This window comes from Scomber japonicus, chromosome 6, assembly GCF_027409825.1.
Source record: "Scomber japonicus isolate fScoJap1 chromosome 6, fScoJap1.pri, whole genome shotgun sequence".
Taxonomy (NCBI): Eukaryota; Metazoa; Chordata; class Actinopteri; order Scombriformes; family Scombridae; genus Scomber; species Scomber japonicus.
This window is the reverse complement of record NC_070583.1, coordinates 14,764,962-14,906,145: the sequence shown is the minus strand read 5'-3', so window position 1 is coordinate 14,906,145 and position 141,184 is coordinate 14,764,962. Positions and strand designations below refer to the sequence as shown.

General features: G+C 40.1%; 14 protein-coding genes across 17 annotated transcripts in view; 11 read left to right on the top strand and 3 right to left on the bottom strand.

Moving 5' to 3' along the window:
* Window positions 1–4,702, top strand: part of gramd1bb (GRAM domain containing 1Bb) — a 75,614-nt gene extending 70,912 nt beyond the window's left edge. For all 3 annotated transcript variants that reach the window (XM_053321411.1, XM_053321410.1, XM_053321412.1), the window contains one exon: window positions 532–4,702. In XM_053321411.1, coding sequence (XP_053177386.1) covers window positions 532–621 — 90 coding nt within the window. In that variant the 3' untranslated portion in view covers window positions 622–4,702. The remainder of the gene's footprint in view (window positions 1–531) is intronic.
* A 2,140-nt stretch (window positions 4,703–6,842) lies between these two features.
* Window positions 6,843–15,088, top strand: LOC128360872 (dapper homolog 3-like). Its single transcript, XM_053321414.1, has 4 exons — window positions 6,843–7,073; window positions 12,416–12,548; window positions 12,906–13,016; window positions 13,590–15,088. Exons 1-4 carry the CDS (start codon window positions 6,843–6,845, stop codon window positions 15,086–15,088), a joined length of 1,974 nt encoding a protein of 657 aa, XP_053177389.1.
* A 2,040-nt stretch (window positions 15,089–17,128) lies between these two features.
* On the bottom strand, window positions 17,129–18,473 carry c5ar1 (complement C5a receptor 1). The gene has a single exon (XM_053320158.1). The coding sequence runs from the start codon at window positions 18,471–18,473 to the stop codon at window positions 17,439–17,441; it is 1,035 nt and encodes a 344-aa protein (XP_053176133.1). The 3' UTR covers window positions 17,129–17,438.
* A 20,278-nt stretch (window positions 18,474–38,751) lies between these two features.
* Window positions 38,752–39,229, top strand: LOC128360874 (complement C1q and tumor necrosis factor-related protein 9A-like). Its single transcript, XM_053321417.1, has one exon. It carries the CDS (start codon window positions 38,798–38,800, stop codon window positions 39,212–39,214), a length of 417 nt encoding a protein of 138 aa, XP_053177392.1. The 5' UTR covers window positions 38,752–38,797; the 3' UTR covers window positions 39,215–39,229.
* Window positions 39,230–39,808: 579 nt separating this feature from the next.
* Window positions 39,809–43,580, top strand: polr2i (RNA polymerase II subunit I). The gene is made up of 6 exons (XM_053321418.1): window positions 39,809–39,949; window positions 40,120–40,174; window positions 41,336–41,409; window positions 41,865–41,939; window positions 43,066–43,117; window positions 43,233–43,580. Exons 1-6 carry the CDS (start codon window positions 39,888–39,890, stop codon window positions 43,293–43,295), a joined length of 381 nt encoding a protein of 126 aa, XP_053177393.1. The 5' UTR covers window positions 39,809–39,887; the 3' UTR covers window positions 43,296–43,580.
* A 434-nt stretch (window positions 43,581–44,014) lies between these two features.
* Window positions 44,015–45,665, top strand: pglyrp5 (peptidoglycan recognition protein 5). The gene is made up of 4 exons (XM_053320157.1): window positions 44,015–44,183; window positions 44,299–44,494; window positions 45,193–45,311; window positions 45,490–45,665. The coding sequence occupies exons 1-4, from the start codon at window positions 44,015–44,017 to the stop codon at window positions 45,663–45,665; spliced, it is 660 nt and encodes a 219-aa protein (XP_053176132.1).
* Window positions 45,666–48,714: 3,049 nt separating this feature from the next.
* On the top strand, window positions 48,715–49,938 carry foxg1c (forkhead box G1c). Its single transcript, XM_053320156.1, has one exon. The coding sequence runs from the start codon at window positions 48,715–48,717 to the stop codon at window positions 49,936–49,938; it is 1,224 nt and encodes a 407-aa protein (XP_053176131.1).
* A 4,296-nt stretch (window positions 49,939–54,234) lies between these two features.
* snrpd2 (small nuclear ribonucleoprotein D2 polypeptide) lies at window positions 54,235–57,393 on the top strand. The gene is made up of 3 exons (XM_053321419.1): window positions 54,235–54,334; window positions 56,098–56,277; window positions 56,959–57,393. Coding segments are annotated over exons 1-3 (357 nt in total). The 5' UTR covers window positions 54,235–54,332; the 3' UTR covers window positions 57,134–57,393.
* Window positions 57,394–65,901: 8,508 nt separating this feature from the next.
* On the top strand, window positions 65,902–95,854 carry vaspb (vasodilator stimulated phosphoprotein b). Of its 2 annotated transcripts, XM_053321415.1 has the most exons (14): window positions 65,902–66,312; window positions 82,726–82,897; window positions 86,277–86,457; window positions 87,427–87,493; window positions 90,978–91,090; window positions 91,685–91,938; window positions 92,188–92,357; window positions 92,608–92,659; window positions 92,784–92,811; window positions 92,931–92,970; window positions 93,177–93,233; window positions 93,893–93,962; window positions 94,080–94,137; window positions 94,240–95,854. In XM_053321415.1, exons 1-14 carry the CDS (start codon window positions 66,308–66,310, stop codon window positions 94,272–94,274), a joined length of 1,302 nt encoding a protein of 433 aa, XP_053177390.1. In that variant the 5' UTR covers window positions 65,902–66,307; the 3' UTR covers window positions 94,275–95,854. The 2 variants fall into 2 exon arrangements, with proteins under 2 accessions (XP_053177390.1, XP_053177391.1); XM_053321416.1 differs by lacking the exon at window positions 93,177–93,233.
* Window positions 95,855–96,811: 957 nt separating this feature from the next.
* Window positions 96,812–123,958, top strand: LOC128360877 (clathrin heavy chain 1-like). Its single transcript, XM_053321420.1, has 32 exons — window positions 96,812–97,105; window positions 100,960–101,167; window positions 105,793–106,061; window positions 106,436–106,597; window positions 106,807–106,920; window positions 107,434–107,607; window positions 108,607–108,804; window positions 109,389–109,589; window positions 110,349–110,501; window positions 110,756–110,878; window positions 111,092–111,229; window positions 111,422–111,586; window positions 111,776–111,956; window positions 112,050–112,213; window positions 112,346–112,471; window positions 113,000–113,142; window positions 113,279–113,513; window positions 113,643–113,765; window positions 113,986–114,131; window positions 114,299–114,482; window positions 114,663–114,855; window positions 115,041–115,198; window positions 115,310–115,474; window positions 115,667–115,774; window positions 115,957–116,124; window positions 116,277–116,426; window positions 116,583–116,714; window positions 117,165–117,275; window positions 117,467–117,637; window positions 117,820–118,041; window positions 122,106–122,181; window positions 122,283–123,958. Exons 1-32 carry the CDS (start codon window positions 97,064–97,066, stop codon window positions 122,411–122,413), a joined length of 5,034 nt encoding a protein of 1,677 aa, XP_053177395.1. The 5' UTR covers window positions 96,812–97,063; the 3' UTR covers window positions 122,414–123,958.
* Window positions 123,959–124,178: 220 nt separating this feature from the next.
* On the bottom strand, window positions 124,179–130,196 carry cfap45 (cilia and flagella associated protein 45). The gene is made up of 12 exons (XM_053320155.1): window positions 130,134–130,196; window positions 127,968–128,078; window positions 127,285–127,403; window positions 126,929–127,073; window positions 126,673–126,843; window positions 126,404–126,582; window positions 126,125–126,254; window positions 125,856–126,002; window positions 125,586–125,699; window positions 124,787–124,980; window positions 124,442–124,666; window positions 124,179–124,342 (listed from the first exon to the last, which is right to left on the bottom strand). The coding sequence occupies exons 1-12, from the start codon at window positions 130,194–130,196 to the stop codon at window positions 124,282–124,284; spliced, it is 1,659 nt and encodes a 552-aa protein (XP_053176130.1). The 3' UTR covers window positions 124,179–124,281.
* A 240-nt stretch (window positions 130,197–130,436) lies between these two features.
* slc37a4a (solute carrier family 37 member 4a) lies at window positions 130,437–135,504 on the top strand. Its single transcript, XM_053320824.1, has 8 exons — window positions 130,437–130,745; window positions 130,920–131,152; window positions 132,369–132,612; window positions 133,171–133,329; window positions 133,415–133,500; window positions 134,029–134,142; window positions 134,263–134,401; window positions 134,597–135,504. The coding sequence occupies exons 1-8, from the start codon at window positions 130,598–130,600 to the stop codon at window positions 134,761–134,763; spliced, it is 1,290 nt and encodes a 429-aa protein (XP_053176799.1). The 5' UTR covers window positions 130,437–130,597; the 3' UTR covers window positions 134,764–135,504.
* A 110-nt stretch (window positions 135,505–135,614) lies between these two features.
* trappc4 (trafficking protein particle complex subunit 4) lies at window positions 135,615–138,476 on the bottom strand. Its single transcript, XM_053320825.1, has 5 exons — window positions 138,296–138,476; window positions 137,193–137,367; window positions 136,336–136,439; window positions 136,088–136,214; window positions 135,615–135,875 (listed from the first exon to the last, which is right to left on the bottom strand). Exons 1-5 carry the CDS (start codon window positions 138,468–138,470, stop codon window positions 135,797–135,799), a joined length of 660 nt encoding a protein of 219 aa, XP_053176800.1. The 5' UTR covers window positions 138,471–138,476; the 3' UTR covers window positions 135,615–135,796.
* Window positions 138,477–138,747: 271 nt separating this feature from the next.
* Window positions 138,748–140,941, top strand: rps25 (ribosomal protein S25). Its single transcript, XM_053320847.1, has 5 exons — window positions 138,748–138,803; window positions 139,323–139,412; window positions 139,502–139,685; window positions 140,684–140,782; window positions 140,873–140,941. The coding sequence occupies exons 1-4, from the start codon at window positions 138,801–138,803 to the stop codon at window positions 140,776–140,778; spliced, it is 372 nt and encodes a 123-aa protein (XP_053176822.1). The 5' UTR covers window positions 138,748–138,800; the 3' UTR covers window positions 140,779–140,782; window positions 140,873–140,941.
* Window positions 140,942–141,184: the final 243 nt, after the last annotated feature.

The following is a 141,184-nucleotide window of genomic DNA, read 5'->3' as shown; positions in this document are numbered from 1 at the left end:
TCAATACTCACCTCTTACAACCTGGAAAGCCATCTTTCTGGGAAAACAATATTGAAACATCTAACATTAGATTGATCCCTAGAGGGGAAATTCACAAAAAACAAAAACATCTTCATAATCTATCTTCAGAATGTCTAAAACATGAGTATTTTCACTAGAGAAAAGCTAAATAAACAAAATCCTCTTGTTAACTTCAGGGTCATCGCTGGCCCAGTATTCTTGATCAGTCAAAGCCCATGTAAGATAATCTTATGCTACATTTCCGAACTCTAGGCAACTAATATGTATCATAACTGAGTGAACTTAAAGGAAGACATAGAAGGACCATCCCATCTCAAATCCACAAGGGAATGACGTAAATGTGTAACTCGTAGCCAAAAGTAGCAAATCTGAAGCATCAGAGGAAACATTGTCAAGTGAATCATAAAAGAAACAAGGGAACTGTCACATTTTCTACACCTTAATATACTGTAGATTAGTGTAACTCTATTTTTATTAAGCATGCTAACATATTTTTTTTCTCTTCATTAGATGAAAGACTCTTTATTGAACCTACAGCGGGGTATTGGATTAAGGGACTATAGCTCTGAGGCTGAAGAAAAGAGAAGTCGCTATCACTGATACACCACCACAAGGCCATGAGGGCATGCTGTGCAATATAGGACCTGTTTTGTTTATGGACCAGTATGTGGGCAGCAGCATGACAGAGGGACAGGGACTGAGGGGAAGGAGGGACCAACAGTGAGCTGGTCCAGTAAAGACAAAGAGAGGAACAATTGTCTCCAGTGCACAGATGTTACAAAACCCTGGAAGGAAGTTCCCCTGTGCACAGACGGGAACTTAGGTGTCCCAACATCACTAAGGCATTGCTGGAAGGTGCAAGACCTGTACCTTCTCTATACCTGTGGGATAACCATTTCCTTCTCCTCTCTTTTATTTACTGAGTGCATCCTATTGTAAGCCATGTCAACCAGGAGAGCGGCAGAGAAAAAGAAGGAAAACTACTGCATGCATTTAGACAACTTAACTCCCCTCAGTGTTAATGTGGTCCAGTTCCAGTCTACGTGTGTCAAAAAAAAAGAACATAAGAAGAGAGATCCAGTAAAGGAGGGGGGAGGGGTCCTTTCAAGTCATTGTGGCTTTCTACGCCTCTCGACTGTTCTAAACCAATCGTCCCCTAGAGGTCCTCGCTGCAGCGTCCCTTTAATAAGCCTCCAGGTGATCAGACTGCAGTATCGCCCTCCAACCAAAAACTGAGTATTGTAGCCAGGAGATCGGATTCACTGATCAGTCCCTTTTGCCTTGTTTCAACCTGGCCAGTATGGTCTTTGTCGGGGCTGGTTCCCTGTCAGACCGGTGTGTTGAGATATTTATACGTAGAATCTAAAGATTGATAAGATCTGAAGCAGTATTTTTAACATTACAGAAAAGAAGAAATATGGATTCACTGTGTTACTTGCCCCAATTTGTTTCTACACATAGAGTTAATTAACCTCCTCCCACTGCATTATTCCCACTCCTCCTGATGAAGTAGAATGTATTAGCCTGGACTAAAAGGCCAGACTTTGATCACAAGTTATTAATCTTTGAAAAAGGGACACTGCAGCCAGACTAGTAGGGAGACCTGTGTTCTTACTTGTTTTATTACTAAACTGTGACTATATCTCTTTAAAAATGTTTCAAATTAGAAAGAATTCTATGAATATATTTGAAATATATATGGATATTTCATTATTTAATATATATATATTTCAAAATATATAAACATTACCTATATTTATTATTAATTTATGTACATAAAGAAATTATCAGAGCTCTAGACCTGTTAAAGAATTTCTAACAAAATCTGTTTTCTTCTAAAAAAAAAAATGCATGCCAGATATGTCTGTGACATGTCCAGTGTGCAAGTATGAGTCTGCATTTGCGCGATTATATTCGCGCATGAGTGTGTGAGTGTGTGAGTGTGTGCGCGTGTGTGTGAAAGCGCACAAGTGTGTGCTGTAAAGTGTGACATTTTTACCATTCCACACTTGTATGTTTCTTAATTTTTTCTTTTCTGGCTCCTGCAGCCAGACTGCCTTTTTTAATGCTATTGCATTTGGATGCCGCCTTGCATTAGCACCACCTGGGTACAGTTTACAATTGAAGAGTTTTGTTCCAAAATGATGTATCCAATATTTGAGGGGGAAAAAAGTTAAACATGCTTTTACGAAACGATTAATCGCTTAAAGTATCAATAAATGCCACTTTTCAGCAGATAATACGTAGCATAAATCCATGGTTGACAAAAGGAAGATGGAGTCTTTAGACTTGCTCGTCTACATTTTTTAGACTGAATGAAAAATAGATGTTTCTCTTGTAAAAGGATGAAAAACATTTTGGAGATGAAGTTTTCATCTGCCCTCTGTGAGCAACTCTTTGTCCATGTCACCACATTAGTGACTACTCTTTGGTGAAAGAAATAGTTCAACATTTTGGCTAATACACTTATTAACTTACAGTTAAATAAGACGATTGATACCATTGTCATGCCTGTATGCTAAATATGTAGTTTTAGCTAGCAGCAGGTTAGCTTACCTTTGCAGCTAGCTAGAGTTGCCTCCTGGCTATAGCATCATATTTAGCATACCGTTATGAGAGTGGTATCAGTCTTCTGAAATATAGCGAATAAAAACATTTCCCAGAATGTCCAACTGTTTCTTTAAAAACATTTCAAACCCAATTTGTTCTCTCCCCTCCCCATTTCAAGTGTCTATACTCTTCTGGATGCAAAGAAAGCATGAGAATGAACTTAACGCAACTAAATGAACCAAAAGAAAGAAGTAGAAATGTACCTTCACGAGTTATCATGTTGTTTTAAATGAAGTATTTATCATGTATTATATGTGTACTGGATTAGGAGTGAGTAAAAGAAACCCCCTTACAGCTAATGACCTTCAGCGATAAACGCACTTCCAAAAACTAGAAACTTCCTTGTGAAAAAAAAAGAGACTAAGTGAAGCACTTTAAGACCTTTTGGGTAAAGAATTATAGATTTAGGATGGAGGTGAATGTTTCAGTTCATTTGACAACCACGCTGGTAATTATCAGCTTCCAAAGTCATAACTGGTGGTGGAATTTTGCTGTTATATTTTATTATGGCTCAAAATTTGTATTACTTTTGCCCATCTAGAATATTTATTGTCTGAAAATGATTACATGCAGCTCTGCCAATCTCACCTCCCAAACAAAGCATCTCCAGTGAAAGACTGACACCCTTTCTTGTCTTATTTCACGGCAAGGCAACAGTGAGTGATTTGTGTGAGGGGAAAAAGTATCTTTACCGTGTGCCTGCATGGCGTGTTACTGACTGAAAACGAGAGCAGCTTCAGGTGTGTTCCTGCTGTGTGTGTGTGTGTGTGTGTGTGTGTGTGTGTGTGTGTGTGTGTGTGTGTGTGTATGTGTGCGTGTGAGTGTGTGTGCGTGTGCGTGTGCGTGTGTGTGTGTGTGTTACATTTGAAGAAGGCACTGAGTAATGATAACACATAACAACCTTGAGATCTGAATGTGACTGGTTGGAAATGTTTTCTGTTTTATAGAAATCACTTTAACAATCTTGATGACACTGAAAGATGACAGTGAAGCTTCATGCATAATGATGGTACAGAATGTCATATATATGAAAATGTGATTGAAATGCTTTAAAGAGATTGTTTTTCAGTGTATGAAGGAGTAGATTTTTTTTTCCAGACGTTTGATTTATATTATTTTGTTGCAAACATTTTCAACAGTTTTGAACAACTCTGGTTTTATTGATATCTGATTTTTATGCTTGAGGCAACTCTGTTTTTTGTCACTTTCCAGATGTTCACTTTATAGAGCAAAGTGTAAGATTGAATTGCTGTAAATTAAACATCCTTCTCAGTCAGAATTACATATTGACTCGGGGCTCCAAGGATCTGTCACAGCAGACCTAAATCCAATTTTCAATCTCCACAGTAATGCAAATGATGGATTTCCGTCTTCATCACTCCCTTAAAAACTCCTTGCTTCTCATTGTTTCCTACACATTTGATATCCACAGATGTAATGTATGATCTCTCACAGGTAACAGCAGTTATTTTATTTTCAGTCTTTTTTTTTTCTCTAGTGGGCAACCTCACATTTATCTGCATTAATGCAAACGATTGTATGATTGCTATGGCTGTACCGCTGTGGAACCGAGATGGCCCGAGAGTTCTGGATGCCACCATTCTGTCACTGACAACTAATGAATTGTGCACTTCATTGACTGTATTAATTGGCATTTGAATTGCTGTCACAGAGCTAGTGAGACAACAGTGCCACCCACTCAACACAGTACTAACCACCATCCTTGGTGAACGCATTATAGGAATCACACACAACCTCCTGGAAACGACCACTGATCAAACTCATAGCAAATGCTCTTCTTCAAGTGTGTTTTGGTGAAATATGTACTGGTGTAGTTCTGTTCAAAAAGAGGTCTATTGTATGTTTCTTTTGTTGTTTTGTTTTTTTTAGAAAATGTTTTGATCCCTAGAGAGACTTTTAGTGAAATTTCTACAAGAGATAAATATACTGTAAGTATATGTTGTGTATATCTGCAGTGTGCACATGGACGCACACACTGACAAAAGAATCCAACCTGCGCTGCGCGTAGGTTTCGACTTGCCGATGACTTTGCCTCATAGAGACTGAAGAGAAAAGTGGCTTTCTGGTTCATATGAAGTAGAGATTGGAAGTATGAATAAAAAAAAACTACTGAACAAATAGTGTTGCTATTTTTGGATTGACTGATTGGTTGATACTTTGTTATCCCATGAATACTGCTAAGAAAGACCAGTCATCATTAATTACCAAACACACCAAAAACATAAGAATACTACTAAAACTCCTTTCCAAACTAGGCCCATACTTCTATCACACATGTCACAACTGAGCTGGAAACCCTTGATGAGATTCTTTGAGCTGCTGCTATTTTATGATGTCTACTTATAACCATTACAAACTCAAAGTGACACTCATTTTATGGACTTTTTTAACTCTCATATAGGTTTTTCTTGTGTCTCAATAACATATTATGTGGACTCTTATTCCTGACATCAAACACAGTTGTTATCCTAGACCCAGTATCTATGACCTCAGGAGACTTTGCAGTACAGTATTACATGGTAAGATTGCATGAGGCACCAAGATGAAATATTTATCTGTTACTGCACTTTAAAAAAAAAAAAAAAAAAGCAAATCCAAAACTTTAAAATATTGATGTCACACATTGAAAGCATTGTTATTTTTGGATATGTACGTGCAGCACGTGCATCTCATGAGCTACTGTATGTGTACAGTCTGTACAATTCCTATGCTTCCCTTTTGTCTCACTTTGCATGTATTGTCTATTAATTACCATCATCCCGGACATTTTTAGTGCAAGCTACTATATTAGTCTATGTCAGTGAGTGTGAGGAGAATGAGACAATTTAAATCAGCTTTTCAGGTCCTGAAACAAGAGAAGATTGCATGTAGATGTATGGAGAAACAAAAAAGACATTTACTAACATTGCATAAAGTATATTCTGAATTGTATCATTATATTGCCAAAAACATACTTAAATACATTTTAGTGTTACATTTTCTATTTTTTTCTGTTTTTCAGTGTTTCTAATTTGATTATTGAAACATATAGTATTTTGACAATTTTATCACTGCTGTCCATTGTCAGTCATGTTAGTTTCATAAAGAAATGACAGGCATTTGTAGCCTACTATTATTCTTTACAGTCGTAACAGGTGGTTGGCAAAGGATGAGCAACACTTTCGTTACAGGTTTTTTTTATTTTTGGTGATAATATGTCAGTCTCTGAATTTTGACAGGAAACTGCTGGAGATTCAACAGATGTCAGGATGAAATCTGAAATACAATAAATCCCTGATTTTTTCTTTAAGTCGTGTCAAGATTTTCTGCTTTTTCTGATATTTTACAAAAACTCAATGTGGTCAACATTCAGCAGCAAGGTTAGAGGGAGCAAGATCAAGACTTAACCCCTTTTTTTCTTAAATCATGTAGTAGAAATAATAATTGTGCAAAAAATACTAAAACACAAATGGCTTATAGGCTATGGATGAATACAGGGCAGCTCAAGCTTTGATAGCATTTGCAATTATTATGTCCTGTGTTATTCTATCTCCCTGCCCCATTTGTAATTAACAAGAGTAAATCTACAATTTCTTCAAAATTGCAACATCGCTATTATTGCATTTTGCACCATGCCCTGACATCATGGCTTATTGTATTATGCCTACAAGGCTAGATACATTTAATTTTGTCCTCCACCAGTATTTCAGTCAGTCTACATGATTTATTTTTACATGAAACCATTAAATTGCCTCAGAATACTCACAGTAAACCTGTTCCCTGAAGTAGTCCATTAGTCCCAGACCAAGATGGGAAGATGGGTGAGGTCTACGCGTCACTGTAATAAATTAAGGGGGATGGGACAGCGTGCTACGCGGAGCGCCCTACCAGCCTCTCACGTCCACTGAAGGATGACATTGGATTTGCGAAGGGGGCGGGTGATCCAACTTTCACACACCGTGGCTGGTCGCAGAGGGTGGAGCTCCTTGACGGCGTTTGACAGCTGCGAAATAGAAAATGCATAGCGCATAGATGGTCTGGGAAACCATGCCGCTCCGAGACAACCATACTATCACAAGGAATGAGACACAGCATGGCTCTTTATAGCCTGCGAAAGCCCTCATAAATCCCCCCTCTTGCAGAATACGAGATATAAAAATAGGGCAAATAATTAGATTGCATTGAGCACATAAGCCTGGGCATTTTGGGGGATGCACCGTGCGTTCTCGTTCCCGGTGACGGTGGAGCGCACTCGGACCAAGGAGCGTCTGGAGGCGAGTCTAGCCGGTCTGTGTGAGCTGGAGCTCCGCAAGCAGCGGCAGGAATGCCTGGTGCTCGGGGCGCTGGCTTTGGGAGACCCCCTGCCCCAGGACACATCCAGAGGAGAGATGCCGTGTTTCAGCAGCTGGGGACAGGAAAACCTGACACTAAGGCGTCAGCTGGTAAGAAGTTTTGTGTGAATTTTTCAGTATGTTTAGATGCTTGCACTTTAGCCTTTATGTGCCATAGTCATACATAGTTTTGAATATCTAACAGCCCAAACAGCGGATCCTCATTGTAATTCGCTTGACCGTTGGATGGACTCTTGGTTAAGGGTGCGCCTTTTGTGTAGAGGTGACCTCTCTGCAAAAAAAAAAGTTACTCAACTTGATTAATAGGCTCTGTTTGAAAGGATGTAATGCTTTCTGTGGTTTCGGCTGAGATTTATGCTTGTGGGTAACGAAATCAGGGGGTGGAGCACCCGCCGTTTGTGGCACAAACCGACTATTTAATGGCCCATTGTTCCCTCATCATGGACTTTTGTAGTTTTTACTACTTAACAAGCTCTTATTTGTGCTCTTTCCAGATCATAAAGGGGTGAATTATTCCTTTAGATTGTATATTTTTTGTGGCTAACAGTTTTATGTTCATAATTACCCCCCACATAATTGATGAGATAGTCTTCAGGACAAAAGTGATGCATGATGTCAGGATTAATAAAACGAGAAAGAATTAAAAACTGGATTAATTGTAACTAATAAGAGTTTCAGTAAAGGCATTACTGTAAGAGCATCTGCCTGAGAAAGTTGTACGCACCACTGAGCATCACCCTCAGTGTGATTGTTGTTATCTGTGGTGTCATTGTTTTTTACATTCGTTTTAAATTCAATGTTTTTGGATCACTGAGAGTTGTGTTTCTTTCTGGCTGCTGCTCTTGTTCAGCCCGAAAGCTGTCTCAACATTGCTACAATAGGAAGCCATTATTAAAGAGGGTGAAAAAGAAATTAAATCAGCCGCCTCCTCTTCACACCTCCTTCTCTCCTCCCTCCCTCCTCCTTCTCCTCTGCCAGGAGCCTAACAATAGCCGCATATGGAGCAGAATACTAATGAAGCCCTCAGGCCTAAATGAGAGGATAAGGCGTAGCCTATAGGTGGCCTCGTGCACTGGCGTCGGTTGGTTGTGGCTTGATGTGGGCACTGTGCTTTATCATTGCCTTAGTGAGTGCACATCCCAGCTTGAGGGCTTTCTTTATCATGTGATGTGAAACAAAAATCAAGTAAAGGGGGAATTCCAACGATCTATAATATAAGGGCCACACATGTCAAATTATCCACACGCACCAGTCTAGTAAACGACTGTCCTCTGGTGCTGGTGGAGCTGTCAGCCCGTTTCAGTCTGGCTGCTCATCCATACACTGACGGGAAACAGCCATTTCCAAAGCCAATGAAGGATTGACACGCGTTTCCCCCCAGGCCCGCATATTTTCCCGTTTTCATTTTGTGAGCAACGCGTCTGTGGGTCGATGTTTATTAACTGTTATGTCCATCCAAGCGTGTGAGTAATTACACAGGGAATTCCCCAGATATTTTTTTCTTTTTGCCCGACAGGACTCTAATTGAAGTCTTAAATTGAGTCTTAATAACATCAGGTCACCATCTGTGTCCGAGCCAAATCCCCAATCTCATCTCCCATGTAGGTTAAAGTCGCCAAAATGTATAGTTCACGGTGTGACACGGAAACAACTGACCCATGAGACTGCCAGTGTGTGCTGTCTGTGCCTTGAACGTGAATGTGGCCCCAGACAGGCTGAGAGAGGCCTTTTCTTCTGGATACAGTGTGTGGGGTTGAAGGTGTTGACAGCTGTGGGACGCCAGACAGCAGCTGGGAAAGCATGAAGCTCTGACCTCCCTCTCAACTACCCTGCTGTGTGTGTTTGGAGAGAGTGGAGGAGAATATATGAATTGTGCATGAGCGTGTGGAATACATACTGTGTGGAGGAGTGTTTGCTTTAAGAAAACTGAAATGTTTTCTCTTTAAATTATAGATTGACTCAGTGGATTTTAAATGAAGGATGTTGTGTGAATTATCGTCATGGAACAGCTCAACATCGATCAGATCGTGTGTGTCCTTGTGTTAAGACAGCAGCATATCATTAGTTAGAGTATAGAGTATTCTACTTGACAGTGACTGATCACTTGAATGGATCACTGGGTGGTTTTCTACCACTTTGTTCTGGCACACAAGCATAAAACTTGTCTTTGTGTTCTTTGGTTTCTTTTAAATTGGGCCAAACGAGCTTCTGAAACATGCAAACACACATGCATACAGACAATCCAGGTTATCCATCACATATTTTGCAAACGTTATCTTCACACAGATACTTAGAGCTGCACTCTGAGCTGGTGCTACAGTTGTCAGTCACATGAGCACAGCCTGATGCATGTCGCTCTTAAGAGAGACTCCATTCACAGCCATTGTATCCTGCTGCCCTTCCTGCACATAGGGGAGTCGGAGCATGCTAATGAGAGCTATTCACTAAGGTTATGTAAGCAGTGTGTGTGTGTGTGCGTGTGTGTGTGTGTGTGTGTGTGGTTGGTGTGTGTATGTGTGTGAATTCAGAATGCGTCATTAAAATATAATCTGCTTTATTAAAATAAAGCATTTAAAATATGTGTGTGTGCTTAAAGAAAGAAGGGATCAGTGGTTTAATCAAACAGTTGAATTGGGGGTAGGGTGTGTGTGTGTGGGCATGTATGTGTGTGTGTGTTTCCAGTCTCCCACCGCCTTCTCTGTTTAGAGCCAGTCACAACATTGCTTTAATTATAGAGAGTCCAGCATTGTGCCCTGTTCCATAGATTTCTATATCCTGGTGATGTTTCAAAACCCTTGAGCCAGTGACTGATTAGAGGTCTATTGTACAGATCACAGCCAATCTCCACTGCATGCCTTTTTTTCTCCTGTCTCCTTTTGAAAATCTCTTGTTGTTAAGTCCCTCAGTAGCTGATGAGAATGTAACAGGTGAAATAAATCAGGAATGAGTCAATGCATTGTACTAGATTCACCTGCTGGTCAGTCTGCTTCACACACAAAAAGCAGGTATACCCAGTGTGGAACAGCTTTATGGGTAGGTGAGGCTGGCTGCACTGTGTCCTCTGTCGACCCCATCCCCCACCAGCCTGAGGCAGAGGATGCAGTAAAACAGTAATGATACAGTGTGCAGAGTGTCAGGGTACCAGTGTGAGGCCATTAATAACAGAGTACAATCAAAGACCATCCAGGAATATGGTCTCTGCAATGAACCTGCTCCAAAGCCACGCAACTAGATATTGTATTGTGTTTGGTTGTCCACAAAAGGTTTGTTTGTGTTCAGCCTCATTATGTGGGTATGTGCAGAAAGAGGCAGCAAGCAATCAATTGTGTGAAGCTGCGTCATTGATTTAATTGATTTCCAATAGTTTCCCCTCCTCCCTGCTTTTTCTTCACTTCACGTCAGTAGCCGAAACAAAGGTCCTCACTCCTCATTTCTGCCACACAAAACCATGCTGATGTAGGGATGCTAATGCTTTGTTTATAGCAAGACAATAAGCACCCTTGTCGAGACAATAGGGATAACAGTGTTTGGGGTGAAGAGGTTGTGTTACAAGCATAGGTTAACTTGGGTCAATTGCCGCTCAACAGCATTTGCATTGTGAGCACATTATCAGTCTGCAGAACAAAGGAGTTAGAGCTCAAGCACCGATTGGCGCACTGACCAAAAGAACCCTCCAAGGGATCGTCACCCAGACATATTTTACTGTTTTTTATTGGAATTTTTATCCTTTGTAGGTAGAACACATACAGAGATGCTTGAGAAATAGGTATGGAAATGTTACTTGGCCCAGGAGAACTGACTTTAATGTGAAAAAATGACTCAAAACATTTATAGACTTCGAGAGAACCTGTTTGTGTCATATATGATTAACTCTGTGACTATTCCTTCGCTTATGGAGCTATCACATCCTGGATAAGTTTAAGGAATCATCCAGGATTGATTATTTGTTCCTCATTAGTTCAACATTGTTTGAAGGAATACCATGCTTTTAAAAAAGGCTCTCCAGTATGACAAACTATGTTTTCCGACATTGTCTTGTAGGTTATTCTGCACATGTGCACACCCCAGGACTTGCCTACATTGCTTTCTACAAGCAGCATCAGCACTGATTTACACAGATGGTGCTTGGGTAGTGGAGAGCATTGTAACAGTTGTCTGACAGGCTCTCCGTCATAGAAGGTTTGTAATGTAAAAAGTGTCACCTCGTTGTGAGGACATGCTCAGTCTTCTGGTAATGAGGTGTCTTAATGAGCTTACAGTGTCAGCAGTATCACATCCGACAAAATGACACGCCTTGTGTGTGTGTGTGCATGTGTTAAACCGTGCAGACAAGCTTCAGTGCAAGTGTCTGCTGCTTTTAGTAAGCATGTCATGATCTCAACATGAGGGCGGCGCAAATGCAATTTCAACATGTTCTGTCTTTATGAGAACCAAGTCTACAAGGTCTGTTATCACATGCAGTGCTGATTGTTAAGTTCAGGTTTAGCTGAATTAATATATTCACTGGGGGGACAGATTCATTTTTTAAAGATAAAAAATGAATCTGTGTTTATCTGTTTTGAAATGTTTGGTTTTTTTAAAGCATGTTTGTCAGTACATCTGGAAAGCATGAGTCCACATGTGTGAGTGTCTAAGTGTATGTATCCCCCACCAACATGAAAGAACATCCCCCACCCTTCACCGACCTTTGAATTATTAATCTTCCAACTGACTGCTTCCTCTATAAACTTACTTACATAAGAGGTCCCACTGACAGATATGGATGCTGTACAGAGATGTAGTTCAGGTCACAGTTGTGTTTTAGTAGTGGTGGAGTATCTGTTTATCTGTTTTGACATTTTGTGTTCATTCATTTGGGCCATTTTTATCCCTGTTAGCTCAAAGAAATTTAGAAAAAACAACTTCTTGCATATTGTCTGCGATAATAATGATGATAATGAGCATTTCTTTCTTTAAATTGAAGCATTAAGCCACACCTACACCTACACTTACAAATTATTATAATTAAGTCATTAACTGAAAACATGACACCCTTTTTACAAGCTGCATTCTTTTCCACTTTACATATATCAAATTATGAACTTGTAGAGGAGCTTTTTATTATTAAAATGAATAGCTTGTGTTCTAAACTCAAATTCAATCCATCTATGCACTGGAATACAAATTGCAGAGATTATCTCAACAGGTGACTGATGATTATCTGGCTGTAAAATAAAATGAGAGCCAGTGTGCAGATGGAGAAGCAAGTCTGAAAGGATTCACAGCTGTGCTTCATTCATTAGCATTTCTGCAAACCAGTCATTTAAATGAGAGGACCATTTGAACTTTTTGCTTTGTTGTTGAAATCACTGATTGTTGCTTCTTACCATCTACTTAAAAAATTACTTCAACAGCGCAATCAAACAGCCTGAGTGTGTGTGCTTGTGTTTCAGAGTGCTTTTCAGAATTCCCCATGGGGCCTGATGCAGGCACTGGAGCAGCAGGTGGGAGAGCTGAGGATCGACATTGATGATGGCTGCTATGATGGAGTTCAAGGAGATATGTGCGACAGTCGGCCAAGTTCTGGTATTTCCACAGACTTCATCACAAATCTGTTATGTTTTTAAAAAAGACTCTAAATGTGCACTATTTAATTTACTTATATCCAATAATGGAATACTTTTTTTGCATAAAACATATTCTATATACAACAAAACATAACTTTTCTCTCTGAAATATGTGTGTAAAGAATTTGCTTTTGTTGTTACTTCATGCTCCAGTTGCTTGTAATTTCATTATGTGGCCTATTATGTGATGCATGCTGAGACATTGCATGCTTCTGTCAACATATTTTTAGAGAGCCGGAATGGTCAGTGAGCTATGAAAAATATATAGCTATATAGTCATCTCTTCTGCCCTACTAAATGTACTTTTTTGTCCCAGGTTTCTATGAGTCAAGTGAGGGTCAGTCACCGAAAGGAAGATCTTGTTCCGCTGAGACCACAGAGATGGCCTCTTCCTGGGCTTACACCAATGACAGACCAAAGTCTGTGGGTAAGAAAAACAAGACAACAAATGAAGAACTCAGATGTAAAAGTAAATTAATTAAACTGACTATATTCACTTGTATTCCTTCGGCCATGAGACTGTTAAATGCTCAAAATGCATAACAAGCATAACCCACTGAGCTTGGTTCTTTGCATCTGGCTTTTCACTGTGTGTCACTGGTTGGTGCTGATGTTGTTCTGAGGATGATGATGCTGTTAAGAAGTTTGATTGTGGATGACAGCTGCTGTATCTATAGTTGTTGTCTTTTACTATATCTTATTCTATTTATTATGAATGGGCTGACTGTAGAAATTGCCTTTTGGGACTAATAAAGTATTCTGATTCTGATTCATAATTTATAAAATGATGCCTTTCTTTTCCTTACTTCCTAGCCCATTTTGAGGTGTGCCAATCAAAAAGGACTCTTAAATAAAGATGTTTCTGCCCTGTCCATTATTTTCTTATATACGGACACTGCATTACTGCTCACATCTTATTTATATATTTGTAATCATGTTTGTTGTATGATTATTATTATGTTACTCCAGCTTGACCTACAGTATCATTGTCTGTACTTAGGAGATCCCCTCGTGGTGAATGGAGAGGTAGATATGCCAGTCCTACACACCACCCTGCCCCACTCTTTCTCTTCCCCATACCCACCACTGGAGGGCATTGCTGAGGAGGGAACAGTAGTGGACTCCTGGGAGTGGGACACCAGCAGAGGCGACCAAACCTGGCAGCATCAACAACAGCCTGCAGAGGACCAGTTCACCAAGGAGGACTACCAGCAGGCATTGAGGGTGGAGGGTTACATCCTAAATCTCATCCAGCGTCACACCCTCTTATCACGGCGTTGTCAGCCTCGCACCACGCTGAGCCCCGACCCCCAATACAGCAGTGTCTCTGGACACAGCTCCCTACACAGAAGAACTCCTTCTTTTACCACAGAGCAACGCTTTCCTGACCCCCATCTTCAGCCCCAGGTTGACCTCTCGGCAAACCTTAAGTGCCAGGGCTGGGGTTGTGACCTGCTAGAAGGAGAGGCCCCATCTTTGGAGGAGGACTGTTATCTGGCTCTGCCCTACCCCCAATCCAGGCCACACTCTCTGGCTAGGAGGCTACCATCACCTTTGCCCTCCCTGGACTGTGTTGGGGCTCTAAACCTTTGTTGTGAACCCTCATCCCCCCAGCATTATCTACATCCACAAACCCTGATTCATCAGAAGCACAATCTAGTAAGCGCTCAATATATCCCTGGACAAGCCTGTCATGCCCCTGTGTGCTCCCCCAGACACTACAACCCAGAGCAGCTTAAGCCCCACCAAGCAGCCGCCTCTCCTGACCATCCCAATCCCAAGTCCAGAACCTCTAAGAAAAGCCACAATGAACGGCAGAGATCCAAGAAATCAAGCAGTAAAACCAGTCGATCCCAGTCTGAGAATAGCCTCCTAGCTCAACGGGTGCTGCCTGAGCGCAGGTACAGCACCACTGAGAGGCACCAAGGTAGAGGGGATCCAGCTCAGAACCAAGGTCAAGTCACTGGGCTCCAGGGGGGCAACGACTCCAATAATGGGAGTCGACGCTGGTGCTCCAACCTAGAGCTCAGCCAGGACGAAGGGGAGACGCATGCAGGGCAAACACATAGACAGCCACCTCGAAAAGCTCGCCATGGTCATTCTTATAATCACTCCCAACCTCAGAATCATTACCATCAGCAACAGCAGCACACCCAGCGCTGGCACTCAAACGTTCAGGAGAGAGCCCCACTTTGTCAGGGAGAAGAGGGCTATACCGGTGCCACCCCTGCTGAGTCTGAATCCAGCATGAGTGAGGTGTATTCCCCAGCCTCCAGCTCTCTGTCCAGTGACTCAGATGAGAGTGGGGGGTTGGTGTGGCCCCAGCAGCTGCCACCTCGCCTTGCTTCTACCTCCTCCTCATCCTCACCTTCACCACAGGCTACTGCCAATGCCCCCTCTCAGCCAAAGGCCTTTGTCAAGATTAAAGCCTCCCATGCTCTCAAAAAGAAGATCCTCAGATTCCGCTCTGGATCCCTGAAAGTCATGACTACTGTGTAAAGCCATCATCATGTTTTGGTCACCACTTATATGTTAAATAATGGATCCAGTCTTTCTACTCTACCTACTTCTGATTTCAACATGTTAGAGAGAGATATTGCCATTGATGGACATCATTAAAGATTTTCTGTCAGTAGTATCTGATTGAATGTATCTTGTAGTTGACAACCGTCAGACACCAGACTAAAAAGCATTACCGTCTTCTAATTGATGATAAATGATGTGCTGCCAAGTTACACTGTGTTGACATGGACCACGCTAAAGTTAAGTGGTTGGATATGCTGCTGTTTTTCTTGATGTCTGTTGGACTTTTAGTTAATTAACCATAGGTTTATGGCTAATGAATTCCTACAGTGTAGAGTTTGCCAAATACAAGTCTACTTGACCACATCTCTTGAAATCAGATTCAAGTGTTTTTTGGCACTAACATGTCTAAAAAAAATCTAGCGAGTTGGTGTGTAGTGACTCCTGAACTTTGCAGCAGCGATTTGTCCTGCTGTAAACTAGCACCCTACAGAAAAAATGTGAGACAAGTGAAATCTTTAATGACACAAACATACACTCACTGGTCACTTCATTAGGATCACCAGAGCAATTGAATGCAATCCAATACAACAGCTCTGTGCTAACCATGTGACCATTACAAAGCTAATGTATTTTCAGTTTTTGTTGACATTGTCAGAAAGGTGATAATTCTACTTCTATTTATTATTGAGGTCAGAGTGGGTGGTGGTGGTGTGCTGGACTGCATTATATTGAAAAGTGTTCTTAATATTTTGTTCACCTCATATATGTTAATGGGCTGGACAAAATATGAGGAACACCTTTCAATATAATGCACTCCAGTTTAAAAGTAGAATTAGTTGCCTGTGAGTATATGTTTACATTTGGCTCTCTCAACTACAAAATTCTCAAAATCCATGGCCTGAATTTGTAAGCAGGGAATCGGTGTTTATATCTCATGTTATGTTTAGCTCTGCTTCTTTGTTCACCGTGGATTCACACTAAAGTGAACTCTCCACTACCTCTTTTTCTCTCCCAGCTGCTTGAGGGACCAATCAGCATAAACAGATGTGTATGAGTCAGGAATGGGGTTTTAATAAGGGACTAGTTTAGATGCATGGATGCACATACTGTATGTATATGTGCACAGGGACACCGACTTACACTTGTAAATATGTGACAACCTGTATATACCATCATGTGGCCTTGTTTGGAATGAATGTAGTTTGTAAATAAATTTTGCTCTTAATTATGGTACTTAAACATGTTTTTTTTAATTAATTTGTGTATTCTTGAATGCACAAAACTACATTTGGAAAAACCATATTGGACACACGTTCCAAGCAAAGTGTGTGGGTATGTCTTAATACATGGAGGGCATCTTGAAATAAAAAAAAGAAGAATGTTTTTGTCAAATTTGTAGTTTGTATTCACCAAGAAGCTGGTTTCTATTGTCTGAAAGTACATTCTTAACTTGGAGGTGTAACAAAAAAAGAAACAAATTGAGAGTTTGTTAAAGCTGTTCTCCACTCAAAAATATATTTTTCTTCTTGTTTCTACAGCTAAATGTTTAAACTTTACTGTGCAGAATGAATGTCAAGAGTTTTACACTTAAGGCTGCTTTCACATTCATCTAATGAAAATGGAAAGTTTCTCTTTGCTCATTGAAAAAAAATGTTTAAAGGTTGGACCTACAAGCATGATCTATGACATCATAAATAGTTTGGAGCCTACACAGGTCTATGCGTCCAACACTAGTGGGATGTGGAAACTTTGCCTCCATTGGGGGGTTTAAAGTCCAGGTCATATGTGTCAAAACTTGGCTTCAATGGGTTCAAATATCTATAGTGTAGCTCCCTCTTGTGGTCCTGGTGTAACTATTCTACAAGAGGATGTGACTGTCTTTCTGTTACCACAATGGAAAATCTGCTGTTGCATGAGGTTAATCAAATGTATATATGCATTACAAAAACTATATATTAATTGTTTATTATATAAATTTATATTAATGTAATCACATTATCAAACAACACAACACATTACAACAAACATATAAAGTAATACATCAAATAAAACCACTAATACCACAAATACTTAGTCAGGTCTGAGATCATCCCTGCGTAGTCAAAAAACAGAAGTCTTAAGAGTTGTGTTGCATAACACAGGAATGAATGTACACAGGAAGTTGGCCAATAGTTCTTGAACAGTAATCTTCAGTCAAGATTACATCTGAACACTTCATGTAAACTGCCACTGCAAATATTCAGCCCAAAACAGTAAGCTATCTATAAACATAGAATAGAGATAGAGATCAGTCCCAATTTGCAATAAATCAGTCAGTACACCCTCAGATTTGAGTCATCTCCTTTCCATTGCTCGTGCTCCTGGTGTCAGCAGTGACGACGCTCATCTTGTTTGTAGGATCCTCGCTGATGAAGTTGAGCATGTTGCGCAGGGAGCGTGTCATGCTGTCCTTGAAGCTTTGGCCAAGACACACATAGAGGAATGGGTTGATGCAGCTGTTGAAATATGCCAGGCAGAGCGCTAGCACTTGTGTCAGGTACAGATTTGGGCTGTGAATGGAACTTCGAGGGGTAACCAATAAGAGGAAGTCCACAATGTGCAGTGGGAGCCAGCACAAGAAGAAACTCAGTACCACAGCGATGATGACCCTCAGTGTGCGCTTGGAACGGGTTCGACCACGTGACAGTCCACTCTCTGCTCTTCTGTACACCACACAGTGAGAGACCACAATCACCAGGAAAGGGAGGAAGAATCCCATCAGGAAGCGGAAGGACGTGACGAGCCAGGCACTGACTGTGGTGTATACCGTCACGCACTCTCGCTTGTGCTCACCTGCTGTGATCTCCTTAGTGTAGACAAACTGGGGGATGCTGCCTATCAGGGCCAGGCACCAGACAGCAGCACACAGGTAGCCAGCCAGTTTAGGTCGCCTGTTGTTCTGGCACCACACAGGTCTGCTGACCAGCATCCAGCGATCCAGACTGATCAAAACCAGCTGCAAGATGCTGCAATACATCACCAGGTAAAAGACACCTTTAACCAGTGTGCAGGCCAGTGTGCCAAAGTGCCAGTGGTCATCATGGGCCAGAGGGACCATGAGCAGAGGGAGAGACAGGCAGCACAGAAGATCAGCCAAGGCAAGGTTGAGGAACCAGATAGAGGTGACAGACCTGGGCATGCAAAACCCAGTCACCCACACCACCAGGGCATTTCCAGGGACACCCAACAGAACCACAAGGCCGTAGAAGACCAGAGCTGCAATCTGGATTGGCTGAATTGTAGGCACCAAATTGTCAACAATGTCAGGCAGTATAAGATTGTAGTCAGGATAAGTCAAGTTGTCATCCATGGAATCCATGACTGGTTTAAGCTGTAGATGTAAAATGTGTCAGAAATGCTGAAATATTTAGTGGCATGCTTAAATTAACACTATAAAAAGATGGACAACACAATAGACAGCTTTGATATTAGGAAAAATGTTTAATCTAAAATAAAAATTCAGTTTTTGATTAAATTTAAACAGTTATGCCTCATTTCAGATTAAATTAAATACAGTAAATATGTAATTACATGGCAATTTCGGATTTGATTGTGATAACAAATTTCAACTTACAGCTTCAGTGTCCTGTTGATGTTGCACCCCCACTGTTTGAAGGAAGTTATGGAGCTGTTCTGCTTTTAAGCATGCTTTGTATCCACCCAATGTACGCACACAACCACACACACACACACCCACCCAGTTTTTTCTTTTTTTTAAGAAGCCAAAGTTCAGCAGGGGTATTAAACAAAGTAATTTGCCTTTAAGTTCTTCACTGTAGAGAAGGCTGTATTCACCGATACAAAGGCTATAATGTAACACTCCATAGTGTCTTTTTTAAATGAGAGTAAAGCTAAAATAAATACAAATACAAATAGTTTCAGAAAAAACCTCTCAAACATTTTACTTGCATTACTTTCCGATTTTTATGATACTTCCACAATATATACTGTACACTTTATCCATGAGAACAACACCTTGATTGAGTGATCATTACTGCCCCCAGGTGATGAATATAGACCCTCCTCCTGTTGTGACGCTTTGCAATTAACATTGTTAACTGACCACTGAAGAACCACCTCCCCCCACCAAGTTATCCGTTTATCTTGCATGTGTGTCACACTGTAAGGTCTGAATGCAAATGCTCTCCCTTCCTGCCTTTTGTTTCTTTGCTGATCACTGCCTTGGTCTCACTGTATAAAATGCCTCTATTTCATTTGCTCTGGTTCAGTCTACTGTCTCAAACCCACTCTGTGTCAGTGTGCTCACCGATATCCTGGGATATCAATAAACATCCAACACCACAGCAAACTTTGAACAAGGACTTGAGTGATTTTTCTTCAACACTACATTCGTTCTGATTTGAACAAATGTTTTTTTGTTGTTGTTTATATTTTGTATTATGTTTTCTGTTTTTTCAGTGCAGTTTCTCTTAAGCTGCTGAGAAATGTAGGTCCAGTTCTTAGTATTAGTCATACACTGATAGTCATATAGGAAGAATTTCACAATATGTAGGTTTAAAAAAAACTGTCCATGACACAAAAGCAAAAATGATTCAGTCTGACAGAGTTTGTAGATGGACTTCAATATTTTGCATTATATTAGTTTTGATCCAATTATATAAGAAGTAGATTTATTACATACTATTTGCTTTTAAAGTTTAAACAGCAGCCATGAAATTGTTACCTCCATTATTGGGACAAAAAACTTTATTGTCAATTTAATAATAATAATTTTTACAGTAACACAACATTTGCATATATACACATTATTCACAAATCAGCCTAAACACAAATGTTTTAACTGAAAATAAAAACTAAATTACATTGAAAACTACAGTTCTCCGTGGTACCTACAACTATTAGCAAAGCAACTAGAGCTGCCTTCTTCTTCCTCTTTTTTTTTTTTTTTGGTTCAACTCGTGTGAGAAAGTGTCCAATCCTGTCCAGCAAAAAGGAATGAAAATAGCTTTCGACTAGTGACATTTTATAACCTCATGGAAAATGTTGATTTTAAAGACAAGACAGTTTTAGTCATTCACGTAACATATGATGAGGCAAATAATGTCATTACTGAATGTGATCAATCAAATCAATTAAAAATCACATCTTACAACACTTCAGTCAACGCAGAGAATAGTTTGTACAGTGCTTCAATAAATACTGTACATATTGAAGGTGTAACCAGGTAACTGTTCACAGAAGCCATCAGTGGAGTCAAAATGATGATTGATGAAGACGTTTAGTAAGATACAGGATGTATCAGTGACAGAGATTAAGTATAAAGAAAAAACACAAATTTAAGAAAATCTGTTGCTGTGCCACCGTTTCCTCTTTTAGTACTAACCCTTAAAAAGTGGTCATGAGGTAAATGAAATATGAAGCAACATCAGCAAAGTTTCCTCAGAAAGTTTAAAAAAAGCAGTAATGACGCCATATTACTTAAAATATCTGTCTCCAACTTCAGCAAGCTGACTTTTGTGCATCTTAAAACAGGTTTTTTGTATTTGTGTTACTGTTCTTCTTTACATTCCCATGTGCGCAGACATGCCTGCATATATTTCCAAACCCCCCCATTGAGGCCATATTTTCAACATCAATATAGATGTAGGTATGACATGCCACAGTTGCTGTGCAGTTGTTTATTAGTGGGGCAGATAACTGTAATAATCGTTCACTTCTGGAAACAAGCACCAAAATTGGCACACATACTCCTTGGGGATTGCTCTTTTGATAAAACCCGTTAGCCACCTAAAATTTATACATGGCGGCCATTTTTCAAGATGGCCGCCATTGAATATACAGTAATATGGCATTTCCGAATACAATCGCAAAGACTTGTCCTATTTGAATGATCTTGGTGTCAAATATTACATTTTTCACTATGTAGAATCCAAATTTGGACCCATGGACTTACTCACTGGCTTCCTTGTACCATATATCAGTCCTGGAATCCTAATATTTTGCTAAATTCGAGGTTCATGTTACGTCTGACTCGGCTAAAATGCATGGTAGTGGATATCATAGTAGTGTTAGAGGTTTAGTAGCATCTTCCTGTACTAGGTTTCCACACTGGACATGTCACAATGCAGTGTGTGTGTACCATTTATCAGTGCTGTCTAGTAAGCCTAGCATCTACTATAGATTACATGTAGTAAAAGTGACAGGGGATCACTCTTTGTCTAGTCTCTACTCTTCGACCTGTTCGGCTTGGGTAACCCTACCAGGAGTACAAGACTCCCACCGACATAGCTCTAGGGGTCATGGAGACGTGCAAACTGCCCCACCACGTTAAGGTGATGATCCCATCGAGGCAGGGTTTTTTTTTTGTCTTTTCCTTTTTAAATTTTTTTTTTAAGGTTTTTTTGTTTGTTTTTTTTTGGGGGGGGGGTTGTTTTTTTTTTTTTTTTTTTTACATGTAGGCAGTAGGCTTATACTTGTTTTTCACTTAGTGCTTTTCTGCCTGGATTAGTAGGCCTACTACAATGCTTCTAAACCTCGCATCTGCAGCTGCACAGTGCTGTGCAGGTAAGACCAAAGCAGTAGCATTTACACCGACTGCTGCAGCATTCTGACTTGCATCCGCACTTGGTCAGCTGCCGGCAACTCTCTGCAATGGGTGGGAGCTCTGTCCAAACAATCTGCCACAGATCTCCTTTCTTGGTCCAGCCCCAGTTGGCAGGAGTCTGGTCTTCTGGTTGACGTACTATTGACTGACTCCAGATGCAGCCTGCCTGGTAGGCAGCACGCTTCACATGCTGCTTCAGTGCTGATTTGGTTGGAGGAATGGCCTCATATGGCCTCTGCTTCCGTGCAAACATGTCCAACCTTGCATCATTTACACCTTCAGCAGTGCTGGATCTGTCATACATGATGACCACAAACTTCTCCAGGGTCTTCAGGTCTTCTTCATCCACCAACGGTGGGTACTGGCTAAGTTTGATGAATACCCTGGAAGCCTCATCAAAAACATCCCACGTTTGCCATGCAGACTTCTTCCCTTTGCCACGGAATGATGAAATGACATCACAGCCAGTGAAGGCATGAAAGAAGAGCATCCCTTTGCTCTTTTCTGCAAGAGTGGAACACAAGTCATGTACAGGAACCCACCTCAGGTTCTGTCTTTGGCCAAAGGCAATCCACAACTGCTCCAGACCGAGGTCCTGAAGTGCTTGCAGAACACTGACTGCGATGACGACAACATCTGTGTCGTTGGCTTTGACCATGATGACCTTACTGCCTGCTTCTGTTGCATGCCTGGCGTGCACAAAGATCCGTGTGTCAGCTTCTTCATGACTGCATGGTGCCACCCCAGCCAGATTGATAGTGTGGTTGCTGACAGCATCTTCTTCCTTGGTCACAATGACCACATTTGCCGTGGCCACACATGCTATCTCATCAGCCAGAAAGTTGAACAGTTCGGCTTTGTTGTCATTTTCTCTCAGGAAGTTTTGCCATTTTGAGGGAATTTTGCCCGAACCTGTCACCCTGCGTCTCACACCGTGCCCTCGCTTTGATCTAGTTTCAGCTTTCAGACTAGATGGCCGGTAAACATCAAACACAATGTCTGTTCTCTTGTACTTGTTAGAGTATGCTTGTATTGTAGGAAGGACATCGAGCATTGCGTACTCTTCAAACGTCTTTGAACTCCGTGGGGGCAGACTGTTCACTAACGCAGCACCATCAATGATGATGGTGTCGGCGTATGGCTCTGTCTCAGGGATGGTAACTTGGCTCTCAAGAATGGTAGTGAGGTGGGATTTCAGACAGGTGTGGAGCTTTCCACCATCACTGAGGGCAGCAGGATGTGACTGGTTCTCATGACGGAAGAACTCCTTCAAGTCACACTCTCTGCTCTGGCATGATATGAACAGCTTGGAGAACAGCTGACAGTCTTCCTTCAGCACTTTTTGCTTTGAAGAGTCAGCAGTGGCTGGTACCTGTCGGAAGAAGTTAACCCTATTCTTCTTGATTGGTTCATAGAAGGTGGATTGTTCCTCCCCTTCCAGTCCCTTCATAAACTCCTGGAAACGGACCTTGCCTTTCTCAAGGTGTGTGCCAATCAACTCAGCGTTAGTGGGGTGAGCAATATCCCTTGTATCAAGTGAAAGCAAGTCTTGACTCTCCTCCTGGAAGGGATTGCCCATATCTCTCATGGCTTGTGAGAGCTTTTCTACTTTCTCAATGAATACTCTTTGTGCTCGTTCTGTCTCCTCATGGTGGCCGGTATGTTCAGTACCCTCTTTGGTCCCACATGCTGCCTCATACTGTGCAACCAAGTGGCTGACTTCAGGACCAGCTATCATCCATCTTCTCAGTGCTGATGGGTCTTCAGTCACGCCGATTGCACCCCCGTCTGCCTTGATGACAGCATTGGCCTGTTCGTGAGCTTGGTCAATAGCCATTGCTGAGAACTGTCGGCTCGATTTGTGTACAACAAAGTTTCCACTCTGGAACTCCTGAGCCAGCTGAGGATGCTTCTGTCCCAGGGTCATCATGTCTCTGTAGTGGATTGGAAGCCACCGTGCATAGTTTACATTGTTGTTTGCAAAGAAGTACGGTATCAGCTCAGCCAGTGACTGACAGTACAAGAAGAAGTTGGCTTCCCTGAATGATCTGATCAACAAGAGGATCACCAGTTCCATTGACAGCACCATATACCAGAAATGAAACTGGGGACTTTGCAGTTTGCGCTGCTCACACCAAGCTTCGAAGCTAGGTACCTCTTCGGATTGTTCATCTGTCTCTTTCAAGTAGTCCGCGTGGGCTTCCTTCAGAAGCTTGTACAGACTGCATGCTGTTATCTGGTGCATCTGTCGTGTCCTAGTGATGTTTGAAGCTGTCAGAAATGAATCTGCTGTCCCAGTAGATGCTATCCCTGCCTCCAAGAGGGCTCCTGTCCAACCACTGCCCTGGAGTAGACTTCCAATGGACCTCAGTGCTGCCATTTCAATATGCAAGCCTCCGAACATTATGACGAACTTGTCCTCACCATAGATTTCAGGCCAGTGCCACTGGACCTGCTTGGCTACCGCATATATTGGCTGGTCAGCAGCAATGACTGGCACCTGACCGGGGTTCAGTAATGTCACTATATCCTTGATTTTATCCATCACATGCTTGACTGTAGCAACTGAGTGGGCTTGATCTCGAAGCAGAGGCAAAAGTGATGTAATGCTGACCTCAAATGGCTTTCCTCTCCTCTGTGAAGCATGGTTGGCTGACCAAGTGACATCTACTGGCCCATCTGTCACAGTGACTTTCTCCAGCCACTCGTACTCCATTGCCAGTTGTGGCCTCAGCAGACTGGTGTCTGGGTGTGTCACACCACCCTGGGGAGGAGAGGGTTTCTTCTTGGTGAAGAAGGTGGGCCAGACATTGGTGAAGGAGTCTGGAAGTTCTGGAACTGTCTTCACTTTCTCCTCTCTGAACTTCAGCTGTCCACGCTCTTCACCTTTGTTTTCTTTAGTTGGGTGCTGGAAAACAGAGACGCTGGTTCCATGGAAAGAAGTAGTCGCTGTTGTTGCAGTGGGATTGTGGTCTATGTTGTCCATGGCTGATGTGGTGAACAGCCCTTTTCGCAGAACTGGTGGACAGACCACCCCATCCTCCACGTACTTGCTGACTGTTGCATCTCCTAGCTGTGCAGATATCTCTAGCACCCTGTCGTATGAAATGCTGATGCCATGCTCATTAAGCATTTCCACCAACTTTCTCTTTCTGGTCTTTGTGTAGATGGACATCCCCATGTACACAGGGAATGGGGTCTCTCTGTCTTTGGAGTGTCTGTGAGTTGCAGCTCCTTCTTTGTACCTCGCATAGCAGTTGTACTGAAGCAGCTGAGCAATTGCTAGATCTGTCTTTGATGTGCCAAATCTCAGTTGAGATTTGATGTCCGCTCCGTGTTCAAGCATGGCCACAAACTGAAGAAGAGTGAGTGGAATGGACTCCTCGATGCACCCCTCATGGAAGGTTCCATCAAATGTGGACTTGTGGTCCAGCATATGTCTTCGCAAAATGTTAGCTGCTTTTCCAAGGATAACAGCTTCACTATAATAGTCAGAGGCTTCAGACAAGACAAAGCCCACATCTTTCTGGAAAGCCAGAAGAACATCCCTTCCCTGCTTGTGAGCTTCCAACTCAGGTATTTCTGACAGCAGTTTTTCCTTCAGTCTTGTGGAGTTGACAGCAGGTGCATCAACACCCAGCTGTTCCAGGCGCTGGGCATACAGGTGAACTATGTCTGCAAGTCGGAAGACTGCAGGACCCTCACCAGATCTGGTGGTCTCTACTAGATATGTGACTAGCTCTGAGAATGCCTGTGGGTGGGCATCCTCTTCGGGTGCACGTTCCTGTTCCAGTCTCTTGGTGGCTCTGAGGTATGACCTCTCTCTATTGTACAGGTCTATCAAGCATGCAATATGGTATTGGAACTCCTGTGCAATAGCATCTCCACCACTGAGTCTCGCAAGAAGTTTTCCATCATTTAAAGTTTTGGCACATTCATTAACTCTCTTATTGATATTCATCGTCATAGCTTGTCTTGTGAGTTCAGAGGATGGGGCTTCTTTGTCACAAATGAAACACATTTGGCCTTTAGGGCTGGTTCTACGCAGCTTGGTCTGGCTTTCCACTGGCTGAGCACTCTCTGCTCTTCTTTTTGTCGCTCTCTCCAATTTCGTGTTGTTGAACATAAGGCGACAACTGTGGTGATACTGTGCCTTGTTCCTCCTCAGAGTTTCTTCAATGCCACCACCATCATCAAGTCTGGCTGGATCCAGAACAATAGGCATCTCATTAATTGCGTGAAAGAGGGGAATATTAGTCGCAATCATAGTGTAGCCATCATGTTGTTGTGGTTGTTGTGCACGTGGTGACTTGAGCTCTTCACTATTCTTCTTCTGGCAAAGACAACACTTGCTCCAGTCAGTCCGGAATTTAGACGGTCCAGGATCTGTATTTGCCATCTTGATGAATGGTAATCAAGGTATCACAGTATGATAATTATCTGTATTCAGTTAATGAAGGCAGAGGGGTTATCCTTTTACCACCTTGCACAATCATGTACAATAAGGTATGGGATACGACGAGGTTCGGATTTTTCTTTTTTAATGCACATTTAAACACACATTACAAAACCGTATGAGTATACGAAGGGTGGTTACAAAACAAACAAACACACAAGCTGGGACAGAACAAACTGGAGATTGGGGGGTAGGGTTACAAGAGGGGGTGTTGAGCAGGTTTATTGAAAATAAAACAGAGAATGAGGAGGTTGATAAAGTAAAGACGAGGGAAATAAAAACAGAGAATGAGGAGGTTGATAGAGTACAGAAGAGGGAATAAGAAAGGGGGGGGGGGTGGGGGGGGTGATGTTAAGTAGCTTTGGAAGTAGGTTCGGAAAATAATAATATATAACTTCCACCTAGTCCGATCGTTCTTCCAGTATCATTTTAAATCCTGTGCGATCTGTATATGTATCTCAAACTTCCGCGGACTCCGCACGCACTGTTCGCAGAAGTTTGAGGTTTCATAGTTGAGTGTACGGTGTCTCATTGAAAACAGGTTGATGTGAAGATTTACTGCTGAGAAGTCTATTGTTTGACACCCGAGTACGCATTCTTTTTTTTCATACTTTTTACAGCTTCCGTGTGATCGTAAAAATTGAGCTTTGCAGGTCCGCATTGAGTCCGCATTGAGTCAAGTAGGCTACACCGTGCACCGAGTATGTGGGGGCTTACACACACTGCATCATGTCATGTCCAGCTTGGAAACCTAGTATAGGAAAAAAAAAAATTTGGAGGGTGGGGTGTGGTGGCATTTATGCCTGTATGGATAGTACAGTTGAGAGAGACAGGAAACAGGGGGCAGAGAGAGGGTGAATAACATGCAATAAATGGCACCCGACATGGGATTCGAACCGGGGCCGACTACAGCGAGGACTGTGCCTCTGTACATGGGGTGCCTGCTCTAACCACTACACCACAAAACACCCCAGGAAGATGCTACACATACTAAACCTCTAACACTGCTATGATATCCACTACCATGCATTTTAGGCGAGTCAGACGTAACATGAACCTCGAATTTAGCTAAATATTAGGATTCCAGGACTGATATATGGTACAAGGAAGCCAGTGAGTAAGTCCATGGGTCCAAATTTGGATTCTACATAGTGAAAAATGTAATATTTGACACCAAGATCATTCAAATAGGACAAGTCTTTGCGATTGTATTCCGAAATGCCATATTACTGTATATTCAATGGCGGCCATCTTGAAAAATGGCCGCCATGTATAAATTTTAGGTGGCTAACGGGTTTTATCAAAAGAGCAATCCCCAAGGAGTATGTGTGCCAATTTTGGTGCTTGTTTCCAGAAGTGAACGATTCCTCCTGTAATTTGCAGTTATCTGCCCCACTATATTAGTGTTTGGCATCTAAAACATATTTTCCTGCTTGTGTTTTCCCTTTTATCAACACAGGCTGTAAGTTCACATTTTGCTTCATCTGTCACTGGCAATACCCTGATTGCTATGTTTTCTCAAGTTGTTGCCAATACTTGACGTCCGAGTGTTTCTTCACTGGGTCATAGAGGTGGATAGGTCTCAGAGGTTAAGTCAGTTGAGGGGCGGAGCACTGCTTGGTGGAAGTGTCGGAGTGTCATCTCTAAATGCATCTGACTGAAGGTCTGTGGAAAGAAAAATACATTTTTATATAACAAACAAATAATACTAAGGAAAGCCTAGAGCTGAAATGCATGTGTTGGTCATGCTGCTGTGCACCATTAAGGTGATAATATACAGTGATGTGTGAGTGCTGATGTCTTCATTTTTTTACTTAGATTTTTTTGGGTCAGTACCCATTACTACTAAAAGACTGTTTTGAATTAATCAAACAGTCACTACAATTTCGTTTTTGATCTTCTTGACCTAATTGAAAACTGCAATTTATGTTGTAAATGAGCTATAAGTGTATTTTTAGCTTTATTTTGGCTGTACTTTTTGTTTTGTTCTAATGAGCAAGTATTAGCATGCTGACACGCCAAATGGTCAGCATGTTAAACATGACATGCCAAACATCAGCATGTTAGTACTGAGAACATCATACAACATCAGCATACAACCCTGTAAAATTCTTCCTTTGATAACACCTACATATGCTTGTTGAATAATCAAATACTGTTGCATATCGCTAACTAATCTGTAGGTGGTTGCATAGCTCAGTGTTACTGAGGAGTGACTCACAGGTGCTGTTAAGTTTCTGTGGAAATGATAATGCATCTATAAGTATTTTTTAAGTACGTAAACATTATGTTACTGAGGAGTGACTCACAGATGCTGTTAAGTTTCTGTGGAATTGATAATGCATCTATAAGTATTTTTTAAGTACGTAAACATTATGGTCTTTTGTGTAGGAGTGTTGCTAGAATGTATCCAACTTCATTTCAATCCAGGCCTTATTAAGGAGACACTGTAAATGATTTCTGTAAATTTACAGCATAATTTTGGCAGCACTATAATGCTAAAGAACAAGCCAAATTATCTTCAGCAACAGTATCATACAGTATTTTTTTTTGGGGGGGGGGGCAATTTGACCTGTGCTGCACATGAGAAGCTGAATCTATGAGTAGTAATTTTATTTTTATCAATAAATCATTGCAGAGTCTATCAGTGATGATTACAGGTTTCATATGTGCACTTCATGAGAGTAAGATCCAGCAGCTAGCTAACATTTCAGATGACTGCAGCTAGCTAGAATCTAAACAGGGGATCCCACATACAAACAACACAAGTAGTACATTTTAATCTCTATGTCTAAGTAAACATATGGACAGGTGTTTTTCTTGCTACTGAATTAATGATAAGTCTTGACAGAGTAAACCTTTCCCTGTTTATGGAGGCCACTTCAAAAGTTGATGTAGTATTGAGACTTTAGTGAGTGCTGGCTATTGGGCTCTATTTAGCTGTTTGTCTATTTCAGCTGTGTTTTGTGCATCATTTCAGTCAGACTGTTGTAGGTGACTAGTATTTGGATTCATTTATGACATGTTTCTCTGTCTCTAACCCTACAGATGAACCAAACTATTTTACCTCGGCTCGACTAATCACAGTAAGTACTCGCCTGGCAACTATCAAAAGGAACTTTAGTTTTCTTTCTTAAACAGTAGTATTCATATATTTAGAAATGGTTCTGAACTTTTTTGACTAAACGCATATAATTCTGACACTGGAAAATTCTTATAAGTTTCAGGTGAAACATCCATCGCTAAAACAACATTCAGCGATGGATGGCCAGCCTTGAGGGTTGCATGTGAGGGGATCCAGCCCACCTTCTTGACTGGTCTTGCCAAAAGGATTTTGTGAGAGAAGGTTCTATGTCATGTTTTTGTTAGCATAAGCCTGTAATTATTTGGCATTATTTGTCCAACTTATTAAAAAAATGTAAATAATATTGAAGAATCAATAATTAGCTCTGTTCTTCACTCAAACATTTTCTTATAGTTTGTAATCTGTGCTTGTATTCAGCTTAGTATAGAGATTTTGGGGAGACTGACACGTATAATCATACATTTGTGTGATTATTACTATGCATGTAATCTGCTAAGTCAGTATTAAGTTAGGTTAAAAAATCAAGCAGATGTAAGCTAATGTGTGTTTGCACAATTTAGTTAACTTTAAAATACTGTGGAAGTATTACAAAAACAGTTTAAACTGTATTTTGCATCTACAGACAAAACTGTAAATTTGTGTAGCAGTAAAAAATGTTTAATTTTACAGTAAAATAATGGCAACCCAGATGCCAGTCATTTACAGTACTGTTAAATTAATACAATGCAGTAATGTACTGTAGCTCAGTATTACAGTAGCAAACTGTAAAAGCAGATTACAGTAGGAGAACTGTAAAATAATGGCAACCCAGCTGCCAGTTCTTTACTTTAAATTTACATGAAAATCTTTTACTGTGTACAGTTCATTGGGGTCTTTGATATTAATATACTATATATATATATATATAGCATATCACATACTTTACAACTCAGCATTTGTGAAGTAAGTCAGAGTGGAAGTGCTGACTCTGTGACAATTGTGACAATCACCTGAATACATGTTGGAACTGTGCATTTCTGCAAACCATATGCTGACACAGCATGATAATTTGACTTTTGTGGTAGCCATTCAGTCACCACTGTAGTTCATATTTCACAACCAAATTAGAGAAGTGAAAAAAATTGGAACCGGATAAAAAACCAAGTATTGAGTTCAGGCTAATTTAGGATTTTATGTATTTTTGTTTAAAGATACAGTATGTGCCTTAAAAGTTAACATAACCTACCAAACTGAAAGCACATGATCTGTTTTTTTTAAAAACCACAGTTGGTCATGTATGACAGAGAGTATGACAACACGTCCAACTTACCAATGAGCGTCAATCCTGGCTGCTGGTTGAGGATAACTGACGTCTCTTCTTCCTCCTCCTCCTCATCTCCCCAGTCTGCAATGTTGGCTGGGGGTATACACTGCTCCAAGAATAGGTCCTCCTCATCTTCCTCCATCTCCATGTTGTCTGGAGGCCAACGCAGCTCTCCGCTCTCCACCTCGCTCAACTCTGTGGGTTCCACAACGATGGAGGGTAGACGCTCCTTCTCATGGTCGTGGTCCAAGATGTTCAATGAGGTCTCTGGGCCCAGGACAATCTCAACAGGGTCAGGGAAGATCTGGATGAAAGTCGGAGAAGAGTGGTTGACTCAGGTAAGTAAAGTTCAGTTCACAGTAAATTCAAACTTTATTGTGGTTAGATTTTGTAAATCTGTAATAATCATATTAAAATAGAGTATATTCATTCATATTTTTCATCATTTCTGTCACATCTGTTATAAAAGTGATCTATAATAAACTTATCCTGAGATCCATCTGAAACTATCAGTATTGTCTTGAGGTGATAAATGCCACAGGATTGGGCTGCAACAAACTATGTTATCTGATCTATTCACAGTATAATGATGGGACATACCTGGAATGGCAATCTTTGGTCCTTCCTTTCCATATCATCAGAGCTTAAATCTTGATCACTTATCTCCTCCATCCCTCTGCAGATGGAACAAAACTACTATGAGACTACAACATAAACTAGACACAAACATAGACGCTACAGAAGTAGGTACTTATCTCAGCATTAACATCGTCTCCCCTTTGAGTTAAAAAAAAAAAAGCCTTTTCGTTAGCTTGGTTGGTTGTTTCTGAAGCAGTCTGCTGATGAAACGTATTTGTCACTCAGTTAAACATTGGGTTCTTTGCTAAATTTAATTACATTTCCCTCCATTGCTTTGGATGGAGGCTCTCTTTACATTGATTCTGTTTACCTCTGATTGCATTGCTCTTAAAAAGTCCCTTTGATTGTCAAGAACTATCCAAAACTCTCCAAAAAAAGTAACATATTCTAGATCTATAGGTCAAACTTTTCAAGATTTCAAAATGACAGATTAGTGATGTATGCCACATAGCACAATACAACACATGTTTCTGTGATTGTTAGTCAATTAGATGCTGTATGCTCCTACATTATAAGGAATGAAATTTGCCCAAAATTGATTGCTTACTGGCCTTCTAAATCTCACATACAGCACACTATCTCCCACAGCAGTAAGGTCCATACTCAGTGACTCTATGTTTAATCACATAATCTGGTTCTATATGAAATAACATCATTGCCCCCTTATGCCCTTGTTTTTCTAGCTGATTTACAGTATCACAGGATCTAATGTCCCACGCTTTTGATTGGTCAGATATTTCAGTCCCTACATCTCATTGGCCAAAGCCAATGTGACTATGTGATTTGTGTGACTACGTGCAAGTGTGTGTGTGTTTTGTTCATCACATAGAGTCTCCAACCAAAAACACATTCTAGCTTACTGCAGAACTATAACAGGGTTTGATACCAAAATGGATTATGTCCTTTTCAGCTCATATTTTATTTTCTGAGAGGGAGTCTGACTGAGCAAATGCGCTGCTCTGTCCACTCTTAAATAGGGCTGTGAGCTTTAGTAACTTAACTCCATGTCACAGCCTCTGCTTGCAGAGTAGGCTATTACCTTTAAACGTGCTAGCTAAAGTCACCGCTGCTTCATTTTTGCAAAATAAATTGGCACCAAGACTTAAATCAGACCACTGTATGTTAGCTCCATAGTCTGCAGTATTGGTAAAATAGTCACTTGTTTCAGTTAGAGTCTGAGAGTCTGAGAGTCTGAGTCCATATCCAACTTCAATCTGTTTGTGGCCTCCAGAAAAGCCGACGGGGGATTAAGAAGAACTGAGGATCTGGCCGAATCCCCCCCCCCCCCCCCCACCCCCCTCTTTTTCTTGCTTTCTCTCTGTGTCTCCTCTCTTCTCCAAAAGTACCAATCATGGTGTGACTGATGGCTATTGAAGAACAGGTACCAGTCATCTAAGACTGATGTAATCTGTAGTCTTTTTTTGGTACTTTTTGGTATACCATGCCAACAGCATTGTTTGTGTCACTTCAAACTATGGAGAAGCATTTTTGAAATTTCTTGTGAATTCATCTTGGAAATGTTGCTGTTGAAATGTTGTGGTAAAGGACAAGAGGAAATTAAACATGCAGGAAAGGGTTTCAATATATTAGCTTTCAAACAGGAAACATCTGTCGCTAAAAGTAGCAAAATACATATTCCATAATAAGTAAAAGTTCTGAATTAAAAATAAAATTACCAGTCAAAATCGTACTATTCACTGTGTCTAAACTTTTGACTGGTGCTGTATTAAAGTATCAAGTTAACAAAGTTATACTGTAGTTAGTTTTATATGATTCTATTATTGGATCATTATTTCTGATGTATTACCATATAAGCAGCACTTAAACAGTATAGTTGGTGGATGAAGTAAAGGAAGACAGTAACTAAATATCAGAGCTGCTCAATATTATTAAGGGAGCTCTTGAGAAAATAATACAAAATGAGTTTTTTAGGAAGGTATACTGTATGTTCCACAGCAGGAATGAGGAATACAGTGAATTCCTATATGTCCAAACTCAAACTACATATAAACAGTATCTTTAATGAATGCCATTAACACACATACACATACATTTTTAGTTATGCTAGTTGGACATATTGGTTTGTCTGCCCCTCCACCACTGAAATGGTGATCTCTGGACTTTTCTTCTAGTAAATTAAATCTCAACAACTTTAAGAGGGATTTCCTATATGGTTCTATAACATTAGTGTTCCCGTCTGGATGAATTGTAATTTTCAGCAATTGGCAGGTCAAAAATTGCATTCATTTAAAACCCTACTTGGGTTTATGACTAGCTAAATAACTGCAGAATGAATTACATCACAGTAAGTCACATGACAGTAAGTCTAGAGTATATTGTAGGTCATAGGTCAGGCCCAACCTTACTGTGAGGTGTTCAGGTCATTAACTGTAAACATGGTCTAAAAAGAAATACTGAAATACTTTAGATTGTGTTTGATGCCAGCATTGAGTTTTTGGTTTATTTGAATATACTCAACAAGTAGATAATATAGGTCAAATTTAGAGTTTCAGCAGTTGAGAATTTTTAAAAATTGCATCGGTGTGTTTTTCTCTCCCTCTCTCACTCCCTTTATCTTATATTGAGTCACTCTGAACAGAATGGAAATGAAATGAATTTAGCTCAGTTTCTGGATTGATTTAATTTGACAGATTAGCAGCCCTATCAACACGCTTAAATTCACTACACAATATGACAAATAAAGAAACACTAAGCCAGTTTGCACAACTGTCAGAATGAGGACGCCCTGTTCTCGCCTAAATAGGATCAGCTTTGGGAGGATGCTATCATTTTTGACCCACTTGTGAATGTGCACAGACCTACAACTCAATTTCTGATATTATGCTGCTGACAACTGTGTCACACTAAGCTGTTTGTGAGCTACCTGGGATGGAAACTTTCAGCAGATATTATTAAGCTTAACCTCCATGTAATCCCTCTCATATATACTCCAACTAAACACCTGCACGTTTCAGCTCAGTCAACAATCAGCTTTTTTTTGTACAGTGGAGTGTATTATCTGTGCCAGAGATTTAAATGTACAGTATAACAGTAGCTATTTAAACATGGTAATGACAGACACTTACTGCTACTTACTGAAAAAAATAGATACTTTTGAAAACTACTTTTATTAGTTTATATTAAATACTTTTCTAAATGAACTAAAATGATTGTAAATTATGTGAAACTGGTTGGTTTGTAAATAAGGAATTAATGAGGGAAAAATGTAAAGATCAATGAAAATAATAAAAAAATAAATTCTGAAACAAATCTGCATCTCCATCACTATCTGCAGACACAGCTAAGATAAGTGTAGTTGGAACTAGAAACAATGGCAGTTTAAAGACCTACCTTATTTAGACTTTTTTATATTATACCTGATAACAGTGGTGACAGTGGTGGTTATCACGTGTTATTTTTCTTTTTTCATCACAGAAACTGTTTGCTTACTACATTCTCATTTCATTACAAGTTTGACTTCTTTTTTGTAAAGTCACTTCCCTGTCCAGTTTAACTCAACATGATGAAATAAACTGGGGACAATCTTAACTGCAGTCAATAAACTTTCCTTTAAAGGTTTCTTTGCAACAGGCTGTTCATGTGCAATAAATGAAATAACGCTGAGGGTACACAGCTGGCCATGAGGTTTTCCTGTTGTGCACTTCTCTAGCATCATCACACCTGTACCATTATATGATTATTAACATATGAGTATTATATCTTGTACCTGCTGGACTGATTACATCACCCACAGTAAACTCTCCTAATGTTGATCACCTGCAGTCAGACAGGAGGTGACATACAAACACATTTAAGCACTGAACCTGTCATCTGTTATGTAATGAACTGAAATGGCCCATATTGGCCAAAATAGCCTATTATTCTGGACAAACAATCTATTTAGTATTTGAATTGCTCAAATAAGGCTTTTATTGGACATTTCAGTTATATATCATCATTTTGTTAGTAGCAAGCCCAAGGTAAATTAAACTGATATCTACCGCAAAGATACTGAGATTGTCAGCTATTTTTTTAAGATCAAATTAAGTGCTCAGAAAAATTTAATTTTGACATTTACATTCATCACAACTGGTTGAACTCCAGCTGCTGAGGAAGAGGAAGTACAGATAGATACAATCAAATGCTTCAAAGAAGCAACTGAGTTTACCTTGTAAAGAAATTGCTTTCAGCTGTATCTTTCCACTTTGATTTCATTTAATTTCACACTTCAATATGCGCTGGCTGAGTTAAACTGATTTTAACCTGCTGTTTGACTTTGCCTGATCTTATCTCCATGACACTTATAGTAAGTTTATCACAACGGAAATCCACCAACATGAAGTGTGAGCTTGTCATATAGCTATCTTAGGGTTATGTTGGGGCCATGAAGGGGAATTACTGAGTTAAACCTACTGTTAATATTAGTGCCTCTAAAAACACAAACGACAGCAGCCTCTTACCCCTCAGTTGCAGTCAAGCAGATTTCTTCTCCATCTTGGCACAGCTCCACAGTGGTGAAGCCCGGCTCCTCCACAGCAGGTATAGATTGCATGAGAGGGAGTTCTGCAGGAGGTGAGCAGCTCCCACAGCATTCCCCCTCTGCTGAGCCCTCAGTGAGGCTTTTGGCCTCCAGGGCGAAGCCTGGATAGAGGGGTGCTACACCCTCAGGAATTCAGCAGAAACTCAAGAGATGGTGGACTGCCTAATGTTCTTTGTCAGTTAGGACAGTACCTGTCTGGCTTACTGATTTTGAATTTGTCTGCTAGCCTAAAGCCTACATGCATTCCCTTGCCTCCCTTGTCTATCCAACTTCCTTCCTCACGTCTCTCTCAATATCCCTCCCTGTCCCACCCCACCCTATTGCCAGGCTTTGGAGAGGAGCAGGATTAACGTCTCTTTCGATTACAGAGACTGGATGGGTGACGTCAGCCAGGCTTGACAGTTCCCTCTGATGAGTTGGCACACTGGGTCGTTGGTGCATCTGTAAAGAAGCATGTAAAGGGCACACAGATGGCATATGGCCTCGCTGTCAATGGAAGCTAAATTTACTGAATTGCTCACAAAAAGATTAAGACGTTTTGAAACAACTTAATATGATGTCCTCTCTACTTCCCTCATCCTGTGTGTTTGTCCACCATGTCTCTCTCTCTGAGTTTCCAACTGTGTGTGTGTGTGTGTGTGTGTGTGTGTCGTTGCTCCATCAGTGGATTTAGATTTGGACGATTCATGGAATTAGCCCAGGGATCAAGGGCTCAGGGATGGGGAGGGGATAGATAACATGGCAGCAACTATTGCTAAACAGATAGCGTTCTGTTAACAGCAGTGTGTAATCCCTTCTATGGGCTAAGTCAGTAGGCTATATTTGGAACAAGGTAGTGAGGGAGCCGACACAGCATGAAGGGCATCGTGCTGCCGGACTTTGAAATCCAATGGACAAAAAATGTGAAAGCACACTCCATGTAATTCAGATTTTTAGTAGAAAACATCTGTATGTAAACAGCTCATTCTTCTTGATAGTACTCATCTTGTGCTTGTACATGTACAAGTATACAGGTGTTGAGGTATAGATTCAAAATTAACAGCTGCGTCTTTCCTGTCTATTTAAATAGGGACTTCATTGTATTACATATTTTTCAATGTTTATAACAGAATACACATTATACATGACCACAAGGGCAGTAAATTGTAATAAATAAATAAATATGATAAACTATTATCTGCAAAAATCACTGAATACACTGTTATTGTTATTCCACCACAGATGTGTAAATGCAGAATCAGTACAAACACTGCAAAATAGTGTAATAAGAAGGCATGTTAAGTATCAAATGTAATTCTGGTCAAGTATGCAACTTATACACGTGATGTGGAAATTTGAAGCCTCCCGTCCAACACTGAGAATGGACTTCTCTCTTCTTCTCACTAGAAAAGGAGACGTTTTGTGTCCAACAGTCAAACTGAAATTAAAAGTATTTTTTAAAGAGTTTGAAGGAGTAGATGTAATTTTAAGGATTTGAACAAGACAATTAAACTATTTTATGGAAAAATCATATCAGACACAAATTATTATTCAACGAAGAGTATTTTACATCTTGCATCATACATCTTAAAATATGTCTGGAGTAGATCTTTAAGTCATACATGAAGATATGGGTTATGGTATTATTTTAGTGGACAAATAGCTGAAAAACTAGAGAATTGTGAAAAATGTAAAAAATGTCCAAGTCTTGTCATATACCCACACATACAAACAACAGAAAATTACAAGAACAGGAAATACTGCTGTACTACTTTTGCCATTCTGTAATTAGTACAGACAAGCTAAGACGAGAATTTGAAGAATCTTGACAGTGAGGCCTGATCAGCTGTTATTGTGCAAGCATTCTTTTTTTCATTTTCCTGGTTGTTCAACTGCTTAACTCTCAATTAAACAATTTTTTAATCACAAACACTGAAAACGCACACTGAATGATTAGTCGAGAGTATAGATATTTAAAGGATCATTTTGTTATTTTGCTTGCACAATAGGTGATTTCCAGGTTTTGTCATTCTGTAGTTTGTACTTCCGAGTAAATCTTTGAATGAATGTTACTCACTTCCTTCCTCAAAACGAATGTCAAAACATATATATATATATATATATTATAATTAGAGTGTTATTATTCTGATTAACAACAAATTAGAAAAGTGAAATCTTCCTGTAATCTGAAACCTTTGAAGAAAAGCTAGAATGACCAGTTTGCGCCTGGAAGCTAGACTAATAACAGCTGGTGTCTCTGCTTGTTTGTCTTACATTTGCAGCATTCTTCTGCGAGACAGTAACAGGTAAGAACCTCTTTGCTCCTCAGCATGAAATCTGTTTTAGATGTGTTTCTTTTGAAAGGGGTGTTAGTGTATGCTTGTTTTGCATTCAATCTAGAAATGCAGAAAAATGTCAGGCAGACAGTTAAATTTGATTTTATGCTAAATTGCTAAATATGTTTTTGTGATTCTTGTGTAGTATGTGGTTGACTGCAAAATGTGGGACAGTAGGTCACAGTGCACTGTCATGTAAACACCACTTCTGTGTATGTTATAATTCTACATAATCTATGTTACAGTTAAATTACACAAAATGATGCTGAAATTGTCTAAATATTGCAGCTATCTAATTATTGTTTTCAACAGACGTGCGCAACGACACTGTGAGACTTTTAAGTCATGGCTAATGAATCTCGTCGAGGAGACAGCATCGATTCATCAGGTAAAAAAAACAGACAGCATTTTAGGCATCATTATGTTTCTCCTTAACATAGTCGGCCAGCTTTTCTTAGACCCTCCTTATTTGAGGAGTGGCAGGTTTAGAGAACAGGTATGACCTGCTTTGTGGACATGAAAAAATATGTTTCAAACACAATGATCACTTGTTTAAGACATTACAATTTTTACATGACTGTTCTGATGTGCTCTACAGCATTCTATAATGTACTGAAACTGATTATTTAATCAAAATGAGCAACATTTCCACTGTAACACAAAGGATTCATTGAGCTCAAACATTGCTACTGTTTTGATAATAAGTGTGGTTTCATGATAATCCTCACACACTAATCATCATGATGTCACCCACTGTAGGCACGGCTGTTGCCTTCACAGCCAAGCTGAGCGTCAATGACAGCTACCCCTGTAACTCTGGAGTCCTGAAGTTTGTGAATGTGCTGACCAACGAGGGAGGAGGCTACAGGCCTGACACAGGTGTCTTTACCTGTCCCTTGGATGGCCTCTACCACTTCATTGTGCATGTGTCTGTGTACGGGCGTGGCCAGTGTGGTATATTCAAGAATGGAGAGAAAGTAGTATCTCTGTATCACACCTCTTTACCTGATAAATGTAGCCAAGTGGCCAGTATGAGTTGTGTGGTCAAACTGTCCAAGCAAGATGAGGTCTGGGTGGATATCTGGGGGCCTGGCAGAAATGATATCTTTGCAACTGATGATAATGACACTGTCTTTGTTGGATTTCGTTTGGGTTAATGATATGTGTCAATAAAGTTCTTGGCTGAATTTGTTTTCATGAGCCAATATTCCTTTTGGTGTATGTTTACTGCAACTACTATAGTAATAACAATAATAGCTAATTAAAGCTGCAAGCAGCGTTGGGTGGGACCTCGCACCCTTGCACACATGGGGCCGTGGCGAAGCGGAAAGGTTTCCGTTAGGGGCACTTAGATGTCTTCAGACCTGGGCTTTTATCAGACACTGCAATAAGTAGATATATATTACACACACACAAACTCACACACTCACACGATATACACACACATTCACACATAGGCCTATAGCTACACAAACACACACAAAAACACACTCACACATACACACACACACAAACTCACTCACACAAACACACACATTCACACATACACAGACGCACAAACTCACTCACACATACACACACACACAACTCACTCACACAAACACACACGCACACACACTTCATTTGCTACATGACAATATTAAAACATGGTCTACATTTTTGCCTCCAGCCTCTGGGTGTCGCTGTCTCAGAAATCATCACAAGATTAATCAGTACCCGCATGCGCAAATGGTCTGTTTTCAAAAGCGTAGAGGCGACAGCGGCGGTAGAAAGTGACCGACCATCGTATTTATTGTTTATCAGCTTTATAAGCATTTAAAAATTACTCCAATGGATTTGGAGACTGGAACATACGAACCAGGATTTGTTGGGATACGGTTTTGTCAAGAATGGTGAGTTTATGGCCGAACCCAGTCTAGAGAAGTTAACCTAGCATGCCAGCTGCACGTTACAGCTACATGGACGATGTTCATGTTTCAATTAAATACCGGCATAATGTACTGTTTAATGAAACACCAAAAAACTCCAAGAATCTTCTAAATGCAATGTGTGTGTTTTCCAGTAACAACATGTTATACCCTAAAGAAGACAAGGAGAACCGTATCCTGCTGTATGCGGTGAGTGTTTGCATGAGAGGTGTCAGTGGTTTAATGCGGCCTACTCTATAACTTAACCAGTTATAACAGCTGTATAGTAAAGTGATGCAGAAAAGGTTGTATACTCTGATGAAAAGTGGTCAGATCAAAAAATACCATTGAATTACGGTAAATAGGTGATTAAGTCTGTTAACTAGTTATCCCCCTTGTATTCAGCCATAACAAGACAAAATGCTGGAGGTCGGTCTCTGATCCACAGCTTCCACTTGTTAAAAATGGTTAGGCATCACAGTAAAGCTCTTACCATTTTTATTAAACCCATGTTCAGATCTTTATTTACCTTTTTTAGAATAGGCCTTATTCAAAAATCAGTATACTTACACTTGTCAACCGTGGACTGCATTAAAATCACATTATAAAGACTGTTTGAATCACATTTATATCATACTGTGTTTTAAACTAGAGTGTTCTTTTAATGTAGTGATATGTGTAAGCACAGTGATATTTTTTATTTTTATTTAGACATATAAGTTGTGCAAAAACGGAGAAACATTTGCAAAATACCATCATTCATGTTTCCCTTAAAGGAGAAATATGTAACACTGACATTAAGCATTTAAAATGGGCACTGCAGTCCAAATTCAATATATTGGAGAAAGTTGCTGTGTTTGCATTCCCGGGATGTTGAAATGGGCATCAACCTGATCTCACAGAAATACTTGAAATGATCACGACCTCTTAACACCACATTACATGGTGGTGCCAGGATCAGGTTGAATTGGCAGTGCGCCAAAACAGATGTTCAGCACCAGAGTGGAAATTTCAAACTAGAACATACTGGCTGTAACATTATAGTTGCAGGCAACAGTATTTCAAATTAGCCTCTTAACCTCTTAAAACCATATCATGGTAATTTTGGTCATACATATTAGCCTTAAATTTTAAGCTGAGAAAGCAACGTCATCATCATAAAATGAATGTTCAATTGAAATCAGAGGAGTAGTCAGAATTAATCATTTTGACATTTAAGTGTTTGCTCCAAGATTCATAGTGTGTGTGCAGTGCATGGGTCAAGTGGGATGACTTCTTGTCCAGATTGGAAGTGTGCAAAATGTCAACCTGTAATAATTTCACCAAATCCCCTTTTCATCTTTTAAATGTTGAAATGATGTCGACCTACAGTGCAGGAATTGCGACTACCAACAAGAGGCAGACAACAGCTGCATCTACGTCAATAAGATCACCCACGAGGTTGAGTAAGTATAAGAAAATCAGTGTTAACATTTATCTATGTGAAACTGACCAATTGAACACTTTGCTCTTTTTCATCTCTGTGACCTGCTTCTTGTGTAGCCACTAATGTACTTAATATAAAAGAACTGGTCATCTAGACTAGTCAGTAATTTAAGTGCATTTCCTGAATACCTAGTAACACTTCAGATGTACACTGACTGAAACGTGATGGGATCAAGTCAAGAAAAGACAATTGATGGAGGATTGAAATCAGTAAAAGATAATCCCTTCGTTTTATCAGTGCACTTACAGACCACAGAAATTACTTTTTTCAACAAAATATTGATTGAAAACACATAAAATAAAACATTTATAATGTGCCCCAATACTTAAACTTTAGATAGCTTATTTAATGTATGCACTTTTGAGGACTAAATGTTAATGAGTCTTGAACCATCCTGCTTTCATCTTTCTCCAGTGAGTTAACACAAATCATCGCTGATGTATCTCAAGATCCAACGCTACCAAGGACAGAGGATCACCCTTGTCCCAAGTAAGTTTAACCATATTCACTCATTCTCTCTAGACGGCCATATTTGTCCATTTATTTGACAGACAGTGTAGTGGCAGGAAATGTATGGAGAGATAATTATAGGTATGACATGCAGCACAGGTCTTCCAGCCAGGAGTTGAAGAGTAGATGTTGCAGTTATGTGGTATGTGCCTTCACCATTAGGCCAATTAGGACGATGTTCGTCTGGTTTAAGGCTAATAACTCTGCATATATTCAGTATTGTCACACATATCAGGGTTAGTTGTCCTTGCCTGTAGAAGAAGCTATTTGTCTTTAGAACTAAGAAACAACTTAAAAGCTACATCAAATCATTTATGACCACATAAGGACAGAAAGTCAATCCTAAACATATTGGAAGCAACACGTTTTGATAAATTCTATTAATTTGCAAGCAAAACAACTGAACACAATGTGGTTGTAGGTTTTGCTTGCTCTTCACCCTGGTCTGCAGTATTGCAACATAGTGGTTGTTGCCACATTGACCCATGAGATATACACTTACGTCTGAATCACAGTATTGCCAAAGTGACAGATGAAGACCACTCACAATTTGCTGACATAACAAGGACGTAATCATTGTTTGTGACGAGGTCTTATGTATTTCTTTCCACAGTGGCCAGTTGTTCCTCTTTAATATAATGACTATTAGTGTCTTAGGCTTAGTCACAGAGCTGTAGTCACACACAAAATAATTCAGTCACCACAGATTGTCCATGGAACTATGCAGAATTGTAACTGATTGCCAGATATATAAAAAAAAGCTCATTTTAGCCACTCCAAACAACAACGGCAAAAAGAAAAACACAACGACATTAACAAATGTGTTTTCCTTTTTGCCGTTGTGTTTTTGTTAATGTTGTTTTTTTGTTAATGTCGTTGTATTTCTTTTTGTCGTTGTTGTTTGCCCTTCAAGGCCACCGTAGCTTCTTAACTGATTTTGTTTTGTACATTTGAAGATTTTGACACTTTTTTTCTGGAAGAGAATCAGTGTTTGTAACTTTGCAGCACACCATCTTTCTTTTACATTGAAGTGATCAGGAAAGTCATGTGTTGTTTGAAAATGTAGTACTTTCCAACATTGTGCTCACATCATGTTTCTTCCTAGATGTGGCCACAAGGAGGCAGTGTTCTTCCAGTCTCACAGTATGAAGGCTGAGGTAATTATTGTTTTCAATGAAATCCATATAACATATTACCTTTAGTCTAAATAAAATTTGTATATGAATGTTTATCACCTTTCTGTGGTCAGCTGTTGTGTTTGTGTCTACACAGGATGCTATGAGGCTGTACTACGTCTGCACGGCCCCTCACTGTGGACACAGATGGACGGAGTAAAGCTGATGATAATGAAGAGGTCCCATCATTTTCATCTACAGTGTTGCTGTTTACTATAACAACTAGCTGCAGCTCTAACAGAGCTGTTTTTTATTCTCGCCATACCAGTCAGTAGAAATGTGAATATAACATTACATGACTGTTCAGGTTGTTGTCAAATTGCAGCACTGCTGATGTTTATAGACCCTGAAATTATCTTTGTATGATGACCTACAGTTTGTCACACAGCATCTTGTGAATATAGTGTATTAATAGTTTTTTACAATGGCTGTCATTTTCAAATATGTTTTGTTAGATTAAATGAATCGGTTCTTTCAAATGTCTCTGAGTATTTCATGAAACATGTTAAAGTGTACAAACTACAAATACTAGTGTGATTATTCACATTAGTAGATGCACCCATGCTTTTGATAGCAGGGACATTGTTGCTTTAGCAGTTTATAGACTAATATTCACATCAGTGTTGACTCTTATGGTTTCTGGTTTGTACTGTATAAGTATAAATGCTACTTGATATTACACAACAGATACTAGTGATTTCCTCTTAAAACTCCCAAGAACTCACATGTGGCAGTAATTTTTGACCCAGCCATGGGAAGTAAACCGCCTCAATTCTTTGCAATATTGACAGTTTTTGATCGAGACGAGCGACTTCCTCCTTTTGGAAGTATGTATATTCCAAACAACCTGTTGGGCAACTGAGGACTTACTCAGGCGGCATGTGCAGCTGGAAAATCACTCTTGTGCCCAATAGCAGACATGCATTCACACGCAAACAAAAAGAAGAACAAGGAAGGTACACTTCCCGTGACCACACCTCCAGAAGCAAACAGGCTCTGATAAGGCAGCTGCACAGTCTGCTGCTGGTCATTGTAACCAAAGGCATCCGTTTGTGGAGCTATGGACCAAAATGGTATGAAACACATTACACAAAATATACTACTTCAGTTGTGAGACAATTTTTTTGGAATATGCTTTTAATTGTTTTCAAACTGCTTTCCAGTGACTATCGTTTCAAGGCTGGAGTGGAGTGCAGCCACCCCTCGAAACAGGGAGGCTTTGAGCAGCCCTGCCCAGAGAGTTATCATACACCACACTGCTCTTGCAAACTACACAAACCAGAAGCAGTGCATGGACCACCTGCTCAGCATTCAGAGACTACATATGAAAGATAGGGACTTTGATGACATTGGATATAAGTGAGTCACTCTGTTACCTTTAATTGCGCAAAATGTCAGAAATAGTATGAAACCAATACAAAATGTTATTGTGGTGTATATGTTTCTTTCCTATCACTTGTTTAAAGCAGGTTTATTTGAGGTTTGTAGATTTATGATGTAGTCCACAATCCAGTGTTTTGTCCAGTTTTCCCACCCTTTTACATATGTTGTTCTGGTGCTGAGGTAATAAAAAACCTTCATATAATATAAGCTATGACATTTAGCTTTAAATGTATCAAGTATATGATCTATGAACAGTAGTGATAATTATATTGCCTCACAGTTGTGAGGTGTCCATGAGTGAAAGGGTGGACAATTTGTGAGACAAACAGTCCCTCCCCCTTGAACCTAGTGGGAAATCTACCAGAGAGTGAGATTTAGATAGATGGATGAAGGAGAATGATCCTCTTCATGTACAAAAAACAAAAACAATCTTAAATTAAGAAAAGGTGCTTTATGACAGATGTAACTATTTGCTAATATCCATCTGCCGACCAATGCCATTACATCAACATATAAATACTAGCACATTCATCCAATACAACTATAATATTACAAATTATAAGCTGAACCACAGTGAAATTAATGGAAAATAGCAGCACTAGAGGAACACACGAGAGGAAAAATGGATCATGTATTACTTTTAATGGGTTCGTGCCACTTTCTGCATGTTTCAGTTTTCTAGTTGGAGCCGATGGTACTGTGTATGAGGGCCGTGGCTGGGGCGTGGTGGGAGCACATACCAAAGGCTACAATCACGACTCGTTGGGGATTGCCTTCATGGGCAATTTCAACAGTAAGCATGCTACTATTTTAACATTGGCAGCAAGGGAGCTGAAGTTGGACTTTCCACAAGCCTACACGTCTTTTTTTTTTGTTTGAAGTCAGTGACGTACCTATCCCAGATACATTTTTCTATGCTTAGTCAACTACATTACTGCATATAATGACAATGGTGATTGTTTTGATTGCAGATGACGCGCCAAGCAAAGAAGCAATATCGTCAGTCAAACAGCTGCTGCACTCCGGAGTTTTCCAGGGATTTTTACAGTCACAGTTTGACCTGTTTGGACACAAAGATTTGGGCAACACAGAATGTCCAGGAAAGAAACTTTACACTGCACTACCACAACTGAGGACTACCAGATAAAGCTCACTGCATGGTTTAAAATTCGAACAAAACACTTTCATCGGTTCTTTGTTCATCTCAGATAGGGAATTGGATGAAGAGGAACTTCACTGTTGATTTCCTGCAGGTGTGACACCCTGTCAGACAGCAGAGGGAGCCATCACATGGACTCTAGCTGTGCAAAAGGCCTCATCTACAAACTGAGAGTGAATATACTTTAATTTTCATTAATATCATTCTTCCAGTGCAATATAAATATGGAGTGCAAAACATTTCATTAATGAATACTTAGATTTATATTATTAGTGGAGTAGTCTAAAATAGACCTTCACAATTATTTAACCTAGTTTTATGCTACTGTTTAAAAACAATAAATATCAGGTGTATCTATTGGTGTAAAGAATTATCTCATTGCTCGCCTTCTCCATTCGAGACCTTCAGACTGTCTGCCAGGGTTGTTTTCATTATGATATTGTCTTCAGGGTGCCACTGCAAAATCCTTCTCAACAACACAAGACATGAAATCAAATATTAAACAGAGAAAAAGATCCAAGAGGATTACATGTGTTGAAGCAACAATGCGTGCTTTCTGCTGCCAGAAACATTCCCAACAAGTGCTCACTTGTACAGCACAGGGATTACAAAGGGACGCCTGTATCAAGTTAAGTCAAGAGTGAGTATAAAGGTAACGGATCATCTGTGTAGTTCCGGTCGTCATGTCTGATAGGCATGTCAGACACCTAAGTAGCATAGCATTTGGTTTGATTATACAATTGAACTAAAAGCTGTAGTCAAAAGAACCATAGTTGAAAGACTAAAGGTCAAACAGTAAAGCATGGCCTCTAGTGTGTGTGGTGGCCCAGACCTGCAGACCTCAAACATGCCCTGCAGACATATGTAACATTTACCACATGAATATGATTGGGCCTACATGGGTGCAAGAGATGCAGGTTGCAAATGTTGCTGGGGCGGGGTTTAACATGTCAATAATTATTTAATTGATTTCATTTTGATCTAATTATCATATTAGATTAAATAGGCTATTTATTTCTATGCATCAGAAATGCCTTGTCTTTTTAATTTATCAGCCCAGAAATGTCCATCTTTGGTAATTATGTACATTATCCCTTTAAAGTCAGTGTTTATTACTAATAGCAGATCATTTACTGTGACATTCATGAGAAGCATCGGAAAGAAAAAGATGTACATGCTCTGTTCATAGTATGTGTTGTGGTCTAATAGTAGGTTTACTCACACACTGGATTGGACAGATGTATAAAATGCTGCTTATGGAATTAGGTCATTTTTGGCTATTTCAGATGTCTGATACCTAAAAAGGTTCTAAATGAATATGCATGACACATCCCTTTTTCATGTGCAGTTATAACAAAGTGAAACACAGTAGCATAAAATAAACTAATGATGTGTTTTGGTAAAAGTAACAATTAAGTGAAACATGGTTTAACAGGCTGTTTGCTCAGCCTTGATTGCTGAGTTGGTTCCTCCTTGTTCTCAACTGTTTCACTCTTGATGAAAATGACAAAATCAGGTTTACACACATAGTTGGGGAACAAGTTTAGTGAGTTTAAAACCTTCAGGTGTATATAAATAGAAGACAGGTCTCTAGATTGGTACAGTGTCTTTAACTGTGTGGTGACCTTTAAACAAATGCTATCATACATCCACTTAGGCTATATTTCACTCTCCTCTGGCTGAAGTTGGCTTATTTCTGTTTTCAAGACAACAAAACATTATCCAGCTTGCTGTCTAAACATGTCTCCCTGTCATGTGTGTGTGGGATAAATCATTGTCCTCACACACAGACTCACAGTGATTATTAATCTGCTGTGCCTCTATTCTTCTAAAAGCCATAATAGATTAAATGAAGACAAACACACTGTTAAGAATGTTTAAGTATTTATTTATAGAGACATTATTGAGACACATAAAAGGGCAATTTGGAAAATGTTATAAGATTTAACAGCTGGTATATAGTTTTTGTCATTTTTGGTTTCAATAAAAGGTTACTGGCTGATACTGAAATAGCAGGGACTTCAAAACTAAACCCCATGTCACTGGAACATTTTTTTAAAGGATGATATTCCTCAATGTTTTTTTGGTCTCATTACCACAAAGCAACATGCACACAGTGAACCTGCAGAGCGTATTATAGCTCACATATGAGGGGACGTTTAGCCAGGCCTGATCAGTAAGACATTTTCATTAGATTCATTCTGTGCATTTTTATTCTAGCTGTATTGACTTTAGATCTTGCCATAATCCTGTTTTTTGAATATAAATGACTCTGTTCTTTTAAGCCTACAAGAGCTCAACTATGATTCGGCTGTAGGTTACACCTCTTTCACCACTTCTTTCCTTTTGATCGGCATATTGCCAAATGATGGTGTCAACAAAGGTGCGCAGAGAGTGAGACATAGAGGAGGATGAAGCCAGCCCAGAGGGCAAAGCGCGTGTGAGAGGCTTGAGTTTCATGAGTCACGGAAGTGTTATAATTTAACCTGAGAGTTCACCGATCAGTCACACAGATTGACAGCACGCTCATTTATCCCGGGTTCAAATGACTCTTGGCGCGGTTGGGCACGTGCTTTTGGTAAAACCGTGAAGTTACCTGCGCGTTATTATTGAACTTACTGTGGATTTTATTATAAGCCTCAATACCAGTTCAACATTTTAGAGAGTTACATTATGTTCTAGCTCGCTGCTTTGATTGTATCAAGAAAAAGTAACAATGTTAACCTAAATTCGTTATTCTATTTTCTAAAATTAGGTCGCTCAAAGTTGGAACAGGCACGAATTACGCCCCCAAATATTTCCCCCTGTTGAACGAGTCACAGAGTAATGCACTACTTTTAGTTGGCAGTGAGTCCTGAGCTGCAGTGTTCATGCGCATTTGTTGTCACGCTATTTGGCCAGTGAGAGTTTGGCTCCTCACCACTTTGGATCAGCGCATCTTTGCTCTGTGGGTTTAGTGACGCGCTCTGCTCTGCTCTCCTCTCCTCTCCTCACCGGACGCCTCGGAGGACTTTAGGTTTGATTTTTATTAACTGCAATGGAAGATTTGAAAACTTCAAGTCCTTTGTTCCACAAGTCTTCTTTCAGCATCAACAGCCTGTTGTTGAGACGAGAGGGGGTGAGGAGTGATCAGGAGTCTCCTTCCACTTTACAGAAACTGCGCTCCGCTCACCCAGAGAAATCCAGCAACGACGGAAAGTTTGTCAGTGACAAGAAATGCGATCAATCAAAACAGTACACAAAGGTAGAAGCTAACCCAGTGGCTGCAAATGGGAAACGAGATGGGAATCAGGGAGAATCGAAGAAAAGCGGTGGAGCAGAAGACAACGTTAAACCTGAGAAACCTCCTTTCAGTTACAACGCGCTCATCATGATGGCTATCCGTCAAAGTCCGGAACGCCGGCTCACACTCAACGGCATCTATGAGTTTATCATGGACAACTTTCCATACTACCGACAAAACAGACAGGGATGGCAAAATTCAATCAGGCACAACCTGAGTCTGAATAAGTGCTTCGTTAAAGTGCCGCGCCACTATGATGACCCGGGTAAAGGCAATTATTGGATGCTGGACCCCTGCAGTGAGGATGTGTTCATAGGTGGAACATCAGGGAAGCTTCGGCGCAGGGCCGCAGCTGGCTCCAGGGCCAAACTTGCTCTAAAACGTGGAGGGGGTCGTCTGATGTCCTCCAGTACTGCAACCAGTGTGACTTTAGCCGCAACTGGCTCGTTTTACTGGCCGGTACCGCAGTTTCTGCCCCTCCAAACGCCGGTGCGCGCACACCTTAGCGCAGGAAATTATCTGAGTGCTCATCCCCGCTTCTCCAACCACGCCGCATCGCTTGTTTCACAGCGGTCCCGGCTGAGTGCAACAAGTAGTGCAGATGCTGACCGGTTCGTGCAGCACCAGGAGATGTCTTACATTGGAGTCAGCTGCGCGCAATCCCGTCGCCATCAGATAGGCAGTGCCTGCACCGCCTTCTCCACATCCATCCCTGCATGCACCTTGCCGCTGTCGGATCCGTGCGCTTTTAACATGATCTCGGGACAAGCCAGCTACTTTTATTCGCACCAACTACCCTGCGCCGCTACGCTTAGTCCTTGCCAAGAGGAGTGTGCAACTACCAAGACGTCTCCGGGACTATTCTTTTCCAAGAACTCTCATTCAGACCTCGGGGGATACTGTAATGACTTTCCAAATTACTGCCCTCAAGTCAGTTCAAGCCCTCCTTTACCTTGGAACATAGAAAAAATAGCTTAAAGGTTGACACCAAATAATATCTAAGATACTGAAGAATTTAGATCGGAGACGTTTGGCAAATTAAATCCCTAAAATATGAAGGTCAGATCAATATAATTGAAAGAGTATGTAAATTGTTTTCAAATGCCTGTTTAATGAACACTATCCTGAAATGTTTTGCATTAAGATTGATCCAAACATATTGTGGAATTTGTGTCAAATTAAAAGAAATAAATGAATAATACAAAACATTGCACATTAGCTATTTTCAAACATCCTTATACAATGTAACCTTATTGGACAAAATCACACGTTTATTATTGTTAATTAATTATAATTATAATTGCTACTTGGTCTAAATCTATTTAACTGAAATCGCTCCTGAATTAATGTTTTCTTTTTATATTTATCTCAATCATTATTTTCCACACACCTTTATGCACGTCAGTGTAGATAAGTGTGCGCATGTCACTGTTTTAGGCCTGATGCCTGCGCCTGAAATTGTTCTACAACAATGTGCCGGAAAAAAATAAATCAAATTTAAATAAAAAAGAAATGATCACTAAGTCTGACATGATTAATTTAGCCATGCATGTTTACCTTTAACTTAAAAAGCTATTAAAATGCTGAAGTTAATAACTGTGGATCAGCTATTCTCCAGCAGGCACAGAAAAACGTTCCAGTTAACTTAGTTTAAAAATATCTCAACCTTTTAATAAATGAAAAGGTCGAATCATGTAAAAGGAAAAAAAATAAAGAAGATTACAGTAAGATGCAACCTGCAGGGATTGCAAACACACTGCTGTTTTTTCTGCTTTTGTTGCTTTCAATTTCATTAATGTTGCAACTAAAAATATTACATTCTTATTTGAATTAGCCTTCATGTAATTAAACGATAAATAATGCATTTTTAATTGTGTTTTTCACTTCATTAAAACCTTCTGGTGTTGATTGCTCTCATTTGGCTGTTATTGGATGTTTCACTGTGGAGAGGTGAGCCCACACAACAAGGTTTTATTTCAAGGATTCATTTTTGAAATAAAATATTTAATCAACAGAGGCCTCTTAAGACATGATGTCATCCTTTTCTGTGGCTCAGTGTTCAAATGTGCAGCTGAGGGTTTGTGGACTGTGATGTCACTTCAACAGGTAGACTGGACAGCTGCAGTCAAATCTTATTGATCTGTCTTGTGTTTCACCCAACGCCTGTTAAACTTTCCCTCACCTCTCCTCTATCTCCCCCTGACATATATCTATTTTTTTAATAGATTTATGGAGATGCAGATAGAGCAGCTTTCTGGATGGCTGCCTCCGTTAAAACAAAAGACTCTTTATATCAAAAGACCCCAGCCCGTCACCTTTCCAAACCCAGTCACATACATTCACAGTCGCCTGTGGTTAAAGCAGACTGGGCTGGATCAGGTAACTGCAACAGCACTGTTGGCAAACTAAGAGTCTAGATAGATGCGAAGATAATCACATTTTCATTACTGGCATGAGTAATTGTGGTTGCAGCAGAGAGTGCAGGAGGACAGATCTGTGAATCAACAGGTTTGGTTTGGACATTTTATACCCCGAGGAAAGAAGTAAGAAGATACTGTTTGTCATAAATAATCACCTTTCTTTGACAGCTCTAATAATAACCACAAAGCTCTAAATCACTATATATAGTGGATATACTAGAGTCCAGAGTATAGACACTTAATCATTATCATGTTTCACTCTTGTCTTTCACAAAGGCTATTGGAGTTTGGTTCTGTTGTTGCTGCCAAGACAATGCTGATCATGTGCTGACAGTTGTCTAATAAGTAACATATAATTGTTTTTTTTAAAGGTCACACGCCTTTATCAAAAACATGCCTTTCCTATGCACCATGGGACACCGAAGTATGTCCTGAAATACAGGAGTTTGGATTGTTAATATGATCAGTTTGTAAATACAGCATGTTTTTCAGTCCACAGCACTCTGAACACACCCATTTAATCATCTGTTACCAAGAAATATCCCTTCATATATTGGTGGAGGGTGGAGAATCCAAAGAAAATCTCAACAATAGTCAGGAGGTCCTTGCTTTTACATAAAGAAAAATATAAGATTCAGCCCCCCTCCCCAGCCCAATGATTGTTGTAAAGAAAGCAAAGCTTTGGACCATGATAAAGTGCTTTTAAAACTAACTCATTATTCACTTATTTCAGAATAATTTAAGTGTTTCCTCCTTGCCCATCAGATGTTATGGTTGTCTCTGCTCTCCTAACTGGGCAACAGCAAAAGTGTTGTCAGATTATTGAATTCCCAACACATGTAGACTAATACATCACTACAAACATACACAGTGTCAGGCCACACTGAGCTTATTTAACAGGTCCACTTTGATCCACAGTTTAAGATATAGGTCTTTTGGCTGAGCTAGGTGTCCTTCATAAAGATATAGTAAAGCTCTGGAAATCAATCCCACACACTTGCCACTCTCAGCAGCACACAGGGTGCTACTATCAACAGCAAGTGGCTTCTACAGGTAGATCTGCCACCCTGTGAAATAAGGTGGGTGGGTTGTACACCCTTAGGCGTCTGTCTGTCTCTTGCCAGAAAGCCAATCTCTCAATGTCTCATTGCTGCTTTGTAGATAATGTAAGCTACATCCTTCTCTCTCTCCCTCTCTCCCTCTCTCTCACTCACACACACACTTCCCCCTCATTCTTTCGTTCTTGTTGTGTTAAAAAGCAAAACAAAGACGTATCTGTTTAGGTCTGCGGTATCGGTCTGGCTGCTCCTCCTGCCATTTCTTTTTTCCTGTGAAAATGACTTCAACAGAAGTGGTCATTGTAAGGTATGAATAACACACCCTCAAGAAATGTTGTTGTTGTTGTAATAATATTGATATAGAATTTAAAAATTAACTTCATTATCGTCATTCGTTATTTGACCTATAGCTGAATTCTGCACAGGATGAAACACTTTATTAGTTAAAGTCTTGCATTGAAAAGAATAATAGACAAATTATCAGCTAAATGTACTTAACCTATACATACTGTTCACTGTCAAATTTGACCCTTTTTTTACATTCAAGAACGTTAAATCACACTGTAAATCTTTTATCTGGATTTTTCCTAATGTGAATCACAGTATACTAAAGTGGAAATGGCTTTTTTTAAATGCAACTGATACACATTGTTATAGATGTAAATGTACAAGTTTACCTGTGTTTATTAGTATTTTTTAAATCCAAAATCAGCATTCAAACATGTTATATTCGTCATTCTATAAAATGTTCACCTGGACATTAAATAGTGATTGTGAATGTCTTGCAATCAAACAGAAGGATTAATCAAACATTCATTAATGACTGATGAGGAATTTATGAAGGTGAATTGGTGTAGAGACTAATTGAGCCAGAATATGACCAGTATGTAAAGGTTAAAGTATCAACATATACTCACTGAGAAATATCACCTTGTCACTGTTATTATTTATTTTAAAATATGGTTATTCTAGCTGATCCATAAATGTGTAATCTGCATTTTAATATTTGTTACTAGGTCTATTTTATAGATTGTACTGTTGCATATAGATTAGCACTGTAAAATCATGTATTGAAATTATTTTGGTGTTATTTTGTTTGATTGTTTTTACAAGACATTATTTGTTTACAACAAAAAGACAACAATAACTGTCATACAAAAACAGGTAAAAAATAAATAAATAAAACATAACTTTGTACAACCCAGAGGACCACAAAGTCAATTTATTTTAAGTCATCTCAGAGTTCAAATAAAATGTACTTTGTTTAAAATATTGAAAGCATTCTTAGGTTTTTATTTTCTTCCTTTTTCATATATTTGATTATAACATCAAATACACTAATATCGACCTACATTCCCATTTTCTGTTTATAATGTTTTTGCATATCTGCCCAAAATAAATTCGGTTTTCAGTTTAAAAAAAAACCAAATAAATATTGAAATAGTGCTTCCTGTCTGAACTGCAATTCGGATTAAATTTAAATTTAATTAGAAATTTTTTGAAACAAATAGAAAGGAACTAATTATACGGTATGCTGGGGGAGTTCAATCCAGAGTGCTTGCTTATTATATGAAGCAGAGTAAAAGTATAAAGAAGCGTACAATCATTGTTCAATAAATAAACAATACAGTATTTTACTCTCCACCACTGGTAACCTAGGTACCCATGTATATATGTGGCTTTTAAACCTAAAAGGAGATATGATTGTAATAAATAGAAAGAAAATGTTTGATATATTTTGGTGAACAGTAATAACCCGGATGCAGTTGCTTAGTTTGAAGCGCCTGTTTGTTGAACCGGAAGTAGCTGTATCCACGCTAGTCTGAAGACTCGTTGCAGATACGACAGTCTGTGGAGACCGACTAAAAAGAACTGCTTTTATTAATCAGCAACCATGTAAGTATCCTTTAATGCCCATTTGTCCTCGGCAGACTGGTCATTTTTCAGCCTCAGAACCTGAACTTTAAGTCCCACCAAAATAGCATTTTAGCCTCAGTGCTAACCTCGTTAGCATTTCAGCTAAGGCTAGCTTGAGCTGAGAAAGCCTTTGTATGTCCCTTCACTCTCTATTTCCAGTCTCTGCTACTTTGTAACTACGTTATTGTTACAATACAAAGTTAGAAGTAAAGATTTGTACTTAAAAGTGACAACCGAGTAATGCAACACACCGGATATAAACTAGTGAGTTACAAGCTAACAGTAAGGACAAAAGTGTCTGAAGTTCACTTTTTATTTCTGCCGGTTGTGTTATTGCGGATATATATTTAATCTCATTTTAGGCATTGGTATTTTAGGTCCCCGTCTTGGCCACATAAAGTGTAGATGGTCGTCTTCCTTTATATAGTGAATCAATCACTGATTTGGCTAATAGAGAGACTAGTAATGATTGTTTTCAGCCCTTACACTTCTGGGGAAAAGTACTTTAGCTATCGTAGCAAAAGCCTTAATGCTGTTTAAACCCACTTGTAGATTTGTGAAATCTTTATTTTGCTCATGGAAACAGAAAATAGGGCGATATCACTGACATTTCTCCATCCAAACCACATTAGACCAGGTCTAATGTAACTAGATTAACAAGGGAATTTACAGACTATTAAAACGCATTTCAAATTTGTTAAACCTTTGTTCTGTTTGTGAAAAATGAAAAGGGGTGATTTCAGTGATCATGTGGCAAGAAATTAACAGCACAAGTCCACATTTCTCCTTTTTATTAGTTACATCCTCCTCTTTCACTTAAAACAAAGGTAGAAATTTACCTTATGAAATACATGGACAACATGTCCTCAATGAAAATGTTCTAACCTTTCTAATGTGGTCTGGCTGGCAAAAAAGTGGTGAAATCACCTTTTTTCATTTATCACAAATAGATTAAAAGTTTCACAGATTTAATGAGTCTCATTATTAATCTAGTCCAGATATAAGTATAGTGATGCTTGATCTGGGTCTGGTCTAATGTGGTCTGGATGGAGAAATATCAGTGAAGTCAGCCTTTTTCAGGTTTCAAAAGCAATGTGTTTTCACAAATCTTAAACAGTGTTAAGAGTGTTTCTATGATTTCTAACTGTCTTTCATAAGTGTAAGTGGTGGAAAAAACATAAAAAGCTGCTACATGTAATTATTTATGTGTCCCTTTATTTTTATGTTAACTTTTCCCTTAACCCTGAATCAGAAGCTGCATTAGCATTAGCAATTATAATTAAAGCCTTAAAGTGGAACAAAACATGTTTGCTGTCTTACAAACCCTTTCTCATTACAAGCTGTCTTGAAACAAACAATTTGTTTGTTTTCTTCACAGAGGCTTGAATCCTTTGGTAGTAAATATAGTACTATCGTCATTGTGTAATATTGTGTGCTGCGGAAGGAATAGTCAACCATTTTTTAAGTAAATAATATATCAGTAAGGATAATTAGAAACAACAACAAAACAGCACAGTAGAAAACCATACAACCCAACAACATAACACAAAAACCAAGTTGTTTTTGCATACAGAAAATATGTAGGCTGAAGCAATAGTGTGTTATGTGTACACTTATTACAACTGATTTGTTTTAATATATATCCAGTTAACTTACAATATTCCCAGTCTGCTGGTGTTATAATATTACTCTTATACTTATTAGTAACATTTTAATTAGCATTGTTTTGTGTTATTTTTTAGGAGTCTGTTAACGAAGCCCAAGTCAGAGATGACCCCAGAGGAACTCCAGAAACGTGAAGAGGAGGAATTCAACACTGGCCCTCTGTCTGTGCTCACCCAGTCAGTCAAGAACAATACACAGGTCCTCATCAATTGTCGCAACAACAAAAAGCTGCTCGGAAGAGTCAAGGCTTTTGACAGGTACTGCTCTCAGTGCACACAAGTATTACTTAACAGACTTTAGTGCCAAAAATGAGATTATTACATGTAGGCTTTACGCCAATCAGATCTGTATCCAATAATTTTGTAACTGCATGAAGATGGTATTTTTGCTGATATAGAAACCTTAATGGTCTTTTTGATGATGTTACAATACATCAGTGTGGATCAGTGAATTTCACCTGCTATGATATTATAACAACACTTAAATATGTAGATGTCTAAAAACTGTATTTTTAGAAGCAGGATATGAGCACATACTACTAAAAATCAGATATTTTAAAAAGGATAGTTCACAGCATTGTCAAATTTATTAGATGCATTTTCTTTCTACATCATCTTGACAATCAATGAATGTAGATAATAACTTAATGCTGTAAAAGTTGGATAATTATTTTCGTACCCTATAAAACTCCTACAGGGCTCAAAGTAAAGGGAAGACACCTGTGTGTCCTTGTTAACAAATTAAACATCCTCATCCATATTGGTGCAGTATCACAGGAAGAGTGTGATATTGGTCCTGATGTCACATTCCTCATCAGTTGTTACATAATGATACTATCTCTCTTTTTTTAAAATTCTATCCCAGATAAATATATACTTTTCAGGGTTTTTTGTTCTCAGGATCAGTCATGTTGTACTATGGTAATGCTGTCATTTCAGGCACTGCAACATGGTGTTGGAGAATGTGAAGGAGATGTGGACAGAAGTTCCCAAGAGCGGGAAGGGAAAGAAGAAGTCTAAGCCGGTGAATAAGGACCGCTACATTTCTAAGATGTTCCTCAGGGGAGACTCTGTCATCGTGGTGCTGAGAAATCCTCTGATCACTGGAAAATGAACTGCTTACACAACTGTCAGAAAGCCTTTTTTCTTTTTCTTTTTGTTGAAAGTTTTAAAGCTAGCAGTGGACTGTCAATAATGGAACCCCCTTTGTTTTGTTTATTTTCTTGTTGGATCGCTGCAGTCACTATTGGATACACAGTGTCTAAATGATCTCTGTACTTTGTGGAGAGCCGAAAAGGTTTGATGGTTTTTGTTTGTCTGCAGAAATCTTCTGTATTTTTCATTTTTAATAATAAAAGTACTGAATAGATTCAACTGTGTGTGTCTTAATGTTTCTGTTGAATTTTTATTTCATCATATTAGTTTAAAATGTCCAACATTAGTTTGGATAAATCTGTTTTAATGATCATAACTGTTTGCACATTATATAACACCTGTTATTCACCTCCATTCCTCAAACATATTAAATGTTTATTTGTTTTAATCTCACTCATCTAATGCACACTACATCAGGTGAGTCAGAGAAAGCCTTAATGAAAACTATTTTTTTCTTTGGTATCCTTGTCAACCCGAGTCCCTCTCTCCCTCCTCCTCCCGCTGTCACCCTTTCACTCTCCCCTGACAGCATCTTGGGTGTCGGGCTTGATTTCAGTCAGCAGCGCTCAATATGCGACAAACTGCCGTTTAAAGGCTCTCTGCATTATTGATGAGACCAGATGTGCTGACTGTCACTTCACACCCTGATCTCTCTCCATTTCGGGCTGTTCTTCTCTGCTGCTTGGCCCCTCCTGACCACTTTGTTAATTGTCTTAATAGCTTAACAGCAAGTCTCACCTTACTTATCCCCAATGAGTAGACCCTAAGCTCCACTCTTTGGTGCTCTCACATTCAGTGTTCAAATAGAGTGTACTGGATTTTAGTTGTGTGAGTCAATAAAAATCTTGTCTGTATATTTTACGAACATTGAATCAGTTGGTTTTATCTATTGGCCTCATAAAAATACATAATCACCTGAAAGGTATTTTTGTGTCCAAAACTAACTAATTAACCCCAGCATACCTGAGGCCAGCCCAGCACCTGTGTGGGCATTAAGTCATGTTTGATATACAGCTTTCAGGCAAAACCTGCTGAAGCACTGAGCATGCATGCAGTGAACTTTCATGACTTTTCTGACTAATCTAATGTTACCTTTCTTTTTCCAGCTTCAGGCAAATCTCAACTTCAACCAAAAGTTTGACAGAGATCATGTTGCGAGGGCTGCAAACCTGACAGGTTTTTACAGATAGGTGGCTCAAGGCAGCAGGAAACACAGCAGCTGCTCAGGGCCCTGTAAGCACCATCATCTCCTGATTAAAGTGTTCATGTGATTTTATCTTTATTGTACAATTACTTTTTCTATTTGCACTTTTCATACAAAGGAACCTGTGCTACAGACGTTGTAAGGTTTTGCGTTAAGGTTAATCCAGTAAGTATTTATAGCATGTTACTAAAGAATATTTCAAAGATTTACAACAAAAACAAAAAAATAACTCATGATGATCAATGCTAAACATTTAGATGATGAAATAAACTAATGAGAGTAAAAGATTGATAGATCCAACATTGTAAAGTAGTAGAAGTAAACTGTCAAATGTGAAAGGTGAAAATGATTTCAGAAATCAAATAACCTAAACATATTTAAGAATACAAAACACCATATAAAATTACAAAAACAAGCATTAGATCCAAAATGTACTTTAAAATGTGAAATAGCCACATAGAATGCCTTTCTTTTAAGAAAGAAGATGACTTGATTTTTCATACTAATTGAATAATGTAAAGTAATTTCTCACATTCAGCCAGCCAAGTAAAACCAGGAAACCAAGATACATCTTTTGGCTGGATTAAAAAGCCACAGTCATTTTTAATGATTACAGTAGAGATTTAAATCAGATTAATATATTAACATGTTTTCTGACAGATTGTCATTACAGGTGACTCTTGATTATGACTGAGCCTTCAGTTTAAAGGAAGTTTTGCACTATAAAACAAGACCAAATCTGTGTAAACGTTCAACAGATTTATGCTGATCTTTCTTCTTTTCTTTCTTCAATTTTATTTTTATTTACAGAACTAAAAAAGTCAAACAACATAAAGTAAATAATCAAACATGCTGATCTTTTTATTAAAGGGAGTTTACTATGTGGCATCAGTCAGTGTTTTTTGGGGTGTTTTTTTTTGGGGGGGGGGGCTGTTTTTTGTTTTTTTACCTAAATCTTGACCTCAGTTTAACCAGTATACTTTACAATAACCTCAACCCTAGCACAGATGTAACAATGAATAAGGCCACCATTGTTATAATCTGTGATATGGAATATTGGATTTTGTGCTGAGCTGTGCTGCAGCTGAACATCTGTCACTCCATACTGTGTTGCAGTAAGACTGGACACCCTGTGCTATACTTAAATCCAGATTCAGACTGTTTATGAGAAGTCATCTATCTGGCTACAGATCTCCTTGGCTTAATGTTAAATTACAATTACGCGCCTTTATTGACTTATTCACTAAACTTATTACAGCTACAGCAGTCTGATTTTCACCTGGGTCACAGCACAATAACAGCTGCAGTTTCAACCATTCATAACATTGTCTTTTTTTGTGCTGCTCTCTTCATTGACCTCTCAAAAGAATTTGATATCATTGATCATAAAATCCTACTTCATAAACTCCAGTCTATAGGTTTAAATGAAGCCACATTTCATTGTTTTTTGCTAGTGGTGTTCAGCCAAGTCCTCTTTTTTATTAGAAATAGGTCACCACAGGTCAATTGCTGTTTAAATTGTACATTAATAACCTGCTAATCTATACTTAAGTGTCCTTTTCTTTGCAGGCTGCACCCCAGCGTATAGGCCCTGATTCATCTTCAGTCTGCCTTTGATGCTTTCCAATTATCACTTCTATTCATTTATCACTCCTAAATCACAGACTGGTTTTAAAAGCAGCAAAGAGTAAGTAGACTGTATTCTCCACCTGAGTTGACTCATCAAGCAGGACCCCAATGGGCAGCAGATCTCAGTGGTGGCATCAATGGACCCCTAGATGAACTCTACCATAAGCTTCTGATACAGAACAACTTTGAATAATAGCACATGATCTGACCTCATGATGACCAGTGAGCACCAAAGTGTTACTGAGGATATTTCTAGCAAGATGGAGAACACATTTCTACACTTGACACTTTTTATTTAGAAACATTACAATAACCCACAAAGAAAATGTCACTCTTTTGGATTAAATCACTTGTCTCAGTACTGTCATCTGCAGCATCCTGGGTCAGAGTTCTATCAAACAGCGGGAGGGTCTATTTGGAGATGCCTGAGATAAAAACAACTTTGGGGACCACGTGTTGAGTGTCATGATGCGCTTCTCTCATGTTACTCCACTGATCTCAAAGACACGTCAGAAAGTCTCTTTCCCTCCAGATTTCGCGGGGTTAGAGATCCATGAGCAGGAAGGCAGATGTTTTATTCAGTAGGTAAGCGATAAGAGGGGGGAAGTGTGATTATGATAGCGATCGGCCATGCATCGATACTCGAGCCTCCGAGCAACGAGACACCCCGCAGTGCATCGATCGTCCCGGTAACCGGAGTCGACGCCGCAGTTTGTTTTCAAGCAGAGCCGCGGCCCGGGTGTCAGAGCCGGCAGTGTAGGTGGAGGGAAAGGAGGAGGAGGAAGAGGAGGAGGAGGAGGAGGAGGAGGAGAGGGTATCAGCTCCGTAAACACATCAACACCGCCCTCACTCATCTCTCTTTAAGTGTGAATGACAGTAACTGCAAGGACACATTTAGTGACAGCCAAAACAAGAGGATCAGGTGTATGAGCTGCTTCATGGAGACTATAAAACAAGTGCTGTAGTGAAAGAGAAGAGAGAAGGTGTCTGTAACACAACTTTTATTTATTCTTATAGACGTTTACATTTAATCATATCAATTGAGGTACCCTAACGCAGACCCCAAATGTAGCTACTTTTTTTTCTCCATATCTTTGTCTCATAATTATAATTTCAGATTACTTTAATTATACATAATTTATAATGTTTTCGGAAGAAATTAGTTAACATTTTTGCTATAATGGTGTTTTCTTACAACAAGGATTTTTTTAAATAGTCCATTATGTGGGGTTTAGTTGTTTCCGTGCCATCAACAGGATCATGATCCAAGAACCGTTTACATTTAAAAAAAAAAAGAAGTAATTTAAAATGATTTTCGTGTAGTATCAAAGTCACAAAGTAATTTTATTGATACCATTGATTACATCTTTTTTATTTCCCTATGTGTGAAAGTCACATTTTAAGATATTTAGACAAAAAACTATCCCAATCAGGTTTTTAAAAAATCTAACATGTAGCCTATAATATACTGTATACTACAATGTAAACTCCTTTGATGTAAAGTGACTCCAGAAATCGCTAGAAATATTACAAAGGACCTGACCTATACGTGTCCAGAAATAGCTCCAGCCTTGGCTTATAATAATGCCTGTAGTTAATGTTTAACTGTTATATGCTATCATGTTTACTTGCATATAATATCAAAGCATAATATTTTTAATTAATGTGTCATAGCATTTAGTTTTAAGATAATAATACTAGTTTTATTATGTAAATACAGCGGATATTCTAACATCATCATGTTATTTTATGGGCATGTTGTGAATCTTTTGAAGGGAGAATTTGAAAAGAGAAGCATCAGAAAAAAAACTGATTGCAAAACATCAGAAAATACAGGAACTCAACATTGATAGAGGGTTTTTTCCAGTGCACTGCTGTGAAAAATGTTCGACACAGACATGTGTGTGTAATATATTGTGATTATGTTGCCATCTAGTGGATCATAAAAGTAAGACACAGGGATACGCTTTTATTTGAATGACTGGCCCTTTTAATTAAACACAGTCTATCTTTAGATCAAAAATACTTTTACTGGACTTTGAAAGCATCATCTGATTTGAAACATGAATACAAATATTTGACATGCCATATTTTTCCTTTTAATGTTCATCATAGAAGTCTGACTATTACACACAGATTAAACTTTTCTTCATAAATAGCACAATGCTCTGGTGTGAATATTAAACTGAAGTTTAAAAAACAATCTGAAAGCAGAACATTTAAAAATGAAAATAATTATATATTCTTCACTTTAAGGATAGTACCCAGTATGTTGATATGCTGTCAGTATGTAATGGAGCCTTTTTTGAGGTGTTCAGGGCCTACGTTTCAGGACATTTCCACCTCTCTCTCTCTACAATCTCACTGCTGCTCTTTGCTCAAGTGGCCTCCGGGGCAAACCTGTTAGTGTTGTGTCTCGCTCCCCTTTTCAGATTTTACCCTCCTCCAGCCACATTCCTGCCCTGTCAAACAGGAGATGGAATGAGAGTTAGAGCACTTGAGTAACAGCAACACTTGCTGCATTTCCTTCAAAATCCTACAAATGTATGCAATATGATGAGTGCAATCTCATAAATCCCATCCTGCTAAATGCTACCAAGCTCAGCCTCCAGACTGACACTTTGTTTCCTTGGCTGAAGTTGTATAATTCTCTTTATTCATCTGCTATTCAACAACAGTTGGGGCTGAGGCTTTCAGACGCTGCCTCGGGACTGTGAGTCTCAACAAGTCCTGGTCTCTCTGATGTCAGCTGTAGTATAGAAGTGCAGTCTGTTTACATAATAGCCTCTCTTCAGACACGCAAGAGCTGCCATAGAGAGAGATGCACAAGTGTAATTCAGCCCGGTTGACCAAAACATCCACTTTGTCAAAATCTTGCTGCTCTTCTTCCATATTGCCCCTCTTTCTCTTTTTCATTTTCCCCACCTTTAACAATACCTCTGAACATTTTAATCTCTTCATTATAGCCATTCTGTATCCTCCACATCTGATATAGACCACTTTGCAGGTCTTCTGTCAGACCGCCAGCTGTGGACGGTGTTGACCGACTGACGTCAAGCTGTGGAAATAAAGCTGTGGTGAAGGGGAGGAGGCCAAGAGAAACCTAAAATTACTACATAGCTGTTTCTAATTCTTTACGGGGCTACTTTCTGGGAATTGGACCAACATTTTGTGTCTGTGCCAACATATGTCACACAAACACCTCGGCATATGGGACCTCACAGGGTCTGGTGTTAATATCTTGGAAAACTGCACACTCAGCGGCAAGAGAAGAAATTGGGGTTTACTTGACAGTTTGAGCTTTAGTAGTCATCAGGGTTAACAGGAGGCACATGGCTCAGAAATACCAGACTAACAGTTGCTCAGAGCAGTCAAACAGCAACGATATCTTTATTATCCTTGAAGGGGAGTTTGTTGTACGGCCAGCAGTAACCACATAACCATCTGACAAACAATAACACATAGTAGATATATAGTATGATATATAAAATCATGTTGAGTTATTTAAAAGGCCAATGGCAGCAGGGACAAATTAGTTCATGAGTCTATTGGTCATGTATCTTGGCAGACGGAAGTAACTTGACTTGAACTATGTTTAACTATGTGTGTGTGTGTGTGTGTGTGTGTGTGTGTGTGTGTGTGTGTGTGTTGAGACTGAAGGCATATTGGCTTTGTGGATGTTTACACATGCCAAGCAGACGTAATGCATTCCTTTCTCATCCTCTCTTCCACTTCTGTCCCCATTAGGAAGAAGGAGTGCTTTTAGTGGGTACAGTATTTCAGTGTTGAAAACTGGGCCATGTGAGGCATTGGACTCCTTTTTCCTTTCATTGTTTAAATTGAATTAGAGTGTATTAAGCTACAACAGCATGTATTGTGGACTTTAATAAAAGATTTCTAAATTTCAGCATTGAATATTTGTTGTGTCTTGCCCGATCCTTTGAATCGGTTTTCCTCATTCCAGAAACATTACTCATTAAATTCTGAAGAAGGTCTATCTATGGAATAATGAAACGGCTCACCACAGCAGCTGGGAGAAACCTGAATTTACCCATACAGCCAGTAGGGTGAGGTGGAGGGCTTGGCTTGGTCCCTGGTTTGGATGAGATGCTGCCTTCAAGTGCTATTGGATATTACATATATAAACCACCAATTTAGTATTTGGGACATTGTTGTGATGCCCAGCTTGTCAAATGTGATTTGAAGGGGGGAATAAACATGTGGATGATATTGATCGGTCAAGAAGAAAATGGAGGGTGGTCGGGGGTCTTGTAACCCTGTGGTTTGTGGTTTAGGTTGCAGCTACATAATGTAGTGCCATAGATATGACATGGGTGAAGTATCTTAACATGGCAATCCATTCATTACAATGAAACACACACACAAAAATAAGTAAAATACTCGAGGGGCTTTTTTTGCATCTGTTGTGCTGATATATTTTCAGGGCATATTAATGCAAGCTGTGTTTAATTCATAGTTTTGACATTTCTCTAGTACTCTAATTTAGATTTTGCTGCCAAACTCAGAGACCACTATGTTCCAGTTAACATTTCTTATGAAACATGAAACATGAATCATATTACATTGTTAGATGGGTGTGTTTTTACCATATTCCACCACATTGAAAGGAACTAATGAAAAGTATGTGTACAGCTGTGTGGCAATGACTGTCTGACCATAAAAGGCTCAGACTCTCACCTGCATTACTGAGTTATTACCCACCAGTGTCACCAGTGTGGCCATGTCTTGTTGATGATATCATGCTCCAGGTTCAAAACACATTGTTTGAACACAGCTCTAGATCCACCTCTATCAGGCTTACTTTTGTTTAATTTTACTACTCTAATAGTGTAACTCTATTTTATGTCTGTTTTATCTATAATGATGTACAGCTCCAAATAAATACTAAATAAATACTCTTAATTATTTACAATAAAGGAGACACATGCATGTGTTTGAACTGCCTGAAGTACAAGAAGAAGCGGAAGAAAGACTTAATGAGTCAGGCTACATTTGTGCATGTTTTGAATTAAATGTCAAGGATATAACAAGGTTAAACTGCTGATATGGTATTATGTTGGTGTACTGAAACTGAAACTGTTTATGGTAAAGTTAAATATTTTGTGATCATCTGTCATGACAGAAGTATTATTATTTACATATATTTTATTTCAATAAAAGCTGGAATCTCTAATACACTATTATTATCAAAAATCTGATACCCAAGTATTAGGCAGTGAAGATACAGCAGAATGGCTTTGTCACTCAATGTTACATTACTGGATTATTGCTACAAAGTCATAGAGTCATGGATGGGTTTACAGTAAAATTACATAAACTGTGTTCTGCCATATTGGAAATATAAAATAAAAGTTAAAAAAAAATGGGGGGGGGGCGATGGGGATTCTAAAGATATATTATTATATATATTATTATTAAAAAAATAAAATTATACATATATATATATATATATATTAAGGGAAAGGGCCTCTGCATCCTAATTGATAAGCTAAGAAGTTGCTTTGTATGTAAAATGTTCATTTTCAAAATAACTTGTAACTATCAATTTTATGTTGAACAAATAGGCTAGTACAATTTCTCTCAGAAACATATAGAACAAAAAAGGAAATAACTGTACTTAAATTAAGTTGCTTGAGTACATTTAGTTGTTTACCTCCACTACTGGTTATCACATTTAAATCTCTGTACATTTCTGTAGCGTTGCTTATAAAATAAATCACGACAAGTAATTGAAAGTGAACACATCACTCAGTTTTTCCGAGGCGCACGTGAACGCCCCACGGGATGAAGCCTACTTTGAAGCTGGCGGGTTGGGCCACACTCCAATGAATTTACACAGACCTACCGACAGACCGACGGGAGAGAGGAAAAAAAGTCTGGCGCAGGCACACCGGTCTAATCTGTAGAAGCGCAGCTCTCATGGTGTGAGAGGAAAAAGTTTTGGCTTCGGTCGTAGCAGCTCTTCTTCCCGGCTTCACCTCTTTAGCTCGTAGAAACCGATGTGGGATAGTGATTGGAGTTGACAAGCCCGCTCCACTACTGTATCTACTCCCTCCTCCTCCTCCTCCTCCTCCTCTCCGCTCCACACAACCAGGAAATCGTCGAGGTGTGCTTCTTTATCCCCACTAGTGGCTACCCCGTTTGCGGGTGTAGATGCGCTTTTTTCCGCCCGTTTTCCCTCGTGTTTTTATCCCACTAGTCTGACTTTTAACGCCGGGCTTCAGCTCTGAAGTCTAACAAACTTGCCGACGAGGAGAGGATCTCCACTCCGGCCAAACAATGAGGTGGGTAAAGCGGCTCAAATCCCTTCATCTTCATTGTGTTTCTAGGCTACATTTTGCGTTTCTGCCACCAGTTTCACAAAGGCGACTGGTAAATTCCCACCATATATCACCTCTTTCTAGTCTACCCAGTGGTTAAATCGCCACAGCGGCTGTTTCCAACACATTAAAAAAGGATTTCTCACTCAGGAATAACTTGGGCTTCTTGCTGTTGTGGTGTGGTTACAAAGTGGCACACATGAGTGTGTGTGTGTGTGGCAGGTTTCTATGACCTTTGTGAGCCAATAACTGGATGTTGTGCTCAGGCCTATAGGAAAGTATTTGGGTCGAAATGACAGCCTAGTTTTACGGGTTCAAATGTGCCTCTGTGGAAATTTTCACGTTTGAGTAGTTGAGCCGGTCAGATGACACCAACATTGTGTCTGTTTCAAACTCTCCATGTTGACTCTTTTTGTTTTTGCTCTCCCGGCTGCAGTACATGCACCTTCATTTGAGGACTAACATGGAATAAAACCGTGAAACTGAGTCTGCTTTGCTTCTCATAGGTGAGCAGCAGTCTATTTACATGTAAGGTTAAAGGTGAGGATATAAAACATATGAGGGGGGTTCAGTGTCTCGCTCAAAGACACTTCAGCAGGGTGGACTCTTGTCTTTACAGGGGCTCCTTCAGCTGCAGGATCAACGCTCGGCCACCCTGCTGGCCCAAATGCATTTGCTGTTTATGTCATGTCATGCATTCCACAGCCGCACATTAAAACCCATCCCTCTCCTACTATTTGTCTCCCTCTGGGAGTGCAGGGGTTTTGCGCCGGGAACAAAATTGCTCAGTGGAAAGCTCATGTCCACGAATTCCACATCCTGTCACAGCCTGTGCAGTTGGCAATTACATGCTTTGAAGCTACAGCTCCTGGTTGGGGCTTCTCAGGCTGATTTTTTTTCCTTCCCCTTTCCTTTTTCTTACATATTTAAACTGAGTAGTGCTCCACTCAAGGCGCAGTTTCAGTCACTCGAAAGCTTGACTGTTGAGTTTAATTCTTGACCGGGAGTTTCAGTGTTGCAAAGCAAAGGTGGTGCAGGGCTGATAACCTGTGTGACTAGTTCTTTATCTCAAACCTATTGCGTTGCCCTTTCTGTAACAATATATCTCAACTCAGGCACATGGGCTGGTCCGCGGTTTGTGTTTGTTTTGCATATTTCTTCTTAGTAACTTTGGTTGCAGCAGGAACAGGGGGCTCTTGAACTGCCAAAGTCACCTTGATGAATTAAACATGCCCTGCTAATGAGGCTATTGTTTTCATTATCGATGAATCTACTGATTAGTTAAGGAATCTTTTAGTCTACAACACATCGAAAATGAACTTCCCACAGCCCAAACTAACATCTTTTATACATCATGTTTTGTTCGAGTAACAGTCCAAAACTCAAAGATTCAGTTTAAAATGACAAATTCAGATTTTTGATGTGTGATTTTCTTGGACACCATGGACACAGTTGATCAATTTATTGAAATCGTGGCTGTCGTCATTTTCTCCTTTTTTAATATGAAATATTGGTGCTGTCTAGCGATGAAAACTTAAGAGCCTAACTCTGGTGTTTGAGTTATTGTCAGGCACTCACGTACACACCACAGTGACACCATATTGTCTGGCCAGTAAGGTGCGTAATAAATTGATTACACATAATCCAGAAAGATAAGAGAACTATTTTATTGTCAGATTGCTCAGCTGCACTCAGTAGAGACCATAAACTGCTGCAGCAACAGTAAAAAAAAAAAAAAAAAAAAAAAAGGCACAATAAAAAGTGTCAAAAGTAACTGTAAAAAAGTAACATCAAGCGTTGAAGTGGTGTCTCGTAGTATTTGGTGACATCTGGCTTTTGGATGATTAGGGATGAAAGATTATAGACTTCCAAGGTATGATTACAGTCTGAGGAAGAAGCTTGGTTTCATTATTATTACGCATTTATTTATTAAATCATATGATCGCGTGTAGTTTTAAAGACTACTTCTGCAACAGAGGGTTTAAACGGCAGCAGTACCAGAGGTTGTCTTAGGCTAAAAGTCAATAAGAGAAATGAAAATACCACGCCAAAATGAACTCTGACTGGACATTACAGTAATAACTTTAGTTGATCTCTATAGTGTTTTTAATAATTATTTAACATAAGGATTTTAGTATTACTAATTTGACATGTGGCATGAGGAAAATCCTGTCTTGAATATCATCTCTTCTGCAGGTGTTTATCAATCACTGAAATGCAATGAATTAGATGTTATGGTGTGCTGCTAGATGTCTACCGGATCCTAATATTAGGTTAGTGTTTACACCTGGCATGTTTACCCACCATACCAGTGTTTACTCCACACAGATGAGAGAAGTCAACAGGATGCGAATGGTTGCACTGAAGCCTTTGAGACTGCTGACCTCATGTTTGTTTTGGTCAGCGGTCATTTATAAAAACAGTCCAATGCTCCTTTTCCTGCTTTTCTGCCATTGATTCATGTCACACTGAAAGTCCAAATCTCAACTCACCACTGCGACTTTGATTTATAAGTGATGCGGTCATATTTAAATCACTAACGCAATTCAGTATTTGATTAAGTAACCTCCAACTAAAGTGATGATTTTCTAACTTTTATTTCTTGGTCTGTTAACTTGACTTTAGCAGGTGTCACTGGAACATGATGTGGAAGATGTTGCGTTAAGTTTGAGGTGTTGAATCCTTTAGCAGTGACTTGTGGAGAGCTGTCTTCTTGAACGACCCCTTGGTTATTCTTTACATATCCATGATATCCCCACACTGACAGTTTTAAGGCGGTTTGGTGGATACAGCACTTCAATGTTGGGTCTCTCAGCCATTGACAGAACACTTTTCGCCTCTGTTAGCTAATAAACCCCCCCTTCAAACACAAATAAGGGGATTCACTCTTATGACATCATGTATAACTTTGCGTACTTGTTGATAACGGAACCAGGTTTATTTGGGGTCTGCCGGTTGCACTACTTTTTAAACATAATTGTCTAGTTTAGTTGTTCATAGAAAAAAATAACACACCATAATATCTATTTTTTTGTTTTGAGAGTGAGAACAGAAGCAGTCAGTATAGCTGAGTTTCCACGGTAACAAAGCTCTCATGTTTTTAAAGCTCTGTTAATAGTGAAATTGGTTAATTGCCGCATCCCTATTGATGATTGTAGGGCTATCTGGATATTGCTTTGGCTGACCCTCTATTGTGGCCTGAACAGTTCATGTCACCTTGTATAATAGGTAAAGACTGGAATGCAGCTCCGTGTTCATGCTCATTGTCATCTGTCCCCGTGGAATGTAAATGTTGACACAGAAGTGCAGATTGGTCAAAAGTTCAACGATTTCCCCCCAAATGAACAAACGGCTCGGTTACACACCCTGACTTTAAGCTGCCGTTACATCTACAGTCAGCAGAAACGCCCTGCTATTCCACTCACTGTTGCCTCCGCTGTCTCTTCAGAGCACATCTGTGTTCCTAAATATAAATTCACACTGTTGTAAATTTAGAATCTCCCCCTCTGAGTTTTTCTTCCACTTTTTTTTTGCTTCCGTGAACCAACGTGACCTTGTTTTAATAGCATCAGCATTTCAGACTATCATCTCCTTGGGTGAGGAGGCACCAGAGGTTCATCCATCTGCTTTATTATGAGTCACCGTTACTGTCAGAGAGGTGATTCCCGTCTGTACGCTGTGACTCACTGACAGGGTTTACGTGACTAAAAGACGTGCCCTATCCCACACCAGCAGCACGGTCGCCCCAGGCTCGACTATTCACGAATGTGATGCGAGCACCCAATATGACGACACCCTGTGCTCAGTTTACCTGGAAGCAATGACGAACCAGGCTCCTCCGCCTTTTCTCCCGACTCTCACTCTCTCTCTCTCTGTCTCTCTCTCTCTCTCAAGCTTCTTATTGATCAGTCTTAAAAGCAAGGAAATGGCCTCCTCCTCAGTCTCCTCCGCATCTCAACTCCTTTTTCTGCATATGACCCAGCTGTGGCGATAACCCCGAAAGGAATGCAGCTCCAACAGCCATCTTTGCTTCTTTCGCTGTCATCTCTCCTTCTTCCTCTATCAAAACTTCTGACTTCTTGACCCCATGTCCTAATAAGCCAGTAGTAGCTGTTTTTTTTATTTTTTTTTTAAAGGCATTTAGCAATATTAGTGTGCATGTTCATGTAAGGATAACAAGATGAAACTCATTGGTGTTGTGATAGCAGTGTGTTCATACCACTGTGTTGCTTAATGTTCACAGCAGTGAGTGTGTGAGTGTGTTGGGATGCTCGTTTTTCATGTCTCCACTTGTCAGATTTTTTTGGGTTTTCTTCTGAAGTCTGATATCAGCAGCTTCCTTTTACGCAGACTCAACCGCACACAGTGTTACTCCCTAAAATCTAAATATCAGGCAAAGGACCTTGAGACTGATTGATTTATCTCCACTGGTTTGTTTTTTTTTGCTATGTTGGAGACACCCTGCACACCCACAAAGACCTCCTAATACCCCCCCCCCCTTCTCTCCCACTGTGCCCCAGAAGAAGAATAACTGGAGGTAATTGGGGTGTGCTTGTGGGAATTCTTATCTATAATGGCTTAAGAATAATAGCTTTATTTCATGCATCATAAAAGAGTTGCATGTCGACTCGCACTTCAAAAGACTCCTCGCTGCTTCGCCGTACGGTCGGGTTTGACTAGTGTGTCTAAATGTTCACAAAGCCCCCCGTATGCATCATCACTCCACAGTCTCCAGTATTAAAAACACCCAATCACACTGCAACCCCCCCTAACCCTGTAACAATTTACCCCTCTCGGTCCTCCCACCTCTCATAGTCATAAATAGGCCATTATGCCAGCCTGCCTCCTGGATTAGACGCTTTGCTACAGGAGTTGCTCAACATACAAAACCTTCTATTGTCCCGTTTCCTTGGTAGTGGTGGCTGCTGTTTTTCTTTTTTTTTTCTTTTTTTTCTTTTTTAATTGTGCCTTCAGACTGTTGTGTTGCCTCTGTATGATATTAGTTTCTTGTATGATCACTTCATCTTTCACCTTTTTAGCATAATTAGCTTGTTGCTCACATCTCAATCACATGGAAGTTGTTGTTGTTCAGTTAGCTAGCTGTTATGGAAGTGATGCTTTTGAAGAAATGATGTAAGGTAAGGTAGTTGTTGGGCAAGTTACTGAATGCTAGTAATTAAGCGCACAGTTGCAAGTTACTTCTCTCAAAAAGTAAATTAATTACATGACCAATTAATGCATGTGAGGAGTAATTACTTACTAGGGGAGTATGTTTTGTTTCCCCCTACAACTCAATCCAGTTTCACAAAGATGATTTAAAATACTGCTCCGGGTTTTACAGCAGATCCACAACTCAAACCAAGAAATCAAAGTTGTAACAGCAGCAGCAGGAGTTCAGTAATGGTGATTGTTTACAATTCATAACGTTATAACTGCAGAGGAACTTCTACAGGAACCGTCCTCTCACTCGGCCCTCTCAGTGGCCGTGTCTCCACAGCAGAATAGGACCCCTCGGCGACGTCATGAGTTTCGATCGCCACGTAATCGTTGTGCGACAGTTTCGACCGTGACGTCACCCTGGCAGGTCACAAAAAGCATAACGACAACAAAGAAGGATGGAAGGAGCTGAGGCGGTGCTTTCTTGTTGTTTACAGCGGTGTCTGCTAGGCTAATGCTCCCCTCCTGCTGGATTTTAAAAATGCTGCTTGTTTTAGTGCTTTCTGATGGCGTCAGAGCCTGCTCTAGGTTTAGCCAATCAGCGTCGGGTTAACCTCAAGCCCCACCCAGGAGCTTTTCAGGGCCGAACGGAGTACCTACCCTGGAGTAGGTTAAAAATTAAATTCAAAAAATTACCCCGAAGTTCCTGCAGTGGAAACGTGCCTATGATTTATGTTTTACCACGAGTTGGCTACAATGACGTGGATTTTATAACACAACTCGGAGACACAGTAAGGTCAGATGACGTGTCTGTCTGCTATCCTCTGCAGCTGTCCTATTTTCACATAAGACAACAGTAACGACTAATGAGCCCATTTCAATTGTCTAAAAGTAATTAGTTGCTGCAGAAAGTGGAATCACAGTAACACTGGGTAAGGTTGAGTGAGTTATCTGTCTGTCAGGTATGTGAAAACGTATGTAGCAAAGTCAATATGAAGTGATAAAAAGATGGAACAAAAGATTATTCAGGCAGTCGACAAAGCTGATAAGGTGTGTGTCATTCAAATAATATACCAAGCAAAATGACACCTGATACCTTACTCTGTTTTTCTATGAATGTAAACTCTTTTGAGTTTTGGTTGGACAAAACAAGCAATGTGCAGATGTCACCATCAGTAACAGATAGATTATTTAATAAGGAAAGCAATGATTTATTGCAACTTTAAGGTGCTAAGAATATTACCAGGTGCTAATATTTGCCTGTTGCTAATCCATTGAATCAAACACCTAACAAATCAAGTTTCTTCATCACATCGATGCCAAATGTAATATCCTGCAGTCCTGATCGCTCTGATTGGTCCAATACAAACATTAATATTGGTATAAACAGTGTGGCAAAATGTTTGATAGTTCATTCATTTCTATCATCTAATTATATCTTCATATTAAGGTATACATCATTAGATGATAGAAAACGTTGAGATTCTCAACCACTGAACACATAATGAACACAATAAAAAAACACACAGAATGGAGAAAAAATGTGAAACGTGGGGCTTATGTTCCATTTGAGCTCGTATGACTTCTCTTCTGGCAGCGATCTCGCCGTCATCAGCGTCAGATGAAGCAGAACTAACTGCTCTGCTGTGGCAGATACAAGTCAAAGACACATCAAACAAACCCTGTGGTCTGATGGAGCTGATGGAGCCGATTGAGCGCCTGCGCCTAGCGTCACAGTGAAACCAAAGCTTGTTGTGGCTAGAGATATATTGTATGGTCAGCACTGCTAATGGCCACAGAGAGATACATCAGGGGTTCATCTAGGGTCCACTTGTTAATGGAACGTAATGGATGCCAGTTAGTATAAAAACTGCAGCCATCTAAACATACTATCTATCATTCAGGTCAGATCTGAACTTCACTTATCTATTTGATTGCTGATACGCAAAGGCTGTGTGAGATAGTGACTGCTCTGCTGGTCCGTTTCCTTTACATTATCATTAGGCAGCACTTCTACTCTGAGTCTTAAGGGAGGATAACATTGAGTTTGACCACATATGGAGTTTGGGTTTATAACAGAAGGCTTTAGAAGGAGCACCTGTTTTGACTTCTTGTGTTGAGACTGAACTATTTTCTGCATGGGAGGACATTTTTATGCATGAACAGTGAGACACATAATCTTGTGTACAAACACAGTTTTGCTCCTGGATGCTAAATAAGACTGTGTGTGTGTGTCTGTGTCTGTGTGTGTGTGTGTGTGTGTGTCTGTGTGTGTGTCTGTGTGTCTGTGTGTGTGTGTGTTAACAACTTTGATCAAAATCAATCAATAGAGTAACCTCTCCTTTTTGTCATCTGTTAAAATAGTTAATGCTCTACCCTCAGCTAAGGGTGAACATTGGCCTGAACCTTTCATTACTTTTTTCATTGGATTTTCTTTTGCTTGTGTCTTGATAAAAAATAAAAATAAAAAGCTGAGGGTTGTTCATTTATCAAGGAGCCAGCGCTGTGTCGTTAAGGGAACCAGAGTACACATGTGAGAAGAAATATATTACTGGTACAGACATTTAGAAAGTACTCAATATTGCAGTTTCCTTAGAATCATAAATCAGTTTTTGCTGATAGTTGGACGTCTACGTTTGTGGATTTTAAGAGTAGGGCTGTAATTAATGAGTATTTTCATTATCAATTACGTTATTGATGATTTTCTTGATGAATTGAGTTGTTTTGACTATAAAATGTCAAAAAAGTGACATCCTCATATATTTTTTTGTCCTTGTCAACAGTCCACAATCCAAAATTAATTCAGCTGACTGTCAAAAAATGTTGAGAAGCTGAAATCAGAGAAGTTAAAACAATTAAGCAGTTATCAAAATTAAATAATTAAATCATTGATAACTAATCAACTAATCATTGCAGCTCTGAAAATGAAGAATGCTGAGTACATAAATCTTGGTCAAAAAAGTGCACACTCGTCCTTCACTTTTAATTAGAGGCAGGAAATGTGATTTAGGTGTTGCCTCCTTCCGTTTCAGAGCTTTTGTCTTTCTAGACTTTGAGGCCAAAGTTGAGAAAAATCACCACGCAAAGGAAAAAAAAGGTGTACAAGTCAGGACAGCTGAGACGCTGCTCTCTTTCATCCACTTTGTGCTGTTGATCGCCCGCCCCCCCCCCCCCCCCCCCCCTCCTTCTCCAGAGTCGAGGAGGATGTGCTCCAACCTGTAAAAGGAATTGAGCTCAGCGAGGAGGACAGAGGTGAGGCGGTTCCAAATATGGGCATCGAGTGTGCCAGTTGTAGCAGGAAGGAATTCATCTCGGCTCTTGAAGTGGTCAAACAACAAAATGAAAGCTCGTGGCCAAAACGTGCGTTCAACTTTTCCACAATGCTCCATAAACGATTCCAGTCGGGGGGGATGAGTCAGTGCGCAAAAAATGCATAGGGCTTTTCTGAGAGGAGATGTTTCAGCGGAGTGTGTCTGACTCAGTTCAGACAAATGTATTGAGGAGAAGAAAAGCTAAGAAGAAGAATAGCAAAGATAGCCTGGATGCCTGTTTTCTGTGTGGCTGACTTGCAAAAGCAGAAAGCAATAGCTTGCAGCAAGTGTGTGTGTGTGTGTGTGTGTGTCTGTTTGTGTGCCTTTAGCTACATGCTAGGACCTGTGTGAAAAGAAACAAGCATGAGGAAAAGGACAAAGAAAGAGGGAGTGAAGTTAGCAGATGACTAAGGGAAAGACAGGCTGGCAGAGAGTAAAGGTTTTTTAAACTTTGATTTAACTTGAACTGAAACTGCTTGATTTCCAAAAGTCTATTATGGAAGTTCATTGTAGTACATAGAAGTGTGTTGGACTCCACCTACTAAAAGGATATTGCTAAATACATTAATGTTTTCCTTGTTTCACATTTTCGACATTAAGCAAGTACAAAATGTTACATTTCTTTTCTAGGTTTGCTAACCACCAGTAAAGTCCTCCAGGATCATTTGCATTGTTTATCTCTTTGTGCACATGTTCTCCATTGGCCTCGTATTTTAAAGAAGGGTAAAGCTGTATCAATGGGAAGTTTATTCTCATCTCTGGACGTTAGGCTACATATTAACATTTATGGGACTCTCACAACAAGAACTGCACTTTGCTGCTTGAGAGCTTATCTTGGCTTGCTCCGTGTGTTACAGTCACTGATAGTCACCGAATATTGACATGAGAAACAAGCGGTTCTCATGTGTGTGTATGTATGTATGTAGTCGAGCGTTTCAGAGTCATGTGGGCAGCCGTATACATGGCCTGAGGGAGCTTTGAGGGTAACAGGCTGTCAGATGATCGGGCTAGCATCAACAGACTATTGTGTGGGCTCCCCATGTTCGAGTCAGCATCAGAGGTCAAGTGCATCACAGCCATTGTGACCTCAGTCCAGTGTGTGTGTGTGTGTGTAATGAGGCAGCACTATACTAACAAACTTTTTTATCTTGAGTAATGCAATAAAAGCCCAAAAAGATTTGCATCACTTTTAGTTTACATGAAGGAAGTAAAATTCAATCTCTTGTAATGGGGAATTGACCAGAAAGTGACATTTTATGCAACATGGGTTTCAAAATGTGTGTACGCAGGGCTACAGGCACATGTTGGACATTACCACGGTGCCCTTTTGCAAATAACACTTCCTTTTCTCATTTCTGTCTGGAATGTCACTTTCCCAGTTTTGCTTCATGTTACTGAATGAGTGTGAATGAGTTATGAGTTAGTTTTTTATATATATGTCTATCTCTATTCTCTATTCCCTTTTCCCTTCCTCCTCTCCCAGAAATTCGTAAAGTGTATCTGGTAGAAAACATAGAAAACATTGTTCTTCTCCAGACAATAATAAATATTTATCTTGCGTGACTTATTAGTGAAATGTGGTTTTTATTTTTTTATCAGGCCATGACAGAGATGGAGGAAGTGGTTTGGTCACACACCACTACACACTACTAAGTGACTTATTGTCATTCCCTGTCTGCTCTCAACGTAATGTTCTACAGCAGACAAAGAAGAAAAGAAGTAATGAATCACAGTTTATTCATCGAAGGCGCGGCAAGGCCAGCTGAGGGTTATTATTTCAGCGCGACACCTGTGTCTCGCCTTATCTGTAATGTTTGGCCCTGAGTCGTGCGTGTGAACCGAATCTCAAAGCTCTGAAAAACACACTTGTATTAATTAATGAGACACGACACGTAGTAGCTGGTCGGTAATGTGCATGAGTTTAACCCCCCCCCCTCCAGGCCTCAGTCTCCTTCACTGTCTGGGTGTTCACCACAGAGACGTTTTACTCCTGAAGGCAAGAATAACTCAAAAAAGCCAGGACATCATTAAAAAATGATAGTTGGCTGTAGTGACTAAAAATAAAAGGCTTTTCATATAGTGGTATTATGAACTCCTGGGAGAGAAGGAAGCCTGACGAATTAGGAGGGACAGTGAGCCAGGAATGGACGCAGAGGTAAAGGGTATTACTCTACTTACTGTCTAGACGAGACTGTGAAACTCCAGTCTGTCATCTCAGCCGCAGGGCTAATATTTCATGTATTTTTGTTAGTGTAAACGTTTTTTTTTTTTGTTTTTTTTTACGATCAGGGATGAATGTTCAAGTATATGAATCATGGAATTTATGTGTGCTCTGTAATCCTATCCCTCTCACTTTAAGTCTGATCCAAAAGCCTATATAAATACGTGCTGCAGTCTTATGTAAGATAGATCTTAGCATGAATGCCATCAAGAGGCATCTCTGTGCATATCTTGTGCTGTGTTTAATAGCTCGACTTGGAGAGAATGGAGAGGGAGAACAGCGAGGTGGGAGGGTCAGGTAAATGGAGGAGGAGGAGGAGGAGGAGGAGGAGGAGGAGGAGGGAAGAGACAGAGCCACCGGGCCTGACTGTACTTGCCAGCACATTTGAGGAAAAGCTCTGAGAGCACAGCCTTATACAGACATATCCAAGAGAGCATGTGCCCTGGCCGTGCACTGCGGTTTCCTGTTAACCCCTTACTGACCAAGAAACCACAGCAGCAGCAGCAGGAGGAGCTCGCTGCGGCTGTAGTAATGACATTTAAAGACAGTTTTTTTATTTTGGTGGGGGGGGGGGGGGGGGGGTATTCTTCGAAGTATATTTGTGGTTATTTTCAAGTGGAGAAGTGTGAGTCCACATTTATATTTGTCACATCTTTTGCTCGAGGTGTTTTTAAAGGTTGGTGGCTCAAATCCCTCCCTGAACATCAGCCAATGACCTATTTGTGCTGAAGTGAAAACCTCTTAAGTCAACTTGTCTCTTAGTTAGCTCAGCTCTGCCGCCACCCTCTGTGTCCTCACCAGCGGATCGGCTGGTGGTCTTCGGTCCGAGAAAAGGACAGGAATAGATTGTTTATGGCTGTGCCTGCTGCGGTCCATTCCAGGACTAAAACACTAACCCTGTCAAACCCAGCCATGAGTCCTCTGCAGCCTGTGCAGCGGGTCAGCATGGACACACGTGTTGGCAGGTTGACAGGTGTGAGGGTGGGGGTGTGTGTGTGTGTAGGTACAAGTCCTTGTCCTTTTTTTTTTGCGCGTGTGCCACTCACGCTTTTAAAGTCTCAGTGTCCGTCGTTCAATCAATAATGCAGCCGCTCACTCTCTGTCTCACTCCTGAGCCCTCGCTTTCTCTGCCATTAAAAATGCATCCGTTTCCCAGTCCTGAGTGTCTGTCCCCTCCCAGTTCCCACAAGCCCACGGACAGCATGCTCGATGCCCGTCAGATCAGGAAGCGCTGCAGTATTTTTGATATTGGAGGAGGAGGATTTAAAGACAATGCTAATTCTGTGTCCAGTGTGTCTTCTTCTGTCTTTTTAAAATCCATTGTGTTGTCTACAATCCACAGTTATGTCTTCACTAAGTTCTCTGTGTAACTTTTGTTCGAGTGGTAATACTGAAACCAAACATCTAAGATCATGCTCAGTCCACAGGTATATACTCTGTGTCCAGCCACGTCAAACGCAGCACGCTGAGTCATAATTGGAGGAAGAATAAGTTTCATAACACTTTTAACATTTGTTATGAGTGTTTGACATATAAACAAATATGGCCTGACCCATACTGGATTTTTTATGCTGATACACATACATAAATTCATAAAACTTTTGTAATGATATATCTGCTAAATCATACTATATCATTTTTAGTTAGTGTGTTTTTAAAGAAGTTTGATCAAGATAAAAATCATATGAAATGTTTTTTCTTGTTATCAGCTGACATGCAGATATTAATGTATCTGCCATAAGCTAATATTGGACGATACATTGGCCTGACTGATTTATGTGTCTAGCTCTGCTCAGCATATATTGAGTCACCTGTTTACGAGTCACATGGGAGCATTCAGTATCAGGAATGTAAGATTTTTAAAACTAATGAAAAATAACAAATCCTGAAGTCTTCACGCCATAAGAAGAAGTCCTAGAAGTCCTGTCGTCTCATTCAGCACTTCTTAGCCGTCTGAACGTTGTCCAAGGTTAGGTCTGATGTCGTTACAAGCCTCTCACCTGATTTTCTGCCTGAAAGCATTTCTCATGAAATGTTAAAAGGAATGCTAGTAAGTTTTGACCATTCATAATGCAGACAAATCACCTTCGACTAAACCTTATAGCAGCTGTGATTATGTTTGCCAGATTTTTCTCAATTTATAGGAAATCAGAAGGCAAAAATCTACCCAGCTGCCAGCAACTTAAAAAACAATATCATAGAGGAGGAAGAAATGGGACTAACATGTAAGATGTGTGCCAATTTACTGACACAATCACAGGAAGCTGTCACAAAGTTTATATAATGCATTTTTATGTGATTAACAACAAAGATACAGCTTTCTGACATGTTGTGATACTGTAAACCTCTCCCACACAATACATATATAACAAATATATTTTTAAAGGCCATATTTTTTTTTCCCGAGCAGTTCCTGGTTGGAGAAAGCATCAATCTCTCTTCATAATTCTCTCCTTTTTTTCACATTTGGTTGTGAAAATGTTACAAAGGGGTTTGTTTTTCCAGCGTATCGGCCCAGTTGTCCTCCATGTGATGTTTATGTTTGACCCTACATTGAAATTCAAACACCATGTCAAAAAACTGGTTCAATCCTGTTTTTGTTTTTTTTTTTTGTTTTTTTAATTAAGTAACATTGCAAAAATCCCACTATTATTATCTGCCTCTGACTTGGAACGTATCATTCATGCCCTCATTTTTTCCCACATTAACTACTGCCTTGACCTTTGCACAGGTGCCTCACCCTGGCAGGTCTGCAGCTCATACTAAATAGCAGCAGGACACTACCAACTACTAGGACCCACCGTAAATCTCTTACATTCACCGTACTGGCTGCTACTGAAGTTTAGGATCGATTTTTGAAGTTTCTTTTAATCACTTACAAGTCTGCCTACATTTTCAAGCTACTAAGCCATTACGCTGCCAAGAGGTCACGTAGGTCATCCAAACGAAATGTGAAAAAAACTGAAGGCGGTGGCATTCAGACTTTGGAACAATCTCCACCCTCTCTTGAGACCAGCTTAGTCTGTTGATTGTTTTAAACATTTTAAAAACCCACTTTCTAAAGGACGGGCCTGTCTTTAACATTCTTTAGCATTCTTCAAGAGTTTGTTCTGGTTGGCGGCTAACTGCTGTTTACTCACTGTGTTTATTTTCTTCTTTTTTTGTCTTTTGTTTTTCTTGTTCTCCTTTTTTCTTTTAATTTCCAGTCCACACAGATTACATTTAAATGTCATCTTTTATCTGAAAATATAGAAGCATACATTGTTTGTGTTTGTGTGTGTGTGTGTGTGTGTGTGCACATTGAATTTTCAGGCTGAGGCAGTCCTTATTAGGCAGGGTTGGCAGCAGGAAGTGGCTTGTGGCTTTAGTGCTGTGTCACAGGAAGTAGCAGATTGTATCACGGGCGGGACAGATGGAGGGAGAGGAGGAAGAGATGGATTAGGGGACTATAGGGAGAGCATATGGGGGCAAATAAAGAGAGGTGGGGGAGGAATGGTTAAAACCTGGAATTGACGGGCAACCTTTTTTTTTTTTTTTTTTTTTTTTGTCGCCTTTTCATCTTCTGTTCCTACTGCTCTTTAATACTAAAAACTTGCACATTGTGGATGCTTTTGTTGTGGTTTTGAAATTACAGCATTTTTTTCTACATGGAACCTAATCTTTAGATCTCAGGGGTCTGAAATGCAAACATGCATGCGCACACACACACTCTACTACCTAATGTTGCATACTGGTGGGCATACCTGAATCTGTTGTAACTCGTGCGCATCCCCACTGCACGGAACTATAAATAAATATGTTGTCATTGATCTCAAAGTGTGTGTTTTCCTATAAAGTGTGAGGAGGCGGAGGTTGATGTAGAGCAGGTGGAAGATTCCAGAGCCTCTGCACAACTTCCTGTCTTTGTCAGCCTCCATTGTTGTCTCGCCTCCCATCTTGTTTGGGGATCAAACTAATCTCTTTTTCTCCTCTCAAATCAACACTTCATTGCATTCCTTCTCTTGGTCTTTCACTTTGACCTCTTAGTCCAAACACTTATGTACGCATGCTTCCATCCTTCTCTTGATTGACTCTCGCTCCACTCTCTGCACTGTTTCCAAAAACTTCAGTTGCATAATATCTGTTACACATGCTAAGGGAAGACTTGGAGATGGTTGTTGTTGTTGTTGTTAACTACACGAGGCAACCTGTAGGTCTGTCTGAAGCTCAGAGACCTGTATGATCTATATGCTGATCTATCATAATAGTGTGTGTGTGTGTGTGTGTGTGTGTGTGTTTGCTAAGCCCACTCTAGTGCCCTTTCAGTGGCACCCTATTGTGATGGTGTGAATTAGACGAGATGAGGCCAGGCTAGCGTGGAAGGACTGGCTCCCGTCTCTGAAATGGTTTGTTTATAATGGAGTGTTTTTGGTCTGGTTGTCCATCTGGAGTCTCCAGTTCCTCCTCACCTCCTTCTGTGTTTGCTTCATTCCTTCCAGCTGCAGTCGACACTACATATCATATTGAACAGCACTGCAATGTGGAAAAATAATGATACTAAGTTGCGGTCACACACACACATGCAGCAAATTCCACTTTCACCAAGTGGGGTTCAGCAAGTTTATATTATCATTTTAAACACAAGAGAAACATATAATTTTGTCATTAGAAAACTCATACTGTATTTTTCAGTAGCAGAGTAGTTTGTATAAATAGCTAATGCCTTGTCCTTCTTAAAGGGTAGAATAGATAAGAAACATGTCATAACAGATCTTCATGCCTACATCTAGCAGATGTTGATCATCCTCATAGCTGCCAGGTGCAGAGATCTGATCCTTTTTATAGATCTTCATGGTTATCATCAGAAAAAAACCCACCTATGTTTGTGGTTGAGTCACAAACATTCTTGATCTTAAAACACAGATGACTGTGTTGTAACCACCAAAAACTCTTGTGGTTTCACTTTTGTGGCTCTACGTTCATAATTCAGTTTCTAGCACGTTTTGCCCAGAGGTACCACACACACATTTTGCATATAACCTCTGACGTTTTTCCACTACACAGTTTCAGCACGACTCGGCTCGGTTTTTTTTGTGTTTCCACTAGGGATAGTACCTGGTACCTGGTACTTTTTTAGTACCTGCTCTACTGTGGTTCCAAGCGAGCCGAGTCGATACTAAATGTGACGTCAACAGACTGCCGGCCAGTCAGAAGAGTTGTCGCTGGAAGAGTCATGAGCCGTCCCACACAAGAATCAAACCCGCCATTTTTAAATATCGGCAACAGCGTTACAGTCATTTGTTTCTCTTCTCTTGCTTTATGTGTGACAGAAAGCCCTCTTACAGCAGCAAATACACCACTGCCTCCATGTCCTCCATTGTTTATGTGTTTTGTGTCGCGTATAAAACGAAGTCACGGCAGATTCGTAGAGCCGTGCTATGACGACCCCGCCCACGTTGAGTAGGTACTTTTTTGTAATGGAAAAGGTCGTTCCTGGTACCGTACCGAGTCGAGCCGAGTAGTGCTAGAACTGTATAGTGGAAAAGCGCCATCTTTCTCATCATCTCGTTCATAGAGATCATCTGTAAAACACAAAGCTTTGTTGTCACTACCTTCTTGAAGGAGGCTTTTTTTTGTGACTTATGAATCTCACACTGAAAACTCACTCCTGCTTTGTTCTAAATCAGCTTTGTGTCCTCTCTCTTCCAGTGAGTCGAGTATTTGCCAGGCTCGGGCCACTGTGATGATCTACGATGATGGCAATAAGAAGTGGCTTCCGGCAGGCGCTGGACCCCAGACCTTCAGCAGAGTCCAGATCTATCACAACCCCTCCAACAACGCCTTCAGGATAGTGGGACGCAAGATGCAGACAGACCAGCAGGTACATCTGCCAGCTTTAGGCAGGGTGTGTGTGTGTGTGTGTGTGTGTGTGTGTGTGTGTGTGTGTGTGTGTGTGTGTGTGTGCGCCTCTGGAAGTGTGAGTGTGTAGTTTATTCATGCATCTCTGTCATACGGCCCGTGGGCGTCTGGCGTCCTGCGCTTCAGGGCATATGAGTAAGTGTGAGACTGTCTATCTTTATACAACACATTCAGAAAGTATTCATTACACTACTTCACTTTATTCACATCATGTTGCAGCCTTATGCTATAATCATTTAAATGAACCCCCACCCCTCATCAGTCTATACTCAGTACCCCATAATGACAGTCAAAACAAGATTTTGCAAATATATTAAAGGAAAAACTGAACTGATCACATAAACATAAATATTCAGACCCTTGACTCAGTATTTAGTTGAAACACCTTTGGCAGCATTTACAGCCTCGAGTCTTCTTGGGTATGATGCAACAAGCTTTGCACACCTGGATTTGGGAATTTTCTGCCATTCTTCTCTGCAAATCCTCTCCTCTTCAGGTTGGATAGAGACGGTCAGTGGACAGCCATTTTCAGGTCTCGCCAGAGACATTTGATTGGGTTCAGGTCAAGGCTCTGGCTGGGCCAATCAAGGACAGTCACAGACTTGTCCCTAAGCCACTCCTGGGTGCTCTTGGCTGGGTGCTTAGGGTTTTTATCCTGTTGGAAGGTAAACCTTCAGCTCAATCTGAGATCCTGAGCATTCTGGACCAGGTTTTCATTAAGGATATCTCTACTTTGCTCCTCAACCCTGAACCATCTATAGCCTGCCACTGAACCCCCCCCCACACACACACACACAGCATGATGCTGCCACTGCCATGTTACACCATTTGAATGGTGTTTGGCAGGTGACGAGAGGTGCCTGGTTTCCTCCCGACATGACACTCAGAATTGAGGCCAAACAGTTCAATTTGGGTTTTTATCAGACCAGGTTCTTTAGGAAGAGTCCTGGTTTATCCAGACTTGTAATTATAATTATGGAGGCCACTGTGCTTTTGGGAACCTTCAGTGCAGCAGTTTTTTTTTTGTAGCCTTCCTCCGATCTGTGCTTCAACTCAATCCTGTCTGTCTCTGAGCTCTGGAGGCTGTTCCTTAGACTTCATGGCTTGGTTTTATTGCTCTGATATACATTGTCAGCTGTGGGACTTTATAGACAGGTGTGTGCCTTTTTCAAATCATGTCCACTCAATTGACTTTACCACAGCGCTCCATTCAAGGTGTAGAAACCTCTCAACGATGATGAAGAGCTAAATTTCAAGCGTCATAGCAAAGGATCTGAACACTCATGTCAGTGTGATGTTTCACTTTGACCTTTTTTAAATACATTTGCAAAAAAATCAAAAATGTTGCTATGTCATTATGGGGTATTGAGTGTATATTGAGGGGAAAAATGAATAAAAAAGTGAAGGGGTATGAACACTTTCTGATACGACACCCACCAGGTTTGGGTGATTACAGAGAATATTGACTGTATATACTATGATCATTTTATTGGAGATAGATAAGAAGGCATCATTGTCAATTTATATGATTTTAGTGCATTTTATGTGAATTCATTTGGCCAGTTATTTCCATGAATGCAGATATGGCACCATGGACATTTTCAGTTTCAGCAGAGGCAACAGCACATCAACTCTACTTTATTTATTTCATTTCAACCAATCATAAATCTTCTTGTTTAAAGAGGAAAAATAGGGTAAGGCGCACTGGATTTATTGTTTCTCCCTTCCTGAAATTTCTCAGCATGACAGTACACTTGTTTGTTTTGTCAGCAGTGGTAGCTGCTGTAAGTGGGCTTTTTTTGTGCTTTGGGAAGCTGTAGCACAAAATTGAGTTCACAGATGGGCTTCTAAAATGTTCTACAGTCATCACCTGATTTCATACAATTCTCAGTAACCTCAGTGGAAAAATACATCCCAAATCTGTGTTAGAGCTAATATAAAGAGATATAAAAGGTTCATGAAGACATCTGTAAATCCATTTTCAGAGACAATGAAGGGATATTAAGATAAGAATATGATCATATTGAGTCTTGAATGAATCTTAAATAACAGGCCTATGCAGATTCTGCTTTTCATTGGCTGAATTTTTGCAGAACATAAAGAGTTTATTTTGGGCACAGCGGACGGGAAGGACTGTCTATCTGAGTAGAAGTCATATGCATGTGAGGAAAAAAAGAACCAAATAGCTTTTCCTTGTCATTATCACCAAATTATGACTCAGCAGATAACGGCGGGCAGCTTCCAACGTTTAAAAAGCCGGGTAAACTGAGTTTGGGTGGGTTTATTCTTGAATGCTCTCCCTGCTGCCTCACTGCCTCTTTCTTTAAACATTCAGGACTCTTAAGAGTTCCCCCGAGACAGGTCTTAAAATGGATGATGTTTCCTGTGACATAGTTAGCCTGTTCAACCATTTCCTGTGTCAATTTAGAAAGAAGCCTGATACCCAATAAGGACTATCTTCACCATATTTGTGTCTGGTTGAGACATAAAATTTTGTGGAGGATGGAAAAACCACGGAGCTAATGAGGGAGAATATAGTGTGGCTGTGTTTTTCCTCTTTTAGCTAGTTCTCTCTGAGTAGCTATATAAAATAACCGCTAGCTGTTTGTATACTTGTCTTTTCAATGTCCCTTGTGTCCCAGCCTGATTGTATGACTATAACACAAGTGCAACCATGTTATTACGGTTTTCTGCTAGTTTTCCTTTTGACACTTGCCACTTTCTTTATTAAAAAAAACAAACCAAGTTAAAGCTCTACATTGTATCCCCTTTGTTAAGCGTGTTTCTGGTCACATCCTCACTGTGGCCTTTCTGACCTTTTGACAAGATTGTGGAGATGTTAAGAATACCGCTGTCTGCACTGACGGTTGAACTTGCCTACCCCTTTTTTTCTCCAGTGTATGTTGCCCACTATGATATTCACCCTGACAGGGTCTCCTCTCTTCCTCTCTGCTCTGTGGAATCCAGAGGCTGTTAAACAAATAGTGAAATGACGCGTCAGCACATTCAGGCAACGCTCAAACCCAGAACTTTTTTTTCCCCTCCTGGTTCATAGGCTTCACGCCATCTGCTGGGTGGAATATAAACCAGGATGATCCAACAAAAATAAAGTGGTCACTGCATATTTTTTTTTTGCATAAGAAGGGATGTGGGTTTTTTAATAATTTTCCAGTGTTGAGTGAGGAATACAGCTCCCAGAAACTATCTGCTTTCTTTTCCTTGTTTCTTTGGTATCAATTTTAACTCCTGATATGGATTAGATCTGGAAAAAATACTAACGATGCTCTCCAGGTCTACCAAAACGATCCTTGTATTGACCCTCGCTCCTCCTCCTTCTACAGGTGGTTATAAACTGTCCAATCGTGAGAGGTCTGAAGTACAACCAGGCCACACCTAACTTCCACCAGTGGCGGGACGCCCGGCAGGTGTGGGGGCTCAACTTCGGCAGCAAGGAGGATGCTGCTCTATTTGCTAATGGCATGGCACACGCCTTGGAGGTGCTTAACTCCATAGCAGACGCAGGTGCTCATTCTCACTGTATTTCTATTGGCATCCGCTACAGTAGCTACACTTTTGTTTTTGTTTGCTTCATGCTTTATTTATCAAAGACTTATATTAACAGATCTTATCAGATTAAAAAAAGTATATTTAATTCATATCTGTTAATATCTGTTCACCGGTAGTTGTGAACGTAAATGATGTTCTTCCCTACCTAACATTTATTTTGGAAATAATTAGATAAGACTTCCCTTGCTTTACCATATCAGTTTGATACCTGTGTTCTGCCGCTACCAAATTGTGCTCCGACAGTCAACAAATGTTGTTCCATTCACTAGTTTTACTTTTCGTAAATAGATGTTGGTACAGAGCAACTGAGGATCGCTGCCCCTGTGCTTGGGTGTTTTATTTATGATGGATGTCCTGTAAAATGCATCCATTTTAAGAGAAACATGGGAGGAACAAATCAGTTGTCTAAAGAATAAGACAACATGATTCATTAATGAAGCTATCCTGTTGTGTGTTTTTGGATTTACCTTTTTTTTTTTTTTTGGTCTTCAAAGTTTATTAATTATTCAGCTTAACTCCATACAATGTGATTAGTGTGATTAGTATGTTAGTAGTCTTTGCTTTCTGGTTGCAATGATGATCAAACTGTAATGTATTCATTCAACTGTAATCTGTAATCCACCAATGTAGTTTCTAAAAATGTCTGCAATTCAGGTTGTGATTCAGTTCTTGAGAATAAGTTTAAAACACCATAAAGTACTTGAACATTGATTGGTATACTATTGCAGTAAGTAAGAGTGAGTAAGAACGGTGTGCACACCAATAAAAGGGCATAAACATGCTGGATAAATTCTGAAAAATCATAAATTGTTAAATAGTGGTTAAGGCCATCATGGCAATGTGTAGTTCCTTGTTCTATTATTTCTTTCATTTCTTTTATGGATTTTTATTTATTTATGTATTTATTCATTTATTTATTGGCAGGTTATGCAACCCTTCCCCGCCCAGTGTCAAACGGACCATCACCAGAAGAGCTTGAACAACAGCGGAGGTACCAGATCTTTTAGATTTTCTCTAAATGCAACACACTTTTATTTCACATTGCCAATTCTAATACACTGTTGGACATATATGAACTAAAATCCCCTCAGATGCAGTTAGTGCCAGTGCCTAATTCAGCATAAGCATGAAATGTATCCAACTGATAACTCTGACAGCATAGCTTAGTTTCTTCTTGATCTGCAGCAGATCAGATAAGCAATTCCAACATTTGTTTAAAAAGGAATTTATTTTTCTCTTAGTTGATTTTGCCATTTAGATAAGTATGCTGTTCTTTGAGGCCATGTGAAGTGAGAAGTCCATAGCCAAGCTCCAGCGAAGTATCCTCCGGGTTTAGTTGCATAACAATCGATAGCAAGTCAAGCTGTCTTGGCTTTGTGGTTGTCCTATTGGCACAGTTTGGCACACACGCATATATAGAAGATTTGATGGCATTAGCCTGACACTGCTAAACCCTCAGTCAGCCCCTGAAGGTGAAAGGTTAAAAAGACAGCAAGGCACACACCTCTCACATCAGCCCCACCTTCTCTGCTTCTATTTATCTGTTCATCCAGTGAGACGTTGTGGTGACACCCTGCATGCATGCCTGCACAGACTAGGCATTAACCTTTTAATCTCATTTAGACTAAAAGGTAATATGTTGCACAGTAGGGGAGGCTTTGCGGTTGGCCAAGGGGACTGTCTGTCAAATGACTAGTCGTCCCAGTGGCTGCTGACATGCTGTGGCTTAGGGAGTAAAGAGCTGCCGTCAAAACCTTTTTAAATAATAGCATAGATGAAGGTGCTAATGGATATTATTTGCACTTATGTTTTTAAGTCTGATGAGCAAAGAAATAGAGTCACAATATTCGCCAGTATCAAATAAAATAGCTGAGAAAAAGATGTGGACATGATCTCCCCTCCCCCTTTTCTGGGCACACTGCCTAAGTCGATCAGCAGTGCTTTAAATCGCCCTGACTTGGACTTTGTCTTTATGATTGTGTGCATGTGCGCGGACCTGTGCATATTTCAGTGGGTGTATATGTACATTGTGTGCTGTCCTGTATACAGCTGCTGTTGCTGAGTGGCAGATGTGTTGGGGGAGAAGGGAGGGAGCAGTAGAGAAGTGAAGCAGCTTGAATTAGGCCACTGTGTCCAGCTGTGGACCTTTCAGCGGTAGGCTAATCAGAATCTGTGAAATCCACCTTGCATCCTTTTTTTTTTTAAAGAATTGTATTCGGTGTATTGAATACAAATCCTGATTTTTTTTTTTTTAGCACTTCACTCCAATGCCAGACACTGTAATTAGACAAAACAGTTCGAAAACAATGGATGATGCATAAATAATCCAATAATCTGCAGGGCATTTGCAGATTAATTGGGGATGGCTTAAAACTGGCATTGTCTGATGTGCCCCTTTGCTCTCCTACTCTCAGTTTATCTCATGGTTACATCCAAATTAAATAACAACTTTCAACTCAATTAATCTGTCCTCTTCATCCACTCATTATGTGTTGAGTGTGTTTACATATACTGTAAAAAACAGTGTTAAAGTAAGTCGCACCGGTGTATAAGACACAATCTATTTTGGAGGGTGTCATGCAGGGGAAAATGCTTTTCAATTAAAGACTGGTTTATTTGAATGCACCAGTAACTATTCAACTGAAACAGTGTGTCGGGTTAATGGTTAATGGTCTGGTAATGATTTGCTTAACTGGACTGGACTGGTACATTAACACTGACTGGGTTTGGATCAGGCTATGAGTTTCAATTAAACCTTTTTAAAAAAACAGGGTAACTTTACACATTTAATATAGTATGTATCTGTGTGCTTACTCGAGTCCCAAAAACTCTTCATCAGAGCTGTCGCTGTGCCCAAGTCGCAGTAAGTCTCACCAAGCACACTGTCCTCGGACTCTGTGTCAGTCCTACAGTCAAACAAAGCATCATCCTCTGTTCCATCCAGTAGAAAAATAACTAACTTAGTGAATCTTTTATTATTATGAACTTAATGAATCTGTGCTCATGACTGTTACTATCTCATCCCCATGTCTTTTGGGGGAACTCAAATTTTCTTGCTTATACTAGATAAGCAAGATATGATAATCACTTAATGAACACATAACACCTCCACACGGGTATCAAGACCAAACAACACTGTATGATACAATACAGCCAAGCACGATACGGTAGTTATACTACAAAGTGAAGTAACCTGCTGTAGTTTATCAGCACAAATAAGACACAGAGAAGTCAAGTTGTAGAACTGTTACCCTCATCTCCAACTGCTTCTGCCGGATTTGCCCTGCGTTGTCATCCCAGGTGTTAGCAGGTCTGTGCTGACAGTAGTCCGGCAGCAGGTGTAACATCAGCAGTTGAGCTTCAGAGTCAACTGACTTAGATTTTCTTTTTAACATCACTGTATGCTGACTACCACTTAACAAAGAAATTAGCGTTTATTATATTGTCAGTATTTTAGAGACCCCTGAGTAATGGCTGTGAACTACAGGGGATGCAAGTACTGTATGTCCCGTTCATTAAATTGCACTTTTGAATCCATAATCATGATGACACTACTCTGTTTGTAAAATTATTAGGGTGTTTAGTATAAAGAAGTAGGCTATTTAACAATTTAGGTAGATATCAGTCATTTAAATTGACAATTGAAACTATGATAATGCAAGCTTACAATATAAATATTAGGGGCCGAAACTACAGAGCGACTTGTCCACAGCTACTTTACTACAATATAAACTGACTTTTTATTTTTTTAATAACTTTTATTCATTTAATTGAAATATTGCTGATTGAAGTAATAGTTTAACTCCCTGGCTGATGACATCCCCTGGCATAATTCATGTTCAGTCATTTTTGTTTTTTTATTTCTGTGATGCTGCGTGCATCAGCTGAGACAGCGTTCACAGCACGGGTCATTGTTCCTCATTCTTTGTCTTTCTCAGGACCTTTAAGTCCACCACTAACACTGGGGGACCTCAGTCTAAGAGCTCGTAAAGTTCTTATTCTTAGTCTTTAGTGCCATTTTCATGCCGGTCGCCTGGCCTTATATGGTATTTTGGGGGCGTCATTCATGTTAATTTACTATTCTCGGGACGTGCATTCATTTAGAATAGGTGGGATTCATCATGTTTACGAAGGTCATTTACGACTGTTTTCCCCACCACCTCATGAAAAAAATACGACAGATTTAAGAAGAAAAATATGAACATATCCTTGCATCTGTCCCATTGTTGTCATTCTTAGTGTGGACGGCCTTTTACACAACTACAATAATAATAATAATAATAATAATAATGATAATGATAATGATAATGATAATAATGATAATAATAATAATAATATCCACCTCCAACCTCTCTCTGTATTTAACTGGTGAATAAGACACACGCCACTTCTCAATGGAAAAAAATCACATTTAAGGTGCAACTAGTACACTGGGTTTTATTTGTCACTGACAGATGTTTTTTGTGCATCCGTAGGTTGGAGCAGCAGAGGATGGAACAGCAGGAACGGGAGCGTCAGGAGAGAGAAAGACAGGAGCGGGAGCGGCAGGAAAGGGACAGACTGGATAGAGAAAGACAAGCTTCTGCAGGTCAGGAAACACCTGGGCTGGTCAGCATGACTGCATTTGCAACAGGACAGTACTGGCTTAGTGATTTAATCATAGCTCAGTCATTTTCTCAGGTATATGTGTTGCAACAGCACTGTAATTTGGTTAACACAGTCGTCCTCATCTCTTAAGGCCAATAACTGTGAGAGAACAGTGATTGTACAGGTTCATTACATGTCATGCTATATGAGACTGGTGTTATAAACGATTTGTCACAAGTATCAGACTTTATCATACCAGTTGTGGGGCAAGTCGGGGTATGTGATAAAAGCCCAGTGAATCATAGCATGAGAGAAGAATAATGCAGGTGAGACGTAAATTACAACTTAAAACAAGCTTTGGACAAAATTGCAAAATTGCATCAGCCTGTTTCTGTGTCTTTTCAGCTTGTGTTCTGATAACTCGATTTGTAGATGTGTGTCGTAGCCTGTGTGACAGTTTTACCCTAAATTTCCTACTGTCAGAATTTAGATGCCTTTTTTGGTTGCCAGAGCTCAAAATCAGTATTCAAACATGTTTCATGGTTATCACAAAACTGTTTGTGAATGTTTACTGATGGTGCCTCTTTATTTTTAGTCCCTATTCCTCCACCTCCACCGTTGGCCTCTGGAGGCCCCCCTCCTCCACCGGCCCCTCCTCCACCCCCTGGCCCCCCTCCGGCCGCTAACATCCCTCCCCCTCCGGGACCCCCTCCCATGGGACCTCCACCAGCCCCGCCCCTGCCCTCTGCAGGAGGAGGAGGAGGAGGTGGCATTGGTGGTGGAGATGGTGGAGGAGGTGGGGGCCTGGCGGCTGCCATCGCAGGAGCTAAGCTCCGCAAAGTATCTAAAGTGAGTACCAAGCTGGATTTTGACAGCACTGTTACTGTACTTTTGTAGACAAGATTAACATAATGGACAATAATTGAAGCCATTATATGCTTTTCTAACTATGCAAATGGTATTCTGATATTTTATTGATCAATCACAGAGTTGCTCCTACACACCGAGCTATCATACATGCATCCATCACTGCTTTTTGAGTTTTTGCCTAGACAATATCAGTTGAACTCTATCTTCTTCGCTGTTTGCTGCCCTCAGCAGGAGGACTCGGGCCCTGCAACTTCTACAATAAGCAGAACTGACTCCAACCGTAACAGCAACTCCTCTATTGGAGGAGGAGGAGGAGGAGGAGGAGGAGGAGGGGGAGGAGGAGGAGGAGGAGGAGGAGGTGGTCTGATGGGTGAGATGAGTGCCATCTTGGCACGAAGGTGGGTGCTGCTACAAGTTTGCAGTTGTATTAAATATCCAGTGTGCAAACTCCAAAAATAAACAAACAGGCTTACTCTAATTCACGTTCTATATTGAGCTGTGTCTTCATTCTGTTTTTTCTGCTTTAGATAATTATCTTAATCAAAACTGCACTATATCATATTTTTCACACTTACATTTTTAGTCTTGTATAACTGTAAATCATTTGATGTAAAGTGGCTTCAACAAAGTGGCTTCTCTTTACATTAGGAGAAAAGCTGCAGACACTGGAGAGAAGGCACCCTTGAAGACACAAGATAATGTAAGTGTTTGTAAGTTTTTTCTTTATATGTGGCTTGACAATGTAAGTGATAAATAGTCTTTTAAAAACTAGAAACAGCTTGAGGATGACTTGCTTGTAATACATCTGGGTCTTTTCTTTCCAGGATGATTCAGAGCCTCAAGGTCAAAGTGGTGAGAACTGAACATTTTTATCCATAACATACCACCTACATTTATTCTCCTGCATTAATTTTACATGATATACAAAGTTGATGCTAACAGCTCATTATTTTATACATTCTCCTTCTCAGACACCCTGAGAAGACCTTGGGAGAAACTGTCTATGAACAGGTAATTCACAATCATCATCGGTACACCTGTTAACCTCTGTTCGTTTGGTGTCTCATGTTTGAGCTCATCTTTAAGAGTAGTTCTCCATCAGTGGGTGTGTGTGATTGTGTGAACATGCATGTATGTATGCATGTATGTGTGTTCTTTTGTGTGTGGATGTTTGCCATTTCAATTCTAAGAGGAGAGTGTGTGTGTCTCACTAACAGGAATAACTCCATCACCAAGAGCATGGACTCCACTCCCTCATTGTCCCAAGGTTCCAGGTATACACGTTGTCCTGTTCACTCATGACTATAGCTCCCCTTGCCTTTCTTTTCTCTTCAGGTTAGCGCAGCATCACTGCATCCTACTGGGGTAGTGTATTTTACCGTTGATAGCACCCCCTAATGGATCAGAGCATGACATGCACCCAAGGGACTCATAGGCGCACCAACTGAGTGTGCTCTCTCTGAAAAGTAGATAGAAACCTGACTGGGATTAACGCTTATTTATTCACATCACTTCTCATTGCTGGGGTTGGTGTTGTCCTACTTTAACTTTTCTGCTTTTATGACCTGTCTATATAGTTGAGGGAAGTATGTGCAACCATAGTGGTTAAAAGATGGATAAAGTCCAGCCAGTGGTTACATTTAGGTGATTGCTTTCAGAATTGGTCCATTTGTTTCAATTTATATTAGTGGTCATATATAATTTGATTCTAAATTATTCTCAACTTTCCTCAATGTTTATCAGTTCAGAAAGGTAAGGTTAATACGTCTCTGGGTGTTTGTACATCTCTGTAACCTTGTGAGTCTTCTCCTTTCTCCTTGCAGTACAGTGGTGATTTGTCTGACACTGGGCCTGTCAATGCAGTGCTATGGACCTTCTTGGCTTTTTGTGAAACTTTTGTGAAAATCTCTATTTGTTTGTCTTCATGTTACAGGGCAAAGCCCGCAGGCAACAGTAATGATGCAGGTGGAGCGGATGACTCGGATTTAGAGAAAATGAAACAGGTAACGTTCTCATTAGTCCAGGAGCATCACTGTGCAGATTAGAGGGGTTTGTGACTGAATGTTGTTTACATTGCTGTAGAATCGTGACTGATTGTGAATATTGTTTTTTTTCTGCAGGAGATCCTTGAGGAAGTGCGAAAAGAACTACAAAAAGTAAAGGAGGAAATAATCGGAGGTGAGAGAACTCTACACCCTTTGAGAGAGAGAAAAAAACTGTGCATATTTTAAAATGGTGATTTTGATTCTTACTGCTCGTTTCTCCTCTCCCATTTCACAGCCTTTATTCAGGAGCTGCAGAAGAGAAGCACATAGTTCTGCTGAGTGTCAGTTGTAACAGAGGGATGTGATACATGGAGGTGGTTGAGGCCTGTCGGGACCTCTCCTCCACTGCACCCTCCATTGTAGCCCAGGGATTTCTTATTTTCTCCTACACATTTTCTCTCTCTCTCTCTCTCTATCTCTATCTCTCTCTCTCTGTCTTACACAAACACATGTGAGCATACTGGCTTATGTGTACATCGTGCATATTCACTTCATGTAAATGGTAACCCAGGGAACCTCCTCACACCGCCAAACGACACTTTTGATGATCACTCACCAATATTGTGGCGGTGGTCCCCATCTATCCCATCTCTCCCCTGTTCATTCATCCCGTCCCCTCGTGTCCTCTGTGTGTCATCTGAACCAATTCAGAACACGCAGCTACAGCCACAGTTGCTCTTCCGATTTTGTCATCATTTATACTCATCATGACCCTCTTTTCTGCAGAAATCCTGCTACTTGTGACTTCTCCTTCTGCTATCAGATGCACCATTTACTGATAGAGCAGTTCTCAGTATTCAGGGACAACCTATTAGTCACATTTTTACTGTAATAGAAAGATGATGGGATTTGACGACAGATCTTTTTATCTCTTTCTCAGTTGGTATACAATTGTTGAACCTCAGTCACGCCTACAGATAGCCCAGTTAAGACATCTGCAAGTAGGTTATGTCCTCTAATGGTAATTAAAGGTGCAAACACAACAACCGAGGATGGACGAGAGACCCCCCCACCCCACCTCTCTACCTGACTACTGCAAGAAGAGACAAGCAAAGGAAATCTGATGGACAACCTGAGTGCTGTGAAAGAGGAGTGTGTTGTAGTTTTATGATGTGTGAGAAATGTATTCTCTTTGCATTGCACTTGTTCCAGAGGAAGTGTGACTGTGTGCCACACTGCCTTGACATACTATTCCCTCTCACTCAAAATGAGATATTTGTTAGCCAGTGCAGTGGTCCTATACTGTGCTTCCGCTGGTTTATTTGCTTCCATTCTCGCCATGTTTTCTACTCTCAAAAACATGAAAAATGGCCATGATTAGGTCAATTAATTTGGCCATGACCAACTGCCTTGAGAATAAATATACATATATATATACATATATATATTTATATTTGTTTTGAGGGAAAATGTTAGAAAAAAATGGTGGTGTTTCTATTTTAATTGAAATGACTGGTGAATGGGGATTTTTTTTCTTTTTTCTTTCTTTGATGATTGTTTTCTTATGAGATGTTATTTTGGGTTTACTGTTTATTTTTTCTATTAGAGTCTAGGCTTTTTACACTGAAATATAAAGAAAACAGCTTAGAGACACTGGATTAGAAATGCCTTTATAGTCGAATACAGCTGCTTCTTGAAATGCATTACTTTGTCTTGAGTCGTCTTTTGCATCTTATTGTAGAATTGCTTTGATTCCAAACCATTCAAATTTAGGAGCAAGGGACACAAACCTCCTAACTAGTTTGTTCAGTATGGACATTTCAATCACAGCCTGGTTTATACATGTAGTGAAATAGAAATTTGGAGTTAACTTTTTAAAAGTAAATCTTTGTCACATCAGATGGAAAATTTAAACAACGTGCATGTGTTAAAGACAGTGAATGTATGGAGACTGACTGCATCTTCACCAAGTTAAACTTTAAAAATTGTGCTAGTTTTTGCCAAATTTTATAGTTTCTATTTCCCAAGCTGGTTTCTCTTGTCTGAAGGTAAAGTGTTGGCCTGGAAGTGTTTAAAAAAGAAAGTGATGGAACTGATGCATGTGCAAATTGAGAGTTCCTTTAAAGTCACTTTTCACTCAAATGTTTTTCTTCTTATTCCTACAGTTGGATATTTGAGCTTCACTGTGCAGAATGATGTATGTGCAGAGTTTGACACTACAAGATTGTTTTCACATTCATCTGTTGAAAGTGGAAAGTTTCTCTTTGCTTATTAAAATTCCAGTTTTAAGGGTTGGGCCTATGAGCATGATTTGTGACATCAAAAATAGGTTGGTTGCTAGTCCTGGTCCAATATTCAATTTAGACAAGTGTGATGTGGAAACTTGAAGCCTCCAGTGCGCATGCACTGAGAATGGACTTACAGTGTGAGGCATCTTTTTCAAATCTTTCAGCTGTTTTGAAATGGAAAAATATTTGCATATTCATTGGTTGTGGAATTTTTAATGAAGGGGAACTTGAAGGATTTTAACATGTTAAAGTCTACTAGAAAAAAAAAACTAATTACACACACATAATTCCATAGTTCCAAACGGATTCTGTGTGCATGTCATGTGTGGAGGGAGTTATACAAATTGTATTATGTAACACAACGTACGTAAATGTGCAAATTAAGAGCAAGTTTTGAAACCCACACTGTATTTTCGCTTCAATTGAAAGAAGTGAAAAGTCGCTGGTTGCGGTGATGAGCGCAGCGGCCGCAGCCAGCGTCCCTCCAGAGCTGCCTGGATGCTTCCGGAGTGGGAAGGCTCTCAGCTTGTTTCCGCCGCCATTGCGGATTTTGGACAGAAGATCACTGCCATCCATCGATGCAGTGCCGAAAACACACACAGAGGGGGGACGCACTGAACATTTTCACTGACACCAGATTTCAGGAAACGCACCTAACAACACCACCTGCCATCTTTTATCGTGTTTTTTTTCTTTCTCCATTTTCACTGACTGGCTCCGACCTACACGCACAGTGAGGAGGTCGTAGCTAGCGCGGTGCTGCTGCCCAGCTAGCGAGCTGTGTACGGCTATAATTTCAGGACTCCGGAGAAGCCCAAGGAAAGAAAAAACATGGCTCAAATACTACCTATCCGCTTCCAGGAGCACCTGCAGGTACGTGGGCAAAAACTAGCATCTATACAAACCTAAAACGCTAATTTCTTAGTCCCGTTAAACGTCAATACCCGCAGCGAATGAATGACCTCCCCTCCCCCGTTTAGCCATCAGCTAACAGCTAGCTCTCATTCATCGGACTGATGCCGACTTAAAGTTAGCCGCCGTTATCTGTCACCGGTGAGGTGGACTAACTAATCAACAATAAATACTTGTGGTGACCTTCAGTGACGAGTTCTTGTGTTATTGAGCTACACATCTGTTCATTTTAGGGTGAGCTATATTACATGAGCTAGTAAACCGTTATACAGCCAGTGTGTCGTGAGAGGGATGATGAGAGCACGTCATCTAATGTTAGCTGTATAATAAATGACATTTGGCCCTCGACCTGATTTATAAACTATATATTTCAGGTAGCTAGAAGCTGTGAAACCGTGGTCAGTTGCAAGAAATGTGATATTTATTTATTTATTTCGGTTTTAAAAAAAAAAGGACAACCCAACTATGTATCTGATTTATGAATGTCAGTATCCATCCGGACTCAAACCAACCATTCAATTAAGCTGGAACCCAAAGATGTTATACTATATTATAGAAGAAATAAAACAAACAAATTCAGTAGACTTTGTAGGGGGAAATTTCACATCCATAAATCTCTGTTTTCAAGGTCTCGCGCGTCATATGAGCTTATATTATTGTATTTAGGAAGTATTTTGAGTGTATCTAACTTATAAGCAATAATAAATGTGCACATTTTGTTAGTCTTCTCCAAGATTATTTTTATGTAAAGAAATTAGATTTAATTGCCTACCTTTTCTGTTGTTTTTTAATCTAGTATTACTTTTGCCTTTTATCCTGTTACAGTGTTAACTATCAAAACATCGTTAATGAAGTCTTAATTACATCATGATGCCTAATTGTTGTTCTTATTGTCTTAAAGGGAAATTTCACCACGTTGTACTTGGGTGTCCAATCAGTGTTGATGGTAAATGTAGTCAATTGAGGATGTAAATTTCTCAGTGCCTGCAACATTGACTGAAAAAGCAGATTTTTTTGTTTTCCGGAAGCCATGCTAGAAGTGCCTAAATTTACCAGGATGTATTGTGCATGAGCTTCTGACGCCCAACCCCGAAATCCTTGTGTAGTACCGCACACATGGACTCACCAGGTTGGTGTCAGTGAATGCATCCAACAAAAACTACCCCTCGCTGAAAGTAATTGCAGCAGAATGATTCAGATTCTTTTGGCATCGAAGGACAATTTTCGCCACCAGTTGCTGTGTGCTTTCGGCAGCTCAGGGTCTGAATGGTCCCCACCAACCAAATCTTGCTAATGCAGCCTTGGCCTCTCTACGCTGCATTTCTTCGGCTGTATACTTTGGCTCATATAAATATGGCTTAATATCTGAGTCAGCCAAAACATTCTTAAATGTATCCTCAAGGAATGTTTGATTTTTGAGTGGCATGTAGAGCATGCCCCCTGGTTACCCAGAGGCGGGAACTAGAAATCCAAGCTGAAATAGCCTGTAATTCTTCCTTGCCCCCAACTATGTCATTCACTGTACATGTCAAATGACGGCACTGTTGGAAGAACCACTGATTTTGCAGCTGCGCCCCAGAGACACAGAGAACATGGGCAACAACAGCAGGTGTTTTTCAAACCGTATCCTAAATTCGGATAGGTAGAGATGGGTTGGAAATGGGCGAAAAGGTCCTTTTAATGTCACACATGTTGTAAGTGATGTTTTCTATAAATGAAATGAAAGAAATGCCAGCTGCAGTCTGACTGGATTCTGTGCCGTATCACGTCATTCAGAGGCATTATGTCATCTTGGCAAGCCATTTGTACAGATGACGTCAGACTAACGTTATTTTGTTGGGGTTTCTATCCGTGAAACTTCATCCAGGTGTGAGATAAACCAGGTGGTCCATCCATTCAGTCAAAAATGGCATCATCATTTTTCTCAGGGAACGGCTGAGAGTCAGTTGAGATGAATTCAAGCTCAGCTGTCTCATCTCAGCCTCTTACTGTGTGGGATTATTAGATGTGCTTGGTGTTATCGCAGAATATTTAAAAACAATATGAATCCCCACAGGGGTGCAGTTTTCCTACTATGCACCTTAGATCAGCTAAGGGGGAACTATGTAACATACTCCAAAACACAGCTGGTTACCCTTGAAAGTACGGCCCAATTACAACTCAGTTCAGGAATGGATACAACAACATAAGCTTGGGAAAACTCATGCAAACCAGTCAAGATTTCTTGATGTGGGTTTAATACCAACATGGGTACTTGCTCCTTTAGGTTCTTACCTTGTAGGGCAGCTGGATTCGCTAGATCACAAGATCATGTCTGAATCCATCTTGTCAGGCTTCAATTTACACACCTATACCAATCAGCATGCTATAATAATAATAATAGTAATAATACATTTTATTTGATGGTGCCTTTCAACTCACCCAAGGTCACCTTACTAAAATGAGGATTCTCGCGTGATCTTGCAAATCCAGCTGCCTCGCAAGGTAAGACGGTGATAGACAGATGGTTCATCCAATCACCTGCCAAGTAATTTTTTTCATTTGAAAGCACTTGCCCTTTTCCAAATAGTTTCCAAGGACGACTTCTCGGATGGTTTCGTGTAATAAACCATCTGGCGCCTCAGATTATTAGGTTCTGTTTTGCCAAGAATTGACAAAAGTTGTCTCACATCATTTCTTTTTTTTTTTGAACGTAGGTCAAATTATGTCTTATGGTACAATATGATCCTACTTATAATTATAACATATAATGTATGAGTTAATTAGTGGTGTAAATCTGTCCTCACGATTCGATTCGATTATGATTCAGCTGTTAACAATTCAGTTCGATTGGATTCTACGATGCATCTCAATGCATCACATCCTGATTTTTCTGTATTTTTCATCAATTGATACAAGAAGTCAGATAAATATGAATTCCCTTTTTAAGAAAGTATTTTGAAATCTGAATGTCAACATTCAACATGCATGTTAAACATAAATGTCTTGGGCTCGCTGGTGGTCGAGTGGTTGGAGCGGATGCCATATGCGCAGCCGGTTCGAACCCTGGTTCAAATCCCGATCGGAGGTCCTTTGCCCCGTCTCTCTCCTATGTTTCCTGACGTCTACTGATAAATAAAGGCGTCTATGCCAACAAAAGGTGTAGCTCACCTGCCTGTATGAGAGGAAAAAACTGAGTGCAGCTGTTTGTTATCATTTCTCCAGCAGTGCAGAGGAGCCTCTCTGCTGTACTGTTGAGCAGCTGTAGGGTTGTTCAGGTCAAACAGACTGAGCACCGAGTTATTTTCTTCACCTCAGAGTTTACGTTGTTTCATGTTGCAGTGTGTTAGCCGCTTCGCTAACGTTAGTGTGAGTGACGGCGTTGAAAGTTCAAGGTAAACTTCTTGATAGTCTTGCAAAGGTAATTATTTAGTCACTAAATCACAAAATGCTTCCAACCGCTTTGCTTATATTTTTAAGATGAACTACAGATAAGACTATCCGGCTGCTGCACTGCCCACACAGTTTGGTTCCACTTTTGTCATCTGTCAACATCAAGTTATTAACTAACGTTTAAATAATCGATTCTTGACTTTTGTTAAACGATGCAGAATCGTCCACATCGCGATGCATTGTATAATCAATTAATTTCAACACCCCTAGAGTTCATCTTGAATTGGATGATGCTACTTGAGTTGTCTTGTTATATACTAAAATATCCTGCTGTCCACATGGACTCACTGCTATTTTGGCATAATGACCCTCAATGAAAACAAGTCCTGTACTTGCATTATTCTTGATGCTTTGTATTAAACAGTCCTGTGTTCATGTCTTAGCTCCAGAATCTGGGGATCAACCCCGCCAACATCGGATTCAGCACTCTAACCATGGAGTCCGACAAGTTCATCTGTATAAGGGAGAAGGTGGGTGAGCAGGCCCAGGTTGTCATCATTGATATGGCAGACCCCAACAATCCCATCCGCAGGCCCATCTCTGCAGACAGTGCCATCATGAATCCTGCCAGCAAAGTTATTGCCCTTAAAGGTAAGCTCTAACTAAAATGCATATGTAGCACTGATAGTACATACCTTTATGTGCCACATAGAGAGGAGTGTGCTATGTTTCTGAAAGCAAATAGACTAAAAAGTAAACCTGTTATAAGTTTTGGCCAGTCATAAATCTTGCTACAGTGCTTTTCCAAAAACATTGGGCCATTTGTGTAAATTTTGTTTTGTGTTGTCAGTCAGTTATGTAGTTGTTAAAGTCTGCTTTTCATTTTAATGTCCATACATAGGCCACCCCATTTGTTTGTCAAAACGAGTAAATAGAGCAACTAAAATGTAGAAATTCAAATTTACAAACAGACCGATATTACAGGAACAGTGGCTGTAGTATTAGTGTTAGGAAAATGTCATGCTGTCATGAATGCTTTGTCTATTTTGCTTGTTTTTTGCTCTTTTTTTCATTTCTTACTGCTTTCTTATGTTTGCAGACGGTGAGTTGAATTTTACATATCATGAGTTGTCAAAGTGTAATCCTGTATGCACTGTCTTGAAATGTATGCACAGTACTGACAGTAGTTTTATTGAATGCTTGATTAGAGCGATGGTTCGGCGTAATTTCGACCTAGCGTCATATGAACCATGAGGTCTGTCTAATCAGCACCTCAGCTGTTATTTTCATTTGGTCAGAAAATAATGGAGTTAGAGCCATCAGCCGAATGACTTAGTACAGGCGCTAACGGAACTACCAATGTATCTTGTAAATGACCCCACTGATAATGCCTGGATTGTTATCAAACTTCTACAGTAGTACAAATAGGGCCTTTACTCATAAATTCATGCATAGAAAAGTTTGCACGATCTCGCACAGATCTTTAGATGTGCTGTGCGGGTGTCTCACGAGACCACACGGTATTTCAGTGATCACGCGATATTACGACAATGTTTACAGCTTTAGCAGTAGCAGCATAGTAAAAGCCACCAGTTAAGTGTTTATTTTAATAAACTCCTGTACTAAGCCATTCGGCTGACCAAATGAAAATAAATGGCTGAGGCACTGATTAGACAGACCTCATGGTGCATATGACGCTAGGTCGAAATTACGCCGAACCATCGCTTTAAGAATGATAACACTAGCAGGGCCTAGCAAAATTGAGAGGGCAGTCTAAAGGACTATATCTTTTTATTTGTTTTTTGTGTGTATGTGTTTGTCCAGTTTTCTACACTCAACGCACATTTTATATTACAGCCGACCATTTTCTAAATCATCCAGTAATACTTTAGATTTTTAAGTAGTTATTTTTTCCCATCAGGCTCAGTACAGTATGAATATAAGCACTTAAAGGATGAAATCTTGCTTCAGACAGGTGATCCATCACAATAAACATCCCACCCACATGTATTTTTGTCAAAGTAACTGTATTGTTGTGTGGTAATCATAGACGGTACATCTGTGGTGGTTAAGTTTAATCAAACATTGACTTGTCCTGGACGTTGATTGCTGAATGGCAAAGCTCAAAGCAAATATACAGTGAGAAGATGACAATGTGAATCTGGAAGCTTTAGTTTTTCCTTTTATCTTTGAGCTCAAGGCACCAAATAACCTTCTGCCAAAAGGTTGTCTTAGAAGAAAGATTTTTTTTTTTTAAATCAGTGACTATTCTTTGAATATTCAGAAATGATACAAAGTGTTATGTGCTTTGGAAAATGGTTGGTAGTAATGTATAGTATGCTTGTAGTAAAAGGGCTAAAACACACTGAAAAATTATATGGTCATTTAAACAATATCAAAAGCAAGCAAGCACGTAGGTCACAGCCTTAATCAGTATCTTGTCAATGAACAGTAGGCTAGTGGCTTATTTTCATAAGAAATATACATCACTGGCCTTTGATGTTGCACTGATATTACCACGTATTACTGGAATGACATATGCCAAATCAAAAGATGTCAATCAATGAATGCCAGTAGACTTGAACTGACGTTGCACACAGCAGCAGTGGACCAGATTTCTGATAAAAACACAAACATCAGTATAGAAGTAGAAAATATTTTACATCATGTGTGGAAAATCTCAGTATGTGCCTCTCTGTAAACGGGCTCTTTCACAGCAGAGATTTTGACCTGTCATAGAAGGAAAAGAACATTAACCACGGCTCTGTATTTAAGTTCCACAGTAAGCTATCATAGTGTGACTGAGAGCCACCATACACAACACCTGAAGCTGAAGCAGCTTAATGAAAATGAGGCGTCATTCATTTTTACTTACACCTGCGCTTTTCCTACTGTGACATGTCAAAATGTCTTCCTCTGACAGCGAGAGGAATATTTATTTATATTGACCACTAGAATAGTTTCTTTAAATGCAAATCTAACCATGAGTTGGCAGTAGTCAGAATTGCCAGCGTTGTGATAGCTCTATGTAGATCTTTGAAAGCCGCTATGTGTAGAAATGTTCTGACCCAGACATCTCCAAATGGTAGTATCAAATACACAATGTCATACAGCAGTACACTAACGACTGACAGAAAAAACACACAATAAAAAATAGATAATAATAATAATAATGTAAATTAGGCACAATTTGTCAATAAAACAAACAATAAACAAGGCTGATTAAAGTTTATTCCAGAGATGGAGGAAAGTTGCATATGGATTATGAAGAGAGAGAAAGATAAACTGAACTGAAATTTAACTTTGGTTTTTATTTCATGTTTAATTCAGTGGTTCAGCTATGAAATTAGAGCTGCAGACTTGTGTTTTGATCACTATGGATTAACCTGTGACAGCAGTGTCGCATGAATAGATCAAATGAGTGCAATAACACAATCAATAACCAGCGTGGCTGATAAGCCTGAAAACACTGCAGTTGGTGATCAGAGTGCTTTCCTTTGGTCACAGACTTCACATTGGTCCTGTAAGAGCATGCCAACATCTTTAGTCTTATCTACCAAAAAACCACACGGCCCAAAGTCTTACAAAATTTAGTGTGAACAACTGCTTTCAGATCATTATTTTACATATGTATTTTGACTGGATTTACTGACATCCACATTATGTTAGGATTAGTCTTGGCACCTTACAAAATGTGTGCTTTAGTGTAACTTGATTAGTAATTGTTAAGGTGCAGTCCAAAGAAGCTGATTAGAGAACAAAACTATTCCTGTACTTTTTCATACACATTCATTATCTGTACGTAAACCTACACAGCAGACAGTGAGTTTTTACATAGTAGTGTAATCTCCCTAGAGAGTTTTTTTCCCATAAAGGTCACTGTACCTCCCAGTATTATCATTCATATGCTGATAATTATAAATCCCAGTTAATTCTAGTTTTTAGTTTGGTTGGGGCTTGCTTGGGTTTAAATTAAACCCAAAAGATCTTTCCTCCAGTGAGACTGAATTGGAGGGGGGAAAAATACAGAATGGGTGTAAGTGCATCCGTCCAGCATCCCTCCCATCATCACATCTGTTTGTGTGCTTTGTGGTCTTCTTTTGCTAATCTGCATTCAGACCCAACCCAAATTCCAACATCCCTCATTTTAGGATTACATTACAATGTGAATCCCGTAAGAGCTACGATAACGGCCTGGAGGTTCATTTGTCTAGTAGGAGGTGGGGTTGGAGGGTGGGAAAATTATTATTGCACTGGGCATCGTTTTGAAGCTGAAGTCGGTTCCTAATTGATCTGGTTTTGGGTGAAAAGCATTGAACCATTGTACCACAACACCCAGGAAAACCTTTCTTAATCTAGTTGAGAATCTCAGTGGGAATAGTAGAAGTCTCATGCATAATCCGACAGCCTGTCCGGAAATAGCACTGCGTTAAAAAATATGAATAAATACATGCAGAGGATTTCTACTACAGGTATCGCTGAGAAGATGAAACACAATCCACTCCAGAAGTATAGTTTGAGTAATAGATTGATGAATTTGAAGGCTGGACATTCAGCAAGACACGGCACAACAATGTGTAATATTACAAGATAGGATTTCACAAGTGTTGAAAGATATTATTGCAACAGTCCTCAATCGACAGGTCTTTAGTCGAGATACCCTAAGTATTCTTCACTTGCACACATTGAATTGATCAGTGTAGGATGATGATGCAAAAGTTGAGCCAAGTTTGACTTTTTTCCAGGAAAACACTGAAGTAGTCACATTGAAATGAACAACATTTCTTAAGGCAGTGCTGTTATCGGTCGGAACACGATCTTAGTCTGTTTGAGTCTCAAATTTAAAAAATATGTTTTGTAGATGAGTAATAATTACAATTTTCCACATGATCAGCAGTGGTTTGCATATTCAACCTCAACTGAATGTGTTTCTCCTGCACAGTTGATTGCATCAGGCCTAACTGAATGCAGATCTACCATTGAAGTGGTTGCCCCCTTTTGTTGGTCTTGCCTCTTGTTTTTGACTCTGGTACTGGCTTGTTGTATGGTGCTTTGGTGTTACTAAAACCAAACCCCGACTACCAACATTTCTCAAGCAATTGGAATTTGGTATGCCTCAATGGATTTCTTCCCTCAAAGTCTGCTGTGGGTTGTGTGTGGTATCTTTTAGTCACTAGATTCATTGTACTGTTTTATTGTTGTAAGAATGTTTTGAAGGGTCACAATCACACACATCTGGGTCACTTTACGTTAACCTGGGCTCTGAATATTTTCAGCTGCAAAGACACTGCAGATCTTCAACATTGAGATGAAGAGCAAGATGAAGGCTCACACAATGACAGATGACGTGACCTTCTGGAAATGGATCTCCCTCAACACCGTCGCCTTGGTCACAGACAACGCAGTCTACCATTGGAGCATGGAAGGTGACTCTCAGCCAATCAAAGTCTTTGACCGACACTCCAGCTTGGCAGGGTGCCAGATCATCAACTACCGCACGGATGCCAAACAGAAATGGTTGCTGCTCATCGGCATTTCAGCACAGGTAAATTAACTGCGTGGTTGAAGACATATTGGAATACTTACAATACTGTCAACACATTTGCTAATCACTGTATCATACTACTTTGTCTCAGTTTCAGAAAACAATTGTTTTATTACCGGAGTGCTCCAATGCCATGTTTCACAGTGTAGCAGGAAGTTGAAAGGCTTGAATTTACATTTAATGGTTTTGTAGGGACTGGCTAACTCTAATTATGAAGTGAGTTACTTAAGCTTATCTGTTGGGGTAAAATCTGCCAGTCACAGAACTAGCCAGTCCATCAGAAATTCCCAGTTTGGTTATCAAGCAATATCTTCATGCTATTTAAAATCACAGGAAACTTTGCCCTGACTTGTGATCTTTTTCTCCTCCTTCAGCAAAATCGTGTAGTTGGAGCAATGCAGCTGTACTCGGTGGACAGAAAGGTGTCTCAGCCCATCGAGGGTCACGCCGCTGGCTTTGCACAGTTCAAGATGGAGGATAATACTGAGGAGTCAACTCTGTTCTGCTTTGCTGTGCGAGGACAGGCAGGAGGAAAGGTAAGATTTATTGTTGCTGCAAAGTGCCAGGCAGACAACTTCAATAATAAAGATCAGGATGGACTCATTTGAAAAGTGGAAATCAATAAAACCATAGAAAAGTGTTCAGGAATATACAGAATCCATTTCAGATTTATTGAATCAAAGAAATCTTCCATTGTAACCTGACTTATCTGCTTTTATCCGAATGTCTGTCTGTTTGTTTGTAGCTGCATATCATTGAAGTGGGGACTCCCCCGACTGGGAACCAGCCATTTCCAAAGAAAGCTGTGGATGTTTTCTTTCCTCCAGAAGCCCAGAATGACTTCCCAGTCGCCATGCAGGTACACAAACTACTTAGGAGCAGACTTGTGCTCATACTTATTGCCTGATTGTATTGGTTCTGTAAACAATGGTGTCATAGCAAAGATTTCCTGTTTCCCACCAAAGGAGAAGGCATACATATGAGGTCTTATTTCATTACTGCTTTTTAAGATTTTCTTAAAGAGGTAATTAGAAAACAGAAGTATGCTGTTGATGTGTGTTTTGCTGTTTAAAGTTGTTATTTAAGAACCATTCAAATATAAAGTTGCTTTTCATTCAGTATTGCACCAAATCCTTCATGTGTTGAAATTGCAACAATCCTGAGCTGCCCTTCAGTGTATTAACCCCATCCCATCCTGCCATTCACCACCCAATATCTCATCTTAACAGTCCACAGGGTCATATCCTGATTGTAGCCTGTTACGTAGAGTCTGCGGGCATGAGGTTCAGTGTCTCAAGGTCATTTTGAAAACAATGTTTGTTTATTTTTAGGCACTCCTACCATTTTTTTCTATTCTTGTCTTTCTATCTAGATCAGTTCCAAGCAAGATGTCGTCTTTCTCATCACCAAATATGGCTACATCCACCTGTATGACCTGGAGACTGGAACCTGCATCTACATGAACAGGATCAGCGGGGAGACCATTTTCGTCACTGCCCCACATGAGCCTACCGCTGGTATCATTGGGGTCAACAGGAAAGGACAGGTACTGTTATTTGTCTCCTGTCCCTCCGTCATCTAATTTGTGTTAATATTAAACTCCCTGTCATTCTATTATTCTCTAGATTTGTAATATTGTTCTGTAATTTCCCCTTTGAAGACTGCATACAGTGCACATTCTTGAATTTACAGCAAAAATCATGAGACAGTGTTTGTTCACATTAAGATCATACACCTTTTTTGCCTGTATGTTGGTACGGGTTTAGTAAATGGCTGTAATGATGCTTTATGACACTGAATATTGAATTAAACAGTGTTTAGCAAAAGCCTCAGTATGTGTGTATACCTGGTAGATTCTTGTCCATGATAACCGGTTATTGCTGACATTTGTTGGTGAGTCACTCTCCCTGTGATACGTCACTGTGGGTGTTTGTGTGTCATGTGACCTTGACTGAGGAAACCTCTTGAAATATCAGGCTGTAGCAGCATCTTTGGTGTCAGGCAGCATGTGACAGCCCCAGCAGGAGGGCTAAGCTCGGCCGGCCAGAACACACTATCTAATCCTGTTATTGCTCTTGGCTCTCACCTGCAAGTCTACCATACACAGCTCAGTGTGTTGCACACGCACACTCACACATGCAGACAAAATGTAACACTACACGCAACAACATGAGTTAATCCCTCCGTGTAAGTTAGGAATGTGACAAGTACACGTCTTAGGATGTAATTCACTTAAATCTATTTTTGCACACAAAGGTGTGTGTAAAGAACTTGAACTTGGTTTCAAATTCAAGTGTATCAACATTTCTCTGTAAATGTAAAGTGTGCATATGAGCAGGTGTCACAATGTTTCAAATTTCAAGTTAGTGAAAATGTTCTGGGTGATTTGGACATTTGCTTTAGGGGTAATTGGGTTCTCTGGGAGGATTTAGAAATAAGACAAAACAGAAAGGAGACACTACATTGTTCTATCTTCAGGAATAAAACACATCAATTAGGCATCTGTTGCATATTAATAATAAAACATGAACATGTGCTTTTCCAGGTGTTGTCAGTGTGTGTGGAGGAGGAAAACATCATTCCCTACATCACCAATGTGCTCCAGAACCCAGACCTGGCCCTCCGCATGGCTGTCCGTAACAACCTTGCCGGTGCAGAGGAGCTGTTTGCCCGCAAGTTCAACACCCTGTTTGCAGCAGGGAATTACTCAGAAGCAGCCAAGGTGGCAGCCAATGCACCTAAGGTACTGCCACAATCGCTGCACTCAGAGCAACCTCAACCAGAGTTCATCTAATATAAGCTCAGACTGTGTCAACTAAGCAAATTTCTACAGCTTAGCACGACAATAAACACCCAGATTTTGTCAGGTATATGTGAAACAAGATTAGATATGCATCAAAATAGTTACAACCCAAATTAAGAAAGGGTTAAACTTTGTTTTGTTTTTTTATCATCATGCTGGTCATCAGGGTCTCCACTGGAAAATGCTGGTCAAAGATTCATTGGTTAGGTTGTGTTTAGTTGTTGAAAAGTAGTTTTTACACTGTAAAAACCTGAGGCTTTCATGATTCTTTATCTGGAACGTGAGATTAATCTGTCAGATAAAGTGAGGATGCAGTCTGTCTTTGGTGAAAATAATCTTTATTTTTTTTGTACTTTCTTACATGTTTTGTTTACTGTAGTCACTAATGGTAACCTAATGTTGTATACTTCTACTCCTCCACTATTATTTTAGGCAGTGCTCAAAAGGGACATTTCCCTCTCACTTTTCTGAGTCTTCCACTGTAACGTATTTCCTTTGTCTATCCATCCATCTTCCTTCTCCAGGGTATCCTGCGGACCCCAGACACCATCCGTAGGTTCCAGAGCGTTCCAGCCCAACCAGGCCAGAGGTCTCCATTGCTCCAGTACTTTGGCATCTTACTGGATCAAGGCCAGCTTAATAAATTTGAGTCTCTGGAGCTGTGCAGGCCTGTCCTGCAGCAGGGCCGCAAACAGCTGCTGGAGAAATGGCTGAAAGAGGACAAGGTATGTGCTCAGTGATTTTACAGTGGTCAATCTTCATATTATCATCAGAGTAATTATATTAACTAATAGTGTTTTTTAAAAAATATTCAGAAACAGATCCACTCTTTTAGAAAATAGTCACTGTTGAGCCAGTGTGCTGGGCTGACTCACTAAGCACTCACCACATTAATAGCTTTATTCCATCATTTTGGGGGAAGAAACACTGTTTAGCTCAATGATGGTAAAACTCTCCTGGTTACTATTATAGTCAGTTATTTGGCTGCTCAGCCTCCAAAATTACCACTCCACTTCTGGTTTCAGTTATGTGTGTTTTTGAGCAGACAATCATCTGTTTTTCAGAGAACAGGACTCATATCTTCGGCAGGAACATTCTGTAAAATCAATAAATCGTGGGTCAGAAATCAAAGTTTGAAAGTAAATATGGTGCTGCTGTCCAGTGTGATTAATGTTACACTCCCAGTTCGACAAACACAGCATCAATGCAGAGGCTTGAGGATTACACATGAAGCTAGTTTGAGAATTTTGTGTTCTTGGAAAAGGTTTAAGTGCATGTTTATCTAATTTAGACCTTCCGACTCCTCATTTGTTTTGTGTTGCACTTCTACATTGCACTGCTTTTAAACCCTTGATTTATCTCTAATGGTTCTCTGTGTGTGTGCGTGTGTGTGTGTGTGTGTGTGTGTGCGCGCGTGTGTGTGTGTGCGCGCGCGTGTGTGTGTGTGTGTGTGTGTGTGTGTGTGTGTGTGTGTGTGTTTACAGCTGGAGTGCTCTGAGGAGCTTGGAGACTTGGTGAAGTCTGTTGACCCTACTCTTGCCCTCAGTGTCTACCTCAGAGCTAACGTCCCCAATAAGGTCATTCAGTGCTTTGCTGAGACTGGCCAGTTCCAGAAGATTGTCCTCTATGCCAAGAAGGTAACAATGCCTGATTTTGTGTTCTTCCATATTTATCTTGTAGAAAAGATGAGTAGTGAGATGCAGAGAAGCAAGACAGAACAATTTGATCTCATGAAACATTGCGAACTCATCTGTATCTTGGACTTTGGTCTACTGTTGTCTGTACATTCTTGAACCTTCATTGATGAAAGGTTGTATTGCGTTTGGATTAACAATTTAAACAGAAGACTTTAAAAATGAAACAGTCAAATGAAGATCTATTTCCTCTGTAGGTGGGATACACTCCAGACTGGATCTTCCTGCTAAGGAACGTAATGCGGATCAGCCCAGAACAGGGCCTTCAGTTCTCCCAGATGCTGGTACAGGATGAAGAGCCACTTGCTGACATCACACAGGTAAAAACAATGGTCTTAAAATATATTCACACTACAAGCACCAACATATCCAGGATTGATTCCCAATCAACAAGTTAAGATAAGGATAAATCAAAGTTTTTATAAAAGTAAAATGCAGAATACTACTACTAATAATGATATATTATAAAGAAATATACAGTTTGTTGTGAGGGGTTTCACAAACCTGATTATTCCTATCTTTTGTGTCTCCAGATTGTTGATGTCTTCATGGAGTACAACCTGATCCAGCAGTGCACATCCTTTCTGCTTGATGCTCTGAAGAACAACAGACCCATGGAAGGACCACTGCAGACACGTTTGCTGGAGATGAATTTGGTCCATGCACCACAGGTACACAAACATGGATACATCAAACCTCAATATGCCAATGATCACTTTAACCTATGATTTAGCTTTAACCTTCATTGAAAATCAGATGATCAGTTGTTTAAAGTTTCTTCTGCCACCTGTTATAAAATGACTCTTGTTAATGAATCTTTAATTACGTTTGAAATTCCTTTGACCCTGTGTCCTGGCTTGCAGGTTGCAGACGCCATCCTAGGCAACCAGATGTTCACCCACTATGATCGTGCACATGTAGCACAGCTGTGTGAGAAGGCTGGGCTCCTGCAGAGGGCGCTGGAGCATTACACCGACCTGTATGACATAAAGCGTGCTGTGGTGCACACACACCTCCTCAATCCAGAGGTAGAGCATAAACAAAGGAACACATGAAAAATAAATAAAATGTAATAGAGCGTACTGTAGTGGACAGTATATTAAAATAGTATATTATTTTTCCTCATTTTCTTGTTAATAAAACATATTGTGATTTATTGGTTTGTGTTGACCATATTCCTCTTTGTATTGCTGATTGTTTTCTGTTTGTCCTCGCAGTGGCTGGTGAATTTCTTCGGCTCTTTATCAGTGGAGGACTCTTTGGAGTGTCTCAGGGCTATGCTGTCTGCCAACATTCGTCAGAACCTGCAGATCTGTGTTCAGGTTGCCTCCAAGTACCATGAGCAACTCTCTACTCAGTCCCTCACTGAACTCTTTGAGTCCTTCAAGAGCTTTGAGGGTAAGCTTGAAAAATGCAAACTCAAATTTTGAAGTTATAAAAAGACATTCAAAAAAAATACAGGTTAATCAATGCCTCTGTTTCATCTTCCAGGTTTGTTCTACTTCTTGGGTTCCATTGTGAACTTCAGCCAGGACCCCGAGGTTCATTTCAAATATATCCAGGCTGCCTGCAAGACGGGCCAGATCAAAGAGGTGGAGAGAATCTGCAGAGAGAGTAACTGCTACGATCCTGAGCGTGTGAAGAACTTCCTCAAGGTCAGAAGTGGACCAGTACTTCTGCATTGTCATTAGTGAACATTAGTGTAGAATAAACCTTTTTACTATTGACATGATTTAACCTGTCATTTTTTTGCCAGTGCTAATGTTCAATGTTTTTTTTTTCTATAGGAAGCCAAGCTGACAGATCAGCTGCCTTTGATCATCGTTTGTGACCGCTTCGATTTTGTCCATGATCTGGTCCTGTACCTGTACCGCAACAGCCTGCAGAAATACATTGAGATCTATGTGCAAAAGGTACATTAATACTTTCCTGGCTTAAGATAAAACTGTTCTTTTATATCCAGAACAGTAAACATTTGACACAACATACATTAAACATCTGCCATATGTGGAACCTGGACCACTGTACTAAAGTTAAACAGTGTTGTGCATTGTTGTAGCTTGGTCTAACTTCAAAACTGACAAGACAAGACTCGAGACTTAAAATGAGACATGCTTCTTTAGTGAATCAAAAAGGTTATACACGTTAGCTCATGGCAACTGAGGCTAAACGGCTTGACTGCTAACAACAAAACATCTCGTTCAACTCTTCTTCTTCTGTTGTGTTTTACTTCTTCTCTTGTTAAATTATCTGCACCTAGTGAATCATGGATAATCAAACCACTTGAAACTACATATTTCACATATATCACATTAATTGTCTGACATGAAATTATGAATTTATTAATAACTGAAATAAAAATAGCTCCATCAAAATAAAGTCACAACATGCATTCGTCCTCACCTGAATTGAAACATGTATCTGCGTATCATTTATTTCAGGTGAACCCAAGCCGTCTGCCAGTAGTCATTGGAGGTTTGCTGGATGTGGATTGTGCTGAGGATGTGATCAAGAACCTGATCATGGTGGTGAGAGGGCAGTTCTCCACAGACGAACTGGTCGCTGAAGTGGAGAAAAGAAATCGGTAAGAAGAAAGACACTAATTCAAGTGAATAGCAAAAGTTGAATAATTCAGTCAACTCATCACAATTTATTGAGTCATGAGTTAACAGTTTTTCCTCTCCTAACCAGAGTAATCCTAACTGTGTGTCTCTCTCCAGACTGAAGCTGCTGCTGCCTTGGTTGGAGGCTCGTATCCATGAAGGCTGCGAGGAGCCCGCAACCCACAACGCCCTGGCTAAGATTTACATCGACAGCAACAATAACCCAGAGCGCTTCCTGAGGGAGAACCCCTTCTACGACAGCCGCGTGGTGGGCAAGTACTGTGAGAAGAGAGACCCCCACCTGGCCTGTGTGGCCTATGAAAGAGGACAGTGTGACCAGGAGCTAATTAATGTGAGTTTACATTAGTCATATTTTCATTGATTATGAGAAATGGAACAAGACTCTTTTTTTTTTTTTTCTATTGTGCATACAATAAGAAATGAAAAAAATCCTGAACTGTTTTTGTGTATTATTCTTTAGGTGTGCAATGAGAACTCGCTGTTCAAGAGTCTGTCCCGCTACCTTGTGCGTCGCAAGAATCCTGAGCTGTGGGCGAGCGTGCTGCTGGAGACCAACAACTACAGAAGACCACTTATTGACCAGGTCTGACCCTTTACTGCATCTGTTTCGGTAATGCTAAAAGCTGCATTAACAAGATGAGACATGATTTCCAAAGCCTTTTGACAATGTCCATCCTGAAGTTTTTTGCTTCATCTTTTTATCAGCCTGTTATAGTATAGACTTGTTCAGTTGTAATATTTTTAAAATTAAGTTAAAACATTACATGTCATGCTTCTAACCTGATTGTCCTATTCTGCTTCAGGTTGTGCAGACAGCCCTGACAGAGACCCAGGATCCAGAGGAGGTGTCTGTGACAGTCAAGGCCTTTATGACCGCTGACCTTCCTAATGAGCTCATCGAGCTTCTGGAGAAGATTGTCCTTGATAACTCTGTCTTTAGTGAGCACAGGTGAGAGAGGCTTGATAAACCTTGTTAGACAGAAGTCAGTTGGCTGTCATGGAGTTCAGTCTCTTGAAATGTGATAGTATTTGAGAACAATTATTCATGTTTTTGTGTATCTTTTTTTAGTGTCGTAGAAACAGTTCACTGAGATCCTCTTGTCTTGGTTATTTCAGAAACCTGCAGAATCTGCTGATCCTTACGGCCATTAAAGCTGATAGGACACGCGTCATGGAGTACATTAACCGTCTGGACAACTATGATGCCCCAGACATTGCAAATATTGCCATCAGCAATGAGCTGTTTGAGGAGGCTTTTGCTATTTTTAGGAAATTTGATGTCAACACCTCTGCTGTCCAGGTGCGTGGACCTCTGCTTGATTTTTTTTTTTTTTAAAGTCACACCATAAACCTCAAAAGCTTTTTTACTGCTCGTTTACAGTTTAAATCCAAGCTTGTTTTTCAGGAATGACGTAAAGCTTTATAATTATGTTCATCAGGATTGTCTTATTGATCTTGAATGTTGTCTCGTTGTGTCCAGGTTCTGATTGAGCACATTGGGAACCTGGACAGAGCCTATGAGTTTGCAGAGCGCTGCAATGAGCCTCCAGTGTGGAGTCAGCTGGCGAAGGCCCAGCTGCAGAAGGGTCTGGTCAAAGAAGCCATTGACTCATACATCAAGGCTGATGACCCCTCTGCTTACATGGAGGTGGGACAAGCTGCAGCCCAGAGCGGTAAGTATCTTAATCCAAATGATCATCTTGTAAAAAGGATCGATTATTTTCCTATGTTCATTTCAAGCTTGATATCCATTTATTTTGATTCCTCTTTTTAAAAAAAGACTCTTTAATGCTGTTTTGGTAAATATTAGATGGATGTGTTTTTCAAACTGACATGAGTTGTGTTATGTTGTGTGCAGGAAACTGGGAAGACCTGGTAAAATTCCTGCAGATGGCTCGTAAGAAGGCCCGTGAGTCATACGTTGAAACAGAATTGATCTTCGCTCTGGCCAAGACCAACCGCCTGGCTGAGCTGGAAGAGTTCATCAACGGCCCCAATAATGCTCACATCCAGCAGGTAAGATCTGAGACAATAAACACTCGTTCTTGTTTACAGCTAACTCACAACAGCTGCTGTTTTGCTGACCTTGCTTTTTTCTCTTTTGTTTTTTTGTAATCTTTCCCCCAGGTGGGTGACCGTTGCTATGACGACAAGATGTACGATGCGGCCAAACTGCTGTACAACAATGTGTCCAATTTTGGCCGCCTGGCCTCCACTCTAGTGCACCTGGGAGAGTACCAGGCAGCTGTGGACGGAGCTCGAAAGGCCAACAGCACCCGCACCTGGAAGGAGGTGAGGAATGATCAATATAGGTTCACTTTAACTCCTTCTAATAGTGAACAGTTCTTTTTAAAACATGTTTCACATCAAAACACCCTTTTCTCCTCTGTCTGCCTCTAAGCTTTTGACGTGAGAGTGCCAACTTAGAGAAAACTGTCCACTCTCTTATATAAAAACACAATTGACGTCGCTCTTCTCTTTCAGGTGTGTTTTGCTTGTGTAGAGGGGAAGGAGTTCCGGCTCGCCCAAATGTGTGGCTTGCATATTGTCGTACATGCTGATGAACTGGAGGAACTCATCAATTACTACCAGGTACATTATATAACCAAGGACAGTGCAAAACTTATGACTTCTGAAAGCCTTCAGTGAAATAATCTCTTTCCCCTGACGAAGAGTGTTGACCAATAAGAAGTGAAAGTTTTGTAATATGTATTTTATTTACTCATTTAAAGTCTTAGGTTGACTTTTATAAAGTATGTCTGTATTCCCTTTAGGATCGTGGTTACTTTGAGGAGCTGATCACTATGCTGGAGGCTGCACTGGGACTGGAGCGTGCCCACATGGGTATGTTCACAGAGCTGGCCATCCTGTACTCCAAATTCAAACCCCAGAAGATGAGGGAGCACCTGGAGCTCTTCTGGTCCCGTGTCAACATTCCAAAGGTAGGCGAGGGGAGCGACAGCAACATCTGCAAACAAAGCAGGACTTATTCTCAATTTTACAAAATACATAAAACGTATTAAAATATTCCTGATAAGTTCACCAAGATAAATATGAGTCAATGAACTAACGTGTTTTTGTGTCTGTGTATCAGGTTCTCAGGGCAGCAGAGCAAGCCCACCTCTGGGGAGAGCTGGTGTTCCTCTACGACAAGTACGAGGAATACGACAACGCCATCATCACCATGATGAGCCATCCAGCTGATGCCTGGAAGGAGGGCCAGTTCAAAGACATTGTCACCAAGGTAAAGATTGTAACTTTAACTGGTGAAGCTGTCATTCTAGTAACGAGTTCTGTTCTTACCTAAAGTGCCATAGTACTGATCTGTTAATGAGGTGGAGATTCTTTATGTACACTCGCTTTTCAAGTGAATTTATTGTTTCTGTGCTTTTCATTTTAGGTGGCCAATGTGGAGCTGTACTACAAGGCCATCCAGTTTTATCTGGAGTTCAAACCATTGTTACTGAACGACCTGCTCATCGTCCTTTCTCCAAGACTTGATCACACACGCGCCGTCAATTTCTTCAGCAAGGTCCAGATCCAGTATTATTTTCTGTGTTAAGAATTTTAAAAATGAAAAGGCTATTGTAAATCCATTTCTCTAGTAGAGTAAAGAATGATCATTGCCAAATGATGTTGTTTCATACCAGTCTTAGTTGTGAAATACTCATCTGGTGACAGGTAATGGAAGCTGTAGTACATTTAAGCCAAACTTTCTTATAGCTGTCTAAAGACACATATTTCATACATCTAGACCTATGAGACTGCAAAAACCCCTGCAGTTTATTTTACACAAAAAATAACCATCAGACAGATAAGATATGGCTAATTGTATAAAAGGAATAACATTTATGTCTGGATAATCAAATATTTGCTTTAAAGTCTCTCCTCTGGTGGTTAATCATCTTTTTTTATCTGCTAAATCTCATTTGATACAGAATATGTGACATTGACATGTTTTTCTATCTGATTCTTTGTTTAGGTGAAGCAGCTCCCTCTGGTTAAACCATACCTGAGATCGGTCCAGAATCACAACAACAAGTCAGTCAATGAGGCCCTCAACAACCTCTTCATCATTGAGGAAGACTATGCGGTATGATGTGATAATGTTGTCTAATGTGTGGCATAACATTTTTATTATCTATTTTAGATGTGTTGATGTTGGTTGAAGAGGGGGGAAAGCCTTTAGATCCTGTGCCTGCTATATTTTCCAAAGCATGATAAAATTTTTCAGGTAGCTGCATTTTTAGCTTTATCTTTGAATCCCTACTCTCTCTCATCCAGGCACTGCGTACTTCCATCGACGCCTACGACAACTTTGACAACATCTCACTGGCTCAGGGCTTGGAAAAGCATGAGCTGATCGAGTTTAGGAGGATCGCTGCATACCTCTTCAAGGGCAACAACCGCTGGAAACAGAGTGTTGAGCTCTGCAAGAAGGACAAGCTCTACAAGGTGAATGTCCAGTAAAACCCAAACAAAGTTGTTGTGTGTGTGTGTGTGTACATACTCCAATTCTTCCAAGTTAATGTAAATCAGTGTGTTACCTTTCACCACAGAAAAGAACTGACAGCACCAAAATGTAAAGGCAGATAATACCAATGTCCTGAACTGTATTTGTGGCCTTCTCTTTGCAGGATGCCATGCAGTACGCATCAGAGTCCAAAGACACAGAGCTAGCTGAAGAGCTCCTGGCTTGGTTCCTGAATGAAGACAAGAAGGAGTGTTTCGCCGCCTGCCTGTTCACCTGCTACGACCTTCTGCGGCCCGACGTGGTGCTGGAGACCGCTTGGAGGCACAACATCATGGACTTCTCCATGCCATATTTTATCCAGGTCATGAGGGAGTACCTCAGTAAGGTGGGTCATCCACACCTGAAGAGGTAACTAGTGAGTGTGGTGACAGACAAACAAATTGGGTCTTTGCAATTCTAAATTAATACAGTGAAAGAAAGGTAATAAGAAGTTAAACTGTAGATTTTTCTCTTGCTGTTAGATGTTAAGACTGAAAAAGCAATATTTGCAAACCTTTACTAATCTCTGGAGAGCCAGATGTCAGTCACCATGTTGGACCTGCTCAGACAGGTGTACGACACAAAAAAAATCTCTAAATACTTGCCCTCTGATTTCCCCACCCGTCTAGTAACTGAAACCAGCATCGACAACTGCTCGGGTGGATTTGCAGATACCATTTAGCAGTAGGCAGTGGCACCAAACCCCAATGCTGCCTATTCTTGACTCCATTCATGCTCATCTTCCTATGCTTCTTTCAGTCATGTGTCATCACTGCAGTGATTTCCTTTTCATTTGGGTTTCCATTAAGTTGAGCTACTTTTCCATACAAATGTGTTCCAAAGGAGATTCATAACTGCTGTGTTGCTCGTAATGCCATTTATCTTTGTTACATGGCACAAAATACAACCCACCTATAGCTTTCATGACAGGTAGCAGAGCTGAGTGAGGCAAATGTTGTTTTTTAAATAGTTTCATTTATTTGATGAACATTGATGCTAAGATGGTGGATTTTACAATATATGTATTAATCACATAAGTTGTGAGTTTACTGTAGTGAGTTTTCATGTGGCTGACTACTTCCTTGCTCTTGTTGAAGCAAACAATCTTTCTCTTAAGTTTTAGTAGATCTTGTTTAAGTAGTAACCTGTTGGACTTACCAGTCAATATTCACATCTGTATTTTACAATGTTTTAAGCAACAAGGTGAAGTTGACAGTTAGAGTGATCTCAAGTCTGCATTTGTATCAAAAGTGGCGTTATTACCCGCATCTCTCAGGGTTTTTGTGTTTCCTTTGAGTAAGAAGTCCTCTGTTTGCTCTTTTCTATCTTGTCAATTTCAATTTTGGGAGACTTCCATTTGTTTGTTTTTCCTCCTTAAGTTGCCTCTCTGAATTTCCTTTCCAGGTTGATGCGATAAAGGAAAAGGTGAAAGTCGAATCCATTTTCTAATCATTCTTTTTGACCCCTCTCCCCTGTCCTGTAGCCTGTAGTTTGGAGGAGTAAATTTAGCAGGAACTGCATGACCTCCCCCTCCCCATGTCACTCTGCTGCTTCTGACTGTAAAACTCTACATCTCCACTAGACCACCTACCTACCCACAAGACTCCAGAGTGGGGCTTTTCACACCCAGCCTTCAAGGGTCTGCTAGAGGGTCTGCTGGTGTCAGTGTTGGCTTTTAGGTCTGAGTAGTTAAAGGTATTGAAAGATGAGAACAGAAGGAAGAGGAGATCAGAGAAATACACTGTTTTTAATGTTTAAGTGTTTTGAGTTGTGATTATTCTTCAGTTATTACTTCTAACTTATTATTAATTGCTACACTGATAGAATATTTATCATCATATTCACCTACTGTGTTTAACAGAGACAGGTCAGCAGTCAGCTCCCATCCCACCTAAAGCAAGGCAACACAGGTTCAGTCACTATTTAGTTATGCAAAGTGTAAAATACTACTTCTAATGTCCAGGATTGCAGTTTAAAAGTCAACCATAAGACTTTAATTTTATACACAGCAGTGAGACTTTGCTCAAAGTGCAGAGATCAAATATGCCCCGACAGCCTTTCTCCTCAATCACAGTGAGCCATCCACTTCAGCCAGCATGCCTATCACCTCTTCTTGTGCGTGGGTGAAGAGCGCCACTCCGGATAACTGCCTCACCTGCTGTGGTCAGGTCCTTTTCTCACAGACTAGTTAGATGAACTCTACTGTTACCCTGTCTCTAACCAAACACAGGGCCTGTTCACACCTGGCAGAAACATGTGACCCGATCACACGTGGACAGCTTTAAGTACGTCATCCGACATTAGAATGACCACCTCCCATTATGGTCTGAGCGATTGGATCTCAGTACATCCTCGATGCGTCTCGGGTGCATTCGCACCTGTACTCACAGCTCTCCACTTGTAATCAGATCCTCTAAGACATGATTAAATGCCAGGTGTGAACAGGGCCTCAGCTTCAGTCTGCTACAAGCCATCATCCTGACATTGTAGGTTCAGGATATTTCCACCTTTTTAGAAATCAATTTAAATGGAGTTTCAAGACATATTACATTCTTAATTCTTAAATATCATCTTTACATATAAGGGGGTGGTGATACACTCTTTTCCATATTTGGCATAGACTGCTTTTAAGTGTAAGATCTCACTGCAGTAATAGATGATAAGCAATCCATTATTTGAATGAAGTGACCATTCTTTCAGAGGCCTTTATTTCTGTTTTCTGTACCACTGAACATTAAAAAACATAAACATTAGGTTCAGGCATTTGTGAATGAGGGGTATTTTTCTGAGTATTCTTTGCTACTGTAAAGTGTGGTCTCTTCAAGTGACAATCAACTTGAGTGTGTGAGAGCAAATAATATAGTTTGGGGAACAAATACACAATGCATACAGCAACAAGCATGCATTTCCCCCTCCCTTAATAGCATCATGAGCACTCAGGCCAGACTAGGAGACGTCGTCGTTGGCTGTGCCTGCTTCTGGAAACCTTGAACTGGCTGTAAAAAACCATCCCCTCCACCCTCTTTCTCACTACCTCCACTATGGCTCTCTGCTTCTCTTCTTCTTCTTCTTCTTCTTCTTCTTTTCTCATGCACTCCTCAAGAGGAAAATAACAAAAAAATAAAATCCAAACTGCCGCTTCAGCATGTGTTTCTATCCCCTTTCTCAAACTAAACAACAGCCTGTCTTTTCTTGAAACAGCCTGCTTAACCAGATTGACTGACTGTAGTAGTAAATCAAGCTGGTATGTAGAGAACTGAACCCAAAACCATCAATTCTGCCCTTAATTGATCAACATTTAAGCTTCACACTGCTGCAGCTCTGGATCATTTCTGAAGCTTTTTGCTGGCTGCTTAATTCTTTAAATTTTAGCTCCTCCTTTTGTCCTCTGTCAGTCATTTTCTGCCTCTGAGCCGCTCAGTTATAACTAAAGCACCAAAGGAAACAAGCTGATAATCCAGGCTGCTACATGCTTCTTCTAGCTGTTGGCATGAAGGCTTAATTGGACCATGTGCCAGGGCCTGCGACACTTTCTACCAAAATATGGACACTGTGACAGTACGCAGCATATGGGTGGTGATTAGCTTTTTTGGTATTTTGTGGCAACAGGAAACAACAGAATAGCAAATGGTACGACAAATGTTTGCACGGTGTTCCATTCAGACCTGCAAGTAGTTCAAAGTTTCAACATTAAGTTACATAAACTGTATTCATCTATTTAATTTATTCATCCTTACTCATAGTGATTTTCTTCACTTAAAGAAATTACATTGAAAATAAAGTCTTCACCTCTTCATTATATAATTGCAACATAAAAAGGAATCACTTCATGGCAGAAGATGTAAACCTAAATCTCTACCAAAGGCAAATCAAATCTGTCCACCAGCTTTCATGTAAAAATGTTGATGAACAGCCGTGGGTGTGTTTATACTGGTGAGGGGTTGGTTCTCTACATACTCATTTCCAACATGATAGAATAGATGCTTTGGGTGGCTGGATGGTGGGACCATTATTGCCCAGTAGCTGTTTTTGTCTCCCTTCCTGATCCCTAATTAGACTGCTTTACCTCCCACAAATCTGCAGATGTCTCTCTGATGGACTATTGTAACCAAGCCCGATAGAGTAGCCTGTAGCTTTCTAGCTGTAGATACTCCCAATTATTTTATAGAGGATCTCCATCACAGTAGAAAGGCCTGCCTCCTGCAGCCTGTTTTTATTTAAATCCGGACTGTATTCGTCTTCGCCTGTCAGGAATGGTCCCATCCGTCAGCCAGTGAAATAACCCAGAGGTCAGTTTATACAAACCCGGTGTCTCAGTCCTTGCTCTACAAGAGCCCCACCCCTTCACCCCTCTCCCCACACGGTCTAACTGAAGTCTCACACCGCCGCTGTTGTCTTGTTTTCCACCAGGTGGACAAACTCGAAGCCTCTGAGTCTTTGAGGAAACAGGAGGAGCAGGCTACAGAGTCTCAACCCATTGTTTACGGTAAAAAAAAGACCAAACACAGATGATAATAAGGGATCTTTTTTGGCAGTATGACCACAGCTTTGCTCTTGTAACACGTTTTTCTGATGTTCCTGTTGCAGGCACACCCCAGCTCATGCTCACAGCAGGGCCCAACGTGGCCGTGCCTCCTCAGCAGGCCTACGGCTACGGCTACACAGCAGCACCGGGCTACGCCCAGCCACCACAGCCCAGCTTCGGTTATGGCATGTGAACACCCAACAGCCCGTCACCCACCCCACCCCACCAACACAACTCTACCCAATACCTCCCATCCATCTGTCCTCTCTCTCTTTGTGTTCCTCACCAGCTTCCCATGGTCTTCTACTCACAACAGGGGCCACAAGCAAGCAACAGCCCACTCTCGTTTTGAGTACTATTTTTTTATTACGTTGTCCTGTTACAACAGAAAAACATTTAACTGCATCGAAGGACTTTTATTTGTATTGTTTGAAAAGAAATCGGACCACACATCATGTTTCTTTGTTTTACTCATTCCATATTTATGACTACTAATTTTTCTTTTTTTCTGTGTATGTTTATGTCATGTATTTTTATTGTTTTGGCGGAAGTGGACTTGCTAAAGCTCAGCAATGAGCCTTTGAAGTAGGTGGAGGAGCATTGGATTTTGCACTCGTGAAGAAATTAATGTAGAAGAAGAGAAGCTCTTACTTTTGATGTACTGAACATGTGAACAGCTTACATTGTCTTGTTTGTCTGTATAATGCATTTCATCATTGTATATTCTGAGGAAAAAAGGTTACATATAATATTTGAACATATATTGCCATTTCAATGGCTATAGCTAGCAACACTAAGTAATGATAGTATATTCTGCACAGGCGTGTAGCTTTATGGAGTTTTAAATGCATACAGACGTATGTCACGGTGTGAATGAGGGTGTGTTTGTGTGTGTGTGTGTGCGTGCGTGCGAGTGTGCCTGAGTGTTGACCTGATGGTCTAAATAAGAATTTTAACCCCCTCTCAGCCTGTATTGGGCTATTCAATCCGCCCTTCTAGATGTTAGCTCTCCTTCATCAGCTCCATGTATTTAGGTGACCTCTTGTGCCGTGTACAGTGCTTGTGTGAGACTGTATCTGTGTATGTGCAAGGACGGGACCATGGCTACCGAACCCCAGGGCCCCCCCAACCCTTAACCGTACCGTGTGTGTGTATTTACTCCGAATCCCCCTTGTGCTGAGGTCCGTGTATGCCAGGTGTTGTGGTGTTTCCCTCGGTCACCATTACTTTTTTTGCGTGTACAGATATGAACATGACAAATTGAAAACTTTTAGATGGAGGACCCCAAACACACACACACACACCTCCCCTCAACCCCATCCATCTGTCCTCCAACCCACTTTCCTGTACTGTTTCCTCCTCCATTGTGCTTTAGCGGCAAGAACAAACATGGAGGCAGAAGACAGGACAGGCAGGTGGAACCTTTGGTGTCCTAATGACAACTTGATTAGATCCATAAACACTCCTGTAGGTTGTGTGTGTAGGTGGTTATGATGAAGAAATTAGGTCTCAGTACATCCAGTTCTTTGTCAAGAATGGTCTGAAATAAGAGCCTGTATTTACCTTGATGTACTTAACTTCCTTACATGCTTTAAGCTGTGTGTGTAAAGTGTCATCCTAACCCTACCATAAGTTGAATTCCTTTCTGTTGTCATGCATATTAATAATAAAGGGGATCTGTCATTGATAAATGGAAGAATATGACTTAACTGAAAGGGAAATACTAGCCTAAATAAAAACTAAAAATTGTACCCAGTGTTCAGTGGAGTCAGTCTGTGTGGCAGGAAGTATTAAGACCTCAACAAGTCACTTTATTTTGGTTTCTCACAATATCCACACAAATATCCAACATTATAAACTACCACAATGTGGACACATACTGATGATCAAAAGCTTCTAAAACAATCATTTAAGTGTAATGAACTTCTTATTATATTCTTGTATATGATTATGTGAAATTAACATTTGAAACATGCTCCTCCTTTTTTAAAGAGACCCTGTAAAAGGTCCAGTGGAGGTGCAGATGAAGGTGAACGAAGGTTGAATCCAGTTGTGGGGGGATCAGAGAGCGCGGGCCTTCCTCTCCACTTCACTGCAGTATTTATCAGAGAGCCCTGTAGCCCTGAAGCACATTGACAGATACATTTCAGGATTATTCTGTTCACACACAAGAAGACTTCAAGTCAGTCACTAAAATGTATCTTAACCTGCATGCACTTACTTGAGCTCGTTGAGCTTCTTCTCTTTGATCTCATCGAGGCGCATACGTCTCTGCCGGGCCTCCTCACTCAGCTGATCAGTCTCCTTGAAGATCTCTCTGCGCTTGGCTACTGCTGTGAGTTCACGTTCCTTCACCTGCTGCCTGATGGCCTCTGAGTGGCGGAGCGCCTTCTGACGCAGCTTTTGCTCCTCCTCCTTCTGTTTGATGATCGCCTCCTCCTGCACCCTGTTTGGAGAAATAAGTGAATGGTACAGCTATATGCACAAGATAGCAGGAATAACCAGAAACTTAATGAAGACTCTAATTATGACTGATGACTGAGAAGTTGTGTCCACAGTTTCTTACTTCAGCACCCTCTCAAACTCAGCCCTCTCTCGGCCAGCTTCAATGGACAGGCAGTGCTCTTTGCAGCGAAGCTGCTCCAAACGGGCTGCCTTTAGCATTGCTTCCTCCCGTGCCTTCTTGGCAGCCATCTCCTTCTCTTTTCTCCTCCATTCTCTGTCAGCAATTTCTTGGTTCCTACGAGCACGGAGCTCATCCTTCCAGAACAGACACGCACAAATACAAAATCATATAAAATGATTAATTGATACACTTTAATTGAGTAAAATGAGGTTTGCACACACATTGAAATATCTGCAGGTGGTTTGATTCCTAACTAGGCATGGGCTGGTTTCAAGGTATACCACGGTATGAAAAAGTCACGGTTTCAAAACCACTCAAATTTTCCGTCATACTGTTCCTGCCGTATGAGCAGGGTTTTTTTTATGGAGGTCCCTCAGGTAAAGTACCCCTCCTTCCCGTGCACTTCCAGTTGCTGTTACAAGCAGGTAGCTCTGCAGGCTGTATGATGGTCGAAGGAGGTGTGACTTGAGTTGGTTTAGGCTTAGTTGGTTTAGCCTCAGTTAAAGGACTGCATTCAGTTATTTTTTATTTTTTATTTTAAATACATATTTACTAATGTTCCATCATGTTCTATATATGTTTAAAAATAAAAGACTGTTTAATGGAAAAGTTTTTTTTTTTTTAGTTTTTAAAATATCACATTTTAGAGCTGCGATCATAATACCGTGAAACCGTGATATTTTTTGCCTAAGGTTATCATACCATCAGAATCTCATACCGGCCCATGCCTATTCCTAACCTGGTCTGCCTTGTAGTCTTTTGCTTTCTCCTGCTTAGCTCTCAGCCTGGCAATCTCCAACTCCTTCTCCTTCTTGATTTGCCTCTGCTGAGCCTCGTGTTCTGCCTCCCGCTCCTGCAGGAGTCGTGACATTTCTTTTTAAACACAAATGAACAATATCTGGATGGTAGAGTAAATGTGAAATATGTTGAGCATTGATGGCTGTCAAACTAAACTGTCCTCATGTTATTGCATGTTCATGGAGATGAGATCATTTGCTTTTTATCTGACCAGTTTGTTTTTGATGTATTCCATGTCTCTCATGTCAGCCAGCTTCTCCTCCTCTCTCCTCTGCTCCTTGGCCCGCACAGTCTCATTGTTGATGCGCATGATCTCCTGCTGCAGCTGCTGTTGCTCCTCCCTCTTCTTCTCCAGGGCCTGGAAGGAGACAACTGCTCAAAAACATACTCCAAAAACAATCACTGGATATCCCTCCCAGTCTGCATGTGCCCAAGTTTTAGTGGATGCTTGTGTGTGTTGTCTCCCCCCTGTGTCTGCACCTTGAGGTCCTCCAGGTTCATTTTCTCCTGTTTCTCTCGAATCTGATGTTTCTCGTGTTCTTTCATCTCATCTTGCAGTTGCTTCTCCTCCAGACGCTGCTGGATCTGGTTGTAAATTTTCTGCATTCCACTAGAAAATAACCCACACACGCAACACTTCACAAAAATTTTTGCATCTACGGCTCAACAGCAGCCTGCATCTTACAACAAGAATGGAGGTTATGTGTCAATCAATCTGTGAATGAGAATATAATTGTGTGTGTGAGTGTGTCTCCTCACCTGATCCTCTGTTGTTTGCGCAGCTCATCAATCTGATCCACAGTCTCCAAGGCCCTGCGGCGCTCCACCTCCATCATGGCATCCAGACGCTTCTCCTCCTCTGTCAACTCCGTACGGATCTGTTTCTTCTCTTGAATCTGGGCGTCACGTGTTGCTTGGCATTGAGCGCCCAGAATCAGCTGAGGGGACCACAAACACACACACAGAATGAAGGACTCACTCTCAGGCACATTTTAAAACTTTTGAGTATTTGCAGTACAGCTTCGTACCTTGTTGAGCTTTTTAATCTCCTCCTCTTGCTCCATCCTGAGAGCGTTGGCCCGTTCCAGCAAACGCTGTGCTCGGTCCCGGGCCTCTATCTCCAATTCAGTCAGTGCCGGGTTCTTCTTACGGGCCAGATCTGCCTCATAGATTTGATGCTTCTTCTCCTCTGCAGCTTTCTGGATGAGATGTGAGAGGTTTTTTGTGTTACTGGCAAGTTAAAACATAAACTTTAACATGACTGGAGTTGTTTTTATTTCCTACAATTTCCTCGTCTTTTTTCTTCTCATAAGCTGCCCTCAACGCCTCTCGCTCCTCCTTGGTAAGAACCTGGGATCTTGAGGTAATCTGCTCAAACACAGCTGCTGGTAGGATGATGGACTCTCCAGAAGGATCTTTATAGGGGACTCTGACAACAAAAAAAAAGGCTGGTTTTAATACTGCATAATCACTATGTTCTAAGTGTCTTTATCATACTGTGATATTGGATGTGGGTAAATTATTAATAGCATAGCATTCACTTTCCATATTTCCTGTTATTTTGAAATGAAATGCATTTGCTTTTCATACGCACAAACAAACAGACAATATTTAGAGTTTATGAGTGAGTTATTGTTTACTTGAGATTGCGGATGAGGTCCTTGGTGACGATTTGCATAGTCTCTCCTTGTTGGTTGGTCAGGGGTGGATTTCTGGTCACGGGGGCTGAGCGACCACGTCTTTCTGGCTGTGATGACTCCTGGATAGGGTTAGCATAATGTCACAAAACCAGAACATGTTTCCTCTCCAGCCTCGCAACTGCATAACATACTTTCAATGACACATTAGCAAACTGGGCTCATTGTACTGCTATAACACCAACGCTAACAGCTACATGGAAAGAAATGGCAAAGGTTATTGGCCTTGATTTCTAATGGAAATCATTCATTTGTGCTAATATTCATTATTTTCTTCATGCAGTTGTTATTGTTAGTTCATGCAACTGCTCAACTTTTTTGATCCCCTTTTTAAATTCTTTTTTCTATTGTTTTTAGCTGTGGTTTCTGATTATGTTTGTGTTCTGTGATCCTTTGGTGGGTTATGCTTTTCATTGATTACATTACATCAGTGGTCTGTCAATATTATATTGAGCACTCATTAGACTAACATAGCATATATAACATGGGAGATCAATATCTGTAAACCTTGTCGATGGTCAACTAACTTAAAAAATTGCTGATTGCACACACACAAACACACGCGCACACACAGACACGCGCGCACGCACACACAGACACACACATACACTCACACACACTCTTACCGGCGTGACGCCCCCAAACAGGGTCTCGTCCACCTCAGAGGTGGGGGCTCGGGTGCGGTACCGGCGGTTGAAGGAGCTGCTCCTTGAACCCGCGGAGCTGGATCCAACCCTCTACAAGAGATCAACGTTAACGTGAATTATCACTATAATGCTAATAAAAGTACAGCAGGTTAACTGTATGCAGTGACATATCATTTTGTGTATTTATAGTACGTTACTCACCATGATTGACCCTTGGATAATGATGTCCGGCGCAACTAAGAATGAAGAGGTCTGAAAAAGGTTGTTTTTTTTTTTAATGGCGTTAAATAAGTGTCAAAGACTGATCATACGAGCTAAACTTTTTTTTTAGCAATGAATGTAATCACAGCGCAGATAAAGTGTGTCCACAATTTAGCAAACGTCCGTTGACAATTTGGATATGTTTGTTGTCTGTTGCCTGGCAACAAACATGACAGCTGAAAGGAGGAGGGGTGTTGTGACGATTTGTGCTGCCGTGTCGAAAAATGCTCCTGTAGTAAATCGATAGTGGAGGCTTATTTTTTTTATTGAACACACAAACAACAAAAACAACAAAACATAGAGAGACATACATCTTCTCGCAAAGACCACACAACCACGCACAATGAAATGCTGCCAAACTGCAAAGAGATACAAAACAAAAAAAACCCCAAAAGACTATACAAGGTACAAGTAGAAAGTCATCCCGCAGATCACCATGCACACAACCAAAAACAACAAAGAACCTAGGGAGGAGCAAAGTCCCAGGCATAAAAGAAAAAAGCAATAAATGAGACATATCTTCACAGGTCTTTCCAGCTATTTTGCTGGAGTACAAGTTTTTAAGGTACTGGAAAAATAACTTGAAAACATTTATAAACCAGTTAAAGGAGGGTTTGCTATTTCTCCACTTACTACAATGAATATGATATTTACCCATTAAAATAATCATATCTATCATATCATATAAAATATGCTTTTGTATTATTTTGGTGAATTTTTATTGAGATTAGGCCTACAACTTCAATATTAACCATTAACTCCACTGTTATAGTATAGACACTCCAAAATCACTACACACATTCTTGTCACAGTCTTGTCATGGTCATAGAACAGATGTTTGGGAAAAATATATTTTTGCGTAATTTTCCCCACTGTGGCCATCTATTCTAATAGGGGTTGTCGGCTCATCAATTCAATTTGATTGCTTTTGTCTGTTTTGATTTCTATTACTGTTATTAGGCTATTAAAACGGAGAGGTGTCTTGCACATGTAGCCTCTCCGTTTTCTTATTTTCATGTCTCTCTTATTTTAATCTCTCTCAAACATTCGCTCCTAATATTTTTTTTATATTAGGAGCGAATGTTTGAGAGAGAGATTATGTTAGCCTACGAAACAATAAAAGAAATCAAAACAGACAAAAGCAATCAAATGGAAATGTTGAGGCGACGGTACCAATTGGCCACAGTAGTGAAAATTACGCAAAATATATATTTTTCCCAAACAGCTGTTGTAGTATGACCATGACGAGACGAAAAGATCTCATAATTACAAGATGAGGTGTCTATTTTTTTTTTCCAGTGAATGCCATGCGCTTCCGTAATGTATCACTCACTTACAACACATACACAAACAGTGCAGTAAACATAGAAACAAAAGGATAAACATGATATAATATAGTTATAGCCTAATGCATTTATACTGTACGGTCTGTGACTCATTCAGAGACTGTCTGGGCGGTGCCAGTCGGTCCACATGTTGCGGAAACTATAACACAACTATGATTCACACTGCAGTGTACTCATCTGCAGCTCTTCATTGAAAACCGAGACTATAGAGTTACTTTGTTAAAGTTCAACACGGCACCAGCTACTAGGTAGATAATCATGCTGCAGAGCTTTAAGAGTAGGGCGTAGCTGTTTGTTTACACTTCCTGTTTTGGCTGCTACTTTCACAATCCATGATCATCTGTGAAGTATAGATCATTGTAAAGGTACATTTTGCGCTTTTCCTGCACTTATTTGAAAGGTGGGAACGACTTGAGCTATTTTTCAGTAACAATATGCTTCAGACACTAAACTAATCTCTCTTCTGCACCTTTGTACATAATACAGAAACTAGGATCTGCATGAATGCCTCTGTTTTCTGTTGATGTGCTGTTCTCACCCACCTCTCCCCTTTTGGAGATGATCCTCCCCCTGGTGGTCTGGAGTAACTATTGGACACCATGGTGAATTATTAACTCCATCAGCTCCTTCCACAACATCCTAGATGGACTAACACCAGCAGAGAAGAACACTGACAAGGTCATTGTTAAAGTAGGACACTTTCTTTTTTATAAGTCTGTGCCTAAAGGGAAGAATTATCATCAGTGTTGAATTGTCTTTTCAACCCCTGCTGGCTGGCCTGAAGTACATGATTAAATCAGCGTCAGGTGGAGAAGTTGACCATTAACCTTCCCTACTGATTGCAAACACTTCTTCGCTTGTAACCAGCTGCTTCCATACTGTGGATCCTGAAGCAAAGTTCACTGTCACAGGCAGCAGAGGTCTGTGAGACGGTAGGAGGTTGCTCTCTCCGCTTGATCGTTTTCTATTTTTCTCTTTTTTTGCAGGAATAAATCTGCAGTCATGGCTACAGCAAATTACGGATACTACAGAGGCACTATATTTTTAGCCATGTTTGTTGGCTACACATTGTACTACTTTAACAGAAAGACATTCTCCTTTGTGATGCCTTCTGTAATGGAAGAGATTACGCTGGATAAGGATGACCTGGGTATGAGACACTTTGTGTTCATTTTATGCTTAATCATGATCCTTTGCATGTATTGTGCTGTCATATTTTATAACATAACCTGAAGGCTGCTTGAAACTATATCTTTTAACAAGACTGCATGTAGTTTCATCTGCTCTGTGTAAACTCTTCCTCTCCTCCCCTAACTTTGTTCAGGCACAATCACCAGCAGTCAGTCTTTGGCCTACGCTATCAGTAAGTTCATCAGCGGTGTGCTTTCGGACCAGATCAGTGCCCGTTGGCTCTTCTCCATTGGCTTGTTCATGGTGGGAGGCATCAACGTGGTCTTCTCCTGGTCCTCCACCGTAGCCGTCTTCTCTGGCCTGTGGTTCCTCAACGGCCTGGGCCAGGGCCTCGGCTGGCCTCCCTGTGGCAGAGTGCTGCGCAAGGTATTAGTGATGCAATGTTGCAAATGTTTAGTTTTTATTTTTCTCTCTTGATGGTTTAAAGATAGGAAGCATAATACATCCTGTCATTAACACAGGATCACACACAAAACCTTGGATTCAGTCATAGGTGAGAATGCAGATCCAATGAGACACATTAAATATATGAAAATAAGGAGTTAAAGTATAAATATGTTACTGGGCACTGATAAAATTACACATATATTCCCCAATAGGGTTTTGTTTATTTGCACAGTTTAAAATCAAACAAATCTTACATCATATAAAATAAATGTATTCTGTTAAAGATGTGTTATGATATGTTGTGAAACCAACTGTTACAACTCTGAGTCTTTTTAACAGCATGCTCTGTAGGACTTAAAGGAAGATGTCATTTTAACCAAATAAGTAAGAGTTGCATATTGACACTGTCTAATAAATATAGTTTTGCAAGTAGCTCCTTATTGCTAACAATAAACAGTACCCGATATTTGAATAATATTAGCCCTATTAAAGTCTTGAAAAACTTTTTATCACAATCAGTGAACAAAGTCACAAACATACTGTTCACTTCCTTAAAGGCCCTGAAAACCTTCAAATCCTAATGACCAGAAAAGCAAAAATCAAAGTAAACTTTCAGGAAGAAGCGCCATTTGGCATTATTTATCAGGAGTTTAACACTTGAAAACTGCAAATATGCTTCATTAGGACTTTGTAAGATGTGTGTATGTATGACAGTGATCTAGTGACATAACCAAACAATCTGTCAATGCATTTGGATTTAAATGTTGCTAAATCCTGATTGGATTGGACTGAATAGCTATAATAAAAAGCAGATAAAGAAAATATGTTTTCATGTCCTGTAATAGGTTTGTAATTGAACAGATTTGCTTCACCTCACAATAATCCTAATCACGTTTGATAATCAACTATGATGGTTGTTACTTGGATTGGTCTTAATGGTAGCATCATTTATAATGCATTTAAACCCAATAAATAAAGCAGTGTTATGTTCTGTACTCAATGTGAAAAGTTCTTTCTTGCCCTTATGTGACCTTACCAATTTGTCATCTGTCAGTCAGTTATTACCTGCTGTCAGTTCACAACACTACAGTGGTTCAGTTATTTCATCCTTCCTGTACTTCAAAGGCGAGATAATGACACTTCCTGCCAGGTCTGTCATGATTTCATGTCATTATTTCCTTTTCTCTGCTGTCAGTGGTTCGAGCCCTCTCAGTTCGGGACATGGTGGGCAATTCTCTCCTGCAGCATGAATCTGGCTGGCAGCTTGGGCCCAATCATCGCCTCAGTGCTGACCCAGAGTTACAGCTGGAGGACGATCCTGTCGGTCTCTGGAATGATTTGTATGGTGGTCTCCTTTGTCTGCCTGCTGGTCATCAAGAACGAGCCTAAGGATGTGGGGCTGCCCAATATAGAGGTGGCAGCCAAGAAGAGCAAAGGAGGTGAGTCTGGCTTTGACTGATTCATGATAGAGTAACAGTAACAGTCAACACTGAAAATGTGCATCGTCCAGATGTGTGTGTTTTCGTACAGCATGTGCCTTTTGTGACTAAAGGTCAGTGACTCTGTGGACTCTGTACCCACTGTGCCCCTCACATGCCTCCTGTGTGAACCGCCTCTAGCTCACACGCAGTTAAAGTGATATGGCTGAACAGTCTATGAAATGCTAGAGGGCTTTGAATTAAAAATGATGGATAGAGGAAGTGGCGACATGTGGCAAAAACTTGGCTGTCTGCAACTAATAGTATAACTTTATCACTCAGTCAGTTAGTCACGGACATTCGTGTTCATAAGGCTGCACCCTCTGTTGCAGTCTAGCCAAAAACCATGTGTGGCATCTGACTATAAGTAGGGATCCCACCCACCTACACCTTTCTTATTGGGATGTTATATTGCACATATGGCTTTGTGTTGATGGTAACATTTCAGTTATATACACAAGGTATGTACATAAAGATATTGGTCAAACAGGGTTTATCTTCTTCCTGCTTCCCATTCAGGATCCTCCAGCAATGAAAGCACCCTATCTGAGTTCCTTTTGTCACCCTACCTGTGGCTGCTCTCTGTGTCCTATCTGGTGGTGTTTGGGGTAAAGACGGCCTGCACTGACTGGGGCCAGCTGTTTCTCATTCAGGACAAGGGCCAGTCTACACTGATGGGTATGGAAGAAGGCTACGGCAGAAGAAATGTGTTCAGTTTCATTGTCTGATTGTTTCGTTTGAGTCACTATATTCTTCTTCATAGGTAGCTCATACATGAGTGCCCTGGAGGTTGGAGGCCTGTTGGGCAGTCTTGCAGCAGGTTACTTCTCTGACAAGGCAGTGGCCAAAGTGAGTTTGCATTCTCATCTCCACAATATGGCAGAACAATCAATCCTATTAATCTGTTTGGTTTTTATGTGGGTTATAATGTGTGTAAAATGTGTTGTGGTAAGTGCAAAGGTACGCTAAGTGTCCCAAAGGCGTGTTTACTCTTATCTTGTGCAGAATCAAGTTGAGTGCTTATATCCAGTCTGAAGATGTTTCCATGGTGATCTATGTGCTCCAAAACTAACCATACTGTTTTGCCTCTACCAGCTGGCAACAGAATGGCCCTACTAATTGTATTTCCTTAATTACTGCATATCACAGACCTAATTTGCAATAATTTCAAGCATCTGTTTCCACTCCAGTTTAGTTCCTTTTCCTCCATATTTATTAACACTAATTGCAGGCTGACTTCTTAAATACAATCTTATCCTGGCCAGTCACCATCAAGCTCATTCACAACTAAGCCATATCTTTGTTTTAATGTGACTGCTACCCAATTTAGCCAAGAAATCCAATTTCTCTTTATGAATTTCCCCCCTTTTTTTACAGCAAGGCATGAGAAGCTATGGCAATCCCCGCCATTTCATCCTGATCATCATGATGGCTGGGATGTTTGTGTCCATGTACCTATTCAGAGTCACTGTCACTCCAGACAGTCCGAAGGTATCTAACATTCCAGAGGATGAAGAAAGTTTAAAACTGTGTAGATTCATTAACTCAACACACTGCATGTCAGACCCTGGATGTATCTCTAAGAAAATCTCTCTTTGACTGCACATTTAGGTGTGGATATTAGTCTTGGGTGCTGTCTTTGGTTTCTGCTCCTACGGACCAATAGCGTTGTTTGGAGTTATAGCTAATGAGAGTGCCCCGTCCAACTACTGTGGGACGTCACATGCCATTGTAGCCCTGATGGCCAACAGTAAGTGGATTGGTTTTCATTTTAGAAATATGACATCATGAATCAACTCTAAATATAGATCCTGACATACAGCACTGCAATAGATCCACATTATGAATTGTAAGATACTTTACAGGTCCTTTACTAAACAAGAGTTGTGCAGACTGGTGTGGAATAATGAAGAGTGGATCATTAATCCCTGTGTTTTCTCCTTAGTTGGTGGCTTCCTTTCTGGACTTCCATTCAGCACAATTGCCAAGCACCACGGCTGGGAAATGGCCTTCTGGGTAGCAGAGATATTCTGTGGTGCCATCGCTGTTGGATTCTTCCTGCTGCGCAACATTCGAACCAAGATGGGTCACGTGTCCAAAAAGGCAGACTAAAATAGATCATTGCACCTCATTCTCAGCTTTCAGAGGAAGCTGAATATTTTGAGACATCATTGTATGTTCATATTTTTCTTACTTGATTTTTTTTTTATACCACAGTATTTTCTCAGTCATACAGGGCATAAGTGTCAACAAAGACGTTGATCACTTCTTCCTCAATACAGTTTTGAAAGCTGCTTTTCTACATACTGTATACCCAGTCTGTACTAAGTGCATTAATAACTCAACAAGTGAATGTACATGACCTCACATGATGTAAGCCATGTATTCTTAGACACTAGATGGTTTGTTAAACAAAACCACCTGAGAGATAATCCTTGGAAAACTGGCAGGCACTTTCAAAAAATACTTGGCAGGTGATTGGATGAACCATGTGTCTATCAACTCTGATAGATAGAGCTGGATTACATGAGAATCCTCATAGGATGTGTGATCTTGTGATGTCATTATCTCATAACTCCAGCTGCCTCACAAGGTAATATACCATGAATGGTGTAATTAAAAGTGGCGAAAACACTACTGGAGAACTTTTTCTTCCTGAAAGCCATTTAAATCTTTTAATAAAAAAATGAATAGAACAAAAGTAGAAACTGGTTTAGAGGTTGGTGTTTCTTTCAGTATCTTTTGTACAGTAACTTTGTAATTATGAATCATGAATGGAATTATAAGACTTATAAGATGCTCCTCTTTTTTTGGAGAAAGCAGTCCATGGTTTAAATAAATGATATCTTGTTATGCTATTCTCAGTCATTTTCACAACAGTTAGACCACAGCTGTTTCATATATGGTACAAGCAGCCAAAAACAAACATGATGTAAAACCTTTTAAATACATACGCAAGTTTAATTTTTCCAAGTATTTACAAAACATTAAGTATTTACAAAGTGTTAATACCAACTGACAAAGCAAACAAACAGGATCCTTTCATTCTTTTAACATTTACAGCTGCACTTCATCCACAGTCATATAAAGTCAGTGGCTGTGGTTGAAAATGACCACGTTTCAGCTGATTCTCAACTTCTTTAGTTCAAGATCCAGCTCCAAAGTTTCCAGCTTTCTCTGCAATCTCCAAAGCACTCTTCAAATTCTGATCAAAGAGTTCACACCTGGGGGAAAAAAACACATAAAATTAGACATTTACAGTCACAGATAAATTGATTATCAAAATAGTTACCAATTAATGTTCTCTCAATCGACTAAAAGTGATTAATTGCCCTGTGGGTGCAGTTCTAAATGTAACATGTACTAATTTTAAGGCATGTAAGAACAAAAACTATGTGTAAAACGACATCATCCTTTTCTCAGATGTGATTTTTACCTGATCGGCATTTCCAGAGAATAAAACGGGTTCTTGAGAGCAAAATCTGAATAGATCTCATAAATCTTCCTCAGCAATGCATCAATGCCAGATTGTCGAGGGTCCGCCAGCACGATGAACTTGATCCCTGAGAGGAAAGAGATGGAGCAAAAAGCAAGATATAATTTACATAGTAAGTAAATTAGGCTTGTTTGTGGGGTGGTCTCATAAGGATGTTACTGACTAGGTGGGTTTTTTACACCACTGACCTGTGAGAGTCTGGTAGCAGTGGAGTTTAAAGACATCTGTTTCTAGCATCTCGATTCCTGAGCTGCCAACTTCAGGGGACAGCTGTGATCCTATAGCAAACAACCTGGAAAAAAACAAGACCCAAAACAGGCAATTTAATATTTGTGAAAGGGAAGTCACTGATACTGTTTGGAGGACAGAGAATGCAGCATCAGCTTTTATCATTGAAGCAATCTCAAAGACCCTCTACAACAACATAATCCACTTTAAAACCACTGGAAACCCAAATCTACAAAAGCCTGCTAACTATACAATGTCAGGTCTAAAGTACTAAAAATTAGTTTCAATCCAAATTTGAATTGGGGGTAGTTATGCTCAGGCATTTAATACGAAAATATGATAATAATTAATTCTGTAAACCCAACTCACAGTTCCTGCCAGCAGCCAGAGAGATGTCAATCAAAACGTGATCTACCACTCCTACACAGTCTTAAGGACTGGTCTGATTAGTAACATGAGCTGTTTTTCAATAGTTATGAATGTTTGTTTTTTTCACTCTTATTTTGGGGATGCTTAATGAGGCACTATTTGATATCATATATCATATATTCCTGAGGCTTTAAAGTAAGGGAGTATGAGTACTTGGAGGGGGGGGTGTCTGATCAGTATTTGGTATATCTCTAGTTTGAGATGCAGAGCTCCCTGCTGATCACTTGAGAATATCAAAATTTATGAAGGGAGTAGTCTGTTTCCGTGGCCCGCCTCCAAATGAAGGTTGAGAGGTGCTGACTTTAGTGTCTTGCTCTGTGACTATTCAGCAGAATGGATGCCTGCCAACACTTAGACTGCCCCAGTGTGAAACCTGGATGTGACTTACGAGTGGAACATGGACGCCAGCATCAGCTTCTCATTGGAGCTTAGTCGGGCCCGTCCAAATCGAATAGACACTGGATAATTTGCGGGATCTTTTAAGTATTCAAGGATGTCCTTTCCATCTGCTGTATTCTTTCCAAGCACATCAGCTCCATTGATGGAGAGCACTGCATGGCCCACTGGGAAAGACAACAGAAATGTATATGAAGCAAGCAACAGCACTTTTGTCTATGAATATATATCTAACATCTAGCCCAGGTCAAACACCTACGACACAGTATAGAAATGTCACTAGACGTGCAACATACAGTGTCATACTATATAAAAGAGACTGTAAATAAGTAACTAATTAAGTCAGATTATTGGTAACCATTGAAATAGACAACTCTGAAATCAGCTTCCAACTCAAATGAAGGGAAAAGGTGTTACACATTATAGTACAAAGCTACACACTTTTAACATTTATGAAACCAGGCACAGACCAAGAACCTCTATACTTATCACATCTGGACTAGATTACCATGGAATCCACATAGACTCGTTAAACCACAGTATCAGATTTGTGAACCACTTTACTATGCTTATGAAATCAGAAAAAAGGGCAATTTCACAATTCTTTCCCATCCAGAACACATTTGACCAGATTCAAATAAGAAACCACAATACTTTCTACTGTCAAATCTGGACCAGATCATAATAATTAACATTTAACAAGTGTACACAGTGAGTTTTGACCTGGGCCTGGTCTAATGTGGTCTGAATGGGGGAAAGCAAAATTGCCCTTTTGTAAGTTTTCATGAATAAAATGAAAAATACACGGATCTGAGCGGGGCTTTTTTTTTACTATTCTGCACTCTTTCATGAGTGTAAGAGCTGAAAAAAAGCAGGTTCAGCTATTAAATATCATTACTGCCATGTTCCCCTTAACCCGAATAGGAAGCTAATTTCAGCGTCGTTCAAATTAGTGCGTCCTAATTAAGAGACTGGCATAGATAGACGATCAGTCAGTGTATTAGTAAATATGTTTTCACTTGTATATGATTAGCCTACTTATATAATCTAATGCAGACATGAACAGTCAGCGCTGTAGCTGTAGGCTAACATTACCTCTGATTCCGTCCCGCTGTCCAAACGACACGATCACTTTTTCATCGTGATGTTTAAGCACCAAATCTAAAGGATGGCTAAACGTTTTCTCCACCTCCGCTCTCGGGACATAATTGTCATATTGGTAAATTAAACCTCCAGCCTTATTGACCACAAACACACTGAAGATCACCATCTTGGAAACGTCCTGAACAGCTGACACGAAATGTGTCATGTGACCACAACTGTAGTCTTTACAAATGCCAGAAAAATGCCTAAATGTGCGCTCACTTGGTTATTTTATTTTTTTTAAATAACATGAATGTTTATATTTCCCCCTTTAGAAAAAAAGAGCGGTGTGCAGTAGCTTAGTGAGCTGATAATAAGTATCGTAACCAGAATGTGTGAAAACTAAGGAAGAACTCAACTTCCCATAATTCCCTGATCAACTTCCGCATGTACGGGTTGTCTAAGGGGCTTTTGCACGGACGGACTTCCTTTCGCTCCGACATCTTGACGAGGAAACATGGTGAGGACCGCTAGGACCTGTTTTGTCGAAACAAAACTAATATTTGACGTGTTTTTGTAACTCATCTTGAGTTATAATCATTCGGAATAAATGTCGAAGAATCTATATTCACTGAGATAAAAGTGTGCTGATGTATGATGTATGACATTTGACTCATTTAGCTGCTGGTTAGCTCGCTTGCTAACCACCATGCTTTCATGCTGCACTGTGTTGCCAGAAAACGAGCTGAGGACAGTTATAGTTAGTACATCCACAGAAAAACCAACTAGATACTCACTTGTACACATAATGCTCGTACCTATTAACTGTATTTACGATGCTAATAAAGAGACATGATAAAGGGTGAGCTGAAACGCTTTAAAGACTCAGACAAGGCCGCCACATGCCGGCCGTAGCTCCTGCAGTCGTTTGCCCACTAGCCTGATACTTTGTCTTGATGTTAGCAAAGTATTGAATTTGTTGACCATATAAACTAAAGCATGTGGTTAAAAGGTTGTTAATCTGTTGTCCTGTTTCTAGCCTCCTAAGCAAGATAAGAAGAAGGACACCGGGAAGTCCAAAAAGGACAAGGACCCAGTCAACAAGTCTGGAGGCAAAGCCAAGAAGAAGGTAACATAATGCACGTACATGTGGCATCAACCTGTTGGCGTGATCCCCATTATCCCTTTAATACTAACGCCACGTTTTTCCTTGAGTAGAAGTGGTCCAAGGGAAAAGTGAGGGACAAGCTCAACAACCTGGTCCTCTTCGACAAGGCGACCTACGACAAGCTGTACAAAGAAGTTCCCAACTACAAACTCATCACACCAGCTGTTGTGTCTGAGAGGCTGAAGATCCGTGGCTCCCTGGCCAGGAATGCCCTCCAGGAACTGCTCGCTAAAGGTGAACTTCACCTCTTAAGTTCATAGCCCCCAAATTATGCGTACTCGAGCTGTCAAAATATCTGCAATTGAATGAAATATCATTGGGGTGGTTTTTGAGGTGGTATATAAGGGGGCAGAAACATTGAGGTGTGGGTTTGTAGTTTTAACACACTTGATTGATTTATATTAGTGTAGGTTAAATTTGGATGTCATGTAAAACTGCTTTTCTTTAGATGCTAGATAGAGCTGTGCAGTATGTATTTGATCCTTTTCGAAGCAAATTTGCCCTTTTGTGAACTCTACTTATTTCAGATCAGTGGCAGGTGATGCCCAGATTTATCTCTGGGTAGTGCTGACTAATTTAAATGAGAGGGAATAGTAGAATTTTAGCCAAAACAGGAAAATTAGATGTTATATTTATTCATTATATTTCAGATGAATTATTTGCTACATTAATGTGTATCCAGTGAATAGTTCATTTATAAGGGAAGTGAGAACTTGCCTGAATGTTTTTTGATATCCCAGGTCATCTCATTTTTAGGAATACATGTCTTTTACATCAGGAGTGTTCTAGCTTAAATCCCAGAAGGGCAACAAGCATGTTTTATCATCCACAATATTGTGCTATAACATTAAGATCATCTCATTGATAGGCCCCACAGCCATCAGCGCTGCTTGTTGGCTGTCATTTATTAAGGTTGTCACCATGTGAGTGGGGTGCAGAGGGACTACGCTAACATCATAAAAATGGCCCAACTGCAACAGTTTCTGTCACTACTTTTGAAATTTATTCTTCTCCAAAATTCAGTAATTACAAGATAAAGTTGATTACCATTTGAAAATGTTTAAATATCTTACAGTCCAATTGATCTTTATTTGAAGTGTTGCCTGCAACAGTCAAAGGTTTGCTACATTGCAAGCTGACTAAAAAACAAACATGGAATGGTTTGTGTGAATGTGAGGAATAACAATGAGTGATGATATGCTGACAGACGATTATCCTGTTTTATCTTTCAGGCATGATCAAACTGGTGTCCAAGCACAGAGCACAGCTGATTTACACACGTAACACCAAGGGTGGAGATGAGGAGGCAGCAGCAGAGAAATCATAATCTGGTACGACAGCAGAAACTGTACACGTGCATGTATTTTGTATATTTTGGGTTTTTTACATTCACTGACCTGCATTTTATTTTTCTCTTTCAGGTTCTCCTGTTTGTTTCCTGTGATGAGCTGTTTGTAATGAAAGGTGAATAAAAAAGTAAAGACTAAAAACGTTGCTGTTTTTCACTTTTTGCCGTCAGTAATAGCAACCTGCTATTTTGCTTGTTTATATCAGGTATCAGATATATGAATGTCATCAGATATTTGTGATTTAGTTAGGTATATTGTTGAAGAAAATTCAGCCAAGGACACTTTTCAGACTTCCTGCATACTGCAAACTATTGACCAATGATGAAAATTTAAAGTATTACATTTTCAGCCAGTAAGGCCAAACGTGATAATGAAAAGTGATTA

What these genes read in the sequence shown, in the direction of transcription:
- LOC128360872 (XM_053321414.1), top strand. Translation starts at nt 6,843, where the DNA reads ATGCACCGTGCGTTCTCGTTCCCGGTGACGGTGGAGCGCACTCGGACC. An exon ending in TGACACTAAGGCGTCAGCTG is followed by an intron (nt 7,074 to 12,415) that starts GTAAGAAGTTTT and finishes CTTGTGTTTCAG; the next exon opens with AGTGCTTTTCAGAATTCCCC. An exon ending in CGACAGTCGGCCAAGTTCTG is followed by an intron (nt 12,549 to 12,905) that starts GTATTTCCACAG and finishes TTTTTGTCCCAG; the next exon opens with GTTTCTATGAGTCAAGTGAG.
- c5ar1 (XM_053320158.1), bottom strand. Translation starts at nt 18,473, where the DNA reads ATGGATTCCATGGATGACAACTTGACTTATCCTGACTACAATCTTATA.
- LOC128360874 (XM_053321417.1), top strand. Translation starts at nt 38,798, where the DNA reads ATGATGTCACCCACTGTAGGCACGGCTGTTGCCTTCACAGCCAAGCTG.
- polr2i (XM_053321418.1), top strand. Translation starts at nt 39,888, where the DNA reads ATGGATTTGGAGACTGGAACATACGAACCAGGATTTGTTGGGATACGG. An exon ending in ATACGGTTTTGTCAAGAATG is followed by an intron (nt 39,950 to 40,119) that starts GTGAGTTTATGG and finishes TGTGTTTTCCAG; the next exon opens with TAACAACATGTTATACCCTA. An exon ending in AAGATCACCCACGAGGTTGA is followed by an intron (nt 41,410 to 41,864) that starts GTAAGTATAAGA and finishes ATCTTTCTCCAG; the next exon opens with TGAGTTAACACAAATCATCG.
- pglyrp5 (XM_053320157.1), top strand. Translation starts at nt 44,015, where the DNA reads ATGTGCAGCTGGAAAATCACTCTTGTGCCCAATAGCAGACATGCATTC. An exon ending in CATTGTAACCAAAGGCATCC is followed by an intron (nt 44,184 to 44,298) that starts GTTTGTGGAGCT and finishes ACTGCTTTCCAG; the next exon opens with TGACTATCGTTTCAAGGCTG. An exon ending in TTTGATGACATTGGATATAA is followed by an intron (nt 44,495 to 45,192) that starts GTGAGTCACTCT and finishes TGCATGTTTCAG; the next exon opens with TTTTCTAGTTGGAGCCGATG.
- foxg1c (XM_053320156.1), top strand. Translation starts at nt 48,715, where the DNA reads ATGGAAGATTTGAAAACTTCAAGTCCTTTGTTCCACAAGTCTTCTTTC.
- snrpd2 (XM_053321419.1), top strand. An exon ending in AGAGTCAAGGCTTTTGACAG is followed by an intron (nt 56,278 to 56,958) that starts GTACTGCTCTCA and finishes CTGTCATTTCAG; the next exon opens with GCACTGCAACATGGTGTTGG.
- vaspb (XM_053321415.1), top strand. An exon ending in GAGCTTGAACAACAGCGGAG is followed by an intron (nt 87,494 to 90,977) that starts GTACCAGATCTT and finishes GTGCATCCGTAG; the next exon opens with GTTGGAGCAGCAGAGGATGG. An exon ending in AGAAAGACAAGCTTCTGCAG is followed by an intron (nt 91,091 to 91,684) that starts GTCAGGAAACAC and finishes CTTTATTTTTAG; the next exon opens with TCCCTATTCCTCCACCTCCA.
- LOC128360877 (XM_053321420.1), top strand. Translation starts at nt 97,064, where the DNA reads ATGGCTCAAATACTACCTATCCGCTTCCAGGAGCACCTGCAG. An exon ending in CACACCTCCTCAATCCAGAG is followed by an intron (nt 111,587 to 111,775) that starts GTAGAGCATAAA and finishes TTGTCCTCGCAG; the next exon opens with TGGCTGGTGAATTTCTTCGG. An exon ending in GTCCTTCAAGAGCTTTGAGG is followed by an intron (nt 111,957 to 112,049) that starts GTAAGCTTGAAA and finishes TTCATCTTCCAG; the next exon opens with GTTTGTTCTACTTCTTGGGT.
- cfap45 (XM_053320155.1), bottom strand. Translation starts at nt 130,196, where the DNA reads ATGGTGTCCAATAGTTACTCCAGACCACCAGGGGGAGGATCATCTCCA. An exon ending in TGTTTGGGGGCGTCACGCCG is followed by an intron (nt 127,404 to 127,967) that starts GTAAGAGTGTGT and finishes AACCCTATCCAG; the next exon opens with GAGTCATCACAGCCAGAAAG. An exon ending in AGATTAAAAAGCTCAACAAG is followed by an intron (nt 126,583 to 126,672) that starts GTACGAAGCTGT and finishes TGGTCCCCTCAG; the next exon opens with CTGATTCTGGGCGCTCAATG.
- slc37a4a (XM_053320824.1), top strand. Translation starts at nt 130,598, where the DNA reads ATGGCTACAGCAAATTACGGATACTACAGAGGCACTATATTTTTAGCC. An exon ending in TCACTCCAGACAGTCCGAAG is followed by an intron (nt 134,143 to 134,262) that starts GTATCTAACATT and finishes CTGCACATTTAG; the next exon opens with GTGTGGATATTAGTCTTGGG. An exon ending in TGTAGCCCTGATGGCCAACA is followed by an intron (nt 134,402 to 134,596) that starts GTAAGTGGATTG and finishes TTTTCTCCTTAG; the next exon opens with TTGGTGGCTTCCTTTCTGGA.
- trappc4 (XM_053320825.1), bottom strand. Translation starts at nt 138,470, where the DNA reads ATGGTGATCTTCAGTGTGTTTGTGGTCAATAAGGCTGGAGGTTTAATT. An exon ending in CTGGCGTCCATGTTCCACTC is followed by an intron (nt 136,440 to 137,192) that starts GTAAGTCACATC and finishes GTTTTTTTCCAG; the next exon opens with GTTGTTTGCTATAGGATCAC. An exon ending in CTGCTACCAGACTCTCACAG is followed by an intron (nt 136,215 to 136,335) that starts GTCAGTGGTGTA and finishes CTTTCCTCTCAG; the next exon opens with GGATCAAGTTCATCGTGCTG.
- rps25 (XM_053320847.1), top strand. An exon ending in GAGGCAAAGCCAAGAAGAAG is followed by an intron (nt 139,413 to 139,501) that starts GTAACATAATGC and finishes TTCCTTGAGTAG; the next exon opens with AAGTGGTCCAAGGGAAAAGT. An exon ending in CCAGGAACTGCTCGCTAAAG is followed by an intron (nt 139,686 to 140,683) that starts GTGAACTTCACC and finishes TTTATCTTTCAG; the next exon opens with GCATGATCAAACTGGTGTCC.